Below are 144,179 nucleotides of genomic sequence, written 5' to 3'. Positions count from 1 at the left end.
TTTCCTCATCTGTAAAATGACCTGGAAGAGGAAATGGCAAACCAGTCCAGTATTTTTGCCAAGAAAACCCCAAATGCGATCACAAGGGTTAGACACAACTGCAAACACTTGAACAAGACTCTTTCATGGGATCATGAAGGGTTGGACACAACTGAAAACACCTGAACAAGGTTCCTTCCGGGATTAAGCACTGAGATTTCCCATCTACAGTAAATCAACTGTGGTACATTTGGCAAATTTATCCATATCCCCAATTCTAGAAAGATCTCTGGGCTCCTGGGAGAGAGAGGCTCAAGCATCATTTCTTCATGTACCTCCCAGTGCCTTGAATATAAGTATGGCTAACTGTTCTTTCCTTGGGCTTCTGACTTTTCAACTAGCCAGATCAACACCTGGGGAGGAACTTATAAATAACTGAATTAAGGCTGTAACCTTGAGGATTATTCCTTCCCTACTGTAACTATGTAAACTTCCCTTTATTAACCATTAGATAATCAATTTTTATACAAATTCTAAGGTAAGTCTGAATCAGGGCCTGCCTCTAATGTTAACTAATCCCTCAGGATTTTCAGAAAAGTTTTATCTCTAACACATACATATCATATATATAATATAAATACCTAAGTAAATACTAGAATTCATCCTACACCATCCCCACTTAGCTTTCCCTGGCCCACCAACTAGGATCTCTCAGGTCCAGGGAGCACCATGGAGGGGGTTGCTAGATCTTTTCCCCTTTGTGGTCATCTGATGAAGTCTTCCTTCTTCTGCAAAGACTGGGCAGATGGTTCATGTCTTCCCTGTCATGAGACACCTCTAAAAAAGATCATCCATTGGTCCTCTAAGCCCTTCTTGAGAAGGAGTTCTCTCATTGACCTGGGCTACACTTTGCAGTCTGGGTATAGTATTCAGGGGCCTTTTCAGTTCTAGATTATGGTAATATGGACCTCTCTCTGCTGCTGCCCGTACAATGTCCACTCTACAGAGATCCGTGCTATTAGCCACAGTTCCTGAGGCCTATGTCCGTGCTCCTGAAACTTCAATAAATAGTCACTTAAAACATTTAACATCTTTGAGGCATGAAAACAGGAAGAGTGCATTCACATTTGCCTGGACACCAATACTTTTCTCCCTGCATTGGTTGGGATTACCTTGAGGCATGTAGTTATTGCTGGAAACTTCTGCCAGAATTGCAGAGGCCAGAGGATACACAGTTCCCTATCAGGGTGTCTTGGTCCCTCTTGCCTTTTAATAAGCATCTGAGTAGCTTAGTGTACTGAGTGGGGCCAAGGGGACCCAAATACTAGCTTTGTATGCAACCTACATAAGCCACTTAATCAGTCTCTCTATTTCTTCATCTGCAAAATGGGAATGATAACAGCATTTCATAGAGTTATTGTGAAGATCAAATGAAAGAATATTTGTAAGAATGCTCAGTTTTTTACTTAGGCCTAGAAGAATCTAGGTCAATGGTAAAACTAGTCTCCTGAGCAAATTAAGTGTCAAAAACAGGTTCAATACTTCATAGGGAAACACTAGCCTAACCTAGAGGGCAGGGACTCTAGCAGCTATTACTTCCACCAGAATGTGTAAAAGTGTAAAAGCCATATTCCTTTTTTTTTTTTTTTTCCTGAGGCAATTGGGGTTAAGTGACTTGCCCAGGGCCACACAGCTCCGAAGTATCTGAGGTCAGCTTTGAACTCAGGTCCTCCTGACTTCAGGGCTGGTGCTCTATCCACTATACCAACTAGCTACCTCAAAAGTCATATTCTTAATGTTTAAATATTTAAAGTAAGTATGGTATGAAACCTAGAATTGTATCCTTCAGTCATCTACATTAACCTTTGTACAATGCCCAAGAACCTCCTTTCCTATGATTAAATACTGTGTGCATTGAATTTTCAGAGTATTTCAAAAGCAAATCAAATTAATAGGTGAACAACCATCTTGCATCATTCAAAGAGCATCACACTGAGAACAATGCAACTGACACATAAGGATATGTGCCTGGCACCTTTCTACCCATACACATGTATGTGACAGAGCATGCATGTACTTACACATGCTCGTGCACCTTGGCAGCAAACACATAGGGGTGGTAAGGATTCTCTAACCACTGTGTCTGCGTTGGCACAAGCTTGCCCAAAAGAACAGGGAAAGCTCAGAAAGTATGATATTGCTGATCTTCTGACCCAGCAACAAAAGCCCAACCCTTTGAGGGATATGCTGTACCTTGATATTTTCAATATCTGTCTGCAATTCCCTCTGAACTTTTCTCCAGAATAACACACAACACAAAAAAACACAAATATTCAAGAGAAATCACCCAAAGAATCCGACTCCCCAAAGCTAAATTGTCTCTCTCTTGTTTCCTCCATTGGCAAATAAAGTTCATTCTACAGTTTGAGGAACATTTTAAGAACATTGCTCCAAAGCCAGGGGCAGAGAAATTGGTGCCTTCTAGTTCCAGAGGTCAATTCTTCTGCTTTCCTGATTGGGTCTCATGTGTAGTGTTACACTGTTTTTTACCAGATCCATGATTTCATTAGAAGCACTCCTGTCAGGGGCCATTTTCTCTACCAAATGCTGTTAGCTCTTGATCTCTCTTGGGAACACTGAGAGGGCGCACAGGGTCACACAGCTGGGATGCATTAGGAATACAACTTGAACCCAGTCTTCCTGACTTGGAGGCCAGTTATCTACAATGCTAAACTGTCTCCTTAAATCAAATGTGATGATTAATGATCCAGTTCAGCTGACAGTTCCTCATTTGTAAGAGAGATTTGGACTCAAGGACTGATAAATTCTGTTTACATTCAGGATCTGGATCCTATGATCTGATCATACAAAGATTTGGTTTTAGTCATTTACTACTAAATCCTGTTTTCTATTCTGTACCTAGGACCTCAAGAGATTTCTAGCACAGCCCAGTCAGTGTATAAGGTTTCCCACGGACATGCTCAATGTACAGGAAGAGGAAGACAGAGACCACTTGGCTAGCCAGACTTCCCAGACTTATGCTGGACTCTTCTATAGAGACCTCACATATTAGGTTTTTGCAATTTCACCAACAAAAGCAATTTTATTGTTACTGTATACAAATCAGTTTAAGAAACAAAAGTCCATCGATAAACAGACTGAGCTAGGAAAAGAATAATGACCACCAGAAGAGTACCGGCAGCAGCTGCTGCTTTCCAGCTCTCACAACTTAATTGTCCTGTTTCCTTGATTTCGGCAACACTCATTTCCTTTGAGATTGATACAATTATTGCCCAATTCCAGAATTCTGAATGAGTGGGGGAGTCTGAATGACTGGAGACATGGTGGACATGGATTGAGTTACAAAATATTGACAATGAAAAAATTTTATTACTTGTGTAAATGGGAGGCAAATTATTAGTCTCATTTGTCAAAGGATTGAGCTGGATTTAATGATCCCAAAGGTCCATTCTAGCCCTAAATCTATAATCCTATTCAGAATCAACATAGAATATCACTTTCAGATTCCCAAACCAAATGTATTTGCTTTTGATTCCCTTAATTTATTTGTTGTTTTTGTTTTTAATTCTGCAGGTAACAAACACCGAATAAAATAAGCCTTTCTATATGTGTTAGAGAACAGAAAGGATTACACATTAAACTATAAATTTCTATTATGCAGTTTCCTTTTCTTTTAAAGACTATAATAAATTCAACATAGACCTTTCAAATTGTTTGTGATTGCCTGTGACCTTTCTTCTGTTCTGTCCTCTAGTAGTCAGCTCTGGCTTTCAAGAGCAGATTGTGAAACTTTAAGAGTGAAAAATTGACAATTGCTGCAAATCAGAACTTGATTTATTGTTTGTTGATTGTCTAGACTTAAGAAGATGCAGATTATGCACTTTATCTGCAGATAATACGGATTAAAACTTAAAAGTTTATGGAGGCATTCCCTCCTCCACAATGCCCAGTTATTAAACATTTACCAACACACCCTTGTATTGCTCTATAAACACTGCTTTAATTCACATGAAGTTCAGTAGAAGGCTTAAGGAAGAAAGTCTCCCCAGTGGAGGCCTGATCACTGTAGTATAATTAATAATAATAATAATAATACATAGTAATTTAAAAATTTCAAAGCTTCTTACATTGATTATTACCTTTGGCCTTATCCCTAATCTTCCTTTTCCCTCTTCCCCTCCCCCCTTTAATTGTAAAAAATAAAATAAAGCCCTTGTAACTAATTTAGATAGCCAAGCAAACAAATTCCCTCATTAGCCATGTTCAAAAATTGTATATCTCACTTGGCATTTTGAGTTGATCATTTCTCTGTCAGGAGAGGGGTAACGATTCTTCATTATGAATTCCCTAGAATTGTGACTGGTCATTGCATCAAACAGTTATAAGTCATCTGAAGTTGACTGTGTTTACAATGTTGTATAAATTGTTCTCCTGTTTCTGTTTACTTCATTCTGCATCAGTTCATATAAATTTTCCTATGTTTCTCTTAAACCATCCTTTTTGTCATTTCTTATTGTACAATAATATTCTATTACACTCACATAGCATAATTTATTTAGACATTATCATATATATGTATATATTCCCTTACTTTCTATCTCTTTACTATAACAAAAAGAGTCAATTTTTTTTTGTATTTTTGAGTCTTTTTCTTCTTTCTTTGAACATTTTGGTATTATAGGACTAATAAGAGAATATAGATCTTTAAAAAAAATATATTTAGGGGGCATCCAGATGGTGTAGTGGATAGGGCACCAGCCCTGAAGTCAGGAGGACCTGAGTTCAAATCTGGCCTCAGACATTTAACCACTTCCTATCTGTGTGACTCTGGGCAAGTCACTTAACCCCCAATTGCCTCAGCAAAAAATTAAAAAAAATTTAAAAATTTAGTCTTCATTCTTCTTACCCAAATTAATTATCCCTAAAAAAAAATTATCACCTAAGATAGTGATTTTTGTTTAGAATGCATATGTAATAGTGGGCTTGATGGATTTAGTTAATCAAATTACCCCATCTCAATTAAAATAAGAGATAATATCCTAATGAAATAAGTGAAAACTATCACTCAGTTTCAAGCATAAACTTAAGTTTCAACCAACCAAGTCAAATGTAGGCTTTAGACTAAGTGTGAAAAGTACTAGGAACTGGAGTGACATTGTACAGAAAGAGTGTTCAGACAGTATGAAGGAATTTGGTTACACTCTAGAGGTCATCTACAAGTTATCAAGTTATTTGAGAATCTGAGTCATTCCAGAGATTGAAGGGAGTGCTTCATCTTATTTCAGCAAAACCTTCTGAGAAAGAACTGCTCAGGAGAAAGTAGAGGCCTCCACTTTGGCTTCAATCTAGATCTTCCCTTTCACACTTTCCTTCCTGCTCTCCCCTACCCCCCCCCCCCCATCTTTGCAATCAGAAGATCTTGTCAACTTCGAAGATTCTGGAAGATTTATTTTCTCATTAGTGTCCCAGTAGTCACTCTGGATCAGTTGACAGTAGTGTCTGCATAAGGAGCCAAAGAAAGATCTAACATAGATTCATCGCTTCTCAATGAACCCAGGAAGGAATGTACCATACCTAAGGGGAAAACTATTGAGCACTCTAGGAAGGAGAGAAAAGTGCTTCCAGGAGTCATAAACTATGTCTTTCCCTTTGTCAAATATATTATCTAAGCTTGAGCTCATTTTTCCCCTGGTCTCTGTAGGTGTTGGTGGAAGAGAATGTTACAGATTTTTTTTTTAAATCTTACTATAAATGCTTTAGTAATGCTTCTTTCTAAAAGCTCTTTAAGTCTGCTTGAGCAAATGATTATCAATCCATTATCACAGTGAGAACACATTAGAATGGGGTATTGAGCCAATAGTATCAGTAAAATAATCTCTCAACATCTCAGGAGGTTCCTAGAAACTGGAAGGGACATAGTTATTAAGCTCTGGTTATTTGGCTCTCAGATAGGTGAGTAGGATAGTATGTATTCCATTCAATTTGGTATATTATTTATATGACATAAATTCACAAGTCTTTGCCTGGAAATATTTTTCAACCAGATTATTCCTTCCTAAAATTCTCCAGGTATAAGATAACCATGGAGTTTGCATTTTTCCCCCTTTCTTTCTTTCTTTCTTTTTTTGCTGAGGCAATTGGGATTAAGTGACTTGCCCAGGGTCACACAGGCAGGAATAGTTAAGTGTCTGAAATCATATTTGAACTCAGGTCCAGGAGGACTTCAGGGCTGGTGCTCTATCCACTAGATCAATTAGTTGCCCCAAATTCACACTTTCTTTAGTATCATAATATAACAAACACATACTCTGGAAATATGCTCTCAACCTCTACCACTTTGAAGTCAAGACTCCAGAGTCACTGGCTATTTCTTACCTCTGGATCCTAGGGTTAACTTACAGGAGTGGGAGGCTGGTTAGTTAACACTGATTAAACATCTAGTCTTAAGTAACTTTTAGAAAGATGTATTTTGTTGTTACATTGTTTCAGTCAGGTTTGACTCTTTGTTGCCTCATTTGGGGTTATCTTGGCAAAGACACTGGAATGATTTGTTATTTCCTTCTCCAGCTCAATTTACAGATGAGAAAACTGAGGCAAACTGGATTAAGTGACTAGCCCAGGATCACACAGTTAGGAAGTACCCAAAGCCAGATTTGAATTCGGAAAGATGAGTATTTCTCATTCCAAGCCCAATACCGTATCCATCATAACACCTAGCTTCCTAAGAGCCAAGATGCTCAAGAACTGTTGGTACAAAATGTCTCTTCCCCCAAAAGTTTATGACATAGTCTCCCACAAGTATATTCTAAAACCAGGAAAAAGTGGGCTCAGATTTAAAAAGCCCACGTGGCAAATGAATATCTCACAGATCTAAGTTGCTAAAAGTCCTTTTCTGCCTTTTGTGGAGTGCTCATGAAATTCCCCTTCAGTATGGCAAAGCTTTCTGCTGGGCTCCTTGTCAAGTTCTGAAGCTGCTTTCTCTCAGTGTATTTAGTTTGTCCTCAGCTCCAAATGCAGACATTGCTGCCACTTGTTCCACAGATGCTGCCAGAAACCCATGAAAAGCCAAAATTTTCTGGATTTTCAAAGTTCATAAAGTAAAGGGAAAAGGATAAAGGAGACCAACAAGGTTCTTCTCAACTCTCATTCCTTCCCTTCCCCAAAAGACTTCCTTCTCAGGGACTTGGTTGAAATTGCTTTTTCTTCTCTAAACTACCAGATGCTGGGTTCTAAGATAGTCTGCTATTTTATATAAAACCTGCAGGGTGTGACCAAGTTTCTTCAGTCACCCCCAAATGACATTTCTCACTTTGTCTAATATCCTTCATTGATTGATTAATTGATCCTTAGAGATATCTAGGCCTTTTTTATGTTTAGTTTATAAGGATGATTAATTGACTTAATAGAAGTGACAACAAATACTTTAAGTGGGGGGAGAGAATCAAGTGATTACTGACTGATTGAATAGACCTCAAAACTTACAATAGGTTTGTATATAGAAGGTTTCTTTTTAAAATCCCCATAATTATGCATAATTATTCTTAAGGTTTTTGCCTACTGACTAAATTTTATTCTCACATAACTGTTAGTTACCATAAACCCCAGATAGTCCTCACTTCAAAAGAGTAAATATCCTTTTATCAATTCTTTGTAAAAAGTATATTCTTTATACTAAAATGAAGTTGAAATTTGAGTTATTTTAATGTGAAGAATGCTCAGAGATAGCATTAGAAAGTTCATCTCTCTTTTTTTGGCAGAAAGGCATGGAACTCTGGATATAGAATGTTGTATATACCCAGCCCAATAGAGTTACTGTATCAGTTAGTTTTGTTTAACTAATTTTTCTTAATTACTAAGGAGAGTTCATTTTGGGTGGGAGAGCAGCAAGAAGAAAATATCCAGAAATAACTATGATGTAAAAACAAAAGGTGCCAAATACTTAAAACAACAACAACAACAACAAACAGCCCCAACTATCTTTGTCAGTGCTGATTTTTGCCTTGGAATTATGGTCACAAGTTTATTAGTATCAGTCAGAGTTCAGATATGTGAACCCGGTTATGGCTATTTTAAAATAAGATACTTTAAGAGTTCAAAAGTTACTTAAAAATTCACTCAAAGGGTACAGACTGAACCTTCTGCAGGAAGTAAGGGATTTCTCTTTTTGTTCCTCTCTTTCCTTTCTCTCTGCTTCTTTCTCACATCTTTTTCACCAAATGCATCCCCTATATGGAATCACACACACACACACACACACACACACACACACACATACACACACACACTATACTTTGTAGTTAAAACTAGACTTTCTAATACATCCCATTACTGGAAAAAGTGCTTGAATTCTGTACCTGCAGCTATTCCTAGCAATAAAACCTCACAATATTTCACAGGAAATTCCAACAATATATCACATGGGACCTTTTTTTTTTTCCAGAAATTTGTACCACTGTAAACTCTTACCTAAAATGGAGACTCCAGGCTGAAGGCTAAAAAACACAGCCTAATGAGAAAAGCATCCTTGTTTCACAGCAGGAAATGGGAATGCTCCAGGAAGGATTAGAAAATTGCAGCTGCTGGGAACCTATAGTGTGTAAACTGGAGGCTGGTCAGAACATCTGTTAAGCTATTTATCAGTGTAATCCATGCTCATGTCTTGTCCTCTTATCTGTCTGAGTTATTATTTCCCTCTGGGTCCCAGTTAGTGATGATTCAGGGAGAGAGAGATAAGCAAAGTGGTTTCTGATAATCTTGGTATATACAGAGCATTGATTGCTCTTTTTCTCTTACTTAGAATCTCTAAAACTGTTCTCCCATAGCAATCAGGAAGTCATGCAATAGGACAGAAAGATAATAGGTCCGTGATATTTTAAGTATTGACTACCTCCTCTCCCTTCAGTTGCTCTTGAGATGCAGAATTGATAGCTGTTATGCAGGTCCCAAGAGTTAGAGCTGCCATTGAATTGGAACTTTTGACCTTCCATAACCTAGATTAGAAAGGACAGGATTGTGACTATGGTGACTGCGTTGCTATGGCCTGACTCCCAAGCAGATGGTGAACCAGACTGCCAGAGACCAGCTTGTGCAGGTGTTCCGGGCTGGGTCTCACAAAGAACGGTTCCCTGTTTTACGTTCAATATGGGAACAAAATAAGGCACTTGTGGATCATTCAATAGTAAACAAAAAGGTATTTACTTAGCTATAGCAGGAAGTGGATATTCAAAATGGATAGTTATTGAGGACATCTATAGTTGATTCAGCTGAGTGAACCTTCCATGACTGAATTGTTCATTATTTTCTATCAGCTAAGCATCAAAAAGCTTCTCATGCCTGCTTTGCACTCAGGCAATGAAAAAGTGATGTCAACAATGTGAAACTTTAGTTCCCTGAAAGACCCCAAGTTACTAGGATGGTATCAAAATCTTTTTTTTTAATGGTATTTTATTTTTTCAAATACCTGCAAAGATAGTTTTCAACATTTATCTTCACAAAAACTTGTATCTAAAATTTTCTCCTTTCCCTCCTTCTCCTCTCCCCCTGCAAGCAACGTGAAATATGTTAAACGTGTGCAATTCTTCTAAATGTGTGCAATCTTTCTAAAAATATTTCCATATTTGTCATGCTGAGCAAAAGAAAGAAAATCAGATCAAAAGGGAAAAACACAAGCAAACAAACAACATAAAAAAAGATGAAAATACAATGCTTTGATCCACATTCAGTCTCCATATTTTTCTTTCTGGATGTGGATGACTCTTTTCATCACAAGTCTATTGGAATTGCTTTAAATCACCTCATTGTTGAAAACAGTCAAGTCCATCACAGTTGAACATCATATACTCTTGTTGTTATTATATATATTATATATATTATATAGTCTTGTTGTTACTGTGTACAATGGTCTCAATATCTTTTAAGGAAAAACTAACCCAATTTTCATGAGGGCTATTGGTAGGATATTGCTCCACCATAGTAGGTGACCCAGTTTCTGGAGCACAAAAAGGCTAGAAAAGTTATAGGTTCCTCTCCTGATTCTGGAGACTTGTAGCACCATCAGATGGTGAGTAAGAATAAGTTTTCCATCACTTTTCCCCTTCTTTCTCTTGTGATTGACATTCATTCCTGGTGTCAAAGATCACACCATTCTTCTTTTTCCTTCTTTAAGAGGAGATGTGTGGCTTAACAATTTTTACCAGCCTTTATCTGAAGATCTGGGGGGCAGGCAAGTGAGAGGAGGCTTGGGAGATGGCAAAAGGCAGATACTCCATATAGAAATGCTCAACCCTCTTGATTCTGTTTTTATTATGGTCAGTAAATTATATGATCATGCAAGTTCAACTACCTGGGTGCAATGAACGTGAGAGGTTGTGATACAAAACAGGTAGGCAAGGAATGGGGTGAGGGTTGTAGAGTTTTCTACTGTTTCTTCAATATATGGATTTTAGAAACATACAGATAGATAGTATTTTATTTCATCATCTGGACATTCTAGATCCAACCTCCAAGGTTATGAACTGCTTTAATATGTGGATTTTTACAAGTACATGTATGTATTTTTTGAGTATTATTTTCATTTCCTGGATAATTCTGAATCCATACTCCAAGGGTTTGAACTGCTTAGCACCACTATCAAAGTGCAGTATTGTCAATGAGAAAAGTAATTTAAGCACCTACAGGTTGAGAGTCCCCTGGTGGCCCCAATAATATACAGCAGCCTTTCTAAAAGCAGTTTCAAAAAGGAATTGAGGTTTCTAGTCTAAAAACGGCACTAATAAAAAATTTTTAAAGTTATCAGAAATTATTTTGCCCAATTATATACCAATTAAATTGATAAGGTAGGTAAAATGGATGAATATATACAAAAAATTTAAATACCCAGGTTAACAGCACAAGAAATTAATTATTTAAATAATCCTATATTAGAAAAAAAACTTAACAAGCAATAAATGAATTGCCAAAGTGGGTTGAGAGAAACCCAGAAGCATTTGGATTTATAAGTGAATTATATTGGGGCAGCTAGGTGGTACAATGGATAGAGCACTAGCACTGGAGTCAGGGGAACCTGACTTTAAATCTAGTCTCAGATACTTACTTGCTATATGACTCTGAATAAGCCACTTAACTGCAATTGCCTAAAATAAATTTTATTAAACATTAAAAGAACAAGTAATTCTAAGATTACATAAACTGTTAAAAAATAGAAAAAGAAAGAATTCCTGCAAATTCTATGATGTAAATATGATCTTAATACCCAATCAGAGATAGACAAGGCAGAAAAAGAAAACTTTAAAATAATTTGGTTTTCCAGTAAGATTAGGGGTAAAGAAAGACTATCTATTAATATTATTATTATTTGACATCATGCTAGAAATTCTCACTAAAAAAATAAAACAAAAGAAAATCAGGGATAAACAGGAATAAAAGAAACAAAATACTGCTTTTAAAGATAATATCATGGTCTAGTTAAAGAACCCAAATGTGAATTAAAAAATTAATTGAAGCAATTAATAATTTTACCAAATTACAAATCCACATAAATTATCAATATTTCTGCATATTGCTAGCAAAAATCCAATGGTAAGATATATAAAGAGAAATTCTATTCAAAACAACTACAGAGGGGCAACTAGATGGTACAAAACACCAGCTTTGTAGTCAGGAAGACCTGAATTCAAATCTGATTTCAGACTCCTAACATTTACTAGCTATGTGACTATGTGACTCACCAAAAATTAAATAAATAACTACAGAATTTGAGTCTATGAAGATTCATACAGGAATTATATAACTTCAAAACATTTTTTGTAGAATTAGGCAGACTTAGATAATTGGAGAAATATTTATTGTTTGTGAGTGGGCTATACTACTGTAATACAAGTTATAAATTAATTTACTTATTTAGTCCTGCACCAAACTTCCTTTTTTTCTTTTTAAATAATAACTTTTAATTTTCAAAATATATGCCAAGATAGTTTTCAACACTCACCCTTACAAAACCTTGTGTTTCAAATTTTTCTCCCTCCCTTCCCCTCTCTCCCTCCTCTAGAAGCAAGTAATTTAATAGATAATAAACATGTACAATGCTTCAATAAGTATTTCTACATTTATTATACTGCATAAGAAAAATCACATCAAAAAGGGGAAAAATGAGAAAGAAAACAATAAAGAAACAAGCAACAATAAAAAGGTGAAAATACTATGCTGTGATCCACATTCAATCCACACTAGTCTTTTTTTTTTTTTGGATGCAGATGTTTGTCTCCATCACAAGTCTATTGGAATTGGCCTAAATCACCTCATTGTTGAAAAGAGCCAAGTCCATCAGGATTGATCATAGTGCTGTGTTATATCAAACTTCCAAAAGATTATTATAGAGTTAGAAAAAATAATAACAAAATTCATCTGGACAAACAAAAAGTCAAGAACATCAAGGGAATGAAAAACAAAAAGTGGGAAGGGAGAAGGCTTCACAGTATAAGATCTCAAATTATGCAAAAAAAATAGTAATCCTCAAACTAGTCCCTATTAGTTTAAAAATAGAGAGCTTGATCAGTAGAACAGATTAAGTATAACATATAGAAGTAAACAAACATAGTAGCACCCTGCTTATACAAAATTGATAGGTTTTGCACAAAATCAATATAAAGGGAAACAGTTAACTAGAAGAAATCTTTGTAATACATTTCTCTGTCAAAGGTCTGATATCCAAGATACATAATGAATTGATACTAATATTGATATTATTGACACTGACATTGATAGTAATAATATAATATTGATACTTAAAAAAAAAAGTCATGCTATCAACAACCACATGAAAAAAAATGCTCCCAATCACTACTAAAAGAAATGAAAATTTAAATGCTGGGTGAAGTCAATAAAGTCAATAAAATTTACAGGAGAACAATTTGGACAATAACAAAAATACTTAAAAGACAAACAACTTTTAATGAATTGGAAACTCTTATGAGAATAATGATGACTCACAGTTCCATTGGAATCCTTATGAAAGATGAAATCTACTTGGTAATAGAAAGATGATGGCCTCAGAATGGTTAATGGGAGAATTAGTTTTGCTTGGCTATACATGTTTATTTTATGGAGATTTTTGTTCTCTTTCTTTTGAGAAGGAGGTGGGAGGAAAAGAAGGCAGATTTTTGTTGATTGAAAAAAATAAGTTTAATTTTAAAAAAAGGATACATTAAAAAAATTAAAAGGAAGAATTTTGGAACTATAGCCTCAAAGTCCATAGTACCTGCTTCACCTGCCTTCAAGGCCATTGGAACAAATTGTTCTCATCAGAGAACTCACACAGGACAAGTGCTTACAAGGTGGTCAGAAAAAACCGATACAAGGATATTCTCAAGGTCTTTGAACAGATAGCAATCAACTCTCAAAGTCACTAAACTATGCATTCTCCTCTGTCATAGTGGTATAATTACTAGGCTTATAACCCAAAGAAATCAAAGAAGAAGACAAATATACACCAATATATTTGCAGCATTTTTTTTTTTTTAGTAAAGAACTAAATGTGAGTGCCTATCAGCAAGTAATGGAATGGAATGGAATATTTTTATGCTGTAAGATATGGCAAAAGGAATGAATTCAGGGCAGTCTGAGAGGGCTTTATTAATCGATTCAGAGTGAAGTAAAAGGACTAAAACATTGTTCAAGAAAACAGTTATGAAAGACTTATGACCTTTAATTGATGCATTGACCAGTCATGATTAAGATTTATGGTGAATTATATTTCTTACCTCTTGACAGAGAAGAAATGTATTAGAGGTGCAGAATGAGACATTTTCACACATCAAATTTCAGACATGTCAAATGCAATGCATAGATTTATTTTATGTGACTCTTTTTAAAAAGTGTTTTAAAGGAGATCTTTTATTGGTGGGGAAGATGTAGCTGGAATAAGAAGTAATCATAGTGATATTAAAAATTGGAAGAAAAGATGAATCATTAAAAAACAAAACAAAACACAAAAAAGTTCAGAAGCATGGCAATGTTGGAAATGCTATGTTAAATTTGAAGTATAGTTTTCTCCAAAATCTCTAAGCTATATGAAAATATATATGAAAATAAATAATTTCATATTCAGTCTTTTTTTATTCTTCCTCGTGTGGAAATATTTATATTTGTTCATGTTTATCAAGCTCAAATTATAAAGATAAATATTTTTTCTTTTTTTATTGAATGCAAAATAAAGGGAAAAAAAGAAAAAAAAGAAAGACAGAAAAGGAAAATAAAAACAAAACAAAACCTTGTCAGGTGTGCAGCAGAACATGAGGAAGAATTCAAAATATATAACAATAAATTTCCATGTCAAGAAAGCATATAAAATAATACAAGAGATTATATTTATCTTTTCTTTATTTTTTTATAGGTTATTCTTTTATATATATATATATATTTTTTTTTTTCCCCTTTCATCCTCCCAACTTCTTCCAAGCAGGCTACAGTTAAGCAGATATATTTACAAATGTATATCTATCTACCTATATCTATACATCTACACATTGAGGGAAATAATTCATTTTGACACCCAAAGTATTCAAATCAGTATTAACCAATTTGATAGAATCATATCAAAGTTCTATAATTAAGGCCCAGATTTGTGAGATGCAGACTCTAAATTCACTTGCTTAACTATAAAAAATTAAAGAAAGGCCCCCTCCCTTGTTTTATCTTGTGATGGTAACCAAGAACAATGTGGCAGAGATCACAACTACATAGAAAGTCCCCAAAATGTTTTTGTACCTCCAGATCAATCACTTGTCCAATTGTAGATGACCATCTTATGACCATTTAGATCTGTGATAGTTTCATTTAACTTGTGTACCTCCTTGTATTCAAATTTAACCTAAGTATTATGTATTTAACCAATGAAATCAGTTTTATATTTAGCATAACTGTAAATTTATAAAAGTATAGCCCTAAGGGAAGATGCTATTTCAGATGGCGAAGAAGATCTGAGATCCACTTCATTAGAAGGGACTATGGAACCTTTAATAAAGTGCCATTGGCTCAGACTTCTGCCTCAGACTCTTTTTTGTAAGTGGGATAATTTTAATCCACACAAAACTCACACACACATATATTTATTTACACACATACATAGACCCACATGCATACATAATCATATATACTGAGATATATACATATGCATTTACCTATATGTAAATGTGCAACTAAAACAATATTAACATGGCTGACATAACAGATTTCTCTTGATTTGACTTTGTCTAAGATCAATGTTTACTAGCCCTACTTTTTTTTCTAATAAATTCTACTCCTGATCCTTGTAGTGTTTGTGTATATCTCTTATTTTCTATCCCTGCTAACTCTTCTATTTTAATTCTGCTCTTACCATTAACTTGCTGTTACTTAATCTCCCCCATCCATGGATCACTCCCTTATTTTCCCCCCACCCCATCCTTTCTGTCCTTTATCCCATTCCCATTAATCTACTCACTTTATCCCACTCCAGTTAATCTAAACAACCTTCTGTACCCACCTTATCCTAAGCCATCCTTTCCCCTTTTCTTTATCCTCTTCCCATTGATGTACACATCTTGTTCCACAGCCATAACTCCACACACCCTTTAATGCCCCTCCTTTGTCTCTTATCCATTAATCTACATACCTTGTTTCACTGCCCTAAATCTACACTCTTTTATATGTCACACCATATCCTATTCACTTTTACAAGGTAAGAGCTTCTTATTTGGAGAAGGATGTATAAGGATTTGGGGGGTTGGGTAACAATGATATAAGAAAAAAAGAAAAGGGCCATCAATGAAATATATTTTTAAAATACACAGAAGAAAGTAGAAGTTCAGAAATAGACAGGCTAATAGGGATGTGTTGGCACTTTTATGTTTAACTGAATATACATTTTAGAAATTATGTATAAATAGCATTGTAAAAACAATTTTGAAAGACTTCAGAGCATTAACATAATCATGAACCTCCTAAAAATATTTAGAATGAGATTTGGGACATGGCTAATATAGGAATTTGCTTTGCTTGACTATACATATTTGTTACAAAGATTTTGTTTTTTTCCAGTGGGGAAAGGAAAAGATGAAAAGGTTGAAAAAAAATCTTAATAATTTAAAAAATGAAATTTAACTTAAAATTACATGTAATAGTAAATAGCTTCACATAAAATCCTCTTTTTTTGTTCTTTATATATTGAAATGTTTATGCTTGTTGATACTAAGTTTATAATAGAAAAGCCAACTTCAAAAACTAATTAAATAAATAAATAAATTCTAGGTCCTTTGACATATCTGATAAAGGGTTGCTTTCCAGTTCACCAAATCAAGGAAATAGTGATGAAAGAGCTATGGGAAATCATGCATATTAATGCTTTGTTGGTGGAGCCATGAATTGATCCTATCCCATTGAAAGCAATTTAGAATTATGCTTTAAAAAAGAAAAAAAGTTATGAAATTCCTATACTTTTTGACCTATATACTTGAAGGAAGTCAAGGATAGAATGAAAAGCCCTATGTACATCAAATTATTCATAGCAACATTATTTATATGAACAAAGAATTAGAAACAAAGCAGGTGACTGTCACAGAGGAATGGCCAATAAATTTTGGTACATTATTGTAATGAAATATTACTGTTCTATAAGGAATAGAGGATATGAAGAACACTGAGGAGATTTATATGAGAATGAAGTCAGTAAAACTAGGAAAACAATATAATAAAAGACTATAACAATGAAAACTCAAAGAAAGATAAAATGACACCGAATGCTATAAAATTATAATGATCAAGTTAGGCCCCTCAGAAAAGCTGAGAAAAATATACCTCCTTTTATTCACTGCACAGGTGAGAGACTACAGATATAAAACATTTCCTATACTAGCAGAGTAATTAATAAGTTAGTTTAGCTCTATTAAATTGCTTTTTTTATTTTCTTTTAAAATCTTTGTTATAAGAAAAAGGAAATGATAGTTTTGGAAAGGAACACCATGAAAAAATAAAAAGTATCCATAAAAATAATGCAACCTTTAAAAAATAATTGCTTTTTCATTTCTTTTTCCTTTGTTCCAAAGCAGGGGCTGCTTTGGTGATGGTAATTGTACCTCTAGCATTGGCATTAGTTCAAACCAAAGCACTTCCTACTCTTGGTAAGCTAGAAAGTTTTTTTCCACTGTGGGGATTTTCTGTTGTTAAATTAGAACTATATTAAAATGGAAACTTTTCATAAACTTTGCATACTTATGGGATTTATCATCCGAGTGATTTCACAGATGAAAGAACAGAATGGAATGCTTACTGATGCTTTTTCCATATCCTGAACTTTTATATAAAGTATGAATGATTTGATACTGTGTAAATATTGAACTTGGATTGAAACTTTCTTACATTACTTATTTTTTAAAATAATTTTTTATTGACAGAACCCATGCCAGGGTAATTTTTTACAGCATTATCCCTTGCACTCACTTCTGTTCCAATTTTTCCCCTCCCTTCCTCCACCCCCTCCCCTAGATGGCAAGCAGTCCTTTATATGTTAAATATGTCGCAGTATGTCCTAGATACAATATATGTGTGCAGAACTGAACAGTTCTCTTGTTGCACAGGGAGAATTGGATTCACAAGGTATAAATAACCCGGGAAGAAAAACAAAAATGCAAGCAGTTTATATTCATTTCCCAGTGTTCTTTCTTTGGGTGTAGCTGCTTCTGTCCATCCTTGATCAATTGAAACTGAATTAGCTTTCTTTATCGAAGAGATCCACTTCCATCAGAATACATCCTCAAACAGTATCGTTGTTGAGATATATAATGATCTCCTGGTTTTGCTCATTTTACTTAGCATCAGTTCATTCTTACATTACTTATGAAAGGATCTAACTACATTAGTTCTAACATTTCCTTGAGACTGGACATTCCATGATGCTTCTAACTGTGCTGATAAGATTTCTTTTATAAATTTTCTAATAAAGCCTAAACTTCAAAAAGATTTTTTTTCAAAAGCATTTGAATGGATCTCCAATTAATTTGCATAAATGTAATCCTTGTGTACCCTGTAGTATTCAACACTTTTGTTGAATTTTCAATATTGAAAGTTCAATATTGAACTTCACAGAATCATGAAATTACAGTCAGAGTGGGAAAGGGCCTCAGAGGTGAGTGACCTGAACAAGAACTTCCAACATACCTGAAAAGTCAGTCAGTCTGTCAGCAAATATTTATTTCTATAATAAATTTTTATTTTTCAAAATACATGCATAGTTTTCAATATTCACCCTTGCAAAACCTTGTGTTTCAAATCTTTTTCCCTCCCTTCCCTCCTCCACTCTACTCTAGATAGTAAGTAATCCAATATAGGTTAAACATGTACAATTCTTCTAAAAATATTCCCATATTTATCATGTTGCACAAAAAAAAAATCAGATCAAAAAAGGAAAAAAGAAAGAAAAAACAATGAAAAAAAAAACAACAAAAGATAAAATATTATATTGTGATCCACAGTCACAATAGTCTTCTCTCTGGATTCAGCAAGTATTCATTAATCACCTACTGGGTTTTTAGTGAGGATAAGCACCTTTGATTTGCAGGCTTACTGAGCTTTTTTTAGGGCTGTTTATCTACTTCTGGTGTCCACCTTTCATCCAATTCTTACAAGTTGTTTTAAGAAGCCGCAACATGTGTAGCAGTCACATCTTTGTAAAACCAGCTCTGTAGATAGGCTAAATCAGGTTGAGGGTAACTATAGGTGTGTGTGTGTGTGTGTGTGTGTGTGTATGTGTGTGTGTGTGTGTGTGTGTGTGTACCCTCATATACATACATATCCTCATCCATGAATTAGGGGATGCTTACCTGAAGCATGTGATGACTTCCCCTAGCAGAATGGGCAGATGAGAGGGAGAAAGTGACCAAAGCAGGTGCTGTGGAGCACTTAGAGCTTGGTCCAGCATCAGACACCAAGGTCATCCTTGGGTCACCATCCTGACTTTTTTGTCTTGCTACTGGACTTTGATGAATCTGAAAGAGAAAATGACTGTGTAACTGCCTCACTTAAATCCCATCCATGGCTTATATCCCAAAGAGATTTTAAAGAAGGCAAAGGAACCTGTATGTGCAAGAATGTTTGTGGCAGCCTCTTTGTAGTGGCCAGAAACTGGAAACTGAGTAGATGCCCCTCAGTTGGAGAATGGCTGACTAAGTTGTGGTATATTAATATTATGGAATATTATTGTTTTGTAAGAAATGACTAGCAGGATGAATACAGAGAGTCTTGGAGAGACTTACATGAACTGATGCTAAGTGAAAAGAGCAGAACCAGGATATCATTATATACTTCAACAACAATACTAAATGATGATCAATTCTGATGGATGTGGCCCTCCTCAACAATGAGATGAACCAAATCAGTTCCAATAGAGCAGTAACGAACTGAACCAGCTACACCCAGCGAAAGAACTCTGAGAGATGACTATGAACCACTACGTAGGATTCCCAATCCCTTTATTTTTGTCCACCTGCATTTTTAATTTCCTTCACAGGCTAATTGTACACTATTTCAAAGTCCGATTCTTTTTATACAGCAAAATAACTGTTTGGACATGTATACATATATTGTAATTAACTTATCCTTTAACATATTTAACATGTATTGGTCAACCTGCCATCTGGGGGAAGGGGTGAGGAGAAGAGGGAAAAAGTTGGAACAAAAGGATTTGCAACTGTTAATGCTGAAAAATTATCTATGCATAAATCTTGTAAATAAAAAGCTATAATAATAATAATAAAAAAAAATAAATTCGAATTAACAACAACAACAACAACAACAAAAATCCAATCCATGGACAAGCCGGTATCTCATCCCATAATGTCCTCTTTGAAACAATGAAAATGTTCATTCATCTTGAAGACTCACATCCAGAGGCAAACCATTTTATATGCAGATAGCTGCAATTGTTAGGAATATTTTCCTTATAGCAAACAGATTTGTCTCTGTAATTTCCACTCATTTTCCTTGTTCTGTCCTCTTCAGCCAAGCCCAAGTATAATTCTGCTTCCACATGACAATCCTTCAAATATCTGACAGCAATCATATCTCTGAGGTCTTTTTCTCTTTGAGCTAAACAACACCAGTACTTTCATTTTGTCAAGGTATCATATAAACAAGGTCCTTAGGCTCTTAGAGCCTTAAAACACTTAGACCTGTAATCACCCTCTTTACCTCTGGACACCTTCCAATTTATTCTGCTTGTCTTCAGATGCCTTTCCAATTTATCCATATACTTTATAAATGATAGCTCTCAGACCTAAGGGAGAATGCAGTAGGATTATCATTTTTCAATTTCTGAACACAACTTCTTTTACTGGAGCTTAAAAACCTGTTGAGGTTTTTTTTTTTTGTTTGTTTGTTTTTGTTTTTTTTTTTTGGGGGGGAGGTTGACAGCCAAATGACACTATTCATACCCTAGGTAATTTTTCAGATAAATGCTATCTTTAAGTTGAATTTTCTCCATACTTTTCCTTAAAAGTTGATTTTGGGGATCCAAATCTAAGACTTTCTATTTGTTCTCATGAAACTAACTTGCCAGCTTCAGCCTAATATTTTAGCCTTTTAAAATTTTGATAATCATTGTATGGTCATATGCATAGATGCATATGAATGTATATGTATATATATATATATGTATGATTATAGATATTTATATATATGAACATGGATATATATGTGTATATACATATATATATACATACGTATAAATATATTCACACTTAATTATAGCCTTCTTGAAGGAGGGGGGGAGGAAGGGAGAAAAAAGAATAAAGTTAAAAGTACATGACAGAGAACAAAAGAAAATCTACAAAGAATTGAAGAAAAGATGGACAGCTCTGAAAACAATGTGTCCTATTTATTGTATGGGCTTTCTTGAAATTGAAATTTATTGCTTTATATTTTGACTACTCTCTTATATTCTGCTGTGCACATGGAAATTTTTTTCCTTTTCCTATTTTGTATTTGTTTAAAGTGAATAAATTTTTAAAAAATCTTGATTATTAACCTATGTATTAGCTAGCCACCCCCACCTCACTACTGTCCCATACTAGTTTTATGCCATCTTCAAAGTTTATGAGTATGCCCTCTATCCCTTGATTTAAATCTGATACCAATGTTAAACATCCTCAGTCACTTTTCTAGTAACTACTTAATTAATATAACTACTTTGGGTGTGGTCATTCAACTAGTTCCAAATCCATTTAACCATACTATACCTTAGTTCTTGCCGCTTCATTTTTTCCACAAGATAGCCTAAGTGACTTTGTGAAATGCTTTGCTAAGAATTACATTTTAGCCATAAACTACCAGGATTAGATCACCCGGGGGGGGGAGGGGAGGAGAAGGAAGGAAGAGAAAAATTAGTTTAATGTGACCTACTCTTCTCTTTATTTATTTATTGTTTTAATAACTTTTTATTGATAGAACCCATGCCAGGGTAATTTTTTACAGCATTATCCCTTGCACTCATTTCTGTTCCGATTTTTCCCCTCCCTCCCTCCACCCCCTCCCCCAGATGGCAAGCAGTCCTTTACATGTTGAATAGGTTACAGTATATCCTAGATACAATATATGTGTGCAGAACCAAACAGTTTTCTTGTTGCACAGGGAGAATTGGATTCACAAGGTATAAATAACCCGGGAAGAAAAACAAAAATGCAAGCAGTTTATATTCATTTCCCAGTGTTCTTTCTTTGGGTGTAGCTGCTTCTGTCCATCCTTGATCAATTGAAACTGAATTAGCTCTCTTTATCGAAGAGATCCACTTCCATCAGAATACATCCTCAAACAGTATCGTTGTTGAGGTATATAATGATCTCCTGGTTCTGCTCATTTCACTTAGCATCAGTTCATGTAAGTCTCACCAGTCCTCTCTGTATTCATCCTGCTGGTCATTCCTTACAGAACAATAATATTCCATAATGTTCATATACCACAATTTACTCAACCATTCTCCAATTGATGGGCATCCATAATGTGACCTACTGTTAATGAAATCATACTTGTTCACTACTTTTCCCCTGATATTCATTAACCATCCCCTTGAGAATTTTGTCATGAACTGAAATCAAGTTCACTGGCATATAGTTTTCAAATAGCTCTCTCTTCCCTTAAAAAAGGCCATTTTCCCTCTCCAATTCTTTATACTATTTCACCCATTCTCATGGCCTTTCAGAGATGACTTAGTGGCTCAGCTATTATATTTGCCAATTCTTTCAGTATCCTGGGATGTAGGTGCTTTGGGTCTCAAGATTTAAACTCATCCAGGGGCACCACATAGTATTTACTCCGTTAGCCTTTTTTTGTTGTCCCATTTCTAGTTCCTTAATCATTTTCCTTACCAGAGAAAACAGAAAAAAAAAAAATGAATCGACTGGTTGCAACAGTCCTAACTTTTCTTTGATCCTGTTTTCTGCACATTGCTAAAAAAACACAAAAACAAATAAATTCCTTTTTGATTTCTTTACTAAGTTTTAGTGAATTATTCTGAATTTGGACACTCTTGACATTAAAAAAAATGTTTTATTGTTCTATTTTATTTTTTATTCTACAATAATTGGATTACAAGGTGGTGCTGTGGTGGATAGAGTATCAGACCTGGGATCAGGAAGCTTATCTGAGTTTAAAACTAGTATCACACACTTATTAACTGAGTGACTTTGGGCAAATAACATACTCCTACTTACCTCAGTTTTCCCATCTGTAAAATGAGGTGAAGAAGGAAATGGAAAATCACTAGTTATTTTTGCCAAGAAAATCACAAATGGTATCATGAAGAAGATACAGATGAAAAGACTGAACAACAACTACAATAATAACTATATATAGTTCTCTATCTCCACACCCATTGCTGGAATTGGGCTTTACTTCATAACAAAAAATATAATAACTGAGTGGCCATGTCTAACAACGTACAAGGAGTACTATGCTTATAAACCTTTAGCTCTGTATTGAGAAGAGGAAGGAGTATTTCATTATCTATTCTCTGAGACAGGATAAAGACAAGTTCCTTTCAATATAATTTTCAGTTACATTATTATAGTCATTAAGTAGATTTTACTGTTGTTTCTGCTGGTCTAACTGAGTTAGTGGATGAAGTGATCAGGACCAGGAGAACAATTTATAATAATAAAAACATTGCAAAGACAAGAACTCTGATCAATGTAATGACAAAATGCAATTCCAGAAGATTCATAATTAAACATGTTACTGTAGTAATGGACTTGGAGTTCAAATTGAGGTATATATTTTGGGGATATGGCCAAATGGGGAATTTTTTTTGACCTATGATTATTTCATGAAAAGCTTGTGATTATATATATATATATAATATATATATATATATATATATATATATATATATATATATATATATATATATATATTTAATGGTAGTAGGGAGGAAAGATAAATTTTCATTCATTAAAAAATAAAAATTTTAAACTTGTATACGTGTGTGTGTGTAAAATGGGGGAAATGGTGCTAGGATACAGATACTTTCATATCCTTCTCCCTTAGTGCTAATCCTGAAATGCCCTACTAGACCTCTTTGGTCATTGCGTAATCGGAGTTACTAAGTCTTTAAAATTGCTTATCTTTTCATTGTTGTTGTTAATATTATAAATTGTTCTCCTGGTCCTGTTCACGTCACTCAGATAAGCAATTAAATAAGTAGAAACGAAAAAAAATTAAAATCTACCTAATAAGTATAATAATCATCACTTGATTGCTCCACTCAAATCAGGAATCTCCAGAGAAACACCCAGAATCCTTTAGAGATTCTGAGATAGACAAGCCCAAGCTTTTTCCATACTGGTTGCTGCAGTAAATTCTGAGCCACACAAGAATTCTGGGCTGAGAAGTTCTGGACTGTCCAATGTGTCATTCCTTGCTCAAGCTAAGGAATGTCTGAGCTCTCTCCAATAGTTCCCCAAATCCTTGGCTAATTGTCCAAGTAGCCTTGGAGAGAACAGTTTCAAGGGATTCTAGGCTAGTTCGACCCAAGATTCCAGGAAACGAGCCTGAAGCTATCTCAGCCTCATCCAAGCCCCAACCCAGCCCTAATCTAGGAGAAAAAAATCTCAAAACATTCTAAAAAAAGATCTAGCCTCGCATCAGTGGATTCCCCATCCACCTACTTTAGCAAACAGCGGGAGAAAGATTTTAGGCAAAATGCAGCTGGAGAAGTCCCTAAAATTTGTGGTAAGAGCCTCATTCTGAATTAATCACTTTGGAGGGGAGAAGGACTTCAGGCAAGCCTAGGGAAATAGGGAAAGGCCCTGGAGATCATTGTCTTGGTTGAATCCTTTGAATTAAGCCCATCACTTGAGGAGGCTCGGTTTCCTTGAAGGAGGAGCCTAGTCAGGACCACTTTCCACAGCATTAAGCAGGTCCCACCTACACCATTCAGTTTAGGGGCTTGCTCTAAACGCACTCCCACTCCCAGTTCACATGTAAAACAAGAGAGATATGCACAACACAAGTAAATAGTTTGGTTTTAGAGACCTTGGGAAAGAAATCCAGATAAAAACCTTAGGAAAAAAAATGCATCAGGGAGAGAGACTAGAGGAGATCCTGGAGGAATGATACAAGACACAGAATGGAAAAGGAAAAGATTGACAAGGAAGATCAACATCCTAGAACTAATGATGGAAAATCTTACTTTAAGGACGGAAGGCCCAGAAAATTATTATGGATCAGATGGGGGAAAAAAATGACTCAACAATACAAGAAATATCAAAGGAAAACAAAAAAAAATTGCAAAAAAGAAAATTCAAACAATATAAAAAAAACAACTGACCTGGAAAACAAGTCAAGTGAGAGTAAAATAATTTACAATTATTTAAAAATTATGATCAGAAAAAAAAATCTGGAGACCATATTTTAGGAGATTACAAGAAAGAATTGTCTAGTTCTGAGGGAAATTTTATATATTTAGATATGTATGTACTTGCAGTTTTACATTTGAATTTTTAATTTATATATTTACATGTATTCAAAGAATTTTATCAACAAAAAAAGAACAAATCAATGAATTATTCATGCAATTACAATTCTAAAAATGTGAATAGCAACAAATAAAAAAAATCTCTCCAACTAAATAACAAAGTAGAAATTCTGAAAATTAAGGAAGATTCTTTTAAAAGCAAAAAAGACTGTTGAATTTCTTTAAAAAAAAAAAAAAAAACAAATACCAAACTAAGAACTACTTCTCTTCCCCCCACCCCACACAAAGCTAATTAAAAATAAACATGGTTTTTCTTTTTTAAAAAGATGAAAACCCAGCTGCTTGTATCAAAAATGGAAAAGGAGAACTGATCAAAAAAAAAAAAAGAGGAAATAAAATATGCTCAATATCAAGAATACTATTTAATAGAGGGGTAGAAACACTAGCTATAGCAATAAAACAAGAAAAACAAACTAAGAAAATAAATACAGGCAAAGAGAAGCAAAAGTATCACTTTTTGTAGATGATATGATGAACTTAGAGAATCCTAGAGAGTCAATTAAATGGTTAATTGAAATAATAATTGCATCAGAGTTGAAGAATATAAAATAAATTCATGGAAATCATTAACACTCCTATATATAACCAACAAAATCTAGCAATAAGGACTAAAAAGAAAAAATTCCATTCAAAATAACTATGTTGTTACTGCTGCTATTGTCATTTAGTTATGTCCAATTCTTCATGAACCCACCAGATTGGTTTTTTTTTTTCACATTAAAGCTTTTTATTTTCAAAATATATATATGGATAATTATCAACATTCACCCTTCTAAAATCTTGTGCTCTGAAATGAAAAAAGATGAAATTCTCTGCCATAAATAAATTCTTGAAATGTTTAAGGATGAATATCAATTCCTCCTTGGTCCTCTCATTTTCAAATACTGTTTTAAATTTTTGTTTGTATACAAAAATGTACCTTGCATATAGTAGGCACTTAGTAAATATTTATAGACTGGAATAGAATTAAATATTCCCAGTTCCTTTAACTAGTACTTATGTGACATAGTTTCGAGTCCCTTCCTTTTCTGGTCAGGTAACTTGTTTGTATTCCAACTTATTAATTAATATCTTCCCTAAAATGAAATAAATACAATTCCCAGATGTGCTCTGATCCAGAAAGATTTTGATGGGACTATTACTTTTCTTATTGCAGTCTAAGTTCCCATTGCTCTTTTGGCTGCTTTTCTACTCTATTGACAGAGATTGAATTTGCAATCCAATAAAATCCCTGGTTGTTTTTTTCACATGAATTATTCTCTATCCATGTCTTCCTCATCCTAAAATGGCTGATTTTTTCAGACCAAATGTAAGTCTCTTATTCAATTTAATCTTATTAGATTCTGCCAGAGCTCTAATCTACTGAGCTCCTCCCCACCAATTTTATTTTACTTCTATCATCCCAGCTTTATATGAATTACAAATTTGAAAAGTAGGGCATCTATATCTTCAACTGAATCATTGATAAAAATATGAACAAAACAAGGACAAGGAGAAATATTTGGAGAAATTCATTAGAGATATCACTAATGGTTGACATGGGTAATTAGTCATTGCCCTGTGGATCTAGACATTCAGTTCAAAATCCATATGATCTCAAGGTCATCTAGCCTATAAGTGAAATGAGCAGAACCAGGAGATCATTATATACCTCAACAACGATATTGTTTGAGGATGTATTCTGATGGAAGTGGATCTCTTCGATAAAGAGAGCTAATTCAGTTTCAATTGATCAAGGCTGGACAAAAGCAGCTACATCCAAAGAAAGAACACTGGGGAATGAATATAAACTGCTTGCATTTTTGTTTTTCTTCTTCTTTGTTTATTTCTACCTTCTGTGCAATAAGAGAACTGTTTGGTTCTGCACACATATATTGTATCTAGGATATACTGTAACCTATTTAACATGTCAAGGACTGCTTGCCATCTGGGGGAGGGGGTGGAGAGAGGGAGGGGAAAAATCGGAACAGAAGTGAGTGCAAGGGATAATGCTGTAAAAAATTACCCTGGCATAGATTCTGTCAATAAAAAGTTATTTAATAAACAAATTAATTTTTAAAAAAAAGGTCATCTAGCCTATATTTCACCAACTTGTCTAAAAGAATATCACAGAAGATGTTGTCAAAAGCCTAGATGAAATCTGGGTTTACCCTGAGACATTTTTGGATCTAATTATTCCAGTAACCTTAGGGCTTGTCCTTCACAAAATAGCTAGAAATTCTCTTTTAAGAATTTTCCATTCCACATTGGAATCTTGGGCTCCTTCACTTCTGGTTTTCCCTTCTTTTTGCTACATCTCCTCTTTTCTACTAGATGCTCATACTCTCACTATCTTTGGAATGGGAGAAAAAGGATTCAATCAATTCCCTAACCTAAAAGTATTAGGTTATTAATGTGTGGCTAAGGAGAGGGGGAAGTAGGGAAGAAAGAGAAAAAGATTAGCATTTTTAAAAAAGACCTAGAGAAGAAAACTTGACCAAATTTTTATAAACTAAGCAAGATTTGAAAAATGCACCCTTCCTGGCATGGTTGAGAGCCTTCATTATGAAAACAAAACATCACAAAAAAAAAAAAAATTATGTGCTTTGGTGAAGAAATTTCTGGCATATATAGACCTGCATTTACAAAAAATAACATTAAAAAAATGTCCTGATTTTGTGCCCTTCTTTTATGGACCTAAACTCCTCTATTTTGCTACATTCCTAAAAAGGTAATAATAACATAGAAGAGTGACTCATTCAGAGGATTACAGGCATCATTGGGAAGGGATATTTTGGGGTGAGAGAGGCCTTTAAAATTTTTTTTTAATTAAAGCTTTTTTATTTTCAACATTCACTCTTACAAAGCCTTGTGTTCTAATTTTTTTCCCTCCCAAATAAGTAATGAGAATGATTCTCTTTAAATGAACATACAATAACTCACATATACATAGTATTTAAATAGTCCTCTTGATAGACTATAACTTTATTCCAGTGATATAGCTAATGCTCAAAACATTTTTAAACTTCTCTTTAGGAAGTGCCTTCAGTATCACTTTAACAATCACAAGAGAAAAAATCATTCATACCTCCTTTCTTTTTAAAGCTTTTATTGATATCTTTTTTTTTTTTTAATACGAGAAGAATTTGTTCCAACAGCGTGAAAATTTGGGAAGCAGGCCCTGTAGAGCACTTAGAGCTTGGTCACACATTGAAGATGGTTTGAGCAACTGGGCTTTTGCTTATAGAGTTCAATAGGTGCACCTATTAGGGGGCACCAATAAGATTATCCTGGAACCCACTTTTTCTCCACTCTGATTTTTGTCTTGTCTTTGGACTTCACTGACTCTGGAAGAGAACAAGGCTTTGTGTCTTTGTGCTATTCTGCCTTACCCAAGTCCAATTCATGATCAAGTCAAGACATGGCCCATGAGGTCATGGGTTTTCTTTGAAAATGAGCATTGCCCAGTAGATCCCACCTATTTAGATGACCTTCATTGTATTCATACTCCAAGAAATTGGTACCATGCCTGACACATAGTTGAAATTTAATAAGTACTTGTTGATTGTAACAAAGAAAAACACCAGCTGACAAAGGGATTATGTTTGCCTCATTTTGTATCTTTTTTTAAATCTAAAAAACTAAAGTTTCATCTTATTTTACCAAAAGAACTAAAGTTACATTTTTTCAAAAGAACTAAAATTACATACATCTACATACAATAACCTCAAATGGTTATTACCTTCTTCAATAGAATTAGTCCTGATTCACTAATGCATTGTTGGTGGAGTTGTGAAATGATCCAACTATTGGAAAGCAATCTGGAACTGTGCCCAAATGGCTATAAAACTGTGCATACTCTTTGACTCAGCAGTGCCATTACTGGGTCTGTATCGCAAGGAAATCATAAAGGAGGGGAAAGGACCCATGTGTGCAAAAATGTTTGTAGCAACTCTTTTTGTAATGGCAAAGAATTGGAAAAAGAGTGGTTGGATGCCCATCAATTGGGGAATGGCTAAATAAGCTGTAGTATATGAAGGTAATAGAATATTATTGTTCTATAAAAAAAATGGGACAAACTAATTATAGAAAGGCCTGGAAAGAGTTACATGGACTGATGCTGAGTGAAACAAGGAGAACCAGGAATATATTTTACACAGTAACAGCAAGATTGTGTGATGATCAACTATAAAAGACTCAATTCTTCTCAGTGGTTCAGTGATCCAAAAAAATCCTAATAGACTATGGTGCAAATGTAAATCAAAATATGCTATGTTCACTACTTTTTTTTTTGGTTTTTTCCTCTTCTATAGTTTTTCCTTTTTGTTCTGATTTTTCTCTCCCAATATAATTCACAAAGCAATATGTACTAAAATAAGTAAAGTAATTAAAAATACTTTCAATTAGTTATGATCCTTTGACTATTTTAAAGAAATCAATTCAGAAGATATTTTATTGTTGAGGACACTCAAAGAAAAATGCTTCAGACTCTAGGGTAAATAATAGAAGAACAGTTCCAGAAATGTGTTATCTCAGGTGGCAAAACAAAGATAATTTCCAATAGTAATTGAGGCATCAGGGATGAAGGGAATTGCACACATTTGAATTTGGCTGGGAAATAGCAGTCAATGCTACATTAATTTTTAACTTTAACTCCCTAGTGCTTTGTAACAGGTAAGAGAACAATGAACTTTTTGCTTAAGTCTTTGCCAAGAAATTTACATAGAAGGAGGTGAATACAAAAGCAGTGTGGCAAATGTCATATAGACCCAGCAAGCAGGTGACATAGAAAGAGCTCTAAGCCATTAGTAGAAACATGCACATGCAAAGCAGCTGGGAAAAAGAATCCCCCAAAACATCAATTATTTCTATCAGAGCTCCTTCCATTAAAACCCATTTTAATAAGTTTTTCAACTTTCAAGTCATACTAGTCAATATCTATTCCCAAATGTCCTTCCTTTTCCCTAGGCTTACCAAAGAGAGGTAATAGAACATAAGATTCCTGAAGACAAGGAATATTTATTTTTGTTCAATGTCTTGTATTTAAGAAGGATTGAGTATCAATTGATACAAAAATTTGCTTAGTCTTTCAAAGTACTCTTAAATTCCTATTCTTCTGGTGAATAAATGTTTCTGGTGAATTTAATTCACTACCAGCCCTTTCCAGGATCACTCTAACCCCAGTCCATAAATGTGCCTGAGAAAATCAAATGAAAATTGTCTCCATTTTTGTAATTGATTCCATTCTGTATCACTGCCAATATTTTGCATATTGGCTACATCACATTTCTTTGTCTCTGTGATATGTTCATAAGCGTTTGGCTTTCCTCTCTGGGTTAATTGAGTTTAGAAATGCAGTTTTCCAGCTAATCACTGTTCTACTTTTAGTTCTATTATCTTTGAAGGATGCAGGTGAATGCCAGAGGGAAAAGAAAGGACGGACACCTGGGAATAGATATTAACTCACGTGACTTGAAAGGGAAAAACCTTACCAAAATGAGTTATGGTTGAAGGGGTTGTGCTGAATTCAATAATTCAATAGATGATGTTTCTGGGGACTCTCTTATCTCTGCAACTTTGACTGTCTTTCAAGAAAGTCTGCTCTATTATTGCTGTGGCACCAACTAGCCATGCAATCAGCTTTCCATAGTGACAAGTTGAAAGGAGGGATTGTTGCTAACCATGCAGTTTAAATTTACAGCCAGTCTTATGATCCCTCACATTTGTGATACTCCAGACTTTGTAAACAATCATATTCTTCCTCCATTCATGATGCTGAATTCTAGTTTTTATATGCTTCATTTTTTTTGTCCATAAAGTAATCTGTCCATAAAAAAAAAGCCTGAATAATAATTCAGGATCTTTTGGATTATTGAGGAATTGAAAGATCATTTTTATTGCTCACTGCTAGCTTTGCTAATAAATTGAATGTGTTTGGAGTTTTGTATCTTAGTTTACCTTAATTTCAACTACAACATCCCTATTATGAATTCTTTTGAATTCAGATCAGAGCATGGAAAAATTACAAATTTCCCTTTCATCCCCTAATTGCCCAGAGCCCTTGGACTATTCTTTTTGATTTAAGGAGCTCCTTATCTGTCACATCTTCCTCAAATACCATCCCATGTTCTGGACTTTCACAATTCTTTTTCCTCCATCAAGATTTATTTGTATTTCATTCTGTACTCCAATGACATTGATCTCTTTGCATGAAAAGGCATGCACAGTCTCCTGAGTGGGAGCCCTTTCCCTGGCTTTCCCCCATGACTGGAACATTTTCTCTCCTCATCTCTACCTCCTGACTTTCTCAGCCTCCTCGAAATCTCAGTTAAAGTTGTCTTCTGAAACCTTTCCCAGTCTTCCTTAATCTTGGAGTCCTCCCTTTGAGTACCCCTCCATAGCTTGTACATAATTGCTTTGCACGTTGTTTTCCTTGTTAGAATATGGGCAGGGAAAGTTTTTGGGTTTTTTTGTACATCCCTAGTCTTTAGCACAGGGCTTGGCACACAATCAGTGTTTGTTGACAGACTAATAAAAAGTGCTTAATAAATTCTTTTTCCATTCTATTCATTCCCTTGCTCATCCAGCTGTTAACAAGCTAAAAACTTCTCTTCTGTTTGCAGCAATTCTCCCCATTTTGCCATTATCACTGAAGCTTTGCTTTCTCCTGATGATACCATCTCTAATCCCAAAGACTGGTTGCTCCTTTTCTCAAACTCTCTAGCACAGAGTGCCGGGGGAGGAACCAGAATAATTCTTGCTCAATATTGTCACTTTCAGCCCTTCCTTCAGGTACCATCACTTAGAAGCCATTCTTCTTTAAATTTCACTCCATTTGGTCCAAATCCAGGTCGATCTTCCTCTTCCCAATGAGATTAGTGCATGACTTCTTCTTCACTCCATCCCCTTCCCCTTTGAACACTTCTGAACTCTCAGATACTTAATCTCCTCATCTCCCATCGTTCTAGTCTCTAACTCAATCATTCACTGGAATGGCTCTCACCTTGTGCTCCACCTATGTTTGCCTTAGGTGCCAGAATTCCTAGTTATGCTTCTCTGATGACACGCTAGTTGTTGTTATTGATCCTTTGTTCTCGAAGAGGAGCGATAATATCATGAGGTAATAACATGTTAGTATATTCAAGCTATAAAGACAGAGATGGGGACTGAAATTGTGATTTTACTGATATGGGGAACTTTCAAGGGAGAAGACTCCTTTTATCAATGTACCTTCTTTGGGGTTTCTTAAAGCCCTAAGAAGTTAGGACACTTACCCAGAATATAAATCAAGATTGAATCTCTATCTAATGAGTTAATCACCCAGGTTTCCAATATTTACATGTTCATTTAACATTAGTCATGTTCAGGGTCCTTTTCCTAGTAAGTGGGAAATTTTCTAGATTCTATAAATCAAAGATTCCTTGAAGTTAAAAAAAAAAAAAGGTATTTTAGATTTATAGCTGGAAGAGACTTCATTTAGTTCAAATTGCCCCCACCCCCATTTTATATAAAAAGCACAAAGAACTGAATATTCCCAAAGAAACATAGACAGTAATCAGCAAAGCTGGGATTTTAACTCAAGGCCCATTCTGATTTCAAATCCAGCACTAGACCACATAATTCAATTTAACAAACCTCAAAATGTTATGCATCTTGTAATGTCTGTCTAGGCAGTCACTAGAGTGAGTCAGAGAGTACTTTTTAATGTCCTAGAGTTTGGTTTAATATTGACCTGTTCTTAAGGGTTAAAATGCAAAAAAGCCTAACTGCTCTTTCCATTTCCCCTAAACTAAGGTTTCTGGCCATCCATTTAGGAAATTCTATGTCTACCATTAAAAAAGGAATTTTGAAAACTTAGATTGCAGTGTGAAATTCTCCCCAAAGAGCTAAAGTCTTGTTGGCCTCCCTTTTCAGTTTCTTATAAGAAAGCAGACCCTAATCCAGAGGATCTGAGAAAGGAGGGGGGTTTAGTGTTAGTATTAGTTCTAAGGATTTTCTGGGTGCTACTTTTAGAAATGCCCACCAAGTGGCAGTGTTCCCTATACAGACTCCGCTCTCCAATAGTGATGTTTTATAGAAATGTAACCATAGCCCTCCCTCACTTAAATCTAATTCACTTGCACTTGCAAGTCATGGTATAACCTTCTTGATGCCATGGTCCCCTTCCAGAACGAAGCTCAAACAGTAACAAGATTTAGGTCTCAGTGTCCGAATCCTGTGCCTTTCTTTTTCAAAATTTTCTGTCTACAATTATGTTTCAAAAGAAGGAAGAAAGAAAAAGAAAGAAAAAAGGGAGGAAAGAAACAAGCATTTATTAAGCATCTACTAAGTACTGAGCACTTTACATATATCTCACTAAAAATTCTCATAAAAATCTCTGGATAATAGATGCTATTAATCTTCTCATTTGGGTGAGGAAACTCCTGTCATGCAGTTCAATACTTTGTCAGCTATTTATAGGTGCACATTTCAGAAAGTTACTTTCCATTTTTTATTGCTAATAGGTCCATGCCTAATGCCTAATTGCTTCCCTTTGACATCCCAAGACATCCCAGTATGGTGCTTTCCAGGAATTTCCTTAATGTATTGGATCATTTCCAATCTCTCATGTCTTCCAAATTTGCCTTTCTGTTTTCCTATTCCTTCAAGAGTGGGACGCTTTTCTATTCTCCATGACAACTGGATATTTGATAAATGAACTCAAGTAAATAGGTTAATGGATCTTCTGTCTCCCTGGTAAGTGTGTATTTTGTCAAAGTGTGCTATAGGTAAAATGGTAAGGGAAGTTGGGATAGAGGGATTGCTTTAATTCTAAAGAGAAATCTGGTATAGTCGAAAATGGGTCTGGAGAATTGGAAGATCTAGATTCTAGCCCTGGCTGTCTCTAAGCAGCAAGAGATGAGTTAAACTTCTCTGACACTCAGTTTCCTCACCTATTAAAATTTTAGGTTGTTAGATTATCCCACAGGTCACCTCCAACATAATAGTGTTAAGCTGACTCAAAATAAGCTTTGGAAACTACATTGTGACTTTTGTGGTCAGGACTAGGATAGGTTCTGAAGTGTTATAGTAATTCTTTTTGTGGTGAGAAATTGTAAGAATGCCCATCAATTGGGAAAAACCTGAACAAATCGTGTTATATGATTGTGATGGAATATTATTTGCTATATGAAATGATTAGCTCAATGAACTTGGAAAAAATACGGAAAGATTTGCACATACAAAAAAATAAAAAACAAAATGAACAGAACCAAGAGACTATTGTGTATAGTAATAGCAATATTGTTTTAAGAATAGCTTTGAGTGAATATGTCATTTTGACTATTATAAATACCCAAATTAAGTGTAAAGGACATATGAAGAAGGATGCTATCAAAACCCAGAGAAAGAACTGATAAATAGAATTATGTATAGAATAACTTTACATATATATACTTATTTGTGTCTAATGGCAGCCATCTTTGGGGGCAGGGGAGGGAAGGAAGAAAAAAGGTAAAAAAAGAAATTTATATGATTATTATCCATTTAAAAGAAATAGCTTAGTGTACATAATAGATTTGCAATTTTATATGCAATCATCTTTTTATTATACTATGTTATGGCAATACTTGTTTTATTCCATACATTAATTTTTTTTTTTTTAAGAGAAAGAATAGGACACAGGAAAGTTAAGGAGAGAAGAGCAAGGGATCTAGGATTAGGAAAGATCCTGAAAAGTAGCAGAAGGGTGCAAAGTACAAACTTTTCCAGCTTCACATTTTTTTGCCCAAGGAAAAACTGATTTAATTTAAGCAGGAAGAGAGTGGTAAATGGATTAGGAGGATTTGAATTCCAGTCTCTTCTGGTACAAACACTAGCAGTGGGAATAGCGCAAATCATTCAACCTCTTAGCACCCCAGGCAGCTCTCTAAAATTATAAACTACAGAAGAATTGATGATCTGTAACATCTGTAGAAGGCGTGGCTAAATTGGGACATTCCTTTTACTGATGAAATCTCAGATTGGGGAAAAAAAAAAAAGGCAGGGCAGGCTCAAGGCATACTAGGATAAGAACCAATTTTATCAAATCCTTTCCCCTCATTGTTGAGATGACTACCCCTTATGCTTTCATACTGCTTGCTTTTTGACTGCCCTGACTTCCCACAATAGTGCTCACTACTAATGTCCCCTCTCCAATATAATATGCAGTCAATATGCTTGACCTTTCCCTTTTCCTATTCTTCATCAAATCTTTTCTATCAGATATTACTGTCATTCAAAATCATACCTGTTCGTGGCAGATCTCAAATCATACTGGTCTTAAACTGAGAATCCCTTAGCATCAGGGAAGAGGGCAAAGGTTCTTGAGAGAGAAAGTAGTTCTTTTTCTAAAATTTGTGAGACACAATAGATGGAATGTTGAACTTGGTGTGAGGAAGGTTTGGGATCCACCCTCACCTCAGATATTTACTATCTATGTGAACCAAGAAAAATCATTTTTTTTAAACCTAGTTTCCTCTTCTATAAAAAGGGCTAATAAAAATAAGATGATTGTGATAATTAAATGAGACAATCTGTCACTTTACACTTTATACTCATATAATTATAAGCTATTAATATTTTCTTTTTTATTAAATTTCTTTTGTCACAAATTTGTCAACATTTATAAACATTGACTTTTCTTTAAATTCCATTATATAGGGGGCAGCTAGGTGATGCAGTGGATAGAGCATGAGTCCTGAAGTCAGGAGGACCTGAGTTCAAATCCGGCCTTAGACACTTAACACTTCCTAGCTGTGTGACCCTGGATAAGTCACCTAATCTGAATTGCCTCAGCAAAAAAAAAAAAAAAAAAAATTCTATTACATGCAGATTTTTAAATTATATATTATATTTACCATATAGTTCCAATACTGCCCAACTTATATAAATCCTTTTCTCATCCTCCTCTGTTCTCTTCTGTTATTCTTTTCTTTTTTCTCCTTTGTTTTTTCTTCCTTGTTTTCTTTCTTTTCTTCCTTGTTTTAGTATCTTTATTACCCTCTTATTCCCTCCTTCCCCAAAATACAAACTCAAGTTTGTAACATTTATAGCAAGCCTCCTTCTACTTCCAACTCAGGCTACTCCTTCAACTTGCATATATACTTTCAGACTGACTCCCCAGAAGTCAACTGTTACCTCAAGTTTTGGGACAATCTTTTGGGATTTTACTTCAAATGTTGTATAGATCACGAACTCCATTGGTATGCTTCCCATAAACAATCAGACAGTAGACTTAATTAGATTCTATCAAAAGGCATTTATTCAAATAACATAGCAAGAATAGAAGTTATAAAATATTTTCCCCATAAAACTGGAGTACACTCTCCTACAAATACATATAGCATACAGGGAAAGAATGGACTCAGACTTAGATTACAGATTACTCAGACAGAGACACACACATATAGAATACTCATTGCTCCTGGTATTTCTTCATAAAGTCCTCATTCTAGGTTTTTACTCTATTATTCACCCTATAGCTGCTTCCTCTATCATCTTTATGTCTGTATTTTCCTGGAGTATATCTCTCTGCTCCTTTCTGGACTCATGTCTCCTGGTGCTCCCTTTCAAATCCCTTCTTCTCCTCTTCAGGGGCTGCTTCTATAAGAAACTCCCACCCTACTGCTGGATAAGATGTCTTTGCCATTTCAGGAGTCTCATTCCAAAATAACATTGAGCCTTGACTGTCTCAAGCTTCTCTTGGCTCAGTCATAAAGCCTCCAAAAATATGATTAATTTGTCTTTTCGTTCAATCATCTCAAAGGGATCAGGATGTCTGTTCAGGAATCATATATTTTGTTTATTCATTAAAATATTATCAGATGTGATTATATTTTGGAACTATATAAACTGAGCTGAAGGAAGAATAACATCCCCCCTCACTTTAGAGCATATATGCCTATTAATTGCATCTAAAGGCCAAAGCATAGCAAGTTTTAGTGCTTTTAAATATATAGTTTCTAATCCTTATAACTTTTTGGACTTATTAAAATGTAAATTCCTTAAGGAAGGGATTGTCTTTGCTTTTGTATTTGTAATCCCAGCTTTTCACATGGTGCTTAGAAAATAGTTTAAAATTTAATAATAATGGAAATGATTTTTTTCATTCATTTATTTATGAATAAATAAGTTAACTTAGTCATAGGATGGAAAAGATATTCAGTGAGAACACAGCACCAATTCAGTTGGACATACTTTCCTTGTGTCTGTTGATTATACTGATTTGCTAGTCCAAAGTCTGACAGAGGAGAGAGAATTTTTTGTTCTCTGTTTTTTTTTGTCCTTAAGTTATGTCACTGGCCTCAGCTTTAGTCCTCTGAGTCAATTAAGCAACAAGGACAGTTTTAATTCATGTGAAAGAAAAACTAATCTAAAACTAGAAAAAGTAATCTAATCTAAGTGATAAGGTTTTAAGAAAAACTAGCCTGACCTACATGACAGGAATCTAGAAAATATTGTACCTATCACATGATGGAAGCTCAGAGTTGTATTAATTTGCCCTTCTCTTATTGTTAGTGATTTGTAGTACTTTTTGTATGTAGATGCTGATCATTTGCCATAGTAGACTCAGTCTAATGGGCTCCATAGGTTCAGGTTTGGAATGCAATGTAACAGTTGCACCTTCTGGCCAAGATGTCTACTTGAACTGAGGAAGAAAGCTTAGTTTGCACACATTGATACTTATCAAGTTCACAATAATAAAATGGACTTTTTTTTTTTTTTTAAGAAGAAACCCTTTCAAAATAAACAAAATGAGGTGGTTGAAAAGATATGAAATTTCTTTTTTTTAAATATGACATTATAAATTAATCATCTGATCCTATTCATTTCGTTCTACATCAGTTCAGATACATCTTCCCAGGTTATTCTGAATTTATCACTTTTTTCATTTCTTGAAGCACAAATAATATTCCATTTTGTTCATATGCTATCATAATTTGTTCCAGACCTTCCCTCCCTCCAAAAAAAGAATGTGTCAAATGAAGGGGTTGAATTCAATGTGCTGAAAGGGTTTGTTTGGTTTTTTGCTTTAAATCTAGATGAGCATATAAGGAATGAGACTTTCTGGGAATAAACTCAAAAAGGTTCCTTTTTTTTTTTTCTTCAAGCAGGGCACCTTAGACTACCAGCTTATCTTCAGTTTCTATCTACTATTCCTTTAGAGAGGTTAGTCTTTATACACTGGGGCCTTGAAAACATTCCCTTGATAAGACTTTCCAGATAGTGCAGATCTGAAGTGAAGGCAAAATCCTTGTTCAACAGTTCCAGAGTCTTCTCTTTAACTGCAGCCTTTTAATGAGCATATGTGTTTTTTCATGGGAACTTTTGAATCCTTTACATGGTAGGAGAAATAAAAGTCATCTCATACCTGAGACTCATATTATAGAGTACTTTTTTCAGAAGGGGGAAGGATGGAGTTAAGCTACTCATTAGTCAGTTGATTAATCAATAAGCATTTATTAAGGAATTAATATGTGCAAGAAACATAAGTTCTGGAGATGCAAAGAAAAGTGAACAACCATCCCTTCTCTTAAGGTGCTCACAGTCCAAGGGAGGAGACAATTAGAAAGGAGTATGTATGAATAAACTATAGACAGGATAAATGTGAAACAATCATCAGAGGGGAGGTCCTAACATTAAGAAGGAATGGAGGTCTTTTGTAAAAGATATGATTTTAGCTGGGAGATGAAGGAAGTCAAGAGGAACTCTAAATATGAACCATAGCAAAATTTTGTTTCAGAGTTTTTTCCTGAAGAAATGAGCCATAGATATGGTGATACTTTTGAAATCAGTCTTTCTCAGAATAAGCTTAAGAGTCTTGGCAGAGAAGGAAAGGGGATAGGGATGAGATGTGGATTATGGGAAGAGGAAAAGAGCAGCTTATATATTTACTTTTGAGGAATTATCCCAGTATTTTCATAAGATACCTCCTAGAACAAAACAAAATCTTTTTAATATTGAAGTTTTTTTAGGGATATTATATGATTATATATGATTATATAATCCAGAGAATTTGTATGGTAGTTCAGCCAAAGAGTAATGGAAAGATTTAAAATGGGCATATATATGTAAGCTACAGTAAATTACCAACAATCACTTGTGTAAGAATTGGTGTAAGAATTATTATCCAGGAGCTGATTGATTGGAAAAAGAGGAGAGCCAGTAATGAAAAAAGGGTGAGGGATGACAAAGGACATGACCATAGAGTATACTAATAACTGCACAATATTTAAAAAAAAAAAAAAAACTTGAGGGAAATTCTCCAACGAGTTGATTGGATCCCTTTCTTCTTACATTTCACTGAATCTGTGATCCTATAAATGCAGATATTTTTTCTACACCTTTCCATTATGTTATTTTATACATGTTCTTCTATATTTTCTTCACAAACAACATACTTAAAGTCTTCCCCTAGATATTTCATTTTATATTTTCATATTCATCAATATTTATTTCATATAAGAAATGAAGCACTCAGTCTATCTTTCCTTACTTGTTCTCACTACATGAACAATCCATATTCTTTCCTGATTGTACATTTTCTCAATGATATCCTTGATGGCATTTCTTAAGCATAGCTCATCTCTGGAAATATTCTGCAGCCTATTTGCATACTTGGATCCCAGGAATAGCAGGGCCCCTCACTTCCAAACCACCGGATATACTTCTAGTCCAGCTCCCATAACCCATGGTAGAGCAGAACAATCCCTAGGGGGGCTACCCCCTAGCCACTCCCTCTGTGACTGCTGTATCCTCTAGCCCCTTAGTAGCCACAGCTGCTGAAGTCCTGGGAAAGAAAACGACCACTAAAGTCCTTGACATTGTGGTTCAATATCATAAAGTAGATTTGTTTTTTTTATCAATGGAAAAAAATATTAAAGGAAATGCATCTGCTTTGCTGCTGCATCAGAAGGACTATAGGTCATTTTCCTTCTGATTCACAGGTAAAATTCATATGTATCATCTCCCTGTGTTAGAATCTAAGATGGAGAAAAAGGATTATTTTGTGTTTCTATTTGTATTTCCCATGACTGATACATAATCAGTGCTTAATTACATCAATTAATCAATTAAAATAATAATTAAGTACTTTAATTAAAATTTAATTATTTAATGATTTTAAAAACTTTTTGATTAATCAATTATTTAATAAATTAATTTAAATAAAATTTTAAAATTTCATTCATTTGTAAATACATCACATTAATGATGCATCTCTCCAAGAAAGCCTGAGTTCAAATCCATCCTCAGATACTAACTATGACTGGACAAGTCACTTAATAGTAACCCCAATTTTTCTTTTATATATTATGTTTATATTACATATAAAATAATTTTTAACCTTAAAAAAAAGTTTTGAGTTCCAAATTCTCTCCCACCCTTCTTTCCCACTCCCTTTTTGAGAAGGCAAGCAATTTGATACAGGTTATACATGTATAGTCATGCAAAACATAACTCAATCTTAGTCAAGTTGAGAAAGAAAATATGGATAAATAAACAAACAAATTAATAAAGTAAAAAAAAAAAAAAAAAGAAGCAGTACGCATTCAACTCTACCAGTTCTTGCAGGTAGATAGCATTGTTTCTCCCATTTGCTGGAACAAATCTTTTTGGAAATCACCTCTGCACTATTGTGTGGGCAGATGAGAACATGGATCCAACAACATGGCAAATAGCCTCCAAGGCATGGCTAGGCTTCTGGCCAGCGCAGTAAGCAATCAGAGTAAGAAGAAAGGCAGGAAATTGTCCGTGTTTAACCTAAATTGGATTGTTTGCTATCTTGGTGGCGGGAAGAGAAGGGGAGAGGGAGAAAAATTTGCCACCCAAGGTTTTGCAGAAGCGAATGTTGGAAACTATTTTTGCATGTATCTGGGAAAATAGAATAGTATTAATTAAGAAGAAAAGCCAAGAGGCCCAACAAATTGGGGACAGCAGCAGCCACGTTAACTGCTGAGATGAGGTGCAGTTGAGGGGGTGCTTCAGGGAGTCACAGAGCTGGGGATAGAACTTCAGCAAATTTCACATTTGGAAGAAGAGCTTTAGCAAATGACAGCTTAGGACATAAGGGGCTGCCTGGAGAACATCTGCAACGTTACAGCAAGGCAAGCTTCCCCAGGGAGAATTGGTTCACTATATTCATAAACCTATTGGAGTTTCTTCTCATTTGTTTATGGGAATAAAGAATAAACCTTTGTCACTGTTCAGTCTGACTCTTTGTAATCTCATTGGGATTTCTTGGTAAAAACACTGGAGTGGTTTGCTTTTCCTTCTCTAGCTAATTTTACAGATGAGAAAACCAAGGCAAACCAAGGTAAGTGACTTGCCCAGGATCAAACAGCTCGTAAGTGTCTGAGGCGGGAATTGAACTCAGGACCATGAGTCTTCCTGACTCCAGACCCAGTGCTCTGTGGACCGCAACGTGTACTTGCTATATCTCAACCTTCATCATCCCTGAGTTTATGACCATTTGGGATGATTTAAGAACAAATTTGCCTTCATACATTCAGCTAGGGAATTGGGGGGAAGTGAAGAGGATAGGAAAACTTGTTAAGTGAATTAGGGATATTTATAGCACTATTGGTGAAACAATTAGAGTTATTAGAGTAAAAAATACTCCCCAACTCTAAGATTGAGGCTAATCACATTGTTTTTATCTGTGAGAATGCTGGGGTTCGGAAAACTTAGTGAACAGGAGAATAGAAACTAGACCCTACGTTCTAATCCACTGTTTGTCACACTTTTTAGTCTACCTACAAATATTTCCAAATCAATCTTGAAACAAGACTAGTGCTTCCGTAGGCTAATTATAAAGCTGGTTGATTTATTTATTAGACTAGGATCTGCTTTAGGTCATGAGAGTAGAACCAGTAATTATATGTAATTGAAAGTAATCATTGGAACAGGCTGAAAAGCCTCCCATGAACTGATGTTGAAGAACCAAGAGAACTTTGTAAGTAGTAACAGAATTATGTGATGATTAACTGAGATGGACTTGGCGCTTCTCAATAATGCAGTAATTCAAGGCAATTCCAATAGACTTGGGATGGAAAATGCCATCCATCCTCATCCACACAGAGAGAACTATGCGACTGAATGTGGATCTAAGCATAGTATTTCTACCTTTTTGGTGGTGGTGTTGGTATGCTTGGATTTTTTTTTTTTCTCTTTTTTTTTTTTTTTTTTTTTTGCCTCTTTTGATCTGATTTTTTTTTGTGTGTGTGCAACATGATGACTGGAAATAAATATGCTCAGAAGAATTAATTGCATGTTTAACCTGTATAGGATTCTTGCAGTCTTGAGGAGTGGGGTTTAGAATACAAGGTTTTGCAAAAGTGAATATTGAAAACTATCTTTGCGTGTATTTGAAAAAATAAAATATTATTTTTAAAAAAGAAAGTAATCACTGAATGTCAGTGTGACTTTAGGGGCCATCTGCTCCAAACTGTTCATTTTATAGATAAGGAAACTGAGGTCCTTAGAAATGAGATAGCTTGCCAAAAGATCAGACAGCTAGTAAATAGTGAAGGTGGCACTCAAATCTCATTCTTTTGACTCTAAAGCTGACATTTTCTTTCTGCTACATTTTATTTCCTTAGATTGTTGTTTTGAAATTCCATAATAATTCAAAATTTTCACTAATTACACTTGCCTTAATCTCTCAGATAATCCAAATTAATGAGACTTTGCTACAGTTCTCTTCCCCATGTAGTTCTAAAAATCTCTTCTGTTTGTCCCCCTTTCTCTTTGGCCATACCCATTTCTTCTCAAGCTTCTCCACCCTTTCCTGAATTATTTCTCTAGCTATAATGTCCCTGATCCCACTAGTGAACATGTGGAATAACTTCTCCAAGTTATGAGTACTACTTACCAACTTTACCTGTAATCTAGTCATTCCTACCTAAAGGAAATCACAGTCTAGGTCTTATAGGAAATATACCCAATGATCTTTGCACCCACAGACCTAAAGGAAAAAAAATCTCAATATTTATTTATTTCCTCAGGGTAGCAAACATGCCTGAATCACTGATCTAGAACTAGCCTGGTTATATCTGCTCCTTTAAGGTCCTTGGCAGGGACATACAGGTAAAATGTTGAACAACTGATTCTCCAAGGAAAAAAAGTGCACACATTATACTTTTAAGTTTAATTTGCATTACTAATATTTTTCATCTCTTTATTAAGTCCATAAAATCAACAAAACAATAAATTGAGTCCTGATTTGTACTATTTGTCAATTTTTGAGATATAAATGTTCACACTGAAAATTTAACCATCAGCTCTGGAGCTGCTGTAGGATCTATCTATAACACACCTTTGGTTCTAAGTTTTTTGAGGGGTTGAAGTGTCTCTTTTCTCATGCTATTGGCTCAAGACCCCATCAGTGGTGTTCTTCTCATTACCTCAGTTCCATATAACCATGTAACATTGATTGATTAGAATTTTAGAAGATGAAATTTACTTTAAAGATCTAGCAATAATAAAAGTACGAACATTTCCATCAATACCTCTGGAGATATCTTTCCTTCTTGGTCTCTGGGGTGAACTAGCTCAAACTTAACTTTATTGTTGTTTGCTTGCTTTTTTCTTTCTCATTTCTTTCCTTTTTGATCTGATTTTTCTTGTACAACATGTTAATTGTGGAAATATGTGTAGAAGAATTGCATATGTTTAACATATACTGCATTACTTGCTGTCCAACGGAGGGAGTGGGAAGAAGGGAGAAAAAAATTTAGAACCCAAGGTTTTGCAAGGGTGAATATTGAAAATATCTATGCATATGTTTAAATAAAATAAAAATTAATTAATTATAAAATAATTATAAAAATAAATTAAATAAAAATTTTAAAAAACAAAACAGTAATATAAAAGAAACATCATGAGGTAGGCAAAGAACTCAGGCATATATTTTTTACAGAGCCATATGCCCTTGCAGGGTAAAAGATCCAAGGACTCTTCCCTTTAAAGCATTCTCTTTCATGAGATGCAATGAGTGAGGAAGTCGAGATTCAGCAAGACTGAACCACTAAACAGAATGAAAATCTGAGGTCAACTGAGTTCTTTCTGAAGACTTCTCGCTCCCTCTCCAATTCTAGCTACACAATCAAGGAGCCTTCTCTTAAAAAAAATAGCTAACCAAGGCAGGTAAGGAACATCTATTTCTATTACATATCCTAATAATTCCTTAGAAGCAAACTCCCTTGTGTCTCCACATGGAAAATTTCCCTTGTGCTATCCTAGATCCTCTGCACGTGTGGCAGTCTCTGTTATATAACTAATAGCTCAGACAGTTTTGGAAGGGAAATAAGTTATCAAGTTGAGGGAATCATAAAATTAGTAAAGCTGGACGCGATCCAATGAAAACATGAAATTATAGAATTTAGAGATGGAAGAAACTTTAGAGATGATCAAATCCAGTGTCCTCATCTGATAAGAAAAAGGAAAATAAGATCTAGAGAGGAAAAGTGACCTGTCCTAAATCACATAGCTGACTGAGCAAAAGCAAGAGTCACTTTCCCTGACTCCTGGATTTATTTTGCGTCATTTTTCCTCTATTAGATTGTAAGCTACTTGAGCGCAGGAAGTGTCTTTTGTCTCTGTATCTCCAAAGCCTAGCACAGTGTAGCAGTAGTCACTTTAATAAGTGTTTATTGATTGATTCATAGGATTATCTACTGTCTCTTTAAATAATACAATACAATCAGAAGGCAATTATCTACTCTAAATTATTAAAAACTTGAGGGGAGAGGGCTTTTAAATATTATCTTTCTTTCCAGAAATAGGGAGGTTACTTTCTGATTGATGACTCTATCCAAAGATTCATTAGCAGCATGGAAAATTTCAAGATTTGCTTCTTTTGCTTAGAAGAGGAAGAACATTCCTTTTCAGAAAGTTAGGTTTGAACTACCCAGCAGAATTCTATTAGCAACATTATCAGGGTTCCTTTGTGGAGAAAGGATTGACTTCACATTTTAATGTTTCCTTAAGGTTAAGTTTCCAGGCTGCAGACAACCCTTGGGATGAGAATTTTTGAGATGGTTTATTTTATGTCTTTTGAAACTCTTTGGGTTTCTGTAGTTACTCCAAGTCTGTTTTATGTATCCCTGGATTTATAAGCTGTTAAGTGAATCATTCCAAATAAAGACTTCTTTTCTTGGAAAAAAAAAAAAAAAAAAAGGAAGGAATAGCACAGGATGATTCAAAGTTTCAAGTATGTGCTTGCTTCAGTCTTTGAGCTCCTGGTTTGAAGTTGGTGAGTCCCTGTGTTATGTTCATATCAAGGCAGAGCTTGCCCATCCTTACCTTCTACGATCCTCCCTATTTCTGAAAGCTTATTCTAATCCTTTCTGATCTTGCTCTCTCAGACTCATTTGTACCACTTGCCTCCATCTCAGAAATAGAGTTTAAAATTTTGGACCCTTCGGACAATTAAAACAAAATTTCTCTTTCAGCTCTTTCATCATCCCTACAATGCTTGGGAGACTCAGTGTTTAAATCCATGAAAAGGCTATAGAAGGTAGTTAATAAGGATTGCATCTCCCTCACTCTTACTCTGGTTTGAGTACCTTTATTTTTGTCATTTTTTTCTCCTGCGTACTAGACTACTTTGGGCCCCTAACAAGAGGCAAAATAACCTTTTCTAAAATTTATATCTAGGAGCCCAGGATTTGAATTTATGGAATTACTTTCTTCTCTGTTCTACTTTTCCTTTGTCCTGCCCCATACTCTTTGGTCCCTGGGGGCAGATTTCAGGGTTGGGCAGCTCATTGAATCAATGGAATGTCCCAGGTTTGCAGACTGACTCTCAATGTTTTTACCTGGGTTTCTTCTCTCCGAAATATTCTCTCTCTCTCTCTCTCTCTCCTTCTCTCTCTCTCTCTCTCTCTCTCTCTCTCTCTCTCTCTCTCTCTCTCTCTCTCTCTCTCTCTTCCTCCTTCCCTCTTCTCTCTCTCTCTCTCTCTCTCTCTCTCTCTCTCTCTCTCTCTCTCTCTCTCTCCTTCCCTCCTTCCCTCCTTCCCTCCCTCCCTCTTCTCTCTCTCTCTCTCTCTCTCTCTATCTCTCTGTCTCTGTCTCTTTCTCTCTCTCTTTCTCTCTGTTTCTCTCTCTGTCTCTTTCTCTCTGTCTCTGTCTCTCCGTTTCTCTCTGTCTCTCTCTGTCTGTCTCTATCCATGTTTCTTTCTGTCTCTTTCTTTCTCTCTCTGTCTCTGTCTCTCTCTCTCACTGTCTCTGTTTCTCTGTGTCTCTCTGTTTCTCTCTCACTGTCTCTCTGCTCTCTATCTGTCTCTGTCTTTCTTTTTTTCTGTCTCTGTCTCTGTCTCCCTCTCTCTGTCTCCCCCCCGTCTCTATCTCTTTGTCTCTCTCTCCCTTTCTTTCTCTCTCCCTCTCTCCTCTCTTTCCTGTCTCTCTCTCTGTCTCTTTCTTCCTTCCTTTCTCTCTCCCTCTCTCCTCTCTCTCTCTTTCTCTCTTCTCCTCTCTCTTTCTTTATCTCTATGTGTCTTTGTCTTTCTCTTTCTATCTCTTTGTTTCTGTTTGTCTCCTCTCTCTTTCTCTGTCTTTGTCTTTCTCTGTCTCTGCCTCTTTGTCTCTCTCCCTCTCCCTCTCTCTTTTTCTGTTTCTGTCTCTTTTTCTGTCTCTCTGTGTCTCTACCTTTGTCTCTATCTCTCTCTTTGTCTCTTTCCGTTTCTGTCTCTGTCTTTCTCTCTGTCTATCTCTCTTACACACACACACACACACACACACACACACACACATACCTACTGCTACAGATTCCCCTACTACCACTGGAAAAGTGGGGAAAAAATGCTACATAACCTGGGCAAGTAAAGTTTCCAAGTTTCCTAGATTACTTTTCTACCTTCTTAGCTCTGTATCTGCTTTCCCCAGAGCCATCCTTTCTTGATCTGCCATTTACTGCTTTTCCAATGAGTTGCCATCTTTTCCCCATAGGGTAATTGCAACAGCTCTTTTGTGAGTTAGCCCATAAACTCAAGGTTGTATCTGACCCCTCATGAATCAAACCATATCTATCATCAGACTAGTAAGAGTCCTTTAGGTCATCTCTTTTTGATTGACCTTGTTTTTCTCCTAGTGGGAAGTTTCCCATACTAGCTTGATGTGGTTTGGGATGAGTAAGTTCTTTTTGATTTACTCTCCTGGAAGCTAGCACCTATGCCATCCATACAGCTTATTTAAAACTTTACTTAATACCATGGAAGCAAGGTAAAAGTACCAATCTTTATTGGGAATTCCTAAATTCATAACACAATTGCTCCCCATAAATATATATATAGATAAATAGATATAGATAAAATATATGTGTATGCAAATGCATCTCAAAGAATTATAGAACCTTGGAAATGTAAGACATACTAGAAATCCAAATTCCTCATTATAAAAGAGGAAAATATGGTCCAAAGAAATAAAAATGATTTACTAATAGTCATATAGCCTAGCTAATTTAGAATCATTTCAAGTAAAATGCTTTTTTGCTTCAGAACTAGATGAACTCTGAACTGAACTACAGCCTATTATTGCAACACATTTTTTGCCATGTCACCCGATATTAACAAAATGGGCACTAAATTCCCTCCCAAAGAAGTTAATGCTACATTCCAGACATGATAAGAATATTTTTGAGAGCTCCCGGTTCTTTCTGAAAGGCAAGAGTTTTTGCAGTATAAGTTAAGGCAAAATTTAGGAATTTTTGGTTTCTTGAGGAAATGCCTTTTTTTCAATATAATTTTCCTCTTGGAGACTTTTCCCTCAGACCTATCACAGGCAGATTATTGACTGATTCACTCTAGTCTTCAGAAACTATCAATCAGAATGATTGCTAGTCCAAAATCATGAAAGAGGCAAGTTTTATCTGGGATACCCCTAATCCCCCCTTTTGGTTTCCAAAGCTTTTTGCTCCTTCTCCACTATATGGAAGAAAAGATCTCATATTACTCTTAAACTTCTATGTATATGAAAATATCTCCCCTCCCTTGCTCATTTCCATTTTAAAGCTTTTAATCTCAAGTAGCAGAGGTATAGACTCTAGTCTTACATTGATGTTTCCTCATGGCATGGAGATGATCCAAAATCTTATAGACAGTAGAATCCAAGTTTTAGCAGGTCCTACTCACAATGGCTTGAGAACAGCAACAGATTGTAGTCATTTTTACTGAAGTGATGCAGAATTATTTCTAGTGCTTTTCCTTTATTAATTATTTTCTAATTATCCTACATATAACTTGTTCACATATATTTGCTTGCTGGTTGTCTCCTCTGGTAGATTGTGACTTCTAAAAGTCCGGAACTATTTTTTGCTTCTTTTAAAAAAATCCTTAGTATTTAGCTTAGTACCTGGCTCATAGCAAGTGTTTAAATCAACATTGATAATTGATTTGGTCACAGCCACTATTAAGCCATAGAAGTTTGGTGATCTACATTGGTAGAAAGAGTTCCCACCTTGACAAAATCATGGATCATTGGGGAACTTAAGAAACTTGAGCTGTAGAATGATAGATCCATAGTATAATGGTTAGAGAGCTGGCCTAGTAGTCAGAAACTTGGCTCAGGTTCAATTTTTCATATACTATGTGATTATAGGCAAGTCACAACTGTTTAGAATCCTTAGGGAACTAAGACTACAAATTAAGAAAAGTCCTTGGTCAGCATTTGTGGAGGTCAGCATTTACTGCAGTTTTCTGTACTTAGAAAATTATAGATGTAGAAAAACAAAAATTGTAGAATGAAAAAGCCTAGTCCGTAGAAATGAGGTGAGAAGCAGCTAGGTGTCTCAGTGGAGAAAGTATTATATCTGGAGTTAGGAAGATGTAAATTCAGAACTGGATTTAGGTATCTGCTAGCTGTGTGACTTTAGTAGATTGCTCAATCTCTGTTTGCCTTAATCCACAAGAGAAGGAAATAGCAAACCACTCCAGTATTTTTGTTAAGAAAAGTTTATGGACAGTCACTAAGAGCTGGACACAATGCATGAGCTGGCTTTGAGCCTTCTTATGCTAGTTTGCTTATCTTTATTTCAAGCCATTTTGAAAGAAAATCAGAATATGTTAGTTCCATTTCTTTGTCACTCAAGAAATAAGCATTCAGTTGTATATGTTTAACATATATTGAATTACTTGTTACCTAGGGGAGGGAGTAGAAGGGAAGGAAGAGAGAAAAATTTGGAACACAAGGTTTTGCAAGGGTGAATGTTGAAAACTATTTTTACATATATTTTGAAAATAAAAAGCTATTATTAAAAAATAAGCATTCTATTCCCATTGGCACATTTAACTGAATGAGAATGAATTACAGCACCATTATGAAGAATAAAATATTTTCCATCACTCAGACTCTTTGAAAGTTAGACATGACAGAAAGAGGGTTGACTGCAAAAACTGATTTTGAGGACTGCTGTTACTAAAATAGACAATTTTTCTGTTTTGTTACTAAGGGATAATAATAGCAAAACAGAAGATGAAAGGATCTCAGAGATCACCTAATAACAACTTCTGCATTTTGTACATACCAGGTATCCAGCTCCACCCTGGGATGCCCATGGTATTTGGGTTCAGCAAGGAGGCTGTATTTGGCGTGGGCACTTATGAAGTGTAGATCAAACAAGAACCATAAAACAATATAGCAAAACATTTAAGAAATACTCTAATAAAAATTTAAAAACAAATCTAAAAAGGGAAAACACTAGCATTATTCTTAAGAATCAGGTAGGTGGAGCAGTGGAGACAGATCTGAGCCTAGAGTCAGAAAAACATCTTTCTTAGTTCAAATCCTATTTTAGACACTTACTAAAGGTGCAACTTTGAGCAAGTGATGTCACCCTGTTTGCCTTTGTTTCCTTATCTGTAAAATGAGCATCTTTGCCGCCCCAAAAAACCCCAAATGGGGTCAGTAATGGTTAAAAAACAATAAAGATTTATATTATTCTTTCTTCCCATGAATCAATAAAACACTGCCATGGACTTATCAGAGGGAAAGTGAACCAGTTACCCCTGGGAAAGCTCACATTGTTGCACATGTTCTCCAGGCAGCCCCTTATGTTCTAACCTGTCATTTACTAAAGCTCTGAAATTTGCTGGATTTCCATCTCCAGACCTGTGACTCTCTGAAGCACCTCTCAACTGTACCTCATCTCAGAATTTAAAGCCTTGGAGACTATTTGCCACATTGTTGGATTTAAATATCTGCCTACACAACAGTGCAGAGGTGATTCCCCAAAAGATTTGCTCAAACAAGAACTGGAGGAGTTTGAGTGCAGACCAAAGGATACTGCCTTTTTTTTTTTTTTAACCTTATTAATTTGTTTGTTTACTTATTTATCCATTGCCCTTTTCAAAAAAGACCCCTCTTGTCTGAGTTAGGGTGAGTGACTTACTTCTTCCTCATCTTAGGGGGCAGACTAACCCTAACCCTAAATGCATATTTCTAACCCTCACCTCAGACACCATGCTCCCCCATACTGCAGGGTCTCACACTGAGGTTGAGATAAGTATACTCTTTTTCTGCTTTTAACTTAAATTTTTTTTTTCAGTTGACAATCTTTTTTTTTTTTTCTTTTTTCTCTCATCACTCCCATTGAAAATTTTAAAAAAGAAAACCCTTAATAGAATTGTGTAGTCAGGCAAAACAAATTTTCACTTTGACTATGTTCACAAATGCATTCTTATTCTGGCTTCTTTTCTTCTTCTTTGTGTGTGTGTGTGGGGGGGCAATTGGGGTGAAGTGACTTGGCCAGGGTCACACAGCTAGGAAGTGTTAAGTATCTAAGTCAGGTTCTCCTGACTTCAGGACTGGTGCGCTACCTATTGCACCATCTAGCTGCCCCATATGGTATTATTCTATATATTTAACTCTATGATCTCTGTAAGGAGGCAGGTAGAATAGGCAGAGCCCTCACTTAGGGGGGATGTCTACCCCCAACATGGGAAGATTCTCCTGGTAGAATGGGTGAATGAAAACAATTTATTCCCAAAGATCATCCATTGCATACCAGGTCACTGAATCTTTTGACTTTTTGACTTTTCTCTTCGATGACTATGGTAGAGTGTAAGGCTGACAACTTTGTACAGATCTGCCTCATTTAAATTTAGCTAATGTGCAAGTGAAGGCAAAACCTTATTTTACTCCATTGTTATGGTGACAGTGGTCCTCTTTAAAAATAAAGGACAAAAAACAACAGTATACATCATCACAGATCCTCCTGGGAATATGATTGATCAGATTTCTTAAGTCTTGATCAGATTTCTTAAGTCTTTCAAATTTGTTTGTTTTTTCTGTGTTGTGATTGTACAAATTGTTCTTCTGGTTCTGTTTTTATCACTCTGTGTCAGTTTATACAAGACTTACCAGGTTCCTCTGAAACTTCTTTCATTATTTCTTACAATATAATAGTATTCCATTACCTTCATATGCTATATATTTTTTTAATCCATTCCTGAAGGGACGTATACTTCCTTAGTTTCTAGTTCTTTGTCAACACACACACACACACACACACACACACACACACACACACACACACACACACACAAAGCTACTATAAATATTTTTGTGCATTCAGTGTCTTTTCTTCTTTCTTTGATCTCTTTAGGTATAGGTCTAATAATACTATTGCTAGGTCAAGTTACAGTTTGGTAACTTGCTTTCCAAAATGATTGGATCAATAATTAACTGATTTCCACCCAGGGTGTGACTGCTTTCCCACAAATCCTCCAACATCTGTAATTTTACTTTTGGTCAACTTTGCCAACCTGATGGATGTGAGGTAAAACATCAAAATTGCTTTATTTTGCATTTATCTAATTATCAGTGATTTGGAGTGCTTATTCATATAGATGTTGATAGTATGTGTTTCTTCTAAAAGCTGACTGTTCTTATCCCTTGACTTTATCATATGGAGAAGGGCTCTTAATCTTAAATATTTGAATCGGTTTCCTCTATATTTTAGAGAAGTAGGTCATCCCTCATTTTTGAAGATCAGTGATATCATAGAGGGATATCTTGACTAGCCCTTGAATTGGATTGAAATGAGGTAGAGTTAAACAAAGTAGGCAACTTCATTCTCTCTTCTTTTGGAGCAAATTGTTCTCACCCTCGTATTCCAATGGAGGAAGTCTTCTACTCCCCTTAAAAAATTTTTTTTTGATAAGCAATTGGGGCTAAATGACTTGCCCAGAGTCACATAGCTAGGAAGTACTAAATGATCCTATTCACATTTGAATTTAGGTCCTCCTGATTCCAGGGACAGTGCTCTATCCACTGCACCATCCATTGCCCAATGGGGGAAGTCTTCATGTGCTTGGGATAGACACCCCCCTAACACACCAATAGGTTTGCGACCTATCAATACCCTCAATCTGGTTTAGCCCAACTGCTGAAAAAGTTAACCAGGATGTGGTCTTTGCTGCATCTTCTTGGATCCAGAGGTGAGTTAGATGACAGGTGGATGCCAAAGATGATGAGTCTTGAAATGGGCTTGGCAAATCTTCACACCAGAGGTGCTAATTGTCTTGGATGTCCCAACAGGCCTCTGTTTTGGGAATGAGATCTTTATCAAAGAAACTTGCTATAGAGATTTTTCCCTGATTATTTTTTAAAAATTATTTCTCTTCTAATTTTGACTTGCACTTATTTTGTTTGTGCAAAAACTTTTAAATGTTTATGTAATCAAAATTTTATTCCATGTAATACTCTTTATCTCTTGTTTAATCACGAACTCCTCCTGCAAAAGATAATTTCTTCCTAGCTTCACTAATTTGTTTATGATATACTGTCATATCTCATTTTTTTCATTTGGATAAGAATACACACCCTTTTTTATTAGTCTTTCCAGTTTCTGTAAAGGACTCCACCTCCAGGAGCTGGCATCCTGCCATATGATTTATCTTGAAACTAATAAGTCTCAAAAAGGTGACAGAAACACTAGAAAGGAGAAAAGTTGCTTGTCTCTGCTGGCATGTTGGCCATCATAGCAAAACTCTTTAAAAAAATAAATGTATATTGTTAGGTGGCTGAATCAGTTAGTACCAGTATAATCACGGTTAAGTCATTTAACCCTAGTCCTTAGTTTCCTCAATTTTAATATGAGGGAACTGATAGTCAATAAGCATTTATTAAGCACTTACTATGAACTTAGTTCTGTGGTAAGTTTTGGATAATAATATCTGATATTTGCATAGACCTTCAAGGTTTGTAAAGCACTTTACAAATGTTATCCCATTTGATTTTTATAACAACCCTGAAGTAACTGCTTTTACATTTTACATTTTACAGATGTGGGAGTTAAGGTAGATAGAGATTACACAGGATCACATAGTTAGTGTCTTAGTTCAGATCTTTCTCACTCTAAATCCATCTTTCTTATCTGTAACTGCCTATCTCATGTCCATAGACTTTACCAAATTGTTATGACCCAATTCAGTATTTATGATCAAATGTAAGTTTATCTCTTTAGCATTGAAAATCCTTCACAACTTGGTTACAATCTTATTTTCCAACATTATTAATATTATTCCTTTCACATACTCTATGATACACTTAAACTGGTCTTGCTGTTCTTCACACACTACATTCCATGTCTCCTTTCTCTGTGTCTTTACAGAACTTTTGTTCACTTTTTGGAATATACTCCCTCTCTGCCCCAATTTCTTAGAATTCCTAATTTCCATCAAAGCTTAGTTCAAGGGGGAATGGCTGATTCTCCCCTCCCTCATTATCTTTTATTTAATTTGTTCATATTTTGTTTATGTGTATGTTGCTTCCTTCCACAGAATGCAGACTTCTTAAAGGAGTTTTTAAAGTATTTTGTGGGCAGACCAGAGACCAGATTTCCTGATTGCTAGCAAAGAATTTTCTCTAAGTAATTATACTCTCACACCTTAGAACTGAAAGAGGCTTAAGAGATCTAATCTGACCCATAACTGATTTTAAACTACAAAATGCCTCATTACAAATTTCATTTCAAATGACTTCTATGATCCCTTTATGGTTGCTTTAAACTTTTTTTTTTTGGGGGGGTGTATATAGGTAATTTTATTTATTTAATTTTTTTTGGTGGGGGGAGAGAGGCAATTAGAGTTAAGTGTCACACAGCTAGTATTAATTGTCTGAGACTGGATTTGAACTCAGGTTATTTATTTTGACCTTTGTGGTACTATGGATAATTGGGTGGTTGATAGTCATTATCTCTGATCACAAGGTGTTCCATTTTTCTATTATAAGTCTCAGAGTCCTCTCATGTAAAATGAGAGTCTTAGACCAGTTTCAGTGAAAAGCTCTCTGTCAGCTCTAACATCCCACTAATCTATGATGCCTGTAGCTTAACCAGATGCAAATCAAGTCAACAAACATTTATTTTGTCTACTATATGCCAGACATTGAGCTAAGTGATGGGAATACAAAGAGAGGGAAGAAAAACTCCAATAACTCTGCTTTCAAGGAGCTCATAGCTAGAGAGAAAGAAAAAACAAGTAAACAACTATGTATGGACAAATTATATGCAGAAAAAAATTGGAGATATTCTCAGAGGAAAGGTACTAAATTTAATGAGGACTGGGAAATTAAATTCCCAACCATGTAAATAGGTTGTAAACTTCATGAGGATAGAGATCAAGTCCTGGATCCTTAGATTTCTCAAACCTGGAATGATACAGAATATGTTAGAAGATCTCAATAAATGTTTGTTATTGTTAAATATCTCAAATACCCACTAGGATATCACATTACTGTTTGTTAGTTTAAAGGGAATAACAGAGAAGGCTTCATGTGTAGGCAAACTTGGTTATAGCAAACTCTAGATTAATCCTGGCAGTAGAAAAATGATAGGGTAAATATTTCAAACCCATAAAAACTTCTGAGACATTACATTTGTCGTTTGTTTTTGCTTGCCTTGTAAGGTTCAAGCTTAGATAAAATTATGGAGAGATGATTTGTATATGAAGTCAGAAGAAAACTTCAAATCTAAGCTCTGTTGCTTTCTAGCTATGTTGAAAAGGTCTTTTTTTTTTTTTTCTGTAATTATGTCCCACTTTTCATGACTCCATTTGGGATTTTGTTAGCAGAGAATGGTAGTTTGTCCTTTTCTTCTCCTGCTCATTTTACAGATGAGAAATTTAGGCAAACGGGGTTAAGTGACTTGCCAGAATCACACCCTTACTAAGTGTCTAAGGCTCAATGTGAACTCAGGGAAGATGTCTTCCTGACTTCTTCCTTCCTTCCTTCCTTCCTCCCTTCCTTTCTTCCTTTTTTCTCTTTCTTTCTCTCTCTTTCCCTCCCTCTCTCCCTTTCGTCCTTCCTTTCTTTTCCTTCCTTTCTTTTTTAACCTAAAATGAAACAAATAAATCCTGCACTCCCAATCTCAAAAGTTACCTATATAAATATAATAATTATTATTGATATTAGGTTTTTAGCATTGTTCTATTTTTGCTTTGCTTTCATTACTGTTCCATTATTAAGTGCCATTCATTTCCCAAATCAGATCCTTATCTTGCTTTCAGCTAGTGGTCAGCTACAGATTCTTTTATTTTAATGAAGACTCTTGAATAACCTTCTGTGATAATTGCTGTAAGTTTTTTTTTAATGGTATAATTCCAAGGAATCATATACATAAGTAATTATGGTGCAATGTGATAATTGTAGACTGTATCACCTAACTACCTTTCATCAGGATTTTAAGATTCAATCTATCCTAGATATCATTGATTTGCTTTTCCTCTCAGAAATCAGAAAAATTTTCTCATGTGGTTGCACTCAGAAGAATGAGGATAGGAAGTCAGAGAGACAAGGGAAAAGTGCTAAATTATCAATTCACTGGAGTGCATCCTACTCCAGCTTAAATGCTTTGTGAAATTTCTTTTCCTGTCTGTCCTCAACTTTGTTGTCCAAATCTGATCAGACCTCCAAGACTATGCTCAAATCCCTTCTCCTGCAGGAAGTCCTCCCTAAGCAAAGGGATCAATCTCTCCTGTGAACTTCTATAGCATTTATAGTTTGAGCTTGATATCTAATCAAGAATCACCTCGTGACCTATCTTTTATTGCAAATGAACTCTTATCTATTTTATGGCTATTTTTTTGAAAGTCTGACAGTTAATTAGCTAATGAGGAAGAGGACCCAATAGAGCCCTACACATTTCCTTTTCTCTCTAAGCAGCATCTAGCACAAGACTGGGCACCTTTTGGTAACAACAACAATAAATGCTTATCAATTTAAAACTTGCTGGCTAGAAGTGAAAACTTTACTGCCAAGTATCATCCAATAAACAGGAATCTAATTTTATTTGCCTGAGAATAAAAGCTGTGAACACTGAAGGGAGTGGCGTCTAAATTGTGAGCTACTGCTTACAGAGGAATGGGAATTCCAGAGAAGTGTATACTTTTCTAGGCTTCTTTCCAAAAGCCGTGATAAAGCATAACTCCAACAGATATCTGCAAGGGAAGGTCCTATTTAGAGCTTGTGAACTTTATGGTTGATCAGTCACTGGAAATTAGTATAGAGATCAGAGGGTCTAAACTTTAAGCTTGAAAAGACCTTGGAAAGTTTTTTTTATTATCTTAGAGGATTTAGTATAGTCAGTTAACAAGTATTTACTAAGCCCTTACTATATACAGCCAGGCACTTTATGCTAAGCAGATCCAAAAAAATATCTGTCCTCATTGTTGATCAATTGTGTTTAAGTTACATCTGACTTTTTGTGGCCCATTTTGGGGGTTTTCTTGGAAAAGATATTAGAGTGGTTTGCCATTTCTTTTTCCAACTTGTTTTTTTCACAGATGAGAAAACTGAGACCCACAGGATTAAGTGACTTGTACACATTAGAATCTGAGGCCAGATTTTAAACCCAGGCCTGGAATTCTATCCACTGGACCATCTAGCTGCTCTAATTGCTGTATCCAGGTAATTATATTCCAACGGGGAAGACAATACATAAAAGGGAACTAAAAATGGGACAGAGATATACTAGGACTTCCACAGGGATAAGGTGACCAAGTTCAGAGCATCTGAAGCAGAATTGGGAGAGAAATGAAGCATGATGGCTGCCCTAGGTCCCTTCCTCAATTCCTAGAAGAAATCACCAATGGGAAAAGGGGTACACATGGGCAAAGGAATATTCCAGGATGAGAAGATCACACATGGTGAAGGAATTTCTGGGAAGGCAATCAAGGCAAGGCAGTGAAGTTCAGAAATGAGAAAACTGAGACCCAAAGAAGAGTCTTGACTCACTCAGTAACAGAGAGTTAGAAGCAAAAGTAGGATTTGAACTCAGGCCTTTTGACCACATTCTACCACAATTGTTCAGTCATTTTCCCAGTCATGTCCAATTTTTTTATTTCTTGGCAAAAATACTGAAGTGGTTTGCTATTTCCTTCTCCAATTAATTTTACTGATGAGGAAATTGAGGCAATTGTGACCAAATGTGACCAAAATCATTGACCATTACAGGCAGGCTCTTCTTTAGATTTTACATAAAGTTTCCCTTATGACTGATCTGGAATGGGCAGTAACACCAAATTCTCTCAACCACACCCTGGATAGTGTGAGGTTGGAATGAGGCCAGATGTTATGATCTGGAAACACAATGAGTCACTGAAAATAAAAATCCTTCAAGCAGGCTTTGGTTGCAGTAAAAGTATCATTTTTTGTTTTTTAAAAATATATTTTTGTCATATATTTTTATTAAAGTTTTTTATTTTCAAAGCATATGCATAGATAGTTCCCAACTTCACCCTTGCAAAACCTTGTGTTCCAAATTTTTCTCTCCTTTCCTCCCACCCCTTCTCTAGATGGCAAGTAATCCAATATATGTTAAACCTGTGAAATTCTTCTGTACATATTTCCCCAATTATCATGCTGTACAAGAAAAATCAGATCAAAAAGGAAAAAATAAGAAAAAAAATGCAAGCAAAGAACAAAACAAACAAACAAAAAAGGAAAATATTGTGTTATGATCTACACTCAGTCCCCACAGTCCTTTCTCTGGGTTTAGATGGTTCTCCTCTTCACAAGACCATTGGAACTGGCCTGAATCACTTTGCTGTTGAAGAGAGCCATGTGCATTAGAATTGATCATCATATAGTATTGTTGTTGAAGTATATAATGATCTCCTGGTCCTGCTCATTTCACTCAGCATCAGTTCATGTAAGTCTCTCCAGGTCTCTCTGAAATCATGCTCTGGTCATTTCTTACGGAACAATAATATTCCATAGCATTCATATACCATAACTTATTCAGCCATTCTCTAACTTATGGGCATCTACTCAGTTTCCAGTTTCTTGCCAATACAAAAAGGACTGCTACAAACATTTTTGCACATGTAGATCCTTTTTCCTAAAAGTATCATTTTTAATAGAGAAATGGTTAAGCTATAGAAAACATGATAGAAAATCAGATTAATAGTGAAATACAATAACCACACACACACACGTAACACTAATTAATAGTAGGAATCTATGAGTGTTCAAAGGTATCTGAAGATGTTGCCACTCTTTCTCCTCCTAAACATCAGTTGCCCATTTAATTTCATTTTTCTATGCAGCAGAAGTAGGTATATATTAAAATTTCAGGGAAATTTCAGTTCCAAGATCTCATGCTCCTATTATACTTCCTTAATCTTTTGTCACTATCTGCCATGAAAAGGCAATGCCCTTATCCTTTATACCCACAAGAACAACTGAACAAAACTGCCATTTAATTAACAATATTTATGGAGCCCATGTTTTGGTCAGAAAACTCAGCTAGATGTCATAAGATAAAAATAACTGACAGTATTTATAACACATTTCAAATACTAGACATTGTGCCAATAAGTACTCTTATTATCCCTATTTTGTAATTGAAGAAACTGAGACAAATGGCAGGTTAAGTGATTTTTTTTCCCAAGGTCGTGCAACTAGTAAGTATCTGAGGCAGGATTTGAACTTAGGTCTTCTTGATCATAGGGCTAGTAGCATTCTATCCACTGTACCAAATTATTTTTCTCTTAAACTAGGAAATGAATAGAGAAGAAACAGTAGATTGTTCCCTCAAGGACCCTAAATAAGTGTCTAAATAGCAATGCTGACAACATGATGAGGTTTATGGGTAAAAGTATGGCTCTCTTTCTAGAATTTGAGATTTTCCTCTGAGAGTCAATTTATAGGTAATCTATTGCCTTTCTGATGCCCTTAGCTGTAAATGTCCAGTCTTCCTCTAATGTTCATTTATATACTTATCAGTTTGCATAATGTATCTCTAAGTAGAATTAATCAACAGGCAGTCATTACACTGTACCAAGCATTGTGCTAGGTACTGGGTAGATAGAGTACACTCCCTATTTGCAATGAGGGCAGCTAGGTGACAGTAAATATTAGCACTGGGCTTGGAATCAGGAAGATTTATCTTCATGAGTTCAAATCTAGTCTCAGAGACTTAATAGCCATGTGAACCTGGGCAAATCACTTAACCCTTTTTACCTCAGTTCCTCATTTGTAAAAATGAACTGGAGGAGGAAATAGCAAACCAATCCAATATCTTTGCAAGAAAACCCCAAATGGAGTGACAAAAAGCAAATCACAACTGAACAACAACAGCAAGAACATTCTCAAAGAGCTTATATTCCAGATAATGTGTACATATGTAAGTATATATAAAAGGCAACTTGTGTGGGATGGAGATAGGCACTAGTCCATGGGAGGAGACAGTGAAGAAAATCCTGATGTAGAATGTCCAAAATTGAATTTGAAAGGAAACTAGGGATTCTAAAAGGTGGACGTTTACATTCCAAGCATAGGAGACAGCTTGTACAAGGCACAGAGTTGTAACGTGGAAATTCCTAGTGTGTGGAGAGGAGTTATATGTAATACATCTGAAAGGATAAGTAGGAGCCAGGTTGTGAAGGTCTTTCTGTGTGTCAAACAGAAGGGATTGTATTTGATCCTAAATCCACTGTGGTTCATGGAGCTGAACATAAGCTTGAAGATAACCAGGGTTACGTTTTTTGTATTCACAGAACTAAGTTCAGTGCCTTATTCATAAAAGATAGTTAATTTATGCTTTGGGAGAGTTGGATTGGAATAAAGAGGAAAGTTTAGAAATGCTTTGGGGTTTTTCCGATGTTAGTTTTCATGCAGCTATACTTGAGCTTATGATGGAAAGTTACCATTCATGGGTTGTGTGAGTACATGGCATATGGGATGCCATGTAAGGAAACTTTGAAGGCCTAAAAGGCCTAGAGTTCAAAAGGAGCCTAAGGGAAGAACCCAGAAATTATATCAACTCCGACCCAAATGAAGTTTCTGCTAATTAAACCAGAAATATATGCAATATAATGAGAGCCCTCTAAGTTATTGTATTTTAATATTTCATTATTTCAATGGATTGTTGTTGTTATTTGTGCCTTTCAGTTGTGTCTGACTCTTCATGACTGCATTTGGGGCTTTCTTGGCAAAGATACCAAAGTGATTTGCCATTTCCTTCTCCAGCTCATTTTACAGATGAGGAAACTGAGGCAAACAGGGTTAAATGACTTGTCCAGGGTCACACAGTAGTAAGTTTCTGGGGCCAGATTTGAACTCAAGAAGATGAATCTTTTTGACTCCAGGTCCAGAACTCTTCTCTACCTCATCATCTAGATACCCAAAGGTGGGCAGTTGTCTAGCAACAATAGACTGACTAGAGATTGGAAGATAAATTCCTGATGATTTCAGTAAGCTAAAGATAATATTCAGTATTTTCAAGTGAAAAGTTCAGAATGAACTCTACAAACTCAGCCCTTATAGGAAGTGTTGAATGTATGGAAATTAATAAGAAAATTAATTTCACAGGTCCACCGGGAAAAACTATCGCAAAACCACCCATGCTCAGAAGCATGGATGTTTTTTCGCCATGATTATGGAAAAATGTTTTGGAAAAAGGTGAAATTCTTTATGTATCACTCCCCTTCATCCCCACCCTCCATATGCAAAATGAGGAAGAATTTCCTAAAGGCTGGGCTCATGTCAAAAGCCAAAAGAGAGGTACTCAAGCAAGAGAAGACGGGCCTCAGCAGGCATAAATGCCTTGGCACAATTAAGCTGGGAACACCTGGGGAAAAAAAAAAAACATGGGTGAGATTCATTCACCCTGTTTGCTTCAGTTCTCATCTATAGAATGAGCTGGAGAAGGAAATGGCAAATCATTCCAGTACTTTTGCCAGGAAAACCCCAAATGAGGTTACAGAGTCAGACCTGACTGAAATAACTGAACAACATAAAAATAATAACAGTTCACATTCATTAATTTGCCACCGTAAGCTAGCTTGTAATATCAGTAGTCTCAGTCAGTATGCTAAGTGATAAAATGGGTAGAGTACTAGATCTAGAGTCAGAAACATAGACATAGATCAGTTACATAACCTTTCTCGGCCTCCATAGTCTCATCTGTAAAATGGGGATAATAATAGCACCTACTTTGCAGGGATATTGTAAGGATAGAATGAGATAAATACTTTGCAAACCTTAAAGCATTATAAAAATGCCGGATATTATTGTTATTGTTATCAGTAGTTGGACTTGTTCTTATAAATAACAACATTTTATCTGTCTAATCAGTCACCTGGCTTGTTCCTTGAAGAGTAATTATGTTATTTACTAGATCTGATGCCAGACTGATCTGGGCAAATCCCTTAGCTGCTGGTGGATCTCTCTGAGGGTACAGGATCGCTACTGAATGGGTCAATCTGTTGAACAATCTGTTAAGTTTGTTCTTTAATAGGTAGCTATAGTCTTCACCACCTGCAGCTTCAGGTTTGACTAGGAATGGCTGTGTTTTTCATTTGATATGATACTGACTTCTTTTAGAAAAGGCAGAGACTCTAGGACTGGCAGAAAATTCTCTATTTGTCACCTATGTAAAACTTTCCTTCCCAGGGTCAGAAATTTTCCAGTGACTTGCAAAAATACTTGAAATTGAAATACTTGAAAAACACTTGACAATCATACATCATAAACATCAAAGGAAACATAAAAAACTTTCAAATAACATGGATAATTATTCTAGAGACTCAGTTAATCATTCCACAGTATCATTCATAGTAAATGGGACCAGAACAATATATGTAATAGACCTAATTCAATATAAAATACTAGGATTATAGGCACTACTGGATGTAATGGTGCATATATATATAATCCCAATTACCAACTTGGTGAAGGGTTTTTTAAAAAATTTTATTTTATTTAATAATAACTTAATATTGACAGAATCCATGCCAGGGTAATTTTTTACAACATTATCCCTTGCACTCGCTTCCGTTTCGATTTTTCCCCTCCCTCCCTCCATCCCCTCCCCTAGATGGCAAGCAGTCCTATATATCTTAGATTTGTTGCAGTATATCCTAGATACAATATATGTTTGCAGAACTGAACAGTTCTCTTGTTGCACAGGGAGAATTGGATTCAGAAGGTAAAAATAACTCGGGAAGAAAATCAAAAATGCAAATAGTTCGCATTCGTTTCCCAGTGTTCCTTCTTTGGGTGTAGCTGCTTCTGTCCATCATTTATCAATTGAAACTCAGTTAGGTCTCTTTGTCAAAGAAATCCACTTCCATCAGAATACATCCTCATACAGTATTGTTGTTGAAGTGTATAATGATCTCCTGGTTCTGCTCATTTCACTTAGCATCAGTTCATGTAGGTCTCTCAACTTGGTGAAGGTTAGTGGATCTCTTTGGCTTGTGAATTTTGAGCTGCAGTAAACTGAAGCTGATCAAGGGCTGAAACTAAGTCAGATACCAACATAGTGAGCCCTCAGTAGTGGGGGCCACTAGGTTGTTAAAGGAGTGAGTCAGTTCAGGTCAAAAAAAGAGCAGATCAGAACCATTATATAGAATTCCCAATCCCTATATTTTTGTCCACCTGCATTTTTTATTTTCTTCACAGGCTAATTGTACACTATTTCAGAGTCTGATTCTTTTTGTACAGCAAAATAACTGTTTGGACATGTATACTTATTTTGTATTTAATTTATACTTTAACATATTTAACATGTGTTGGTCAACCTGCCATCTGGGGGAGGGGGTGAGGGGAAGGAGGGGAAAAATTGGAACAAGAGGTATATATATATAAAAAGAGCAGATCCAAATGGGATTGCACCCTGATTGTGCCTGAGAAAAATAGGGAGACTCAGTCTTTAAAAACAAACAAAAAAGCATGTCTTGACAGTCTTTTTCAGTGATTAATGTCTAAATTTCATGAGTCATGTTTATCCGAAGTACATACGCATATTCATAACACATAAATAATCATGAATAGTAAAAAAAGAAAAAAATCAAATCTAACTCTAACAATGACAGGATAAATAGTCCTTAGACTAGTGCATACATAAAGAAGAAAACACATTGTTAATTAATAGATTAATAACATAATAGAATAATAAATTAATAAATAATAACTAATAAGCATAACATATGCACAAATAGTATACCATCAAAAAATTAAACAGAAGCATAAGCTAAACCATGCAGTACTTAATTTGTGTAATAGACATATCTCTTTGCATGCAAGGCAAACATTTTATAGCAATCCTTACTTAGTATTCTCATCTAGCTACATTATTTCTCTTGGTTGTTTTGTAATATCCTGAGTTATCAACCCACGGATTGAATGGTTCCTTTCTGCCTCTCTACCTGAATTAGTTAAAGGTTTGGCTGATTCTTATCCTCAAAATAGCTATGGGTTTATCTCCCTGAACATGAACTTGCTGAAGGTTAAGATATGAGCATCGTCATGTTCTATGGGTTGTCTCTCTAGCCCTAGAAATCTCTACAATTGAAGTTCTAGATAGGATGGATGTTTCATTTGGGTTCACTTTTGCCTCCCTATTCCTATCCAATTTGGAGTTCCACTCAGCTCAGGACAAAGAGGTTAGATGATGGTATACAATGTATCTGTCACTGGAAATGTCTCTTTCTGAGCCAATTTATAATTCAAATGGTTTTCATAAAATTAATTGTTGGTCTCTTCCATTCCTTCTGTTCTGCTCAAAAGAATCTAAATGAATCTACTAATAGATTCAATAGGTAGGTTGCAATGAATTGTCTTTAAATGGTCTCTGCTATTCTCTGAAGTGAAAGTGAAGGGTAGATTTCTTTCAATATATTTATGGAAGAAATGCACTGGTTGTAGTATTCACATTCTCTCCATCTTCTGAAACTCCAAAGCACACAGCTTAGTGAATAGACATGGTTTTTACCCATCCATTAACAAGTACAGTATAAAGTTACCTAGGTAGGTGACTCAGTGGATAAAGGGCTAGACCTGGAGTCAGGAAGGCCTGAGTTCAAATGTGGCTGCAGTTACTTCTGAATTGTGTGACCCTCACTAAATCTCAGTCTATCTCAGTTTCCTCATTTATAATATGGGCATAATAATAGCATTTACTTCCCAAGGTTGTTATGAGGAGCAAATGAAATTGTAACATACTTAGCACAGACCCTGACATATGGTAAGCATTATATAAATGTTGATTATTATTATAGTCATGGAGTTGTACACCTCAGCTAGAAATACCACATGTTGATTCAACTGAGTCTCTAGCTTCAGAATTTCTAGCATGTTTAATGGGCCAGGGTGGAAATATTCAGGCTGTGTGTCTCAGTGTGGACGGTCCCTCTCCAGTCATCCTGATCTCGATCTGGCTACTGGACCCAGATGGCTCTGGAGGAGAAAGTGAGACTGGTGACCTTGCAATCCAATTCCCTTGCATATCATGATATCACCACCCTGATGTCATGGTCCCTTTTGAGAACAAAGGACAAACAACAACTCTGGGTGGATGGTACAGTGTAATTCAAAACTTTTGGATACCTGCCAAGAATAGCATTTCTTTGCTCTCAATGTGCCCCATATAAGTGCTATAATAGTGCTACATTTGGCTCTACTGACGAGGTTTTTGTATAGTCAGTGAACAATAACAGCAGTGAGATATTCAATCAGTCAAAGTCTCTGCCTTGATCAAAATGGATATTTGGTAGGGAATCCACACACCAAGCAATATTTCTTCAGTACCACCTTGGCAATGGTAGGTATTTCCTAGTTCCTAGTTGGGTGTGCTCGTGTAGACATAGTGAAAGGATCAATTGTCCCTAAGATATAACTTCTGTTCTTACTATACCATGTAATAAAATCGGTAGAACTCTAGACCTGACGTGAAAAAAACTTAATTTGAATTTTGCCTGAGATGGACCCTAACAAATCACATCCTCTCCCTGTGCCCCAGTTATCTATAAAATGGAGAAAATAATAACATCTGCCTCACAAAGCTGATATACGTTAACATATGAAAAACAGTTTGCAAACCTTAAAGCTACACATAAAAAGTTCTGTAAATGCTAACTATATACCAGCTGTCTTCTTCAGAAATAATCAATGCAGACAAGTTTCAAAGGTTGGCTAAATGCTCATATTCTCTAAATGTGCAGCACAAGTTGATAGTGTTTTTCTTTGTATATATCTAGCACATCTCCTACTTTTTAATCCTCATGAGTATGCTTGCCATAGCCATTTCAAGAATATGGTATTTTTATGATAAAGTTCTTAAAAGAAATGCTTTATAGCATTTTGCTCTATTGAATCAAGCACTTTATTTAAAAATATTTCTTTTTTCAATTATATGTGTATAGTTCACAACTCCACCAACAGTGCATTAGTGTCCCAATTTTCTCACATCCTCTCCCCGCATCCTCCCACAGCTGTCATATAAGTCAATCTGATAGGTGTGAATGGAGCCTCAGTTGTTTTAATTTGCATTTCTCTAATCAATTATGATTTAGAAAAAAATTATGTGACTATAGTTGGCTTTGATTTCTTCATCTGAAAACTACTATTCCTAGCCTTTGGCCATTTATCAATTTGAGAATGACATATTCATACAAATTTGACTCAGTTCTTCATATATTTAAGAAATAAAGCCTTTATGAAAGAAACTTGCTGTAAATTTTCCCCTACCTAATAGTATTTTGGTTTTTTCCAATTACATGCAAAGATTGCTTTCAACATTCATTTTTTAAAAGATTTTGATTTCCAAATTTTCTCCCTCCCTCTTTCCCCCTTCCCCAAGACAACAAGCAATCTGATATAGATTATACATGCACAATCATGTTGAACATATCTCCATGTGAATCATGTTGTGAAAGAAGAATCTGAACAAACAGGAAAAGCCACACACACAAAAGGCAAAAATAGGATGCTTCGAGATTCTGCAGTTCTCTCTGCATGCAGATGGCATTTTCCATCACATGTCTTTTGGAATTTTCTTGGATCATTGTATAGCAGAGAAGAGCTATGTCTATCATAGTTGATCACTGTATAATGTTATTATATAGTGTCCTCCTGGTTCTGCTTATTTCACTTGACATCAGTACATGGAAATTTTCCTAAGTTTTCCTGAGGCCCATGTGCTCATCATTTTTTCTAGTACAATAATATTCCATTTTATTCATATACCACAACCTGTTCAGCCATTCCACAATTGATGGGCATTATCCAATATGTTTTTCCATAGTTATGATTATTAACTGTGTATTTCCCTCCATCTTATTTTTCTCTTGTTTCTATCTTTCTCTCCTTTTACCATGAACCTTTTCAAAAGTATTTTGCTTCTGATCACTGCTTCTTCCAATTTGTGTTCCCTTCTATCAATCTCCCCTTTCTTTTATCCTTTTCCCCTCCCACTTCTCCATAAAGATAAGATGTTTATACCTAACTAAGTGTGAATGTTATATCTTCTTTGAGCCAATCCCAATAGAGTTCTTTTCTGTTCTTCCTCTCTATTGTAAAAGCTTTTTCATGTCTCTTTTATGTGAGATAATTTATCCCTTTCTACCTCTCTCTTATCCCTTAATTTTATTTTTTTAGATATCATGTCATTATAGTCAACTCACTCCTGTGCCCTCTATGTATAGTCCTTCTAACTGCTCTAATAATGATGAAGTTCTTAGGAGTTTTAAGTATCTTTCCATGTAGGAATATAAACAGCTTAATTTTATTGAATCACTTATGAGTTCTCTGTCCTGTTACCTTTTTATGCTTTCTCTTGAGTCTTATATTTAAAAGTCAAATTTTCTATTAAGCCTTGAACTTTTCATCAGGAATGTTTGAAAAAGAGCTATCTCATTATATATTCATTTTTTCCTCTGAAGAATTATTCAGTTTTGCTGGGTAGGTGATTCCTGATTGTAATCTTAACTCCTTTGCTCTCTGGCTCCACAGTATTAGAATTGTTCTTTTCTGTCTGCTTGAAATATTTTCTCCTTCATTTGAGAATTTTGCAATTTGACTAGAATATTCCTAGGAGTTTTTATTTTGGGATCTCTTTCAGATGGTGGTCAGTATATTCTTTCAATTTCTATTTTGTCCTCTGGTTCTAAGATATCAGGACAGTTTTCCTTGATATTTCTTGAAAGATGATATCTAGGCTTTTTTTTTTTTTTTTGTAATCATAACTTTCAAGTCTGATCTATTTTCCATATCGGTTTTTTTCCAATGACATATTTTTCTCTATTTTTATTATTTTTATTTATTTTATTCTTTTTGATGCCTTATTATGTCATTAGCTTCCATTTGTTCAATTCTAATTTTTAGGAGTTTTTTCAGGGAATTTTTGTATTTATTCCATTTGGCTAGTTCTGCTTTTTAAAGGAGTTCTTCTCTTGATTGGATTTTTTTTTTTGCCCCTTTGACCATTTGGCCTATTTTGTTTTTTAAGACGTTATTTTCTTTAGTATTTTTTGTGTGTCTCCTTTATTAAGCTGTTGACTTTTTTCATGATTATCTTACTTCACTTTCATTTCTTTCCCCAATTTTTTCTCTACTTCTCTTATTTGATTTTTAAATTCCTTTTTCATTTTTTCTAAAAATTCTTTTGAGACCTAAGACTAGTTCACTTTTTTCTTCTTTGAGTCTTTGGATATAGCAGTTTTGACTTTGTTGCCTTTTTCTGAATTTGTGTTTTCATCTTCCCTGTGACCTTAGTGACTTTCTGTGATCAGGTTTTTATTGTTGTTGTTGTTTGCTCATTTTCCAGTCTATTTCTTGATTTTTAACTTTATGTTAAAGGTAGATTCTGCTCCTAGTGGGGAGGGGCACTGTCCCAAGCTTCAGGTTTTTCTGTTACTATGTTCAGAGTTAGTTCTGGGAGTCTGTAAGTTTTTAGTTCTTTGAAGGTGGTATGATCTAAAAAGAGGTGTGGTCACTGCTCTTCTGGCTTGTGCTGGGGTCTGTGAGTGATCACAAGCACTTTTTTTCTACCCTGAAACAGTGACCATGCTTCCTGTGCCTGCTAATACTGCTCTTTGCCCTGGAACTGTGACCTAAGAATATTACATATGGACAATGCAACAGAGTTCCTGTACCGAGTGCCAGCAAAGGGTCCTTTATAATCTCTTTCTGATCAGTTATCTGACTACTTTACCATCTGTGAGCTGAGGGCTTTGGAAACTATAGCTACTGCTGTCAAGTTTCCCCCAAGGTCTGCTGCTGGCATGCCAGGACCTAGCCTGAGCTGGACTGTTCTCATTCTTTCCCCCAGCGAGACAGACTTTTCCTGCTGACCTTCTAAGTTGCCTTTGTCTGCAAAGTTATTTCAATCTATCTTTTTTGTTGGTTCTGATGCTCCAGAACTCGTTTTGAGATGTTAATTTAAAGTTATTCAGAAGTGAATTTTAGAGAATTTACGTGACTTTATTCTGTCATTTTGGCTCTTATTAAATCAATAAACGGTAAGGACAATGGGATCTTGTACTCTCTGGACATTCAATCATGTGACTAAAAATTAGCTTGTTGTAAAATATCACTTGCAAAAGTATGCCTCTCCATTTCTTACATTTTGCCAAAAAATCTCTTGATATGTGTGTAGATTATTCTCATAAACATTTTGTAACTATGGGAAAGGAGGCAGGTGAGTCAGTAATTACTGATTATTTTAAATAATCTTTTTGAAGTAGTAATAATGTATAGGACTTTTCTTCCAAAACATTTTATATCTTTCCCTCTTTTGTTGTTAACGTTCTTTTTTCCCCCAATAAATCTGTTCTTTGTTGATGTTTTGTGAGTACTTTTTCTTGAATAGGGAAAAGGCTAGCAGAGAACAAGGACCTTAGAAAGATATGAGCCAAATTTTGATATTCTTAGATCCTAAAACTTTGATAGATCCTAAGTCAATAGTATGCTATTATTGAAAAGCCACAAAGGTTGATCCCAATCTGTGAGAGATTGAACTTCAGATTCTGGTGCATAAGTTACACTGGTATGAAGCCAATCTAAGGATGCCAGTAACCAGATCTTAACTTTTAGCTATGACTGAGAGATTTTTAAAATAACTTATAAGTGCTATGAATATACTTTATAATTTGTTTCTCATCAAGCGTTAAGATATTTTGGTCCAATGGAATCAGAGTACTGCTTGACCTTTTGTTACCTCAAAGATAGCTTTGTATATATACTTATTGCACAATAGCAAAACAATTTATTATATCAAAGCATCAGCAGTGTGCAAAAGGAAAATATTTAGCAGATTCTTTTTTTCTCCAGTAATTTCTGCAACATTCTCTTATGCATTCTGGCTATGTTTGAACCCAGTCTTTTCTAAGTCCAGTCTTCACTTGAAATGAAACAAGCTATATATTTCCCATGAGGACTAGGCAAGTTAGAAATGGACAGTTGTATGAATGACATTTTGAGACTAATGATATTTTGACATAAATTCTAGTTACTTCTGCATGGATATAAAAAAATCAAAGTGTTGAGTAAACCATTCAGTAGCTCTTTGTAAAGATTGAACAATAATATCTGCTTTCAAATCTGTTTTCCTGTTTGTTTTTATAAACAAATTATATTAACACTTGAACTTTATCCTCTGTTGTGTTCTCACTGGCTTGAAAAATCCTGAGGACTAGAGCTCTAGCTTCCTTTCCTTGGGCATAGATTAAGCCAATATTGTTTGTGTTACTTGCTGCTATTAGAGACCATGTGTTTGTGCCAATGAGAACAGTTTTGAGTTCACTTGTTCTTGGCCTCTCAGCCTCCAAGGTAAATATGACCAGTAACAGTAATCTTGGCCTTTTATGCAGCACAAACTGAATGTGCTAACTGCAAATATTAGGAGGGGTTTATTTATGTAGCATTATTCATCAGGTTTAAAGAACACTCAGACTTCTTTTTATATAAAGAAACATCAGAGAGGGATTAAATACAGACCAACTGGAAGTTTTATTGTTTGTTTCCACTCTGAGGGAATTCATATCTTTCTAAGGACCCTGTTCCTTTTAGCTTTTTTCCATGCAATCAGAAGGAATCACAAAACATGAACAAAAAATAAATTCATTAAAACAACAGTAATAAGAAAAGAGGAAAAGAGATCAAATTTTTTTTGGGGAAAAGTCATGTATTGCTACTCCAAAAAAGTGATCAATTAAATTCACCTGAATATTTCAAAGCACTAACAAAATTCAGACACAGCTGGATTTGATGTGCTTGTAACCTTACCCCTTAGAATTCTCTTTCTTTCATGTGTTTTAGCTATTTAAGGGAAAGAGATCTACACTTAGAAGTCAAAAACTCTGGGTTTGAATTTCAGCTCTGTCCTTCATTGCTGTGTGACATTTAAAAACTCAGTTAACTTTTCTGAGGTTTCATTTTTTTATCTGTAAAATCGGGATAATAATATTTTATACCAGCTCTCTGAATGGATTTGCCATAGAGATAGAGCTTTACACATAAATGGTTGTATTGTTTGTCTCTGAAGTTTCTCTTCATTGATGATGTGACTTTAGAAGGAACATTCTGCTCTGAAACTTTTACCAGAAAGTGTCTATTGGACAATATAGTCAAATCTGACACCTGTTGCTGTTCAGCTATAGCAGTCAAGCTTTTTAAAGTTGGAAATACAAATTCCAATTGGTTTATTATTAACAAAATACTTTGCTCAAGGCAGTTTATAAATCAGTGTTGTTGAGTTATTTCAGTCATGTCTAATTCTGTGTGACCCCATTTGGGGTTTTTGTGACAAAGATTCTAGAGTGGTTTGCCATTTTCTTTTGCAGATGAGGAAACTGAGGCAAACAGGATTAAGTGGCTTGCCCTGAGTCATGCAGCTAGTAAGTATCTGAGACCACATTTGAAGTCAGGTCTTCCAAATTCCAAGCCTGGTACTTTATCCACTGAACTATTTAACTGCCCTTGGATCATATCTGGGTTGAAAAGGAATATAGAGATCAAATGGTCTAACCCATTCATTTTACAAATGAGTAATAGGGCATCCAGGGAGGGGCCCAAAATCATATAAGTATGATATAGTGAAGCCAGGATTAAAATCCGAATACTTTGAACTCCAGCTCTAGCACTGTATCCATTGTACCACACTTCCCTTTCAATTTTTATCTCACGGAATGGATATAAATATCCTTGGTTAAGAACAAGGGCTCTTGTCCCAATAGACTTGGGATGCAAAGAGCCTTCAGCAACCAGAGAACTATGGAGACTGAATGTTGATCAAAGCAGAGTATTTTCACCTTTTGTGCTATTGTTATTTATTTGCTTTTTTCCTCTTTTGATCTGATTTTTTCTCATGCAGCATGACAATATGGAAATATGTTTAGAAGAACTACACACCTACATCAAATTGTTTGTTCTCTGGGGAGGGGGAGGAGAAGAAGGAGAAAAATTTTGAACACAAGGTTTTGCAAAGGTGAATGCTAAAAACTGTTTGCATGTATTTGGAAAAAATAAAATACTATCTTAAAAATTAAAAAAACTAAAAAATATTAAATTGCACTTAGTAAAAAAGAAAAAGAACAAGGGCTCTTAACCTGGGATCCATGGACCCTCAAAGGATTCGTATACACATTTAAGAGCTCTATTAATTTACATTAGAAAAAAAATCACATTTTATCTTTACTAACTTCGAACTGAAATTTAGGATTTTCTTCAATTATTTTAAAACATGATTCTGAGAAGGGGTCATTAAGCTTCCCCAGACTGTGAAAGGAGTCTATGACAAAGGTCATGAACTTCTAGTGTAGATGTAAGGATGCTTATTTAGAGATGTATCTACTGCCTTGGATGATAAGGAAGTCAGAAGCCTTAGATGTGATCAGAGGAGCACTGAATTTGCAATTAGTTTCACCTTGTTTCTCTAGTAATTTAAGCATTCTGACTATACTGGCTATATGAAATGTTTGAACCCAGTCTTTTCTAAGTCCAGTCTTCACTTGAAATGAAACCTCTTTAAGATGAAGATTAAAGAAAAAGTCAACAAGAATGTATTAAGTACCTACTATGTGCTAAGCTTGTTGGTTATCCTTGACTTGGTTTAAGCCTGTCTGACAAGACGATTTTACTAGAACAGTGAGGATGTCTATTCCAAGCAGTGGAAGACTTCCCCTGGAGAAATGGGAGGATGAGAACAGTTTTGTTCCATCACCCATAAAGAAGGTTGAAGCAGATGTCATGGAGCAATTAGAGCTTGATCAGGCATCAAAGATACTGAGGTCATCCACTGCACCCCAGCCATCGCCAGTTATTTTAACTTTTATCTTATCACTAGATTTCAATGACTCTGGAAAAGAAAATGAGGTTGCCGACTCTGCAGAGCTCTGTCTCATTTAAATCCAGTTTGTTCTCAAATCCTTACCTCAAGAAGCTCCTGATCTAAACTAAATGGAACTAGATAAATTGCCAAAGTCCCTTTCGGGTTTAAAATCTTTTAATACTCTAAGACTATTTGTGTTCTTATCCATTAAGTCATTCTGCAGTGTATGTATAATGAAGGGCAATTATATTAGGAGATGGAGTCAGAAGATCTAGGCTGAAATCCCTGCTACTGACTGCTAGCTGTGTGATGTCAACAAATTATTTACACTCTCTGGATCTCGGCTTTCTCATCTCTGAAATGAACTGGATGGCCTCTGAGGTTCCTTTTACTGCTAAATCTGTGACCATGTTTAAATTCACCTGAGGATTTATTTCAAGGCACTAAGGAAACCTTATTCTGACACAAAAAGGTGAAGCTTCATAAATTGAATAGGGTAAATTATGAAATTTTACAACAGGACAATAAAATTTATATGGCTTTCATTGACATAATAAAAAGAAATTTTTGAGTTTTGTTGCCTTCTTTATCCCCATAATTTCCTATAAAGTGATATCAAGGTGCAATAAGGCGTTAACAGAGCCAGAAAATGAAGTACACTCTGATTAACATTTGAAATGAGTAATCATTTATAAATGGATCACAAATGTAAAACTTATATTACCATCTTCCTAGATAAACACACCTGACTAATAAACTAGGGGCAATAAATAGCACAGATAATCTCTAAACTCCTTTATAATTTGCTTTGAAATATAATACCTATTCAGCAGCATATTACCTCCTCAATTGTATTTTTTGCTTGCTAATTATAATACTGAATATGGCTGGCATTTTCAGAGTGCACACCAACTGCTTATGAAGGTAGGTGGCCCAAGGAAGTCTGGAAGGCGGGCTTTGTTTAAAAAAAAAAAAGTAGATGATCCTTGAATATGATGTTGGGAAAGAGCATTGGACTAGAGGAGCTTGGCACATAGTATCAAGCTATGTAAATGCTTGTTCCTTTCACCCCTTCTTTTCCCTTTTAAACAAACAAACCAGAAATCCCAGAATGCAAGTTTCTCTTCTTTCAAACTGTCACCCATTATTCCCTTTCTCCAACAAGATGATCATGTGATGATAATAGTAACTAACATTTGTAAAATACACTGTGTAAGCAATTTAAAAATATCATCTTATGATTCTCACAACAGTCCTAGGAAATTGTTATGGTTATGGTTGTGCTTATTGTTGTTGTTTTTTATGACTCCATGGACCATATTACACTAATATAGTTTGGGGAGGTTTTTTTTGTTTTTTGTTTTTTTTTTTTTTGGCAAAGATTACCAATTCTTTCTCCAGTAGTTTAAGGCAAATGTGCATGATCAAGTAACTTACCCAGGATCAATTAGCAAAACATCTAAGGCCAGATTTAAATTCAGATTTTTCCAACTCTAGGGTCAGTGCTCTATCCAACTAGCAGTCAAGAAGCACTAAATAATTAATGTCCACCAGTATGGGGGGGGGGGGAGGAAGAGGGGAGGGGAGGGGAGTCTTACCTAAATAGGCTTTGAGCTGAGGGTCTCAAGTTTTGCCTCTAGGTGACAAGCCCACTTGTATTTTGTACCTGAGTAACATTTAATTGGCATTACTTAACACAAAGAACATAATAGTTCTCACTTTGCAACAAGGCTGAATTTTGAACAGCTCACCACAGAGATTTGTGTGATTGCAAACTTTTCTAGAACTAAGAGAATGTGAAAGGGAATGCTAACATCAACAGTCAATACTCAGCATGAACAACTAAGGAATCAGAAAAGACTTCCCATAAAAGGCAACACAAGAACTGAGCACTGAAGAAATAGATTCTGACAGATGGTATTGAGCAAAGAGTGTATCCCCAGTATCCCAAGGACCAGCCTGAGGCAAAAGTGATGAGTTCAGGAATTAACTAATAGGCCAGATTTGACTGGAAGATCTATTTGTATAAAGGGCAGTCTATTAATTAACTATTTAATCAATATGAATTTATTAATCACATACCAGGAAATGTACCAAGCACCAATACAAAATGAAGCTCTATCAAATAGCTTTTGTTTTGCTGGTGGCAATGAACATGTTCACAGACTAGTAAAGAAGTTATAGACAAAATAATTACAAAGGACTTTCTCTGAGGGTGGGAAGGACTCTCCCAATTGCAGTAGTATGGAAAGAGTCTGTCTCTGTGTGGCATTTAAGTTGATCCTTAAAGAGAGGTACGAGTTCCAAGAGCTGGAGGTTGGGGGAAAAACCTTGTAGGAACAGGAGACAGCCTGGACATCGGCAAAAGGGTGGACACGAAATATTTTGTGTGAGAAAAAACAGATAGGCCAAATTGACTGGAACACAAAGTACATGAAAGGGATTAATGTTTAAGAAAAAGCCTGGTTAAATTAGAGACTTTGTCTTTGTCACTTTTCTTTAGTTTTCTTTCTTTGCTGAGACAATTGGGATTAAGTGACTTGCCCCAGAATCACAGTTAGGTGTCTGTTAAGTGTCTGGGACCATATTTGAACTCAGGTCCTCCTGACTTCAGGGCTGGTGCTCTGTCCACTGCACCATGTAGCTGCTCTTCTTCTTAAGTTTTCAAAAGGGACCAATGACCTTATGGGTGATGTCTTGACTTGAGAGTCAATTGGATTTAAGTGAGGGAGACAATGTTATTCAAAGTCATCAAAATCCAGAGAGATAGAACAAAAATCAGAACGACTGAAAATGGTCCAGGATGCAGTGGAGGAGCTTAGTGTCTTCAACACCTGGCCATACTCCAAGTGCTCCATAGCACATCTGCTTCAGCCATCTTTATGGCTATTGGAACAAATTGTTCTCATCTTCCCATCTCCCAGGTGATGTTTTCACATGCTTGAGTAGACATCCCTCCAAATCACTGATGAGTTTGAGTCCTGTCAGTTACAGTCACATCCAATAAAACTGTCTTGACAAAAGGGCTAAACTAGGTTAAGTATATTTTGTCCTAGAGACAACAGGCAGATCTTAGAACTTTGGTAGTAAGGACCTCTGTTATAGAAATCTAATGTTGGCAAAGATGTGAAAGATGAGATTAGACTTGAGTAGGAAGAAGCTTGAAGAAGGCAGACTAATTAGGAGTTTAGACAGATTCATCTTGGTAAGCGTGATAAAAGGCTGATTTAGGGCAGTGGCCTATCAGTAGAAAGAAAAGGCTAGAGATGATATCTTCTCCATTTTCTACCTGTAGATCTTGATTTGATTCCTTGGGACATCTTGCCTCTCCCCCAAGATAAGCTGATCACCAGAAATCTTACCCGATGCAGATGAACATTTCACTTGCTTCTTCCCACTAATGGGAGGATTGGAGAATGGAACCCAAAACTCCTCCCAAAGCCTTCCTTTATAGAAAGGGTTAAAAGACTTTTCAGATTTACTCTCCATTTTCTTTCTTTGGCTCTGCTTAATTTTGACTCCACAGAACATCATACTCAGAGATGCTCATGTCAAAAATTTAATAATCAGTTCTCCTACTCCTGGGATGGGAGAAAAGTGAAATCAAAGATGCCTCTGAAGTTGCAAAACTCTACAGGGATAGGAAAGAGGGGTAGTATTGAAGCAAAAAATAATGAGCTGTGTTTTGGACAGGCAGAGTTTAAGATGTCTCAGGATGATGGCATAGTGTATAGAGAGCTCTAAGCTGCAGTCAATAATGACTGAGTTCAAATCCAGCATCAGAGACTTTCTAGTTATGTGATCCTGAGCAAGTCATTTAACCCTTGTTTGTCTCAGTTTCCTCATCTGTAAAATGGGGATAATAGCCTACTTTTCAGTGTTGTTTTGGGGATCAACTGAGATGTTTGTTAAAAAAAACATTTAGGCACAGCATCTAGCACATAGTGAGTATTATATAAATGTTCATTTTCCTCCCCCTTTCCTTTCTTGATAGGATATCCAGTAATGTCAAATAAGATTTGGAAAATAAATAGGAGCCAGATAATGAGTAGCTTTAAATATCAATGAGAATTTAGTTATTTTAACATGATATGCAAATATAATCATATTCTGAATAGTTTAAGACAGCTGTTAAGCAACATTGTGGTTTTCTTTCTGTAGATGAATCAATTGACATTTCCCTATAAAATCTATTTTCCATTCCATTGACATTTTTGTATCCCTAACCAATCTCACTTTTTGACATGCCTCTTAAAATGTTAAGATACCAAACTCCAAAAAAGATCCTGAACACAGGTATAGGAAATATTAGATTGGAGCTATTTACTAGATACTAGACTTGGATGAGTCACTTGTCTAACCAAAAAATTAGAAATTTTTGCCCATTATCATTCCATAATCATACTCTAGAATCATGTTGTTTTGATTTATAACAATTCTACATTGTCAAGCAGTTTGATATAGAAGCAACTGGGCCTGGAAGCAGGAAAACTCATCTCAAGTTCAAATCTGGCTTCAGACACTTCCTAGCAGTGTGACCCTGGGCAAGTCACTTAACTCTGTTTGCCTCAGTTTTCTCATCTGTAAAATGATGTGGAGAAGACAATCATAAATCATTCCAGTATCTTTGCCACAAAAATCCCAAATAAGGTCATAAAGAGTTAGACACAAATGAAAATGACTGAACAACAACAATAAAACCATTGTCAACCAATATCTAGCTTGTGACCTACTATGACTCATCTTTTTCTGATGTGCTATTATACCTATTAGCCATCTGTCTTCTGTCTGTTGTTTTAAACTATTTCTCTCATTGGACAAGGCCACATTGAAATTTGTCCCTTTCTTTCAGGATGTTAAACAACTACACCTAATTTGGTATCATCCACCTACTTCAATAAATCTGAAAGTAATAAATAACTTTTCTTTCTTTAAATCTTTTTTCTGGCAGATACCAAAATGGCCGAGTTGTTCAGGGCAGTGAGTTCATTAATTGTAGATTATTTCTTTGCTTTAGAGGGAGTTGATAAGCTGAGTTTTATGCCAATGAGTTCTAAAGAAACAATCAAAATTTCAACATCTAAATCTTGAGAAAAACTTGTTCTTGGCAGTTACTTACCTCCTGGAAGACAACCAAAGTTTAATTTATTCTAAATACAGGAGAAAGGGCAGCATTCTTTAGCACAAGTTTGGTCCAAATATCTGAAGCTCATTTAAATTCTGGAATTCACCATTTATGCTGTTACACCTTCTATTCAGGCTTTGCTTCTGTACTAATGAAAAGCAGAGTAACATTAGAGAGGGTGCAAGGCTGGCAAAGCTGTACGTTGAAATATGGAAAACTTTTAAAACCATGTTCATTTTAGGGTAAATCCTCTCAAGACAAGGAAGGCAAAGTAGAAAATACTTTGAGAGGATTGCAGGGTTTGTAGTGTATGTTCCACACTGCCTCTCACTTTCCCAATGTTAGTCCATATTTTTAACAAATGTGGGATAGTTGAGTGGCCAGTTCCACTAAGCTCTGCTTTTGCTAACAGAAATTACTAGGATTAATACTATTACTGCTAATACTACTCCTCTACTCTTACTACTCCTACTCCTACTCCTACTACTACAACTGCAACTATTTCTACTCTTGGAGTTCAAGGGGACTCCCAAAATGTTGGAGTTCAATACTGGTATCATGAGATATCTCAAAAGAATTTTCAGACTTAGAAGTTAGCAAAGAACCAGGAGCAAGAAAGTAAATTTATAGTGAAAAGTGAAAAGGACCAGGTATTTCCTGCCACTGATATGCTAATTGTATGACTTAGAGGTGGAGTTAAGGAGTGGTCTAGTTCTGACTTTGTGTACAGATACACACCTATAGTTTTATGAGCAGAGCTGGGTTGAGGCTGGGGGCTGAGGACAGAGAGGAAGAGAAGGGGAAAACCTTCCAGAGGTGTTTTTAGATCTGAAATATCACCTCTGATATTCCTAGTTCCAGACCTAGCACTCTTCTCCACTGTGCCATGTAACTGCCAGGTTCTTATATTATCTTAATTTCTCATCATATCCTTCCTCTTCTCTTTCCCCTTCCAGAGAGCTTCCAAAGAAAGAAAAGAATTTCATCAAAACTAACCAACACATCAAACAAGAGTATAATACAATGCTACACAGGCAAGTCCCCCAATTCTTTGAAGAAGGTAGTACATATTTATATCTCTTCTTCAGGTGATTGTTGAACACCTAATTTTGTTCTAAGGCTTGTGTTAACTTTAAGCACCTCATTATTGATGATCATTAGTTTCATAAATCCTGTTATAACTGCCCAAAAGGCTGTTATCTGATAGACAGCAATATTTGTGGGCTTAGCATCCACGTCATACAGAGTAAACTGGGGCAGAATAGCCAAAGAGAAGAAATATACCATTTCTAACTATATCACTTCCAAGGCCAGGTGGCCTTAGGGCTACATCCTTCCTAAAGGCTGCACCATATCACTACCACTATTACTACTACCACCACTACCACCACCACCACCATCACCACTACTGCTGCTGCTGCTGCTGCTGCTGCTGCTACTATCATTTACATAATATTTTTACTTATATTATTTGAGATTTACAACACCCCTCTGAGATAAATAGTACAAGTAGATGAGGACCATGAATCATTTTATTAGCCCCCAAATCATTGTTATGTATTTGCATATACAGGTAAGGAATTTGATCATTGACCAACTTACACCCTCTACTCAAAGCATAAATCTCAGGATGTAATCATAAAGTATAAACTAACTAAAAAGATTCAGCCCCCTCTGGTGATCTCTTTATGAATTGTGAACTTTTCTCTGATTTAAATTAAATGAATTCTACATTAGATGATTAAAAACTTGAAGCCCATTTGCTGAGTTTTAAATAGCTATGCCCTAGAGACAGCAGTTTGATTAGAGGGAGTTCAAGCTCCGCCACAAATTGCTTCTGAGTCTATATAGACAGTTCTTTCTTTACCTAAAATTCCCATTATGCAAATTTGACTTTACTGAAGATTGAAAAAAATCAGCATTCCAAAAAGACATCTAAGTTAACTTTATAGTATTGTCTTCACTGGGCACTCCCTTTAAAAAACCCTAAAAAAAATTCCCTCCAAGTGAAAGAAAAAAAAAAACTTCCACCATTGTCCCAACAAAGACAGAAATAGAAAAGAGACACACAGAGATGGGGAAAAGAGAGAGAGAGAAAGGTCAGAGTGACAAAAAGACAGAGACAGAGAGGAGAAAGACAAACAGAGACAGAGAGAGACAAAGAGACAGAGAAACAGAAAAGGAGGGGAAAAAAAAACACAGACAGAGACGGGATACACAGAAAGAGAAATCCAGTTCAGGCTGGTAGTTTTCAACCAACTGGCTTCTGGCACTAGCTTCTATCCTTTCCAAAGCTTAAAAGTACTTGTGTTTCCTCCATCCCACCTGGCTTCTGCCTCTCATGATTCTCTCCATCCCTGCTTCCAGCTGAGAAAAATAGACTTTCCATCAGCCTCCTGATTATTTAGTACTTAGATATATGCCTTTACATATTTTAATATTTGTTACTGTGAATCATGTCTGACTCTTTATGACACTATTTGGGTTTTCTTGGCAAAGATACTGGAGGGGTTCATCACTTCTTTCTCCAGCTCATTTTACAGATGAAGAAACTGAGGCAAACAGGTTAAGAGATTTGCCCAGCTGATACCCAGCTAGTGTCAGAGATCAGATTTGAACTCTGATATTCCTAGTTCCAGACCTAGCACTCTTCTCCACTGTGCCATGTAACTGCCAGGTTCTTATATTATCTTAATTTCTCATCATATCCTTCCTCTTCTCTTTCCCCTTCCAGAGAGCTTCCAAAGAAAGAAAAGAATTTCATCAAAACTAACCAACACATCAAACAAGAGTATAATGCATGCTGCACAGGCAAGTCCCCCAATTCTTTGAAGAAGGTAGTACATACTTATATCTCTTCTTCAGAATTAAGCTTAGTCATAGTTATATAATGTTCAGTTTCAATTTTATTTTGAATTTCTATTTATTTACATTGTTGTGGTTGCTATGTATTTTCTTTTGCTGATTTTATTTACTTTGCATTAGTTTTCTCATGCTTTCTGTAGTCTTCCTATTTACAGTTTCTTGTGACACAGCAATATTCCTTATCCAGTTCCTAATTGGTGGATGTTCACTTTGCTCCAATTTTTATTTCTATTAAAAAATGCTACTCTAAATATTTTAATGTATGGGAGAATTTTTTCTATTTCTGGGACATACATATCTAGAAGTAATATCTCTGGGTCAGAGAATATAGACATTTTTGTCACTTTCCAAGTGATTAAGTATTTACTTTCACGATTTTTTCCTGGGTTGTTAAATCTTGTTTCATCAATTAGATTGTAAACTCCATGAAAACAAGGAACGTGATATTTATGTATTTCTCACTGTGTCTGAACAAACAGCATTAAATAAATATTTGATTGATCAATGGGAAATCCAAGCTGTAGTGTTGTACTGGGTCTGTATCCCAAAAAAAATCATAAAAAAGGAAAAAGAATAGACATGCAAAAATGTAGCAGCCCTTTTTGTAATGGCAAGGAACTGGAAACAGAGTGGATGCTCATCAGATGGAAAATGGCTGAACAAATTATGGTGTATGATTGTAATGGAATATTATTGTGTAAGAAATGATCAACAGGATGATTTCAGAGAAGCCTGGAGAGACTTGTATGAACTGATGCTAAGTGAAATGAGCCGAATCAGGAGATCATTATATACCTCAACAACAAGATTATATGATGATCAATTCTGATGGACACGGCTCTTTTCAGCAATGAGGTGATTCAGGTCAATTTCATTAAACTTTTGATGGAGAGAGTCATATGCATTCAAAAAGAAAGCTATGGGGATTAAATCTGGATCACAACATAGTATTCTCACCTTTGTTGTTGTTGTTTGCTTGTTTGTTTTTTCTTTCTCATTTCTCTTCCTTTTGATATAATTTTTCTTATTGGCATGATGAATATGGAAATATGTTTAGAAGAACTGCATATGTTTAATCTATATTGGATTATTTGCTGTCTGGGATGGGGGAAAGGGAGGGAGGGAGAAGAATGTGGAACACAAGGTTTTGTGAGGGTGAATGTTGAAAACATTCATGTATTTTGAAAAATAGAAAGCTATTATTTAAAATAAATACGATGAGGATGACACATGCAAAAAAAGAAAATCCAGCCGTTAGATCTTTATCATCATAGTCATTATCAGATAGTGCCAACTAAGACGAACATGCTATCACAACCAGACATTAAGGATATAGAGATATCTAGATCAATATTGGAAAAGTATATACTCTAAATAACTATAGATAGTATAACAACATAATGTATAAATTACTGAGAGATAGGAACATATGGCTGAATTAGGAATGAATGAGTGTTGTATGTTCCAAGTGGAAAGAGATTTGACAACTTACCCAAACAACAGTATAAACCACAACTTGACATATTTTTAAAGAGAAATATTGGTATAGAAGGGAATTAAATCTAATGTTAGTGAGGACTACCATTCTTAACTATAATCATCTGAGGACTCCATAAAGTTGTCCTAAGTGCCTGTTTCTCCAGTTTCATGGTTCCTATCTTTTGGAGAATGGGATATCACCCCAGGATACTCCCATTTTTCTACTCTTATTGGTCTATGGAATGGCATCATCTGAAGGAATAGGGAACATCATAGGAACCAATCCAAATAGATGGGGAGTAAATAATGACCAGCTATACTAAGGTTGTGCTTTAAAATAATTGGCCTTAAGGTGAGCAGAGAGAAAAAGGGAAAAGGCTTTCTATCAGTGTTTTATTGGTGGGAAGAAGTAGAGGGCATAGGATGACAATGGCCATGGAACCAAAAACCTTTAGCCAAATGCTTCTGAACTCTATTGAAAAAAGCTTATCCATTCATTAATTAAAAATTTAAAATATACAGGGAAAAATTCAGTGCATCTTATTTCACAATCTCTATCAACCTCTATCAAACTATTTTCAAATATACAGTTAAATAACCTCTTGCTTTTGATTTTCTTAGTTCTGGAAGTGGTCTCTAGTTCTTCCATCTCCCTCCTCCTCTATTCTCAGTTACTAAGACCCATTCATTATACCTCTGAAATAGTTCTCAGGAAGCCATTCCCCTTTTTCCCCCCATTTTAACTTCCTCCATTATTTCTCCCCTAGACTATTATAATAGCTTCCTAATAAGTCTCCAGTACTCCAATGTCAGGCAAAAATAATAAATGCATCCTTTTCAGATCATAATGCAATAAAAATTATATGTAATAAAGGACCAGGGAAAAATAGACCAAAAATTGGAAATTAAATAATCTAATCCTAAAAAATGAGTGGGTAGAACAACAATCCAATATTTCAAAGTCTTCTTCAATCCATTCTGCACTAGGCTACCTAACAGTCTTTCCAATCATTAGTTGATTATATCAATTGACAATTTTTCTGAATGCAAAGTTTCCATTTCTTTCCATTCACTCTCCAAGGCAGTCATCATTCAAATGCAATTATTCTCTCCAAAATTAGTGATCTTTTCCCAGTTTTCATCTTTCTTGACTGCTCTTGACCTTCCCTTTTCTTCTTGACATTTTCTTCTTTCTAGGTTTTGTGGCATGGCTCTCTCTTTTTACTCATCTGAGCCCTTCTTTCTTTGTTGGTTGTACCTGGAATCTGGATATCCCCCAAGGTTCTTCTCTGGGTCCTCTTCAATTCTCCTTCTATATGCTTTCTCTTGTTGATTTCATTAGTTCCCCTGAATTAAATTAACTCTATGCAGATGATTCTTAAACCTCTTTTCCAGTCTCTTCTTACTTCCAGACTCTCCTCTCAATTATCAATAAACATTTATTAAGCGCCTGTTATCTTTGCTGAGCACTGTGCTAAAGGAAGGGATAAAAATAGCAAAGATTGATCCAAGACAATTCCAAAGGATGAAAAATGCTGTCCACCTCCAGAGAAAGTATTGATGGAGTCTGAATGCAGATCAAAGTATACTTTTTAATCTTTATTTTTCTTGAGGATTTTTTTTTAGTCTGTTTTCTTTCACAACATGGTGAATATGGAAAGAAGTTTTGCATGACTGTACATGTATACTCTATATCAAATTACTTGTCTTTTCCAAAAGTGAAGAGGGTAGGGAGAAGAAAGAGAACTGGAACTCCCAATTTTTTTTTAAATGTTAAAAATTATTATTACATGTAACTGCAGAAAAATGAACTATAATTTTTTTTTAAGCAAAGATCATCCTCCTGCTCACAATCTAACACTATACAATGTATAAAAGGAAGCTGAAAAATGGGATGGCATTACCATTTACCAAGGGTATGTGGTGCCCCAGCATGGTGTTTATAGAATCAAAATCAAGCAAAGTAGCTAATGGGAAATGAAAAACTGGCTGGAAATTCTGAGCCTTCTATAAAGAGAAGCTTTGAGAGGAGCTTTTTGTTTTGGACTTTAGCCCTCTGACCACAGGGGAGAGGCCACTGCAGGTATTCAGGAAATGTTTAGTACCAAAGCTGAAGCAATCTCCATGATGGTTTGATTTCTAGTGATGGATTTATCTTAGGGGAAATTATGATATTCATGAAGTTGAAGCTAAGCAGCAAGAGCAACAGTGCCTACTGGATATCTTGAATTATTTTTCAATGTAATACTTCTTGCATATATATGCCTTCTCCTTTTGTCTATCATCACTTTGGTGCAGCCCCTTATTGTCTTGCCCCTTATTGTCTTGCATTGGGGTTTATTCAATAGTCTTCTGGTTGGTCTCCCTGCCCTAAGTGTCTCCTACTCTAGTCCGTCCTCCACTCAGCTATCACTTATATCTCCCATAGTATAAGTGTGACCATGTCACCTCACTTTTCACTCAATAAACTCTGGATCTTTGGGTCTTTAACACCTTTGGGAACAAAAAAAAATTATTTCTTTCATTTTTAAAGATCTACATAACTTGGTCCCTTTCCTACCTTTCCAGTCTTTTCTATGTACTCTGCAATCCCACAACACTGGATTCCTTGCTGTTCCTGGACCTTAACAGATATCCTTAAACTTAGTAACTTCCCTTTTCAATTACCTTCGATTTATTTTATTTGTACACAATTGTTTGCACGTTGTCTTTTCAAATAATTAGACTTTAAACTCCTTGAGGACAGAGTATTTTTTCTTCCTTCTTTGTCTTAGCTTTTAGCACAGTTTCTAAAACATAGTAGGCACTTAATACTTATAGCATAGATTTGACTTTACTAGAAAAATCGCAAATTATCCTCTTGTCCTTCTCCCCCCTTTTCCAATGCCTAATATGCAAATTCCATTGTTGTTTTTGTTGAATTTGTCCTTCGTTCTTTTAAAAAAAATTTTAATAGCATGTTTTTTCCCAAATACACATAGTTTTCAACATTCATTTTTAAATTAAAGCTTTTTATTTTCAAAATTATACATGAATAATTTTAACATTCACCCTTATAAAATCTTATGTTCTAAAATTTTCTCTCCCTTCTCCTCACCCCTTCCCCTAAATGGCAAGTAATCCAATATATGTTAAAAGTGCATTTCTTCTTTACAAATTTCCACAAATATCATAATGCATAAGAAAAATCAGATCAAAAAGGGAAAAAGTGAGAAAGAAAACAAAATACAAGCAAACAACAACAAAAAGAGTGAAAACATAGTATTTTCTTTTTTTTATATAGCTTTTTATTTACAAGTTATATGCATGGATAATTTTACAGCATTGACAATTGCCAAATCTTTTGTTCCAATTTTTCCCCTCCTTTCCCCCACCCTCTCCCCTAGATGGCAGGTTGACCAATACAAAACATAGTATTTTCAATACTATGTTGTCATGCACACTCATTCCCCACAGTCCTCTCTCTGGATGCAGATGGCTCTCTCCATTCACAAGACCATTGAAACTGGTCTGAATCATCTTATTGTTGAGAATTGCATCCATTAGAACTGATCATCATATAATCTTGTTGTTGCCATGTATAATGATCTCCCGGTTCTGCTCACTTCACTTAGCATCAGTTCATGAAAGTCTCTCCAGGCCTCTCTGAAATCATCCTGTTGATCATTTCTTATAGAATAATAATATTCCATAACATTCATATACTATCACTTATTCAGCCACTATCCAACTGATGGATATCCACTCAGTTTCCACTTTTTTGCCATTACAAAAAGGGCTGCTACAAACATTTTTGCACATGTGGTCACTTTTTCTCCTTTATGATTTATTTGGAATACAGACCCAGTAGAAATACTACTGGATCTAAAGGTTCTGATAAAGGCCTCATTTCCAAAATATATAGAGAATTGACTCTTAATTTATAAGAAATCAAGCCATTCTCCAATTGATAAATGATCAAAGGATATGAACAGACAATTTTCAGATGATGAAATTGAAACTATTACCACTCATATGAAAAAGTGTTCCAAATCACTATTGATTAGAGAAATGCAAATTAAGACAACTCTGAGATACCACTACACACCTGTCAGATTGGCTAAGATGACAGGAAAAAATAATGATGAATGTTGGAGGGGATACGGGAAAACTGGGACACTGATGCATTGTTGGTGAAGATGTGAACGAATCGAACCATTCTGAAGAGCAATCTGGAATTATGCCCCAAAAGTTATCAAACTGTGCATACCTTTTGATCCAGCAGTGTTACTTCTGGGCTTATATCCCAAAGAAATACTAAAGAAGGGAAAGGGACCTGTATGTATAAGAATGTTTGTGGTAGCCCTGTTTGTAGTGGCTAGAAACTGGAAATTGAATGTATGCCCATCAATTGGAGAATGGCTGGATAAATTGTGGTATATGAATGTTATGGAATATTATTGTTCTGTAAGAAATGACCAGCGGGATGTATTCAAAGAGGCCTGAAGAGACTTATATGAACTGATGCTAAGTGAAATGAGCAGAAGATCATTATATACTTCAACAACAATACTGTATGAAGATGTATTCTGATGGAAGTGGATTTCTTTGACAAAGAGACCTAACTCAGTTTCAATTGATCAAGGATGGACAGAAACAGCTACACCCAAAGAAAGGACACTGGGAAATGAATTTAAACTATTTGCATTTTTGTTTTTCTTCCCGGGTTATTTTTACCTTCTGAATCCAATTCTCCCTGTGCACCAAGAGAACTGTTCAGTTCTGCAAACATATATTGTATCTAGGATACACTGTAACATATCTAACATATATAGGACTGCTTGCCATCTAGGGGAGGGAATGGAGGGAGGGAGGGGAAAAATCGGAACAGAAGTGAGTGCAAGGGATAATGTTGTAAAAAATTACCCTGGCATGGGTTCTGTCAAAAAAAAGTTATTATAAAATTAAAAAAAATAAAAAATAAAAACAAACAAACAAAAAAAGAAATACTACTAGATAAAAGGGTATGCATAGTTTCAACATGCATTTTTATAAGACTTTGTGTTTCTAATTTTTGTCCCTCCCTTTCTTATCTCCCCCTTACTCTAGAGAGCAAGCAATCTCATACATTAAATATGTGCAATCCTTTTAAACGTGTTTCCAAATTTGCCATGTTATACAAGAAAAATCAGACTAAAAGGGGAAAAATCACAAGAAAGAAAAAAAAACCAAACAAACAAAAAGGTGAAAATACCAAGCTTTGATCCATATACAGTCTCCATATTTCTCTCTCTGAAAGTGGATGGCATTTTCCATCCCAAGGCTACTGGGATTGCTTAGAATCACTGCATTTTGGAGAAGAACCAAGTCCATCACAGGTGATCATCACATAATCTTGCTGTTACTATGTACAATGTTCTCTTGGTTCTACTTGTCCTTCATTCTTGAAGAGGACCGTGACTTCAGGAAAGTGATGTCATCACATGCAAGTGAATTGGATATGAGTGATGGAGGGGCTATGTAAAGGCAGCTACCTCACTTTCCTTTCTGGAGCCATCTGGGTCAAGATACAGATCAGAATTACTGGAGAGGACCCTGGATGCAGTGGGAGATGTTTGGCCTTTTTAAGCTAATGTCTTTAACCTCAAGTCTCAGTTTGATTGAGGCAATGCCCAATCAGTGATTAAGGTTAGATAAGAAATGAAGCAGAGAATGGCCTCTTTTGCCTGGTCAAAAAAAAAATCAATCTGGGACAGAATTGCTGGTCAAAATAGCAACAATTCATTTTGGGCCAATCAGGGTTTAGATATTTTGTCCCTCTAACTAATTTGTTACTATTCAGTTGTTCAGTCACTTCTGCCTCTTTGGGGATCCATGGATCAAAGCAAAGCAAATCCTTTTATCATCCACTGTCTCTCACAGTCTATCTGAGCTCATGTTCATCATTTCCATGACACTAATGGACAAATGGGGTTGGTCTGGGACCTTTTATTGGCCAATCAATGAGACTCAGAGTAATTTGGATTTAAGGTATGATCCTTAAAAAATGTGGCCAGTTGTGGTGTTCTCTTTTTTTGTATAATATGATTGTTCTCTGGGTGCAGGTTTCTTAGGGAGCTTCTGGAGGCAGCCTTAGTTTCAGTTCCAAGTAATAATCACCTCAAATACAGCCAGGTGTTAAAAGTTTAAATCCTTTATTGTCTCCTTCAAAATAGCCTGGTTAGTTTTCTTAGAGGCCTATCTCCCTTCTTGGTTCCAAGAGCTCTTGCAGCTTGTCTGCCAGCATCAGCCTCCAGCTCTCTCTGAATCTTGGTTCTCCTCTCCTCAGCTGACTCCAGGAGCTCCTTATATATGATCTCTTAAAGGTGTGAACCCAAAGATTGACTCCTCCTCTGAGAGAGTGGGATTGTGGGAGATGTAAACTTGTAAATCTCATACTGAATCCTGAAATCTCCCAAACTTGTGAACTAATGTGTGAGCTAATGTGTGAACTCTCAAAGGTGTAAACATTGTTTCTATCAATTCCATTGAGTTAACACTTTGTAAGGATTCTAACAGCCACTAAGCCACAAGATATCTTTCAAGGTTTTAGCAATCAAAATTTACATTCCTTTGGGCAGATCACCCACAGGTACAGGTATGACACTATAGGTGGATGGTAGGAAGGGAAGGGAAAGAAGAAAGAGAAAAGAAAAGAAAAGGAGATATGCTGCCCCTGCTGGCCAGTTCCAGTTGGGTCCCAATGGATTACTCTAAGAAGTTATTTTTTGTCCTTCATTCTCAAAGAAAATCATGATATATGAAAAGAGATGCTGTGACATGCAAATGTGGGAGGGCCGTGCAAGGTCACCAGCCTTTCTTCTTTAGAACTATCTGAGTCCAGGACAACTAGAGATGGCCCTCATGCAAAGACCATAGCATATTATTTAACATCCTATGTAATTTGATCTTAAATCTGCATTTCCAACCTTGTTTCATATACTTCCTTACATATTATACACAAATTCAGAGCCCCTTCCACTTTATATGTCCTAATGTAACACTTGTGTCCGATCAGCCACAGCCAAACACGCCATATTTTGATTCTAATATTATGATGTCATTAGTCTTTTTCAAAAATTAAGGATGAACATCCCCAACAACAATTTTCCAATCAAATTGACCTACTTCGTGTTCTTTAAGTGAATGTTTTTTTCTGATTCTGGGGAAGGAGGTAAACATTTGGGCCTGGAATAGGGAAGACCTGAGTTCAAATTCAACCTCAGATACTAAATAGCTGTGAGACACTGAAAAAGTCATTTAATCTCTTTTTGCCTCAGTTTCCTGATCCATCAAAAGAGAATAATAATAGCATTCATTTTCCCAGGGTTATTGTAAGGATTAAATAAGAATAATTGTAAAGTTCTTGTCCTATAGTAAGCACTACATAAATGTTCATTATTATTATTATTATTATCTGCTCAGCTGGACATAATCTCTTTCTCATTGAATATCACAGCTTCTTGAACTATTCTTATGCACTATTATTTTAATTTAAATTATATTTATTTGCAGACCATTTGTCCCTCTAATTTGTTATTGTTCAGTTGTTCAGTCAGGTGGCCCCATGTTAGCACTGTCAAGTCCTTTTATTATCTACTATTTCTCAAAGTCTGTCCAAGTTCATGTTCATTGTTTCCATGCCACTATCTATCCAGCTCATCTTCTCACATCCTCATTCCTTTTGCCTTCAATGTTTCCCTACAGCAAAATCTTTTCCAATGAGTCCTGTCTTCTCCTTATATGGCTAAAGTATTCATTCTTCAGCTTCAGTATTTGACCTTCCAGTAAATAGCATGAATTACTTTTTAAAGTGTTGACTGATTTTGTCTCCTTACTGTCCAAATGACTCTTAAAAGTCTTCTCCAGAATTCTATTTCAAAAGCATTTATTCTGCAGTACTCAAGCTTTCCTTATAGTCCAACTCGCACAGCCATACATTGCTTCTGGAAAAACTATAGCTTTGATTATACAAATCCTTATCAGCAAGGTGATGTCTCTGCATTTTAGTATAATATCTATTAATCATGGCTTTCCTTGCAAGGAGCAAGAAAAATTTAATTTTATAACTGCAAGTGCCATCTACAATAATCTTTGAGTCCAAGAATATAACATCTGACATTGCTTCCATTTCTTCCTTTTATATTTGCCAGGACGTGATGGGACCACTTGCCAAGGTTTTAGGAATTTTATTTTTTATGTTAAGCTCCTACTAATCATAAGCCCATTAAGGACAGAAACCATCCCTTCTTTATTTTTTCTTAATCACATAACAATGCAGTGTAGCCCATATAAATGTGCTTTTCTGAATAGGATAGAAACTCTTTGAGACAGAGACTTTCATTTTTTATCTTTGTATCCTCAGACTTTCCATAAAATAGATGACTAAGAAATGCTAGCGAAATTTAATTTGGAATAAGAGAATCTTTTCGAATTCTTTGGCCTAAGGCAATCACTCAAGTTCCACAATTCCTAAACTTTATGAAAGGTCCAAATAATATCTTAGTGTGCCTAGGAGGTAGCTGTGGAGAGCTGGACTTGAAGTCCAGACAAGCTGAAAACAAAATCTCCCTTATTCTTACTAGCTGTGTGACCTCAGGAAACTTATTTAACTACTATCTGTCTCAATTTTCTCATCTAAAAAATTAGGATGATAATAATATTATCTATCTCCAAGAGTAGTTCAGGGTCAAATCCTACCTACACAAACACCACTGCAACCCAAATCTCTGTACAAACAAAACATTTAACAAGCTCTAGAAGATGAACTAATTATTGTTCAGTCGTTGTAGCTCTGATTCTTCATGACCCTATTTGGTGTTTTCTTGGCAGAGATATTGGAATGGTTTGCCATTTCCTTCTCTTTGTGGTTCCTCCACAATAGCTTCTTCCCAGTATCTTTCTCTCCCTTTCTTATGGATGCCACCACTCTGCTTCAGGTTCTGATTCTCCAGTTCATTTTACAAATGGAAGAACTGAGGCAAACAAGGTTAAGTGACTTGTCCAGTCTGAGACTAGACTTGAACACAGGAAGATAAGTTTTCCTGACATCAAGCCTAGTACTCTATTCACTGCAGTCATGTAGCTGCCTTAGCTGAATCAGTACTTGCAAATAATACTCTATACCTGAAAGAATTTGAGTAAAACCTTGCAAAAATATGACAAACCACTCTTAAATGCCAGGGTCAGTTTTGGTATTCTTTCATCTCAAATGTTGAACTGGGGAAATACATCTAGGTTATTTTATATCCTGAATTATAATTTAACTTTTGTGAAGTTTGAGCATAAATTTTCTGGCACTAAGATGCAATCCTATTTTAATTAACTCATAAGTTCATAGAGCTGGAGTTAGAAGGGACCTTGAAGGTCCTCTAATCCAACTCTCTCATTTTACAGATGAATAAATTGAGGTCAGAGAGATTAATTGCCTTTAGATTAAACCCAAGATCACACAGTTCATAAATGAAAGAATAAGGATTTGAACTATGGTTTTATGATTCCAATTTCAGTGCTCTTTTCATTGCATTAAGCTACATGATCTTCTAAGATCCTTTATCGGTACAAGAAGCATCTTTCAGAGCAGCAATCAGTAATTTGTATTTCAATTATTCCAATTAGGAATCCCTAGGGGGAAAAAAATCTAACTTGAATATTGAATGTAATAAATTTTAATACAGCAGACTGTGTTTTTTTGGAGCTATAGGAAAGTAGGGCATTGCCATTAAATGATTAAAGTATGCCTCCAAATTGCTTTTCCTGAAATATAATCCTATCTCTTCCTTTCTTAAATGACTTTTTTGAGAAACTTATGTAGGGGAAGGGTGGGGTGGTTTCTTGTATTTTTTTTGCCCATGTAGGTTATATGTGTCCACACAGGTCTGTATAGCTGTGACTGCAAGGGAAACAAGACCAAATGTCTCTAGAGTCTCTGTCTTTTTCACCCACCTCTATTCCTTTTCCAAGAGACACTTTGATTTCTGACAGGAAGAGAAGTAGGTGGTTAGGGCCAGATGCTAGTTGCTCTGTTCTTTTCAGAAAGAGGGGGATAGCAGACCATTATAATGATAACATTTATGTTTATTTATATCATATTACATATCATATAATATAATATATAAATTATGTATTTAAATATAACATTGTATCATATATTTATAACATAAATATAAATAATAATAAATATTATATTTAAATATTGTTATTATTCTTGTTTAGTCATTCCAGCTCTTTGTAACTTCACGGACTGTCCATGGTATTTTTTTGGTAAAGACACCAGAGTGGTTTGCCATTTCCTTCTCCAGTGGATTAAGGTTAAATTAGTTAAGGTTAAATGACTTGCTCAGAGTCACACAGTTTGTGTATGGACCAATTTGATCTAAGATCTTCCTGACTCCATGTCTCACCTGGCCTTCTATATCCATTGAGCCACCTAGATGCCTCCTAGTGTTAGTCTAGGGGGAAATAATTTTTAAATTCAAGCTGCTTTCTTGATCTCTGTCCCTTAATGGAGAAAGAATGTTGTAAACTGTATAATCAGGCTTGACTCCTTTCCCACAAGATACCAGTTCTATAATGAAACTTGCAGTGGATAGCAAATGAACCTATATACACAGATCAATAGTAAAAGAGAAATTAGATAAAGTTTACAAAGGAGAATATATAGCAGAGAATACACAAGAGTAAATGAGCTTTCCCATTGGGGGTGAAATAACTCACTTCAACTCAACCAAGAAAGAAAGTATCAAATCTCACCCAAGGGGAAGTCTCCAATGTAGTAAGCTGGGAATAGGGACATGATAGAAGCTCCTGGTTCCTCCACAATAGCTTCTTCCAAGTATCTTTCTCTCCCTTTCTTATGGATGCCATCACTCTGCTTCAGGTTCTGATTTCCTTCCATCTGCTGTCTTGTGACAACCTCTGGTCCATATGCTTTCAAATCTGCCAGATTAACAGTAATTGTGATAATCAAAATAATTATTGTTACTTTATATAAAGGTTTGCAAAGTCTTTTATATATTTTCCTTCACAGCCAACTTGAGAAGGGAGGATGATAGGTATATTTATCTATTCATTCATTTGTTTGTTTATTTGTTTATTTGTTCATTATTATCATCATTATTATCACTTTGACTCACTGTGGCCCATGGTCACACAGCTAGGAAATGTTGAAAATAGGACTTGAATCCAGGTATTTCTGGTTCCATGTCCAGAATTATTTTCATCCACCATTCCGTGCTACCTTTTTTTTATGTATAGATTTCATCATTATTATCCTGTTCAAGGAAAACAAAAAACCAAGAACAACCCACCTTGGCCATGGTTCTTTCCTATCTACTAGTCTATCTATTCTGGAGTGGGATTCAAGATATTCCACAAACTTGTCTCATTTCCTTCCTTTGCTCTAACACTCGAGATATCTCCTTCACATACATTCACTATACGCCAGTCAATTCATTATCCCATCAAAGAGCTTTTGCTGTGCTGCTGAGATCCCTTCTGATTATTCCATTCTTTTTTCATATTTTCACATGTAGAAATTCTATCTTTGAATATTCATCACTACTTCCTCCACATATTTCCCCAAGTTCTTTTAGTGAGAAATGACCTTTCTGCCCTTAAAATTATTATTTTTTCTTTTTTCCTGAGGCAATTGGGGTTAAATGACTTGTCCAGGGTCACACAGCCAGGAAGCATTAAGTGTCTGAGGTCAGATTTGAACTGGGGTCCTCCTGACTTCAGGGCTGGTGCTCTGTCCACTGGGCCACCTAGCTGTCCCTAAAATTATCTTTCAAAAGTGTCATATGAACTTACCACATTTTATTTTGTATCAGGTTTATTTATGTATGTGTCTTAATAGGAGTGTGCTAGTGTTTAACACTCCTGGGGCAGAGGAGATGGGGGAAGGAGATGCATAAAACATTTTAAGTTTAATCTGTTTTTTAACATCTTTTCCTAGACAACCAACAAATCGATTCCTGATTTGTAAAGTTTGCTGATTTCTGAAATGCCTTCCATTGAAAATTTAACAGGCTTTGGAGAGCCAGGTGAGCCAGATCCCGCTCCCCTAGTAGAGTATAAACTCTTTTTAAGTAAAGGGACGATATCTTATCTACACATTTCTCTCAGAGGCTGGGCATAGTACTCTGGACTTAGGTCTTCAATAAATGTTGAATCTGATCTAGCATAGCATTGAATTAAGAAGCTCAGTAAATATTTTTAAAAAATCTTTAAAACTTTTTTTTTAATGTCATTAATGTGGTCACAAATCATCATTGCTCTTCTGTTTCTTATACAATAAATTTCTAACACCTTAACCCATTCAAGATTCTAAGATGGTTTTAATATTCCTTTCCAGCCTGCTATTCTTCTACACATATCCTATGTTATAATTAGGTATTATTCTACCTCATTTCCCAAGCAATTCTGTTTTTGTTCATGTCTTTTTCTCTGCCCAGAATTTCTCTTCTCCCCAATTCAATTATTCATTCTTCAAGGCCCAGTTCAGATGGTACGTCCATGAAGCCTTTCCTGATCTTTCTCTTCATTTAAATTCCCATGCAGCTTTGCTGAAAACTATCTTATGTCATTTTTCTGCATTATGTCTTTTATTAAACTTCTTCAAATTCATGTCTTTTCTCTCCTAATGGATTGTAAACTCTTTGAGGACAGACATTATTATTCATCTTTGTACCTTTAACAAATGCTATATTCATATATATATAATAGATGTCATAGATGTTTAATGACTCAATGAAATATATTTGAAGATTGTAAGTTAGATAACTTTTATTTCATCCACAAAGCAACTGCTTTAATTAAAAATTAGTTTATTTTAGCTTATTTTAAAGTTCAATTTTTTTATTCAAAGGTAAAAATAAAATACATCATTCAAAAGAAATTACACAATGTAAAATATTAACAAAATTGTCAAAGTTAACTACAAAATAATTATGAAAGTCATAAAATTCTTGAAATGTATTAAATAAATCCATATCAATTGCTTTCTGAAATTTCCTCCAAGTTCTTCCAGTCAAAAATTTGCTTTCTTTCTCTGGCATGCTCTTACAAACACTATTTGCAGTTCTTGGTACATATAGTGAGGTTTAAATTTTTTTTTATTTGATTACAAAAATAAGGAGACAACACTAGAATCATGTTTTGGAGGTTAATAAATAAGCTGACTTCTATTGGAAGTGAAATATTAAAAAGGACCAGTAGTTATTTAGTCACTATTCCTATTGGACCTAGTAATTTCATTGCTAGCTCTAATATCTCTTGAACTTTGGCATTATTTTCATTTATCAAGGAAGCATTTCTCTTTGTAGGCTCCGGAGTCTGTTCTTGTTCACTGGGGAGAAGGGTAGAGGTGTTGAACAGGCTTCGAGGTTCCCCTATGATGCCCACTCTGTGTGGAAAAAAGGATTGTTAGAAGCTGAAACCTCATAGCAGAGAAGTTTTCAATATCAAAAATAATCCCCGATTCGGTAAACCACTATAATGAACTTGCAGAGAGACTCAAAAACAAGATTAACCCACAAGAATTTTTACTAGAATTTTCCTTATTTCTCAGTATTATCATAAGGATACATATGACACCATTTTAAATCAGTCTGAAATCTGAGGAACCACCAAATACATTAGTAACAGCATTAAGGGGATGCAGTGGAATTGTGATCATATATTCATTCAATTAGTCTTCACCTTACTACTGACCCACTCCGATGACTTCCTCAGGACAAATAACCTCTTTGTTTGGATTATAATATGAAAGTGGGTATAGAGGGAGGAGCTAGGTGGTGCATTGGATAGAGCGTCAGGACAATTCATTTTCCTGGTTTCAGATCTGGACTCACTTAGTAGCTGTGGGGCCCTATGCAAGATAATGTCCAGTAGGGTCACAAAGAACTGGAAATGACTGACTGACAACAATGATCTTATCTTTCTACTGGTTTCAAATTCTCCCTTTTCCAGGTTCATGGGTTTTTGTCACAACTCCTCAGAAGCTGGGTTTCTCTAGTAAGTGAGCTAATTTTTAGACCGGCTGATTATCATTCTTCATCCAATATTAATTAAATTCAAGAAAACCCTATTAAGGACCACCTGGCATAGCTATATTATTATAGTTAATTTAACATTAAGTGATCCTGCCCTTTTTCTATGATTCCCTCTGTGAAAGGTCCACCCTCTATATATACACTAGGAATTGAATTCCTTTTTTTTTTCATTAAAACTTTTTGCCCTTGAAAGGGCCAATGTTGAAAAATTACCCATGCATATGTTTAGAAAATAAAAAAAACTTTAATAAAACTATATATATATATATATGTATATATATATATATATATATATATATATATATGTTGCCTTCAGCCTGATGTCTTTGTTGTTGTTCAGTCATTTTCAGTCAGGTACTATTCTTCATGATCCCATTTGGGTAGTTTGCCATTTCCTTCTCCAGCTTATTTTATAGATGAGAAAATTGAGGCAAACACAGTTAAGTGACTTATCCAGTGTCACACAGCTAGTTAAGTGTCTGAGGCCAGATTTGAACACAGAAAGATGAGATTTTCTGTCTTTCTGGCTCAATCCACTGTATCACTTAGCTACTCTACTGTGTAACTCAACCTAATTTCTTTCAAGCCAATAAATCCAGACTGGCAAATATGGCTATATGTACTAAAGAATTCTTGCTTGATCTTGGTTGGCAGTGCACATATCTTCTCCTCTTACTAAATAGGAATTTCTCAGCAGTCCAGAGCTCTACAAATCAGTAGGCAATTTCTCAATGTTTCTTGAATTGGAGTTAAATGGATTGGTATAGGTGAAGTTACAAAGGATGTAACTACAACTGCCTTGTTACTGTATCTTTTCTTTGGGTCATTCTACATCTCTGACTGTCACTTACACAGGCATGGCAACTGAATCATAGTTGACCAATTCTTTTTGGCTGGATCGTTGAAGAGGGACACCCATACGGCTACGACTCTTCTCAAAGAGATGCTGAGCATGTTCTTTAGGGGAGGGCAGAAGAGTAGATAAAGCTGGAGAGCGCAGATGAATGGTTGTTTTAATTGCTGGACGTTTGGCCATCATCTTCCTTCATAGAAAAATAAAATGAAGCTTCAGTTTGGCTGTCCTGTCTTATGAATTCTTCAAATAGGGAAAAACCAAAAAGGCCATACCTGAATTGTACAAAAGTCATTGTCCTCTTTTCCTCACCAGATTCTTCCTCTTCCCGTCTCCGTCTTGCACTGTTAAACATATTAGTACGAAAGAGCCGACCTATTTCTTCATCAATCTCTTTTAGATGCTCACGTCGGAATACTACCCAAGCTACATATGTACAAAAGGTGAAGAAGGCCTACAATGAAAAAGGACAGTCTCAACCCACAACTGTGATAAATAAGGTCAATTATTGTATCCCTCAAAAGTTGTGTGACTGGGCTGAAAGTACCCAATAATCTCAAGCATGTAGCATACAGGTAACAAATAACATGTTTTGAAGTCAGGTTTGTATGAATGCAGTTCACTTGGGTGATTAAAAAAAAAAATAAAGCACTGAAAAAAAAATCTTAAATGACTTTATGTGTCATGTCTCTCATGTTCTCCCATTAAAGTTTTTTTCATGTAGTGAGTCACAGAGAGATCTGGCTCTGTATTGTTGAAGAAATTACCCATCTCAATGAACTTACGCATTCTTAAAGTACTGAGGTAATTGGTCAGAAGTAAAGTTCCATCAATGTGCCTTTCTTACCTCAAAGAATTTCCAATCTTTTTGTGTATCTGAAATCTTTTCCCTGAAACATAAAGAAAAATCAATGGCTAATAACAGATGTTGTATTTTTGACACCCTGACCAAAAAAAAAAAAAAAAGAAAAGAAAGAAAATTGGCAAATGTTAGGGAAAAAAACCTAAAAACTTAAACCCCCTCTTTTTAAAAAAAATGGCCAATTTATTTTTTATTTATTTTAAAATACATTTAGTATTTTATTTTCTACCCAGTTACACATAAAGACAATTTTTAACATTCATTTAAAACTCTAAGTTCTAGATTTTTTTCCTTTCTCCTTCCCCACTTCCCACACTGAGAATGCAAACAGTTCAAAATAGGTTATACATGTGTAGTCATGTAAACATGTCCATAATAGTTATGTTGTAAAAGAAAACATAGACCAAAAAAAAATCACTCAAGAAAAACAAAGTATAACAAAAAGTATACTTCAATCTGCATTCAGACACCATCCATTCTTTCTCTGGGTATGGATAGCATTTTTCATAAGTCTTTCAAAAATTGAATTGTATCATTGTATTGCAGAGAACAGGTTGTCATTCACAGCTATCATCTTACAATATTGCTGTTACTTTGTTCACAATACATTTCACTTTGTATCAGCTCAAATTTTTCTGAGAGCATCCTGCTCAATATTTAATATAGCACAAGAGTATTCCATCAATAGTTACATTCCACAATTTATTCAACCATCCCCCAATTTATAGGTATCCCCTCAATTTTCAATTCTTTGCCACATCAAAGAGCTGCTATAAATACTTTTTGTACATATAGGTTTTCTTTTGCTCTTTTTTTTTTTTTTTTGATTTTTATCTCTTTGGGGACACAGACCTAGTAGTAGTGTTGCTGGATATGCATGGTTTGATAGCTCTTTAGGCATAGTTCCAAAATGTGCTACAGAATGGTTCAATCAGTTCAAAACTCTACCATCAGTGCATCAATGTCTCATTTTTCTTATATCCCCTCCAACACTTCTCATTTTCCTTTTCTGTCCTATGAGCCAATCTAATGGAGTTTGTATTAGTACTTCACAATTGTTTAATTTTTATTTCTCCAATCAATGGTGAGTTAGAGCATTTTTATATGACTATAGATAGCTGTGATTACTTCAGCTGAAAACTTCTGATTTTTTTATCATTTATCAATTGGGGAATAGCTCTTATTTTTATAAATTTGACTGGTTATTGTTTGAGAAATGAAGCCTTTATCAGAGAAACTTGTTTCAATTTTTTTTTTCACAATTACTCTTGCTAACTATATTTCCCCCCTTTATTCTATTCTCTTTCTTTCAACCTTTGTCTCTCCTCAAAAGTGTTTTGCTTCTGACCACTCTCTCCCAATCTGTTCTCCTTTCTTTCACTTCCTTGTCTCTTTCCCCTCTATTATCCTGTAGGGTAAAATAGATTACTATACCCAATTAAATCTGTATATTGTTCCCTCTTTTAAGTAACTTCTTATGAGAATAAGTTTCATTCACTTACTTCTTATTTTTCCTTCTCCTCCCCCTCCACTGTAAAAGCTTTTTCTTGCCTTTTTTTTGAATAATAATTACCCCATTCTGCCTCTGCCTCTTTCCTATTCTCTCAGTTCTTTTACCTCTCACTCCTTTTTAAAATATTATCCTTTCACATTCAACTAACACCTCTGCCTTATATCTATGTGCATACACTCTTAACTGCTCTAATGAGAAACTTTTTATAAGTTACAAGCATCATCACAGTTTAACCTTATTAATAGTTAAGTTCCTTATGCTTTCCTTCTTTCTACTTCTTTTAAGTCTTGTATTTGAAAGTCAAAATGTTCTATTCAAGAATACTTAAAAATCCTTTATTTCATTAAATAGCAATTTTCCCCCTAAAGGATAATACTCAGTTTTGCTCTCCAGAACATCATATTCCAACTCTTTCAATCCTTTAATTTAGAAGCTGCTAAATCTTGTGTTATCCTGACTATAGCTTCACGATTCTTGAATTGGTTTCTTCTGGCTGCTTGCAATATTTTCTTCTTGATTTGGGAGTTCTGAAATTTGGCTAGAATACTCCTGGGAATTTTCATTTTGGGATTCTTTCAAGGGTGATTAGTGGATTGTTTCAATTTCTATTTTATCTTCTGGGTCTAGAATATCTGGGCAGTTTTCCTTGCCATTTCTTGAAAAATGATGTCTAGACTTTTTTTTTATCATAGCTTTTGGATTTGGAGAAAAATTATTTCCAATAATTTTTAAATTATATCTCCTAGATTCATTTTCCAGTCAGCTGTTTTTCCAATGAGATATTTCACATTATCTTTTTACATTTTTTTGTTTTGTTTTGTTATTTCTTGAATTCTCATAACCCATTAGTTTCCATTTGCTCAATTCTAATTTTTAAGGAATTATAATTTTTTTTAAGTGAGCTTTTGTACCTCTTTTTTCATTTGTCCAATTTTACACTTTTAGAGTTTTTTCTTCAGTGGATTTTTTTCCCATTTGGCCAATTCTGCTTTTTAAAAACATTCTTCTTGATCCAATTCAGTTCCAATTGATCAATGATGGACAGAACTAGCTACACCCAGAAAAGGAACATTGGGAAATGAATGTGGACTATTTGCATTTTTGTTTTTCTTTCCAGGTTATTTTTACCTTTCTGAATCCAATTTTTCTTGTGCAACAAGAGAACTGTAGGGATGTGTACACATATATCGTATTTAAGATATACTTTAACATGTTTAACATGTATGAGACTCCCTGCCATTTAGGGGAGGGGTGGAGGGAACTAAGGGAAAAATTGGAACAGAAGTGATTGCAAGGGACAATGGGTAATTTTTCCCATGAATATGTTCTGTCAATAAAAAGCTATAATAATAATAAAAAAATAAAAACATTCTCCTCCTCATTGGCTTTTTATGCTTCCTTTACCAAATGGTCTAGTGTGTTTTCAGTATTTTTGGGGGGGAGAGGAGGATCTCCTTTGCGGAGCTACTCTTTTTCTTTTTCTTTCTTTTTTTTTTTTTTTTTGCTGAGGCAATTGGGGTTAAGTGATTTGCCCAAAGTCACACAGCTAGAAAGTGTTAAGTGTTTGAGGTCACATCTGAATTCAGGTCCTCCTGACTTCAGGACTGGTGCTCTATCCACTGCGCCACCTAGCTGCCCCTTATTGACTTGTTTTTTATGATTTTTTTGTACCACTTTCATTTCTCTTCCCAATTTTTCCTTTACCTCTCTTACTTGATTTTCAAAATCCTTTTTGAGCTCTTCCAAAATCTGAGATCAATTCACGTTTTTTCCTTTGGATATAGGAGGCTTTATAAGTCATCACCTCTAAAAAAAAAAAAAAACTCCTTTCTTAAGGAATTTTGGCCTCTTCTACAATACCATAAAATTATTTAAGCTCAGAACTTTAAGATGAAGTGACCAAGACCTTTGATCCTAAAGGATTAAATGTACAGGGTGTGCTGACAACATTTTCACTCCTTTATCAGGCAAAAATCATAAAGCTTAGCATCTAGTTAACAGGAATACTTAGTTTAAACAGGAAGTTAGGGGATGGTAAACTGACACAGGCTCTCTCTTCACATCTGGGATCCACCTAGCCAAGCTCTGTTACCAGGATGGGCAGCAGAATTATGCAATCTTTTGTCCACAGTAGTTCTCTCCTTTTGCTCCCTCCCTCCAGGGATGATGTCTTACAGTCTCTATCTGTGTCTTTCTCCTTAATCCAAGTTATGCTTCATTCATTTATACCTCTTGCCTCAGTTACTGTTATGTTTAATATACATTGCAACCTACAATATGTTGTCAAAAAGAAACATTAACATTTTCAACAGATCTTCATTGACTCAGGCTTCCTAGTTCATTCAGATCCTGCCATCTCTTAAAGGATTCTGATCAAAAATCAAGGGATAAACATTATACTTAGACAAGCCTTAGTGGAGAGATGTCTGTAAACTTTGTGCACAGGAGCCCAGGCCGGGTTTTATGAAAGAATCATCAGGATTGGAAGATGATGGTGGAAAGGACCGGAGATGGCAAATTAGGAGTTAAGAGGGACAAAGAATGAGAGCTGAGGCACAGGAAGTGACTGGTGGTTGTGGGTCATGAAGAGAAACTGAAAATGGAATGTAATCTTCATTCTCAGTGAAAGAACATGAAACTTGGGAACCTTTTGTCACCTGGATTAGTAGGGAAAAACTTACATTTCAACTCTTTTAGGCAGATTTTTCCCAGGAATCATTGGAAGGTCTCTTAAGGAAAATGAATGCCTTTGTTGAATTCTAGCCAAGCTACAGGCATTTACTGGTCCTATAAAAGCCCAAGGAGGCAGGACCAGATCCATGACATTTTGAGACTGATTTTATGTTTCAATCTACTCTATGTCAGGTCTGAATGTCTTGTTAAATCCAGGATCCCTACGATAATCCCAGTAAGTTTCCTTATTGTGACAATCTCTGGATTAGAATTGAACTGACCCTGGAACTGAACCAGTATTCCCAGCAATTTGCCTGAATCCCTTGGAACCCTTTCAACCAGAAACAGTTTACTTTCTATACTGGCTTTTAAGGGATTGAAAGCATTCCCTGCCAACCCCAAACTCTTAAGTCTCACCAAGGATTAGGAATGACAAGAGAGGACATCATTCAAAGGGTACTTTCTTTTAAAATGTTTATGATGTTTGTTGTGCCAATTTATATGAGTTAAATCCCAATCCTAAATAGTTTCAAGTTTTTTTGGGAAAAATTACTTTTATTTCTGAAATGTTTTACTGGCATACACACACACACACACACACACACACACACACACACACACACACGGAGAAACACATAAGAATTTCTTTGAGGTTGCAGACAGATAATCAGAATTTCTTCAGTAGAGCCAAAAACTACTCCTTAATCAAGGCTCTTATGTGGTGTTTCAGCACTTCCACTTCCTCTGCCAGCTGAAACCAGAGCCCACAGGGGCAAGCATGCAAATGTGGGGGGTAGGGTGGAGAGGACTTGGAGAGGAAAAGGGGAGGAGGAAGGGCCGAGGCAAGAGAGGTGGGTGGGATGGGAGAAACAAACTGTGTTTTAGGAAAGCAATGTCCACTTGTATTCTGGGAACTCGTTTAAAGCAGTCCTTATTTTAGATGACCTACTTTTGCTCATTCCCAAATCATGTAGAACAGCATAGGCATCTGTTTAAGGCCTGGAAACAATGACAGTAACTGCAGAGAAGAAAACAACTTCCTTTAAAAAAAAAAAAAAAAAACAAGTCTGGGGACATACAAACCTCCCATTCTGCTCTAACTCTCTGCCCATTCTCTCTGTGTGTCTCTGTATGTGTGTGTATGTGTGTGTGTGTCTGTCTGTCTGTCTGTCTCTGTTTCTCTCCTTCTCTCTCTCTTTCTGGGTCTCCTTTTCTCTCTCCTCTCTCTCTATCTCCTTTTCTCTGTCTGTCTCTGTTTCCTTTTTTTTCTCTCCTTTTCTCTCTGTCTCTATCTGCCTCTTTCTTCCTCCTTTTCTCTTTCTTTCTTCTATTTCTTCTCATCTCTCCTTCCCTCAATTCCCCCCACACATATTCTTCTTCCCTTCCTCTTCTTCTCTCCTCTCTCTACTCAAAGTTTACAGATTTTTTTTTTTATTGAGTACTTAGATAAATAAGTAATCCTTTTCTTCTTAAGTTTTGCACTGTCTTTCATAGAGGCCCAGTATAAGGAGTTACAGAACATGTCTCTTGAGTTTCCCTAGGAACTACCAGGGTTTCAACTTCAGCAAGTTCAAACAGGGCTCATAAGAAACAATACATCCCTTATTTGAGATCAGATCCTAAAAGCAGCTGAACAGAAAGTCTGGCTGGTAGCAAATTTGTAAATGGAAGTTAAGTTCCTTAGGTTTCAGTGCTATTATTGAAAATTATTCACTGAGATCTTTGTCCTTCATCAGATCTTTATTCACAAGCATCTTTATTTAGAATCATTCCAAGGAGAATCGGGGTTCAGTGCTGACCATGTATAAGGTATTCAGAGCCTAACCCAATCTCCTTATGTAATTTCCAGGTTTCTTTCTCAAAACAATAATTCTGTCCAGAAGAAATGAGGTTAAACTGAACATCCCAAACAATTAAGAGCTGCTTTAATGTGTGTGTGTGTGTGTGTGTGTGTGTGTGTTTAAAGCATCAGCCATCCATGCTCCTCCTAACCTGATGCTACAGCAACATAAAATACACAGGCTGTGATCCATACAAGTTGAGGTCATTTTTTTCCTTTAAGGATGACCTGAACAAGGCTACATATGCTATGAAGTAATTTTCTAATTTTGCTAAGAACACACATATCCATTTTTCTTTAAAAAAACACACACACACACATTAAAGGGGGCAACTAGATAGCACAGTGGATAGAGTACCAGCCCTGAAGTCAGGAGGACCTGAGTTCAAATCTGATCTCAGACACTTAACACAACTTCCTAGTTGTGTGACCCTGGGCAAGTCACTTAATCCCAATTACCTCAGGGGAAAAAACTTACAAAGAAATCATAAAAAAATTTCTGTAAAACTAACAATTCATAGCTTTGAAACTAGAAAAGTCAGACCCTCCTAGCTCTATAAAGACATGAAAGCACAAAATTAACACCCCCAAAATTGCTAGTTTCAACTGAAATTTCTGTGAAACTGCAAATTCAGCCTCAGAGAAAAATGAATAATAGCAAAAATAGGTTAACCCAACTTAAAATGATGTCTTTTAGAAATGGAGAAAAGTCAGAAGATATGCTTGAAAAAAGTATTCCAAGGGATGTTAGCTTATTCATATTGTGGAAAATGGAATTATTAATAATGCACTGACATCAGCTAATTCCATGGAAGGCAGACACCATTGTATGTTCCTATTCTTTCTAAGAAATGGGTTGGTCTCTAGAAAGTAGGAACATTAAGTAATATAGTAAGTAGTATCCTCTAAATAATGGGACATCCAGGTTGATAATTTTGTTAACAGCTACCCCCAAAAATCTGAGCAAAGAGTATGAAAGGAAAAGTAAATGAGAAAGAATGGGCAAATACCAATGAGCACTTAGGGGAATGACTATAAAAAGCTATTAAACTTTGTGCTATGAATTAAATTTGAGTATATAAATATTTACTAAACAAGATAATTTAGCTGTGTTGGTGTTCAATGTTAAAATTTCAATAAAACACTTAGGTTAAGGGGGAAAAAACACCACAATTTGAGCATATGGAATTACATACAACTTTAGATTTCACAGTGTGGAAATCACTGAGAAAAATGGAAGCCTTAAAAGAATACTGGAACTAGAATCAGAAGACCTAAGTTTGAATTCTGATGCCACTATTTACTACTTTGAGCAACTCAGTTATTTTCTGGAACTCAGTTTATTGTAAAATGAAAACATCGGACTGGAATAATCTCTAAGGGTTTCTATAATTCCCAAATTCCATAACTACTCATTTTTAAAAATGTATTAATATGAGTAGAAATGTGTATGTTTATAAATAGCTCTGTGTGTGTGTATGTGTGTGTGTGTGTGTGTGTGTGTGTATATATATATATATATATATATATATATATATATATATATATATAGACTTCTTCAATAAAGTAAAAAGTACATAGCAGAGAACAAAAGAAAACCAACAAGGAAACAAAGAAAAGTCAACAACATTGTCTATGTATTATAAAGGTTTTTCTTGAAATAGAAATTTATTGTTTTATAATAAATCCTTTTGTACAAGGCAATGTTGGGGGTGGGTTGTTTGTTTCATTTTGTATTTAAACAGAAAATTTTTTAAAATGTATGAAATAAAAAAAAAATAAATAAAATATATTTACTTACTTCCCACAGGCCATGTGATGTTTATCAGGCATTCCCAAACCTAAAACAAGGATACAGTATTTCTGGGCAAGATATTTCTGTGCTTCTTGTAACTTCTCAATAACTAACTCCATCTCCCTTTTCTCTAAGTGGCTCCTGAAAAAAAAGTTATAGTTAAAATTCTTTAATTGGTAAGAAATGCAGAAAGGCTGAAAGACCAATCTGAATTAGGGTAAATGCCAAATTATAGGCTTTTGGGGAAAGAAATACAATCTTCCAGTATTTAAATATGGCACATAATTAATTAATTGTAATCATATAACATTTTTGGATTTCGAGGCATTTTCATCACAATAACCTTGTAAAGTAGGTATTACAAATATGAGCTTTTTTTTTTTTTTTTTGGCTCAAGAAGCAATTGGGGTTAAGTGACTTGCTCAGGATCACAGAGCTAGAAAGTATTAAGTGTCTGAGGTCACATCTAAACTCAGATCCTCCTGATTCCAGGGTTAGAGCTCTATCCACTGTACCATCTATCTGTCCCTCAAATGTGATCATATTTTCTTAAGTTCAAAGGATCCATAGGTATCTCCATAGGAAAGTCTATTAATAAACATTTATTTTTTTTTTTTTTGTTGCAGACACTCTGCTAAGCACTAGGGATACACAAAGAGGCAAAAGATAGTTGTAGCCCTCAAAGAGCTCATAATCCATAGGGAGACAACAAGAAAACAAATATAGAGAAAGCAATCTAGATAAAAGGTCAACAGGAAATAATTCAAATAGGAAAGGCAGTAGGATTAAGAGGAGTTGGGAAAAGTTTCCTATAAAAGATGAGATTTTGTTGCTGTTTGTCCTTTGTTCTTAAGGAGGACCCATGGCATCTGGACTTACAAGTGAATTGGACATGAGAGGCAGGGTTGGGCAATGTCATCAGCCTCTCTTTCTCCTCCAGGCTCATATGAGTCCAGTGGCAAGATATAACTCAAGAAATGGGCGGTAGTAGTCCCAGATACAGGGGGACACCCGGCCTTTTTGTGTGTATATGGTTTATCTGCATACCTTTATTTTTTTCTTAATTATAGCTTTTTATTGATAGCTTTTTTATTGATATTACCCATATACATGGGTAATTTTTACAACATTGTCCCTTGCACTCATTTCTGTTCCAACTTCTCCCTTCCTTCCCCCCACTCTCTCCTCTAGATGGCAGGAAGTCTTATACATGGTTAAACATGTTAAAGTATATCTTAGATACAATATATGTGTGTGGATCCATACAGTTCTCTTGCTGCACAAGAAAAAATTGGATTCTGAAGGTAAAAATAACATGGGAAGAAAAACAAAAATGCAAGTAGTCCACATTCAATTTCTCAGTGTTCCTTCTCTGGGTGTAGTTGGTTCTGTCCATCATTGATTAATTGGAACTGAATTAGATCTTCTCTTTGTCAAAGATATCCATTTCCATTAGAATACATTCTCATACAGTATCCTTGTTGAAGTATATAATGCTCTCCTGGTTCTGCTCATTTCACTCAGCATCAGTTCATGTAAGTCTCTCCAAGCCTCTCTGTATTCATCCTGTTGGTCATTTCTTACAGAACAATAATATTTCATGACATTCATATACCACAATTTACCCAACCATTCTCCAATTGATGGGCATCCATTCAATTTCCAGTTTCTAGCCACTACAAAAAAGAGCTGCCACAAACAGTTTTGCAGTTTCCCTTCTTTAATATCTCTTTGGGGTATAAGCCCAGTAGTAGCACTGCTGGATCAAAGGCTATGCACAATTTGATAACTTTTTGAACATAATTCCAAATTGCTCTCCAGAATGGTTAGATCCATTCACAATTCACCAACAATGCATCAGTGTCCCAATTTTCCCGGCATCCTCTCCAACATTCATCATTATCTTTTCCTGTTATCTTAGCCAATCTGACAGGTGTGTAGTGATATCTCAGAGTTGTCTTAATTTGCATTTCTCTGTTCAATAGTGATTTGGAACACCCTTTCATATGAGTAGAAATAATTTCAATTTCATCATCTGAAAATTGTCTGTTCATATCCTTTGACCTTTTATCAGTTGGAGAATGGCTTGATTTCTTATACAGTTAATTCTCTTTATATATTTGGAAATGAGGCCTTTATCAGAACCTTTAACTGTAAAAATGTTTTCCCAGTTTATGGCCTTCCTTCTAATCTTGTTTGCATTAGTTTTGTTTGTACAAAAGCCTTTTAATTTGATATAATCAAAAATGTCTATTTTGTGATCAATAGTGATCTTTGGTTCTTCTTTGGTCACAAATTCCTTCCTCCTCCACAAGTCTGAGAGTTAAACTATCCTATATTCCTCTAATTTATTTATGATCTCCTTCTTTATGTCTAAATCATGAAACCATTTTGATCTTATCTTGGTATATGATGTTAAGTGTGGGTCCATGGACTCTGGCTTTTCTTAAAGCTAAGGTCCTTCCCAAGTCTCAATTTGTCTGAGACAAGGCCCATTCAGTGATTAAAGGCCACGTGAGAAATGACTCAAAAGATTGCTTAGTTTGCCTTCCCAAAAGAATCCATCTGGGAGGGGGAGGGCCTCCGAGTTTCTGGCCAAACAATTGCTACTTGCATGCATTCTGAGTCATCCAACCTAAACTATGAGCAAGAGAATCTTGGGTTAGGACTTATGAATTGCCTAAGCTGTGAAAGTCAGAGTGATTTGGGTTTTAAAGGCAGAGTTTTATTTGGGGCTTAAAGGAAGTGGTAGAGATGAGGATGAAGATCATTTCAGGCCTGGAGAACAATCAGGGGAAATGCTAAAGCTGAGAGATGGAATATGTTGTTCAAGGAACAGCAAGGAAGCTAGTGTCATTGACTAAAGAGTACTTAGCAGGGAGTAAAGCATATTTTTAAAAAAACTGGTTGGAGTGAGCTAAATTATAAAGGGCTTTGAATGCTAGAGATTTTTGTATTTGGATCCTGAAGGCCAAAGGAAGTCATAGGAATTTATTAAGTATGGCTGGTAACTTGGTCATACCTGTGTGATAGGAAAATACAATTTGAAATGTTTGAGAAGTCTGTCTGACTCTCTCATTTTACAAATGAGGAAATCAAGGGCTAGAATGTAAGTGATTTTCCAAACATCAAATTAAAGATAGGAACAAGATTTGAACTCAGGTCCTCTGATGCCAAATACAAATACATTATATCACACTGCCTCTAATCTAACCCTTTCATTTTATAGGTAAAGAAATTAAATCCAGAGACATTAAGTGATTTGGCCAAGGTCACTAGGATAGTGATTAAGCCAATAATTCAAAGTCACAAGACATACATCTTGGGGTGACACAAAACTGTAGAGATGCCAGAGCCAATATCCAGCAAATATTTCAGCACATGGACCTATGGCACAAATTTAACAAGAAATTCAATAGAGATAAGTATAAATCTGGCATTTTTGCTAAAACATTAGTTGATAAGTACAAGACAGATGAAATGTGACTTAATAATAACTCATGTGAAAAAGAAGCCATTTTAGTTGACTCTTAGGCCAGTATGAGCAGTGTGAAGTGATTATCCAAAAAGCTAATTTGAGCTTAGGCTTCATGAATGAAAGCAGAATGCAGAACACATTGTTTGGTCATAGAATTGTATTTAGTTCTAGCTACCACATTTCAAGAGGGGAATCAACAAACTCAAGCATATCCAGGGCAATGAAGGTTCTCATAACCATTCCATATGTAGTGTAGAGGAGATATGTGATTAGGAACATGATGATAAATAATAATCTTCAAGCATTTTCAAAGTTTATACAAAAGAGGGATTAAACTTGCTTTGCCATGTTCAGAAATCAGAGTTAGGATCAATGAGCATATATGAGGACATGATGTTCTTACTTATGAGCATTGACATTCTTCCTGATCATTTAAACAAGATAAATGAAGCTATTTGTCTACTTGTCAAGAAAAGTGTAGAGGGAATTTTTATATTAAGGAGGGGGGATGGACTAGATCAGAAGTCCTTAAAGCTTTTTTATGTCACAGACCTCTCTGGCAATATGGTGAAGCCTATGAACCCCTCTTCTCAGAAAAATGTTTTGAAATATATAAAATAAAATACACAAAGGAATTCAATTACAATTACAGTCAAATACATTTATCAAAATATTTTTTTAAAAAACAGGTTCCCAGACCAAGAATCCCAGAACCAGACTAAGGTTCCAGTTCTATGATCAAAATCTGCTTGTCAATATCAATTTCAAAATAGGCTCCATTTCTCCAAAGACACCCAAAATATTCAACTCAACAGTAACAGCATACTAGCTGGCTTTAGTTCTTCGTAAGACAATATCTGTTTCGGTAATTTGAAGTTTTTAATCTATAATTTTGACTACACTGACAGGAAACATAATCCTTAAATGAGTTAAATATTTGAAGGATTTTAATTTGAAGAAGCTGCAGTCATGAATTATTTATTAATCTTGTCCTTTACAAACATGTTCTCAGTTCTATATTTAATTATCAAGAAATATTTTTAAAGTTCCTTAATAGGCATCTGAATTTTACATTGTCAAAGTATTTTGCATCTAGGAAATGAGTACAGCTAAGATTCCAAGGACAGGACACAATCCAGGTTTACTGACAAGGTAGCTTAGGCACATGTAAAGTTTCAATGGTTTGTCAAAGGACACAGGGAATACTGGTGGAATTGCTGGCTAATTTAGTTCTCCTAATTCAAAATGTTTTAATTTGGAATACACAAAATTAAGCATGCTGTATTTAACATGTGTAAGACTGCCTGCCATCTAGGGGAGGGGGTGGAGGGAGGGAAGGGAGAAGTCGGAACAGAAGTGAGTGCAAGGTAAAAAATTACGTACGCATATGTTCTGTCAATAAAAAGTTATAATAAAAAAATTAAGTATGTTGCTTAAAGTAGTTGTTGATTTGGCATTAAGTATCCTGAAAAGTAACAATTTTTTTTAGGGGGGTGACTAACAATATTATTTTTTGCTATGGTCATTTATCTTTAGGATTTTGGCAGGTTTTTTGTGCAGCTCACAAATCCTTTTGGGAGAGATTTCTGAATGTAGTTGCTTGAAAAAAGAAAAGTCAAACAGACAAAACCCAGGGGACTCAGGGCAATACTGATTGTTGACAAAGAAGCTTTCTCAATTATTCATTATATTGAGATACACATGGTTCCCTCATATCATACCACATTTAAAACTTTTTTTTAATAAAAAAGTACTCTCCATGTTATATGAAGATTGTTTTTGGACCATAACAAAGGCAATAACTAGGAAAGAATTGATTGATGCCTACTTACGCCATGTAACTTTTGGGCTTCTTTTCCAAGGAAAGTTTTTCCAGATAATGAGATAAGTAGTATAGCAATGCCATGAGGAATTCATCAAGATTCTTATTTCTACAGAGAAATAAAAAAATGATTACTGTTGACCATTTCAAGTACAAGAATTCTCAACACAGTTCCAATATAGACTTGTGATGGATAGAGCCATATGCATCCAGAGAAAGGATTATGGGAATTGAATGTGGTATATATTACTGTTGTTTGCTTTTTTTTTCCTTTCCCATTTTTTCTCCTTTTTGATCTGATTTTTCTTGTGCAGCATGATAAATGTGGAATATGTTTGGAAGAACTGCACATGTTTTACCTATATTGTTGCTGTCTGAGGGAAGGAGGGAGAAAAATTTAGAACACAAGGTTTTCTGGGGGTGAATGTGGAAACTTCTTTGCATGTATTTTGAAAAAATAAAAAGCTATTAGTATACCAAAAAAAAAAAAATAATAATTTCTAACAACAAAACATATGGCTAGTGAACAATGTGAATGCAATGTGGATGAAAAAATACAGACACAAAAAGAAATCCATGTGGTTAGCTCTACAGTTAGTGTAGATTGATATTAGTGTATAAAGTAGACTTTATGGATGAAATGACTTGAGTAGAGTTACATAGCTAATAAGTATTGAAGGTAGAGTTTGAACCTCAGTCTTCTTAACTCCAGGCCCAGCCCTCTATCATCTGTTATATTGTTATGCCTCTATGACTAATTTATCTTTTAAAATCCTTTATTGTATAATGGTTGACAAGATAGACTTATAAAGCAAAGCATTTTTGAAAGGAGGTATCTAACACTATCGTCTCCTTTATTAGTCCTTAACCATAAAGCAACTTAGTCCACAACCTCCAATATAACCTTTTTTGAGATTTCTGATTTTTTTTCCAATGACTAAATTTCAAATTTGTATCTTGTGACATTGTTCCTAAACCATTCCAGCCATTTTACTATATACAGGAATTAAAGATGTATATGTTGAGTTCTTCAATGTACTAGAGAAGAACAAAGAAATATAAAATTTATATTTATTAAAATAGATATAGGATCATAGATTTAGATCACAAGGGACCTTAGATAGAGGCCATCCAAGTCAACCCTTTTATTATATAGGAGAGGAAATTGAGAACAAGAGAGTTTGAGTGACTTATCCAGGATCACATAGCTGGGTAAGGTAAAATTTTTATCCAGTCTTCTTCCTCCAGTTCTAGGGCCCTATCTACTATGCCAAATAAATGGGACTAATATGTGAACATCAAAGCAAGTTTGTATTTGGCACATAATTTACATTAAAGTCTTCTTGCCAGAAATTCTAGGGAGCAATGAAAAATTTCCAGGATGTACTTTCTACCATTCAGTTAATGTAAAATGTATGGTCTTCAGCTATTCTGGAACTGAGGGGTGTTTTTCAAATACAATTTCCTGAATTTCAAATACCTGAAAAGTATTCTATGGAGAAAAAGCTAGCAGGGATTATAATCATCATATTTATTTATTACTTTAAGATTAATTATGATGTTTTCCTCTAAATAACCCTGTGAGATAGAGAGTACAAACATCACTATATAAGAGATTAGGAAAATGAGTCTAATAGGGATTCAGTTGCTTGGCCATGCATTACCATAGTTCATAAGAATTAACAATAAGAATTCTGGAGCCAGAATTCAAATCTAGCTCTACTGATTTCTTCATGGTTATTTTTAATTTATTTTTTGTTTATTTATTTCTGGAGGCAATCAGGGGGTAAGTGATTTTGCCCAGGGTCACATAGCTAGACAATGATTGAGGCCAGATTTAAATCCTGGTCCTCTGACTCTAGGACTAGTGCTCCCAGCTGCCCCAACTACTGATTTCAAGTAGAAACATCTTTTCACTGCAATAAGCTCTTTTATCTCTTCTGTTGTCCATTGATTCTACTAATCACTATATTTTAGCTATCTTGTAGAAGATTGGGTGGGGGAGTTGTCGGTAGAGAACATTTTCATGGGTTAAATTGTAAATGCAAACTACATTTAAGAGAATCCTTAAAAAAAAAAAAAAACTCTTCATTATTCATTATTTCAAGCAAGTTAAGAGACCCCAGTCCTCAATAATCAGAGATTTTTAGCAAGTGGCTCTCTCTGTGGCTTTAGCCGAAGTGAACATTATGTGTAAAAAGAATTTTTTATGGAATTCTGCTACCATTCTAATATTCTGTAAATATTCCTTGTGAAATAATAAAAATCTACAGTAATATCATCCTGGCTTTGTTTCTTAATATCTTTTCTGGGCATTAGAGAGGCTCTTGGGCCCAAATAATGAGACAGTACTCCATAATATTATGTAGCAATAGGCACACATATTGTAAAGGCCCCTCCCCCTCCAAAAATCATAAGATCATAGATTTAGAGTTAAATGGCTCTTACATATCATTGAGAGTCCAACCTCCTCATCAAACACCATGCTCTTTCCATGAACTTTGCCATCACTTATCAATATGAGTTACTCCAGACATAACCACATACCTCATAAATGTTGAAAAGGAATAGATACGTTGCATTTCAGTGTCTTGTAATAAAAACAAGGCGACATCTGAAAATGAAGAAGAGAGAAAACTGAATACCAGCAAAAAGTTGTGTTCCAGGTCATAGTTGCAAAGATGTTAACTCACATTTAGCATCATCCAGAGTAACCTTGTCATCCTTTGGTCGTCTTTCAATTCCTTTTGCTAATTTCTCATCTCTTTTAATAATAAATCTCTTCTCAGACAACCTAATAATATTTAATGTAAATATTTAGAAATGTTTTAGCTGTATTGAAATTCTGAAAAAAAAATAGGTGTGAGTACATAATGGGACTCTGTGTGTGTGTGTGTGTGTGTGCGCACGCGCGTGTGTGTATGATTAGCTTCATAAAGAGTCCAACCCCAAAGGACAGCAAAGATAATAATAGAACCAGTTCACTCCCATCATTTGGGGAATAGCTGAACAAGTTGTGACATATGATTGTACTACAACTTAAGATGAGGACAGTTCTCAAAAATCTGGGAAGACTTGATATAAAGTGAAGTGAGCACAACCAGGGAAAACAATGCACATAGTAACAACAATATTGTAACAATGATTGTGAAAAATCTTTGATTAGTACAATGAACCATAACAATTCCAAAGGACTCAGGATGAAAAATGTTATCTACTTTTAGTGAGAGAATTGATGAACTCTTGGGTACATACTGAAGAATTCTTTTCCACTTTATTTTTCTTGCCCCCCCCCCCAACTATGGCAAGAATAGAAATTCATTTTGCACGAAAAACCAAAACCAAAACTAATTATAGTATTTCAAATCCTACAACATTAATTCTCTAGTTAGTACTCTCTCTGTCCCCTCTACAAACCACTTCCACATCTGCCATGCTGTATGTGTGACTTTCTTTCAACATAGGGATTCCACTTATGCCAGAAACATTCACATGATTTCCAGAGTTGATGGCTTGGTTGCCACCATTGACAATGTGAAAAATAATACCATCAGCAGAGTTTCCAAGATCTGTTCTCTCTAGATTCCCCAGAAGGCTGCCATCAGTACAGTGCTGATCTGCTGGGAGAATCTGTAATTGTACCCCCCCACACCAAATACATTCCACTATGTGCAATGAGGATCAGTAGTGTAGGAGTAGCCTGGGATAGGTATCCCCTTATCAGCTCTTCCCCAGAGAAATGTAGATGTCCGAGAGTCCTTTATGCATACTTTTATATTTTGACTCAGAAGTTGTCAAGAGAATATGAAATCAAGATCTCTAACCCAGTGGACACTGGAGTTAAAATTAAAGACCCAATTAAAATTATTGGGGTCTTTATGCTGGGGAGGAAGAATTGTTTAACATGGCTTCCCAATGAGATTCTGCTTAACTGTAGAATGCATCTTCAGCATGTGGGAGGAGTTTGATTATTTTAAAAATGTCTTGTACAAACCCATTTCAATGTACAAGGACCAATACTATGTTAAGAAAAAAATCATAGAATTTCACAATTGAGAGGCTATTTAATCAAACTCACACTTGAATTATTAATGTATGCTATTCAAGACTATGCATTTAAATCTGTTATTGATACAGAAAGCACTCATTCTATTTTATAGGTTGATAATTGTTGGCAACATTTTAAAAATCGGAAAATCTCAATACACAGCCAATTAGTCAAATTTCAATACGGATAGAGACTTCCTTAACTCCCTCAACAAATTTAAACAATATGATAAGTATTAATTCTTTGATACTCTTCGTGTTAGTGGTGCTGGAAATAATACTTTCTTGTAGCTTACAAGGGTTTAAAATAATTCTACAAATTACTAGATAAATGCTCAGATAATGAAATGAAAAGAAATACCTTTCTGAGGTGGTTCCATCATTTTCAACAAAGTGAATTGACCTGCCCTTCTTGATTTTCTCTTTGATTTCTGTTGAAGGCATAGGACTGTAAAAGAGGGTACTACTTATTAAGCAAACAATAATTTTGTGGGTTTTTCTCTGTGGGGAAAAATGCCCATAAAGTTTATCATGCATACCATTGGATTACCCTCATTTTGCATTATCATGAATTTATGTTAACCAAACTCCATTTATCGTTGTCTGGGGGAGTATAGGAAAAGGTTGTTTGGTTTTGGTTTTTGTTTTGGTGTTTTTGGACAGGGTTGGAAATTATCTTTTTCTCTTCTCTACTCCTCCGTTTTCTCCTCTCATTTGCTACTCCCAATACTATTTATGTAGAATTCATTGGCCCAATAAGGTTTTTCTAGAAGTCAATATGGTTTCTAGGAGTCAATGAACTCTTGTTTGGTAGGATATGTCTGTAATGGCGAGATTACAGCTCTGCTAATCACACTAACAGCATAGCTCATGCCTATTCACTTGCGGCCTTACAGTGCCGGCCACAGAGAATTTTGTAGAACCATTACTTTGAGAAGGTGACAAGTGAAAAGTGACATAACCCAGTTTTCACTCATGAGTCTCTGGATCATTGGGAAACATATAAGGAAAAAGACAAAACAAAAGGGAACTTCAGAACACCAGGGCCTCTCAATCTGCTTAAATAAATTCTTTGTCATTCATTCCTTAAGGGTCAAAGATTGCCCATTTAAGAATGGAATTCTAAGTCTTCACACATTATTTCAACCTCATTCATCACCTTTTCCTTTTCCATTCTCCATTGCTAATTTACAATCAATCACTCAACAAAAAGTTCAGGTGCCAGGAAGGAAGCACTTGTACGACATTATAGCTGGGGAGGAAGGATTCATTCCTTCAGTAACTGGCACCAGCACTTGGGAGAAGGATGTTTCAGAGACCAGCCCCAAATTACAAAGAGAACTCTAGGGTCTCCTTATTAAATAATGTGTTTTCTGTGTCTACCTGATAGAGTTGTTTTGTGTCCTGTGGGGGCTTAAGATCTGTTATGGCTTTGGCTTTCCTGAGCTTGGTTGAATGCCATGTTGAGTCACAAGGTAGCCCAGAAACTCAATCTTGCTCCAAATTTACACCTTTCTCTGTGAAGCCTGAGTCCACATGCAGGAACAGAAGATAGAATTAAGTGCATTTTTCAGGTGGAGTTGTTTTATATACAAGGATATCATTTATGAAGAAGACAAGAACTCTATCTTCCTTCAAAAGATTTCTGAGGCACATGTTATCTCAAAAAGAAACTGTCTTAAAACAACCAACACTCCCTCCCAACTAATAGAATTAGTCACATGAGAAATTTCTTCTATCAAGAGGCTTTGCCAAAACCCATTGGGTTAAAAGGACATGGTATAACTGAACAATTTGGACAAGATATCATCTAGAAAAAGGACTTTTTGCATTTTTCATTTCACCTGGGCCACTATTATTTGAGTTGTAATTCCCAACGCAGCAAGGTAGTCAGGCCTGGAGTCAGGAAGACTACTTGAATACAAATCTGGCCTCTTGACACTTACCTAGCTGTGTGACCCTGAAAAAGACCTTGCTTGCCTCAGTTTCCTCATCTGTAAAAAGAGCTGGAGAAGGAAATGGCAAACCAGTCCAGTTTCCAAGAATGACCTAAACAGGGTTTTAGAGAGTTGGACATGACTGAATAACAACAAAAAATACTTTCTGCTCAGTTCTACTATGAGTATGCTGAAGTCAACCGGGTTCCTGAGAACTGAATGTTAAATTTTCATTCTGAGCATTTATACCTCAGAAATATGTAATCACAATCAATTCAGGGCTTATTTATTGTTTTATTGATTGTCTAGATTTAAGAAAGGAATGAAGAAAATGTTTGTAATGAAGATTAAACTTTAAAATGTATTGTGCATGCATTTTTATTAAATATTTACCAACATATTGAGGGTTTCTAGCCCTCATTCATACCCCTAGAAATGAGCTTTTCTGGAGCCATTTACCTACTTCACCTTGGTGACTTCTTACTCTATTTTTTGTTTTAATAATTAGTTGTTTTTTTCTTGCTTAGGCAATTGGGGTTAAGTGATTTGCTCAGGTCACACAGCTACGAAGTATTAAGTGTCTAAGACAGGATTTAAACTTAGGTCCTCTAGCTTCAAAGCTGGTCCTCTATCCATTTTGCCATCTAGCTGCCCCAGCTTCTCACTTTAAAATAAGAAACTGATCCATTTTCTCAACCCAGGCAGAGGAAATCTGTAGTTTATCTGTCTCTAAATAATTGGCCCCAGGTTTGTATATAGGTCACTGGTCCTTTAAAAGGAAAATGGAGCATAGACCCCAAGCCATTCTGCCTCTACTGAATGCTAGGTCTTTTGTCCAACCTGTAGTTTCTGGTTTTTAATACTGCTCTAAGACTCTGGTTTCTCTCTCTTGGATTTGTTAACTCTAAATCAGTCTCTCTCTACTAGATTAAATCCTGGCTTTTCACTAGTGAACAGTCTCTTCTTTCCCTTTGTTGCCCATTTCAGCTGTGACTTGTTTCGGTGAATAATGGATAATCTGCCCTGGATGGACATTCTCCTGTCATGGCTGTCAGAATTTATTTGGACTGTCCCAGAACCCTGCCTCAGGTGATGACACTAAGTAGTATCTGCAGAAACATGCCTAAATTGACAGCTATTTGGAATCTTTGAGAAACACTGGTGAGATAAACAGATAGTGCAGGTAATTATGACATTTTACAAGTAGAAAAAAGGAGACATAGAAAAGTCAAGAGGTTGGCTGGTGGGTTACAAGGCTAGTAAATAATTCAATTCAACAAACATTTACCAAAGGCCTAGAGTTTATGCTAAGTGCTGGAGTTACAAAGACACATATGATCTGCATAAAATATATGTCTATGCACACATTCATGACATTTGTTTTTATGTGCATATATACACACATATGCAGGCACATATATATGTATATATATACATATATATATATTATAGGATCATATAAAAATTTGGAAGATCATTCATTGAATTCAGTTCCATCTTACAGATGAAGAAACTGAGGGCCAGTGACTTGCCAAAGCCACATAGGTAGTAAAATGGAAGACCTGTGTGATTCAAACTCAGATTCTGTGACTCCAGGTTCAGCATTCTTTCCATTGCTTCTACTCCCAAGGAGCTTATATCCTATTTTCCAGAACTTCAACCCAAGTCTATTGTTTTTTGACTGTTAATTCAGGGTTCCTTCTCATCATATCATGTTGCTGGTTTTCAACAATATATCAGAAAATGGCAAGATCTTTCTTTGATCTTAGTGTTTCCCACAGCCAACATGGTGTTAAGATATAGCATTCTTCCTGTTTTCCCAATATTATGTCATAATCATTATCTTCCCCCTCAGTTCTAACTGAAGATAAGAAAATTTCTAATTCAGGATTTACAGCTAAAATTAAGAACATGATTTACATCATCTCAGGTTCTTCATACTCTAGTTTTATAGTCATTCCATATTTGTCTCCATTTTGGTCAGGATGAAAAATCTGTTGTGATATAGGAGGCTTGTGGAGATTTCAAGTGGGACACTAGCTTAATCCCAAACTACTTGTCCATAGTCAAATTTCCTGGTCTCAACATAGATTTATAAATAACTATCTAAAGCCCTTCTGTATCTTTTCTTTCCTCCTGCTGTTCTTCTAGTGAGGATATTGAATTGTTGAAAGGATTCATTAAAGCAATCATAGCCAGGATTGCTGACACTATTAAGATAAGGCATACTAAGATATATTTCAGCCTAGCCCAATAATTTGACACACATAGCTTGATGGCAAAGTTATCAGTTGTTTAATGAAGTTTGGATGGCTCAGTGGAAAATTTTGGAAAATATGGTTTCAAATGCCAGCTCTATCCATTTCCTTGCCTGTGTGGCCCTAGGCAAATCACTTCTTTGAGATTCCTTTTCCTTATCTCTAAAATGTGAAAGTGGAGTAAATGACCTTCAAAATTCTGTTTCAAAAGTCTAAATCTGTGACCATATGTATAAGACCTCAGGGTTAAAGAAAACCAGGGCTTCCAACAACAACTTTATTGGACAAATGTATACTTCAAGAGGGACAGAATTTATACTGAAAAACAAAGGAAAGGGAATCAGGAATTTTCAAATAGGAAATCATCTAAACCATAATTAAGATTTGGCCAAAGTTTGGTCCTATATTCCTTGTATTTCTAAGCCATTTAATCTATTTTTTGATTAAAATGTTACACTGCCCAAGGAAATCATAAAAGAGGGACGGTGCAAAAATATTTATAGCAGCTCTTTTTGTAGTGGCAAAGAATTGAAAAATGAGTAAATGCCCATCAATTGGGAAATGGCTTAATAGGTTATGGTATATGAAAGTAATGGAATATTATTTTTCTATGAAAATTATGAACAAACTGATTTTAGAAAGGCCTGGAAAGATTTGCACAAACTGATGCTGAGAGAATCAAGCAAAACCAGAAATACATTGTACATAGTAACAGCAAGATTGTGCAATGATCAATTTTAAAAGATTTGATTTTTCTCAGTGATTTAGTGATCTAAGGCAATTCCTATAAACTTTGGATGGAGAACACCATCTGCATCCAGAGAGAGAACTTTGGACAATGAATGTAAATCAACACATGCTATATTTACTTTTTCCTCCTTTTTCCTTCTGTTTTTTCATTTTTCTCTTATGGTTTTTCCTTTTTGTTCTGATTATTCTCTTTCAATATAATTCATAAGGAAATTTGTTTTTTTTTCTTAAATGAATATACATGTATAACTAGAAAAAAATTGGATGGGAAAAAATGTTATCCCACATTGTAAAAACCAAGATAGTTCATTATGGATATTTCTATAGGTTACTTATAGAATACTCTCCAAATCTATCTTACAACTTTTCTAGTTTATTTCTCACTTCTTTAAGTCACTTTTCTACCTAACTAATCTATGTTCATCAACAGTTAGACGACCTGGTGGATGATGTATTGGGCTTGGAGTCGGGAAGGGTCTTTTTTATTCAAATCCAGTCTGGGACATTTATTATCTATGTGATATTAGCCAAGTCACTTAACTCTATTAGCCTCAGTTTCTTCATGTGTAAATCGAGCTGGAGAAGGAAATTGCAAACCACAATTATCTTTGACAAGAAAACCCCAAATGGGATCACAAAGAGTTGGATTCAATTGAATAATTAAAAAAAACCCACCCTACCCCATGTTTTCACACTATACTCACAATTTAAAATGCATAATTCCAAACCATCTTTGAAGATTTAATTCAAGTCTCACCTTCTCCACAAGTTTGATCTAATCCTACCCCCCCAGACTACAGTATTTGTCTGTACTCCCTCACTTGGTACTTATTATATATTAGTTGTATTTTTATCTCCAACGAAATTGTAAAGTCCTTAATATTCTTTCATTTCATTCACAGCTTAAACACAGACAAATCTTTGAACAAAGACAATAACATCTGCTATCTGATTGATTAGTGTATATGTGAAGGGCTGGGTAGGCTGTGTGATGTCTGATGCAATCAATACAACTAGAGGACACTCTATTCTCTGTATCTCTTATGACTACTGATGCCTCTGATAGTGTCCTAAGATTACTTAGTAAAACTTACTTATACTCTTTTTTTTTTTTTTTTTGGTCAGGGAGTTGGGCTTGAGTAGGGCAGATCACAGGCCTATTTGTTTACAACTTTAAAAAGGGTCTAACGGAGTATTTTGATACTTATATTTTCATTTGGGGTGTGGTATATTTGAACGTAAAGAAAAAGTGTCATTCTGTCAATGTTCAAATGTTACATATGGCACAAAGGCTACAAAAGTACTTTTTCCCTCATTCTAGTGCTTTTATATGGTTGACTATTATTTGAAACTCACTCCAGGGATGAAATGGAGGTGTTTGGGATTTAGAAGTAAGAATTGTGGTGTTTGAAGGTTAAGTACCACTTTGTGAATATTTTAAAATCAGAATTGCAAATTATTTGAGTAATACTGCAAATGAAAAAAAATGTCCACTTAATTAAGTTTTTTGGACAAGTGAATGGAAAAAAGTGTACTTTTACTTTTAAATAAGGAAAGCTGAAATAGTCTTAAAGATAAGAAGGTTTAAGTTAATGTCAATATATTCTTCAGCCATACAAATTCTCAAAACTTATTTCTGTGATTACTATGTCATATCAATAATTATATTTGTTGGTATTCAGTCATTTTCCATCATATCTGACTCTTCATGATCATATTTTGGGGTTTTCTTGTCCTGTCTTGTCATTTCCTACTTCAACTCATTTTACAGATAAGATAACTTGATATAACTGAGATAAACAGGCTTAAGTGACTTCCAGGATTGCACAGCAAGTAAGTATCTGAGGCTGTTTTTGAACTCTAGCCTTCCTGAATCCAGGCACAGTGCCACCTATCTTCTGTGTAATTATTTGTTATTATCTACTAATCTTCTATTATTACAAAGTCATATAATCCACTGTTATTACAATCCTCATTTACATATTAGATATTCACAACAATCCCATCATTTACCCATGCCAACTTTACCACCCCCCCATGACTATTTTCCAGGGCAAGTTGGGGGAAGGAGACCTTGTCACTTTAAGATTAGCATTCTCTCCACTCCTAAATTATATATATACACATATACATATACATACAACACACACACACACACACATATATATATATGCATTAATCACTTTGACCATTTGGTTCAAAAACCTATTAACTCTCCTCACCTTTTCCTCATATTTTATGGTCTTGGTGTTTTAGGAATTACTGAATTCAAATTTCTGGGATATATAAAGTGAGAATAAACTGTAAAACTATTGATTTGGACTTATAAATTACTAAAAATATTGCAACATTCTAATAGGTTTAAAATTCATATTTAATTTGCAATGAAAATAATTCCAACCTTTTTAAAATGACATTAGTTTTTAAAAGCTAGTTTTGTCCTCTAACAACATTCTACTATGTTGACATGTGTGAAAAAGGTCAATGAGGCTATGTTTTGCTACTAAAATGAAAGATGTTTTAAATATTATCTAAGATATAATGAAAGATTTATACATTAAGATATATGTTCATTATACACATAAGGCTTTTTTTAAACATTAAAGGCTAAGCTAAATATAATATCCTACTTTCTGAGAAGTTAGGAATAGGAACAGTAATTAAATAGTTGTTTTGGCTACTTGACAGGGATATTGTATAAAATATTTAAACCATCTGAGTAATGGAAAGACTGTAATGGAAAGATCACTTAGAATGAAAATTGGAAGACCTGGGTTGGAGCCACTTAGTAGTTATATGACCATGGGAAAACTCACTTCAAAATCTCTGAGCCTGTTTTCTTCATCTGAAAATGGGGAAATAATATTTGTACTATCTCACAGGATTATTTTGAGAAAAGGACTTTATATGATGTAAAAAAAGTAAAAAAAAAATTAGAAACTATTCTCAAAATGACAATCAGGAAAAAAATTACTTTATGCCATTAACTATAAAGTTCAAAATTCAATGTCAGTATACTTAAGTACTTAACATTCTGGAGATAAAAAGCTCTTTCCATCCAAGCCTTTTGACACAGACAAATTCTTAATAAGAATTAGCTTTGTTTGCACATTAGGATATTTTACATAAAAAATTTTACCTTTTATATTGAAGAGTGTCGGTTTCGTGATCCCAATACCATTTCCCCACTGCTGGGGAAAAAGGCTGAAAAGCAAAAAGACAGCCTTAAAAATAATTATTAAAAGTATCACTTATGGAGTATAAATTTTGATGAAATCCAAAACATCTTCCTCTTTACTCTTCTCGGTTTCAATAACATGGTTCCTTAAATGCAAATTTAGGAAATTTTATTTAGTTTGCTCCCAACAAAAGTATTCTCTCCCTCTCCTTTTTTGAATCTGTGCTTTCAATATGTTACTGATTGAATATTTTTTCCTTCTAATGTTTATATGTTCCCATAGAGAGCCTAATTTTTGCACTGGGATGTACTGGACTATGCCAAAAAACCTGGTTTGCTGTCCTGCTAAGATATAAGAATTCTCCTTAAAGCAGGGTCTACTGTAGCTATCATGACCGTGGCCATAGCTCGGGTCACTATCTCTAAATGGAAAGGTGCTTTAGCACCTAAAGCCAAGTCCAAGTACTTACTCAAGCTCGCTTCTAGAAATCCATAGAGGGGCTGGGACTGGGAGATACTGCTCTGATCTCTTTAAATGTTATTGTTAGTATTGGTGGTGTTTTGCTTTTGCTTGAGGGATTCAGCATTGAATAAAAGGCATCACCGTCCTCCCCTTTTAAAAGTTTTCCTGAGCAGAAAAACTCGTGATGACGAAACAGACCTGGCTCAGTTGAGTAAAAGGTTGGCTCCCTTACTTTTTTGGGAGAGGCACATCAGAAAGCTACCCCTGGTAGCCCACCAGGACTGGAAGAGCCTCCTGACTCCCTACCCTCAATTCCGCTTGTTTGAGTAGTCAACTAACTCAAACAAGGTGTCTCCGCGTACAGCCAATCCTCTTTCGGATCTCCGGGGAGAGAATAACTTACAGCTCCCTCACCCAATTGGGTGCAGTACCAGTGGAGGGGGCTCGGCCTCCGCGGCGGAGGGGCCGCTACTCTGCGCAGCTGCGTGAGAAGAGCTTGCATAGAGCCCCTCAGCAATGCGCGTGGCTTAGGCGCCCAGGCTGAGGAGAGGCCGCTACTTCTGCCCTCCGGCCACCTCCAGTTCCTCCTCTCCCTGCCTTGCTTCTGCGCTGGGAAAAATAAAAGGGGGGCCGAGCCTTGGGATAGCACTTACAGTCACAGCGTTCAACCGCCCTTTTCTCGAGCTGGCCTCGGGAGTTGGGGGCGTGCTGGGAAATCCCCTCCCCCAGTGCACACTCTCTTCTGCGCTCCCCAGTGGGGGCAGGAAGGTCCTACCGGGCAGGGAACCTGGCCCATATTCCGTGGCGCTTTTGGCAACAGCCTGCACAGCGCGCTTGAACGACGTGCCCAGGCCGATCGCCCGCCAAAAGCCGCCTCTTTTGCGGGGCTGACGGGCTCTCTGGCGGATGCAGGACCGAGGCTGTATCTCCCCGGCGGCGGTATATTGCGTAGCTTCTGTAGCTGCAGCAGCAGCGGCGGCGGCAGCTGCATTGGTTGCAGCAGCAGCAGCAGCCGCAGCAGCAGCAGCAGCAGCCTTAGCATCTTCGAAGGACCGGAACCCTTGTCCCTCTGACTCCATGCTTCAGGACGCTGCTATGACTTCTGCTTCTTACATAGAAGGCGTGGGGTGGCTATTCGTCACAGAGACTCCATCACCATTTGCCGGGCTCAGAGAATGCCTCTTCTATGTTCTATCTAGAGTTCCCACCAGCCGCTGCCAGACACTGTCCGAAAGGAAAACCTGAGTTTGGATCCTGCAGGGAAGTCCTTACGAACTTAGTCACTTTCCAGAGGTTGTGATTTATCCATCTTTAAAACGGGAATTAAAACAAAACAAAACAAAACAAAAAACACGGGAGTATTTAGCTCTCCCAGTTCGCCGGGTTGTTGTGAGCTTAAAAGGAAAATGTTTGTGAAAGTGCTTGATAAATAAATAATAAATAATATGTTTTCAAATTCTCTGGGCCTTCCCCTTTCCCCCAGGACTAAGAATACAGAACTGCAAGACAAAATATATGAAAAGAGGATTTCAGATGAAGCTAGTTTGGTGTTCAGTTGAACATAGAAAACATCTTGTCATTTTGAAATGAAGGCATTTAGTTATATTTTTTCTTCTATAGTATTTTAGAAAAATAGAAACCTAGAATACATGCATAATTTCTGCCTTAAGACTTTCCAAAAGAAAATCCTTATAGTGTTTCTTTCTAGAGATTTAATGAGACTACGAATTTTTCTCTCTTCATCTCTTCCTCTATAGGTAAGAAGGAAATGTTCACTTTTCCCTCTTAAAACTTCAAAAAAAAAAAAAAATTGACCTACCTTTCAACGGGTATAGCTATTTATACGTGCCTCAGGGGAGGCATTTTAACACTAAAAATGTAGAACAGGACATAGCTTTGGGTCTCTATGAACTTCAGAGAGTTTCCCAGTTTTATTTCCCTGAAAATTTTAAAGGGGGCATTGCTGTAGTGTATTGAGCTGAAAAATGTTTTCAACTGTTTTGAAGTTTCTAAAAGCAATTTTATCCCAAGATTCACAAGATGTTATATTATCATTCCAACGAGATTTATCAATATTGGAACTGAATGTATCCATGCATTCTTGGGTTAAGTGTAAGACTTATTTTTTAATTATAGGAGGGCCTACTTGTTGGGAAACGATCTTTTTAAAAGTATGATTAACAAAAGAGCCCGTTAGACCTTACATGTAATTGTTCTGAACAATTTTTAGAGTTTCTAAATCTTTTTCTCTAAAATATATGTTCTGGAGAAAGTTTAAATGGTTCATTAATCTGACTTAACCAACTGGAATGTTAACATTTCTACTTGTTAGGATCTAAAAGTAGTATATTTTCAGTCTTCCTCCTTTAAGCTACTCTGAATCTAATTCTTAAATTTTAATTCATGAGATCATACAGGTGGAGCCAGAAGGGATCCAAACACTTACATGAGGGTACTGAGGCCCAAAAAAGGGTTTGCCAAAGTCATATACAAGGGCAGTATTTGAAGAAGACTCTTCATTGCTCATTCCTTTGACACAAGGATGTATATATTTTCCTTCTTTCCCTTCCATAATGCTGAATATTTTATTTTTGGATGTCTTTTTAGATACTTTTAAACTTTAGACACTTTTTAAACATATGGGAGTTAGGGTAACAATTGAGGAGAATAATATTGATTCTAAATCAAGATAAATAGAAATCCATGCATAATGTTACCAGGTAGTTCTTTTGTGTGTTTCTCTCCCCTCTCCCTATATTCCTCCTCCCACTCATTACCTAACAAGGTTAAGTATTTATTGTAAATATAAGCACTCATATAGATTTCCTGGGTCAAATGATAGTTGTGATGCAAAATTACCAGTAGGCAGATCAAAAGATTGTGGATGGCTTGATCACAAATATAACAAAAGTATTCGATGTACTGTACTAAATTAGCTTTACCTTGTAGGCCCTAGAAACCTTCCTCTCTATCCCTCACCCTTTTTGGAGGCTCATGAATCCATGGAAAGGGACCAGCCCTTCCCTAGAGGCGCCAAGGAATTCATCCCGTTCAGTAATTAATGTTAATGCCTTTTGTTTTGAAAGAGTTGAATTGACAGCAAGCCCTTTTAAAAATCGGGGGAATCTAGGGCAGACTGACAGGGTAAACATATATTCCTGGATTTATTGGGTCTGAGTAGACCAAGAAATGAGTTAGATATCAAAACAGGAAAACTTCACTACTTTTAACCCATAATAATATGGTTGAGTCTTCCTAGAGACCAAAGGTCTCTATTCAGAACCTCTCTCATAATCTGAATTCAGGTTCTCCCCTTCACCCCCCTTTTTTTTAACCTTCAAATGTATTTTTCTAACATCTTTCACAAAAGTCTGTCATATTCTCTCAAGGCTAGTGAAACTGTTGAGGATATAATCAATAGCTATAAAGACTAAGCATCTAAAGTGCTTTATTTACTGCCATTGTAACTTGTCATAACAGATGTAATCCTGACAAGCTACATAAGGAGAATTTATGTAAGTTGAAAAAGTTTAAATGTTCTAAAGGAAACTTGCTATTTCTTACACTTCTACTCCTGCAAGCATCTACTCTTTTACTACGTATAAGAAAGATGATTGATTTAATAACTTGAATCCTTTGGAATGAATACTAATTTGTTTTTACAATTTGAGTTTTCTTAGTGTTGGGGGGAGGAAAGAAAAATATAATTATTAAGCTTATTAAGCTGTGAGTGGGGTGTTGTTTCAAATCGGGAGGTCCATTTTACCCATTTTACAGAAGAGTTAATGGAGATTAAGTGACTTGCCCAGAATTAGACACACAGATAGTGTCTGAGGTGGGATTTGAATTAAGAGTCTTTCTGACTCTCCAACCATTTCCTATTTTGTTCTTATAAGATTCCTATTAATGCTTTAAATTAGCAAGACTTCTTATGGATAACAATTCAAAATATATAAAGTGTTAATTTTTCTAACATCTTAAAGGTAACTTTCCCAGCTTTATTGTTAGAAATAGAATTAATTTCTTTTCATGTTCTTTATGCATAAATTAGACACCCAATAATTTATCATGGGCTTATATATATACATATGTAAAAACTTATGAAATTTTAGAGTTCTATGCATTTAGGGACAAAACTGCAAATTTATTAATACATAAGATGTTAAGGGTAATGCTAATTTCTGGAAAAGGAAATGACAAATCACTCCTTTATCTTTGCCAAGCAAACTCCATGGACAGAATTGATATGCTACAGTCCATGGAGTCATGAACAGTCTCGACAAGACTGAACTAAGCAACAATGCTGAATTCAAGGACAAATTATTTTTAGTTACCCTGTAAAAACCAATTCTCCATTAAAGACCCGGAAAACTTGGTCTCTAATTTTATCTGGTTTAAAAAAAAAAAAAAAGGCAGAGGAATAAATTACATATACAAAATATATAGCTTAGATTCCCACTAATCCCAAATTACCAAATTCTACTTCTGCAAAGATAAAGACTAAGATATGGATTTGCCCTTCCATGTTCTTCCATACCCTTATGGAATGTTGATTTATTCTATTGAAGGGGTTTAAATATAGCCCTTTAAAATATTCCATTCACATTGTCACCGCAAGATTAAGGGGGCTGCTTCAACCCCATGTTTGTAATGATACTCTGTTGCTCATCCTAAACCAGAAGCCAATTAGGCATTTAGAGATTAGAAGAGACAGTAGAAATTTTCTAATACAACTCTTCATTTTTATATAGCATATGAAGAAATCAAAGCCCAGAGAGATTGAGGCTTGTCCAAGGTCATTCTTAGCAGCCCAAGTTTATTTGTTCTACTAAGTTTCTCAGAGATCATCTTCAATCAATCCTAGAGTGTATAGAAGATGGTCAATACCCTTAGAGAAATACACATTTAAAAAACACTCTTAAGACAATCTTTTACCATATGCTAATAGGGAGCTACATAAGGTGCAATCACTTTGTATGTAGTTTGCTGTAAGCATAGGAATTTGTTCCAATACATTTATTTTCCAATTTTTTACTTTTTGATCATTCTGTATGGCACCAATATTTTTCAAACATATAATTATCTGCCCTTCTAATTTTTTTCAAGCCACAAAAGATTTTAATTGAAACTGCACTTTAGTATATGGGAGGTAGTGTGGCAGTGTTTTAAAAGTGAATATAATTTAGGACATTTGGGTTCAAATGCTAGCTCTGATATTAGCTTTGTTATCCTGAGCAAATTATTTCACATGTTCCATCATCTGCAAAATTATATACTAACCAGATTGTTGTGAGACTTTGCAAACTTTGAAGTGATTTGAATTTGAATCATCTACCATTTGATACACTTTTTCTATCACTTAAAAATACTAGAGAAGGCCAAGGACATCTCCAGTTTGCCAGAACTGTTTGATGGAAACATTTAACTGGCTATTTAGATAATTTTCCCTTAATAGTTTGCTCATTATTTAAGTCTCCCTTGTTGAAAACAAAAGGGGAAGAACTTAGCTATTCCCTGTGTTCATAGCTTTTAATTTTCAGGTTAAATAGCTGCAAGAAAGGTAAAGCAAAATGGCTTTAAGATTGTCTCAGTTCACTTTTATACCAAATATTTTCAAAGAAGTTCCCAAATCTCTAATTTCAATATCCCCAAATATATTTGGCAAAATGCAAATGTTATATCAGCTCCAATTTATGTAGTGTTTTAAGATTTGCATTAAGTCATTTCTTCAGAACAGAGTACTACTACAGTAACTCCCCATTTTATAGGTAGAGAGAAGCAACTTAATCAATTATGGTTTAGCAGATGGGCTAAAAATTAAATCCAAATTGAAAAAAATAGATTAAGAGGCAACATTTTCCAATAATTTTTAAAATTGAATACAAGAATATTAGTATCCTTGATAACTTGCTTTAAGATTAGCGTCTCAGCCAGGGTTGTTTTGTAACAAGGTTCTTTTGCACTTCAGTATGTAAATACCTTTAGACAGACAAATCATCCTTATATTAGATATTACTAAGTTTTAAATAAAACACAAAAAAGCCTAAAATAATGGCATTTTAAGAATAAATTTGAATTAAGATGGTACAGTAGATAGAGCACCACTCCCAAAGTCAGGAGGACCCGAGTTCAAATCCAGCCTCAAGACAATTTACCATCTGTACATCCCCAAGCTATTTAATCCCACTTGTCTCCAAAATTTAAAAAGAGGGGTACGTTATACCAGTAATAAGTTTTACATGTTTTCCTATCAGGAAGATCATGATTCACCCAGTTGGCTTATTTTCTGGCCAATATTCATGAATTTTTTAACATTGTGCCATCTAGACTCATTAACATGCCCTTCTCTCACATATGAAGGCTTTTCACAGAAATAACACCAACTCTACTAAAAATGATTTTCAAATCCTGAATGTCTTAAGTTTTTCAGAAGGGAAATAAAACCTGCATTATTTTTTTAAAAGGAAACTCATATGATACATCACTGGCAAAACATTGTGTTTCTATGTTGATTTGGACAGAAGCCATCCCTTGTTCTATCATTTAACATGTAATACGAGTTGAGGGGATAAAGTACACTTGGGACTCTTTAAGAGAGGTCTAGGATTCCACCTCTGACAGTGTTTTCTAGGGCAAATCACTTTTCCTCTTTTAGGTATCATCAGTTATCTATGGACTATTTTACTTCTAATCACCTTAATTCCAATATTCTATGATTTATGATTGACATTAAGAGATCAGATTTCAATATTGCCTTATTACTACATACAAAGCAAACTCAAACTGTAAATTTGTCATGTCTAAAGGATAGTGGGAAAAATTAGGTCAACCATCTCCCCCTCCCCCATATAGTTTTGATTTCTCATAATTAAGTTCTTCCTCTTATAAGAAGCAAATCAAAACACCTTGAGATATTTAAAGGCAATTTCATGTAATTGTGAGTAGCTTTCAGTTGCTTCCTTACCTCTCCCCCAATCCCCTCCAAGATAGGCTATAAATAATACCAAGTGTTATCAAGTTTTGGTCAAAACAGTCATCTTATAAAATTCTGGACTTCTCCAAATCAGTTTCTTATATAATTTTAAGAACTTTTGTCCTTAGAGAAACATAAAACATATATAATGGCAAATTAATGTAGTCTGATTGGCAGATGCTAAAAGGAAGTTGTGATCTTTTAATTTTAAAAGGATGCCACTTTAATCATGCCCGATTTATAAAGCAGATACTTTACTCCACCTATTTTAAAGAGCCTTATTCGTGTATCTCCGTGACCAACCTCCTCTCCTGGGCCTCAGTTTCCTCAACCGAAAATGAGGTGAGACTGGATGGACCTAGAAGGACCTAGGTCCCTTGTCACAGTAGTTCCAAGATCTCTATGAAATTTGCCAGAAAAGCTCACTAATATCTGTATTGGCAAAAATCATCTTTCTCCCTCTCCCACCCCCACCCCAGATTTTTTACTAAACTTAGTATACTAAACATATAATTTATTGTTTTAATTCAGTACTATCAGTTCAGGTTGTGTTGGTAGCAAATTCTATGTACCCACACTTTAAATAAACTTCCCATTTTTGTTTTCTACCCCTCCAAAGAGTAGTGTGTCCATGTTCTTCTGTCCTAGTTCTTAAGAGGGCATTCAAGCCCCTATCTAGATTTATATACTAAGAATGTTTCCCTAGTTTTCTCTTTGGATTTTGGTAAGTTAATAGTCAAATCTGACAACTATGCAAATTATTACACTATAATATCAAGTTACATATAACACAGGCATTTATTTAAATCTCAGTTTTCTTTTTCCCTACCTTCTCAGTCCTCGGTTATCAAGTTTTTGAGTATCTTCAATAATAATAACCAGAAAGTTTTATTAAACTGGTCTACATGCAGCAAAATCAAATATTTGAGAGCATCAGAGACATTTTGGGATCAGTTTTGTTTTTTACAATAATTGGCAATTTGATGACTAGTATCTAATGATTTAAAGCATTCATTATTAATATTTTGAATTGTTTTTTATAGATGCATGACTTATTAAGCTAACGATCGAATCTTAAATACACTAATGTATATAAAAAATAAGCAGGTTAAGCTTCTCAATATTTTATTGTTACCAAAGCTTCCATAGGACAGGTGGGAAAACGGGTTTTTTTTAATAGGTGTTTTTTTGTCCTCCCCCAACAAAATCTTCATGCACAAACTGTTAAGCGTTAACAAAAAATGCTCAAGTTAGCAAACACACAAAAGGTATTAAAGACAACCCCTGAACATTAGTTTTTTTAAATAAACAATCTTTAGAACTAACCTTTACTAAACTAAGTTGTTGTACCTTTGCTTTCATATGCGTACAGCAGGCTAAGATTTTCTTTAATAAACTTTGTACTTGGCACACTGACACTTTAAAGTATAAACGAAAAAAAAAATAACGTGTAGAGAATGGTAAAGGTTTGCTGTTGACTGGGAGTGCATGTTTTTAGTCCACTTCTTCAATGGTTGGTCCCCCAGAGGCACCCGAACCGCCTCCACCCGGTCCTCCTTGGTAAAGTTTGCTGATGATAGGATTGCAGACTCTTTCGAGCTCTCTCTGCTTGTGTTCAAACTCATCTTTTTCTGCCATTTGGTTTCGGTCTAGCCAGCTTATCACTTCTTGACACTTGTCCAGGATCTTGTTCTTGTCCTGTTCACTTATCTTGCCCCTCAGTTTCTCGTCTTCGACCGTCTGTTTTATGTTGTAGGTATATGACTCCACTGCGTTTTTAGCAGCCACTCTATCACGATTTGCTTCATCTTCTGACTTGTACCTTTCTGCTTCTTGTACCATCCGGTCGATATCGTCCTTGCTTAGACGGCCTTTGTCATTAGTTATAGTGATTTTGTTCTCTTTGCCGGTGCTTTTGTCTGCTGCCGTGACATTGAGGATGCCATTGGCGTCTATATCAAAAGTTACCTCGATTTGGGGCACCCCACGGGGAGCTGGAGGGATACCTGTGAGGTCGAACTTGCCAAGCAGGTTATTGTCCTTGGTCATTGCCCTTTCTCCCTCATACACCTGCACTAAGACACTGCTCTGGTTGTCGGAGTAAGTTGTGAAGGTCTGGGTCTGCTTAGTGGGAATGGTGGTGTTTCTCTTAATCAAGGGAGTCATCACTCCACCTGCGGTTTCAATACCCAAGGACAGAGGAGTAACATCAAGCAGGAGGAGGTCCTGCACGTTCTCCGACTTGTCTCCGATAAGAATCGCAGCTTGAACAGCCGCTCCGTACGCTACAGCCTCATCAGGGTTTATGCTCTTGTTAAGCTCCTTGCCATTGAAGAAATCTTGCAGCAGCTTCTGGATCTTTGGGATACGAGTGGAACCGCCCACCAGCACAATCTCCTGGATCTGTCCCTTGTCCAGCTTGGCATCTCGTAGGGCTTTCTCCACCGGCTCCAGAGTCCCGCGGAAGAGGTCGGCGTTGAGCTCCTCGAATCGGGCTCGAGTGATGGAGGTGTAGAAGTCCACGCCCTCATAAAGGGAGTCGATTTCGATGCTGGCCTGAGTAGAGGAGCTCAGGGTACGCTTAGCCCGCTCGCAGGCGGTGCGCAGGCGCCGCACCGCCCGCTTGTTGGGGCCGATGTCCTTCTTGTGCTTGCGCTTGAACTCTTCGGCCAGGTGACTCACCATGCGGTTGTCAAAGTCCTCCCCGCCCAGGTGGGTGTCTCCGGCCGTCGACTTCACCTCGAAGATGCCGTCCTCGATGGTCAGGATGGACACATCGAACGTCCCGCCCCCGAGGTCAAAGATCAGCACGTTCTTCTCTCCCCCCGCGCTCCCTTTCTTGTCCAGGCCGTAGGCGATGGCCGCGGCTGTGGGCTCGTTGATGATTCGCAGGACGTTAAGGCCGGTGATGGTGCCGGCGTCCTTGGTGGCCTGGCGCTGTGAGTCATTGAAGTAGGCCGGGACCGTGATGACGGCACTTTGCACCTTCCCCCCCAGATACGCCTCAGCGATCTCCTTCATCTTTGTCAAGACCATGGAGGAGATCTCCTCCGGGAAAAAGGTCTTAATCTCCCCTTTGTACTCCACCTGCACTTTCGGCTTGCCGCCCTCGCTCACCACCCGGAACGGCCAGTGTTTCATGTCCGACTGCACCGTCGCGTCTTCAAACTTGCGCCCGATGAGCCGCTTGGCGTCGAAGATGGTGTTGGTGGGGTTCATGGCCACCTGGTTCTTGGCGGCGTCGCCGATGAGGCGCTCCGTGTCGGTGAAGGCCACATAGCTCGGGGTGGTGCGGTTGCCCTGGTCGTTGGCGATGATCTCCACTTTCCCGTGCTGGAAAACGCCCACGCACGAGTAAGTGGTGCCCAGGTCAATCCCGATGGCGGGGCCCCGCGCAGACATCCTGACTGAAAGAGAGCAAAGGGGACGGGAGAAAGGGAGGAGACACAACGGGAGATGAGAAACCGCGTCGTCAACGGTCGGCGGCCGGGTTCCCTTCAGTCCCCCAACTCCGCGACACCCTCCGCACCAGCCTAACCTCTCCCGGCCGCACCCCCCGCGACCCCAGCTTTTATAACCACCTCCCACCACCTCCTAGACACCACCAGGACCAATCTACTCCCGGACCCGCCCGCACAAACCCTTCCAGCCGGTGCCACAGGCTTTCCTCGGCCGGAGTGATGGGCCGGTGGCCCAACAGATTTCAAGCAGGGCGTGGGGCGGGACTTGAGCCGGCGCGAGGAGGCAGGAAGGCGTCCGTTATGCAAATGAACCCCCCCACCCCGCGCCCCGCCCTCCCGGGCGAGCCTGGGCATCCGCGTCTCGCGCAGTCGGGATGAGTCTGGGGGGGCGTTGGGCTCGCGACCCACCAGTCCAGACTCTTTTTTCACTGCCTCGGAGTGGCCCGAAGGCGGGCTCGCCCGACGTTCGCTTGATTGGCAGGGGGCACAGCAAGTGAGCGGAGCCCGGTACTCACGGGCGGCTGACGGAGCTTGGGGGCCGCTCGGAAAGGAGTGGGGGTGGGGGGAGTCAGAGGGAGGAGAGGAGAGTCCGAGGTGGGACGGGCGCGCGGGCGCCTGGAACGGACAGAAAGAAGGGGAGGGAGCCTCGGGGGCAGCGTGGGTGATTTACTGCTTCGTCCGCGGTCCTTCTGGAAAGTTGAGTTCAATGGCAGATGTCACGGTTAAGCACGCAGAGGGCGCGCGCCCGGTGCTGGTTACCCTTATTTGGTGACTGTGGAAAATTCCAGCGGCTCCGAGGGGTGAGGAAGTACCGAGGCAGCCGGGGACGTCCCCTCCCCCTGCCCCATCCCCCGATACACCGCCCCTCACCCACCCACCCAGGAAAGGCTGTGTGCTAATAATACTAATCCCTTTCATTAGTATTGATTGCTTTATATTGCGCTTTTAAGGTTTGCAAAGTGTTTTTACAATATTCCATTCTTATTCTCACAACAACTTTAGGGAGGTAGATGCTGTTCTTTTAGCAATTTTACAGGAAACTGAGGCAAATAGATTGTGGCTTGTCCGGAGATTTCCCCAACCCCCGTCCCTCCTCGGTCCCCCCATTGGAATGAAAGAGACTGGGTTCAAATCCTTATTAAATGTGTGACTTTAGGTCATTTAACCCCCGCTAAGCCTCAGTTTTCTCATCTGTAAAGTGGGTGAGGGGAAGGGTATAGTGAGATTAAATGATTAAATGTAATGCTTTCCAGCTCCGAAACTGAGCATCTATTTCAAGGCCCTTTCTTGGAAAAGTTAGAGTGGAAGGCTTTTAAAAAATGAAAGTGACCATTCCTGAACCTTCTGCGCCAATGACCATTCTATGCATTGCCTCGAGGCTACTCTTAAATAGTTAATGGTCTCTAAAACTTGAGTGTAAAAGGCCGCTGTGGAATCAGGTTTCCCTAGATGCAGGGTTTCACTTAACTTTGTTTTCAAGTCAGGAAAATAAAGGCTTAGGGGCTGGAAAAGTTTACTACTTTATAAAATCTATTGCATGCGTGCAGAGAGGCAGGCAGCTTGACTTTTTACTCAGAGAACTGTAATCAGCAAGCATTTATTAAGCAAGCACTTCCTAAGTCCCACTCTATGATAAGTACAGAGACAGGCAAAAACTGATTCTCAAGGGGCTTACATTCCAGTGAGAGAAACAAGTATAGATGTAGGGGATATATTCAAGATAAACTGGAAGTAATCCCAGAGACAAGAAACTCATATTCAGAGGGACTTGGAAAAGGCTTGAAAAAGGAAAAGATTTCAAGGAGGCCAGGAGGCATAGTTGAGGAGGAAAAGCCAAACAGGCATAGAATATAGGGGAGGCAACCATGAAAATACATATTGTTGATAGATGTAATATCTTGTACAGAAATCAGGGAGTCAGTAGTGTCCAGAAGCTTGAAATTAACCACTTTCTATGTCTGTAGTCCTCCCTACCCTGTCCCCCTCCATTCTTGCTTCCTATATTTTAAGTTACATACAGTAGGTGCTCTATAAATGTTTGCTATAAGGTCTCTCTTCCTTCCACCTCAGGTATCACCTCAAGGTGACTTTAAATGCCTCCAGATTTAATTTCCTTTTACAATTTATGTCATCTGACTGAATGCTCTTTATTTTTCTCTTGTTGAGTTGACTACAGCAATAGGTTTAATCAGTAACTCCTAAAGTGGATGGAAGACAGGTTCAAGTAACTCTTTTACTACTTATTCTGAATGTGACTTTGGGCAAAATAACTTCATTTCTCTGGGCCTTACTTAATTACAACTCTCTAAAGCCTGTCAGCTCTAAATTCTGTCATTATTTGACTCAAAGTATTAGAAGAAAGGGGAAATAATTAGAATTCTAGAGTCCTGATTTGAAAAATGTTTTGTGTATAACACACCTGGGAGCAATAAAAACAATGCCCTACAAATTCTGGCACTGAGAATTTAGGGTGCTCTTAAATGGTCATGGCAATTTCCAATTTATACTCATTTCCTGTTCATTTCTTTTCATTCTAATTTTCTGACTTCATCTTTTTAAAACCACAAACAGCAACTCCTCGGATTCCTACCTTCTCCTCTCTCAAGGGAGTTGAAGTAAAAATGGAAGAAACAAACTTTTAAAAGTGTGCGCAAAAGAATGATAATACTGACAAGTATCTACAATCGTATTGTCTCCAAATAGTGAGTATGAAGGGCTTGATACCCGTCTTATCTTTTTCTTTTATGTTTAAAATCAGATATGAGATCACACATTTTTACTTTTCAATTATTGCGATGAGAGAAGCCAGAGGCAGAAATAAAGGCATCTAGAGAAATAATTTTAGAATAGGATACAGAGAAACTTTTTTTTGGTCACAATCATAAACACTTTGTTAGGACAGTAAGACTCATAAAAATTTTGCTCATTTCTGCGACTCATCCGTATTTTTGGACCAGATCTATAATTTCGTTATTATGAGAAGCATACTTCACAGAGAAGAAACTCCCTTTACTAACAAAGATAGACACCAGCTCTTCAATTTAGCCTTAAGTACTTGTCTGTGATCCCTGAAAGGTTAAGTGATTTTCCCTGGGCAGTACAGGGGGAAAGGCGACAGAAGTAGTGGAATCCATCTTTCTGACTCTTGAGGCCAGCCTCTTGCAGGACACTATGGTGCTTATCTGGCACTCCCATTTATCTCTAGTAAAAATCATTCCACAGGCATAAAACTAAAGAGCAAAAAGGGATTTTTCATGTATTTACTAGAAACAGCTCTCATAGATGACACAGAAAAAACATAGTATAATCACTACAAACACCTGTTTTCAAAAACCACAGAAGTAAATTTTCATGATTTATGACTTCTTTGAATTAGCGTTTTGCCCAATAAAGTTAATTGTTTCATATTTGAGATAGCTCCCTAAACTTTTGGCAGGGGTTGCACTTGCATTGATTTGGTCTGTAATGAACACTATTTTTGAACATAGTAAATATTTAATGCCAAGCATAATAGAATAGTCCATAGGAGGATAGCTAGATGGGAAATGAAGAGATAGAACTGACCTGCTCGTGACCTCCTTAAATGGAAGTTCTGAGAGTTCTCTACCCTCCCATCACAAGAAGGGTCCCCTTGGGAAAAGTGTCCTGAGGAGTTCTAGGGCTGAAGTGATCTTCCAGGAAGAGGAAGTGCTTGGATCATGATGAAGTCCAGGGCAGTGCATCTGGATGGGAAATGAAATAATCCAATTGTATTAATCATTCATTTAAAAAGATCCTTAGCACTTTGAAGAAAGAACCCAGCTATAGAAAAGAACATTTTGATAAAATATTATACTGATGAGGTACATTTCAATTTAAAGAATAATTTCAAAGTCAATTTCACAATATAAATGCAGTACTAAAATAAATTAGCCTCTTAGATTCCTGTGAAGCACTTTTTTCATCTGAGCAATTTTTAATTATTTAAAAATAATAAACTTTAAATTGTTAGTTTTTGGCATCTCAATTTTAATATTAGTTACGATTTTTAAAAATTAGCAGGTTTCTTAAGATCAGAGGTGAAGCAATGATGTCCATTATCATCACTATCATTCAGTATAGTACTAGAAAAGTTAGCTATAGCAATAAAAGATGAGAAAGAATATGAAGAAAATCAGGATAGCCAATGAGGAAACAAAACCACTCTTTGCTGATAATGATGTTATACTTAGGGAAGTTAGAGAACTAAAAAAACTAGTTGAATTAATTAACAACTTTAGCAACCAGCAAAGCTTAGCAGCAAGAGATAGAGAAATTCTGTTTAAAATAACTATAGACAGTATAAAATACTTCAAGACAAACCTAGGCACTATATGAACACTATATGAAATATTTTTCATACAAATAAAGTCAAACCTAAACAACTGGAAAAATATCAGTTGCTCATAAATAGGCCAAGCCAATATAATAAAAATGACATTCTAACCTAAATTAACTACTAAAAAGTTACCAAGCTAGAAAAAATAAACCCAATATTCATCTAGAAGAACAAAAGAAAAAAAATCAAGGAAATTAATGGGGAAAAAAAAAAAAAAGGAAGGTAGATTGAAAGTACCAGATTTCAAACTGAACTAAAAAGTGATGACCATCAAAATTAGCTGGAACAAAGAAATTGTGTGCTGGATCAGTAGAAAAGATTAATACACAAGACACAATAGTAAATTACCACAGTAATGTTGTGTATGATAAACCCAAAGACCCCAGCTTTTGGGGTGAAAACTCACTAATTGATCAAAACTGCTTGGAAAGTAGTATGGTAGAAACTAGATGTAATCAAGATTAAAATGGATACCAAGATAAGATCAAAATAGGCAAATAATATAGTCATAAAGGGTGACAAGCCAGAAATATTCTGCCTGTCAGATCTATAGAAAGAGGAAGAATTTATGACTTAAACAAGATAGCATTATAAAATGTCAAATGGATAATTTTGATTACATCAAATTAAAAAGATTTTGAAAAAATAAAACCAATGCAACCAATATTAAAAAAAAAGCAGAAAGCAGGAAACAATTTTTACAACAAGTGTTGCTGATAAAGACCTCTCAAATATTTATTCTCAAATGTTTCTCAGATTTAAAATAGAGAACTGAGTTAAATTTATAAGAATATAAGTCATTCTCCAACTTTTAAATGGCCAAAGGCTATGAACAGTTTTCAGATGAAGAAACGGAAGTTATCTATAGTCACATAAAAATGCTCTAAATCACTATTGATTAGAGGAATGCAAATTAAAACAACTCTGAGGTACTACCTCCCATCTTTCAGATTCTGTAATATGACAGAAAAAAAATGTTAAATGTTGGAAAAGATAGGGCCAATTGGAATGCTAATGCATTGTTGGTGGAGTTATGAATTGATCAAACATTCTGAAGAGCTATTTGCAATTATTTCCAAAGACTATAAAACTGGGCATATCCATTGATCTAGCAGTGTCACCACTGGGTCTATTTCTCTCTCTCTCTCTCTCTCTCTCTTTTTTTTAATAATTTTTTATTGATAGAACACATGCCAGGGTAATTTTTTACAGCATTATCCCTTGCCTTCACTTCTGTTCCAATTTTTCCCACCCCTTCCCCCAGATGACAAGCAGTCCTTTACATGTTGAATGGGTTGCAGTATATCCTAGATACAATATATGTGTGCAGAACCGAACAGTTTTCTTGTTGCACAGGGAGAATTGAATTCAGAAGGTAGAAATAACCCGGGAAGAAAAACAAAAATGCAAGCAGTTTATATTCATTTCCCAACATTCTTTCTTTGGGTGTAGCTGCTTCTGTCCATCTTTGATCAATTAATATCTCTTTATCGAAGAGATCCACTTCTATCAGAATACATCCTCAAACAGTATTGTTGTTGAGGTATATAATGATCTCCTGGTTCTGCTCATTTCACTTAGCATCAGTTCATGTAAGTCTCGCCAGTCCTCTCTGAAGCAGGATAATTTCAGAAAAAGCTGGAAAGACATGAACTGATAAGTTAAATAAGCAGAACAAACATAGTACACAATAACAGATTGCAACACTTTACAATGATCAATTATGAATAACTTGGCTATTTCCAGCAGTAAAATGATCAAGACAATTACAAAGATATGTAAGGAAAAATGGTATTCATACACAGAGAAAAAACTGATGGAATCCGAATATAAATCAAAGCATACTTTTTTTCATGGTTTCTTTTTTTCCCTTTGGTCTGTTTCTTCTTTCACACCATGACTATGATATGGAAATATGATTGTCTATATGTAATCTATATCATACCGCTTACCATTTTAGAGTGGAAGAAAGTAGGGAGAGGAGGGGAAAAAATTGGAACTCAAACTTTTTAAATGTTAGAATTTGTCTTTATATGTAATTAGAATACCATTTTCAAAAAATTACAATACAGTTCTGTTAGAAGAATTTCATTTGTGCCTATTTTGATCGCATGTTTATACTAAAGGCAATCAGAATACAATTTGTATTTTGATAGGTTTATCTAACTAAAATTCTTTGGTAAGCATTCTTTAATGGATAGTCTTCTAATTTTAGATCTAAAGCTTTAGCTTTTTTTTTTTTTTAAAGTTATGTCTTTGTTTTGTGTATATGGCCAAAGATCTTATGACAATATGCACATTTTATTTTTTTTTAATTTTAAACTTTTTATTGTGAATTTACTGCCAACTAAAGTGAATACTCCTATATATACGCAATTGAACAGAAAGCATCAAACCTCTTATGTACAGCTTGTTTTTCTTTATGTACATTTTAAATAAATCTTACATTTTTTAGATATTTTGAGTTATTTTGGTCATAAACTATATAATAAAATCTAATCCCTTGCCTGATTTTAATCTAATTTTCAACACAGCACGATGTAAAAAAATCTCTCTCTCCTGATGGACTTCAAAGAACCTCTGAATGGTTAAATGCTCTAAGATAAACTAGGAATAGTGGTTGGTTTAATAATTATAAAACTAGGATTTGTAGTAGAATTGGATATGTGTGGCATATACTCTAAGCACTTTGCAAATGTTTGATTTGATTTGGTTTATTATTTCAGAGAGCAGAAAGGATTACACTGTGAAACCCAAGATGTGATGAGTAATTTATCTAAGGTCCCAAATCTATTGCCTCTTTCTCTCTTTTGTTTTTCTCTCTCTTGTCTTCCCAGTTCTTTGTATAAAAGAAGGCATGAGTAAAAGAGAATGCTGGATTGTTGAATGAAGTCAGAAGAGTGATGGATTAGATAGCTTGGAATTCTATCCCTAGCAAGTCAGACGTTTAACCTCTTCGAGTTCCAATTTTCTTATTTGTAAAATGGAAAGAATAATAAATTTAATATTTATTCATTTTGTAGGATTGGTATAAGAGCAAATAAGATACCTGACATTTTTCTTCCTTTTTCTCACCTTTCTTTTAATGAGTTCAACTCAGACAATACTTATTAAGCTCCTAATGTGACCTAGGTGCTAGGAGGATTCAAAGTTCAGATAAAACATGTTCTCTGCGTCATGGAGCTTACAGATTAGCAGGGGAATGTGATACAGACAACTAAAATCCAAGTGTCTGGTCCATACAAAAAAGGGTTTTACCAAGACATATAAGATGTCAGCTTAAAGGCTGGAGAGAAGGCTTCTAGGAGAAGGTAACATTTAAGGTAGAACTTAAAATAAGATAGGAATTCAATAGATAGCTTATGCAGCTTTTCTTCTTCCTGTCCCCTAACTTCCCTTAAGACAAAAAATATATTTTGAACTTCAACATTCATTGTGTTTATTAAAGTTTTTGCTTCCCATTCTAAGATATAAAACATAAATTTACTCTAAAAAATTCAAACAAAAGATTTTCTCTAGCTACAGAATGTTGATTTTTAAATATTCATCTCTGTTTGATTCTCAGTTCTATTGGTTGATCACAGGAATAAAAATAACTCTGTTCCCTTTTCTCAGATTTGTCTTCTAACTTGCTTCCCCTCCTTCCTGACTTCCCTCAATTGCTCTTTGTTGTGAATGTCTCTTTATCCTTCCTTCCATTCCATCAGTCTTGTTCTGGTCACACTTTGCTCTTTTATAAGATTAACCTCTACAGTCAACCAATAAATTGTAGTAAAAACCGAGGCCTTGTCCTGGAATCAGGGGGTCATGGTTTTAGAGGTAAAGGGGATTACTTAATCCTGCCTCCTCATTTTACAAATGAGACTCAGAGAGGTTAAGTAACTTGGTATTCATATATTTTGACAATCCATGGTGGTGATAATAGTGATAGCTAGCAATTATATTGAACTTTTAAGTGTTTTACTTATGTTAACTCATTTGATCTTGATGTTAATCTTTAATTCTGGTTTTTCTTCCTCTGAATTTTTGTATTTTCTTCCCTGTGTAATCAATTCTATTCCTGTTTACTTGATATGGGTATCCCCAAAACTCTGTTCTTGAACTTTTTTTTTCACCATATATGTACACTCTTCCTGAGGATTTCCTCTGATTCTATTAGTTCAAGTAATAATTAATAACAACTAACATTTATATATCACTTCAGGGATAACAAATAGCATATATTGTCCCATTTGGTATTTACAACAACTCCATAAAGTGAGATAATTATCCCCGTTTTATAGATGAAGAAATTAACAATTAATTAAAAAGAGAGATTAAATAACCTGTCCAAGGCTGTGTGGCTGGTAGAATGAGATAGAATTCAAACTTAGGTGTTCTGCCTTTAAACTCATCATTTTAGCTTTCATACCTTTTACTTGCTACGTATCTTTATTTATAAATATTATTCTCACCATCTACTCCTTTGTTCCTATTCATGTGTTGCTGAATGAAGCTGATGAAAAATTACAGCTTATATTTTTTGGACCCACAACAAATTTATTACCTAATTTCAACTAGTCTATTATTGTAGCAAAATAGTTCTTTTAATCTTTGCTGCTTGGTTTTATATGCTGCTTCTACAGTAAGTGTTCCAAACCTCTCCCCAATTTCACTTTGCTTCATAAGAGGCCAGAATAGAAGTAATTTGCCATATTCTCCTCCTCCTCCCATTTTCTACATCTCACAACCATTTGACATCTTTCCATATTTTTTCCTTTGCTCCAATTTCTAATGAAGAGTTGGCCTTTCTCATTACTAACAGATTGCTCTATCATCCTTTCTTCAATCCCTCCTCCCCCTTTCCATATTTTTATGTATACAGATACATACATATACATACCAGTTTCTGTCCATTTATCAGGAAAGGATGATACAGTCTTGGCCTTTTCATCAGGATTTCTTAAAAGTTACCATATTTCATTAAGGGTCCATATTCTCCCCTTGTAGGGTCCTAAGTGCCTGAGCCAGCTGGTTTATATATAATGGGTTGAATGAAAGTATGCTCAGATATACAGAACAATTGGTAGCAAAGACTAATTGGCTGAAATCAAGAGAGTTCACCTGAAATGGCCCAGATACCTACAATATAGTCCCCAGACTACTGGGATTTTAGCTATTGGAGTCATGAGTCAAGTCTACAGAGACTGTGACATCACCTTCAGGGAAGGAAACTCAAGATGCTGAATACTAACTTAAAATTAAAACCTTTGGGGAGAGTATTAATATCAATGAATATGGGCATTTCTACTTACAAATTACAAACAGAACAAAAGGATATTGCATATGAAATTAAAAGCTTGTTTTTGTTTTATTTAAGTATATAACAACTATACTGTTTGTTGGGATGCCTCTCTAAACCTCCAGCATTTTCAAATGATTCATCAGTATCACTTGCCCCTTTTCCCTATTGAAGACCTCCCTCAAATTTAAAACAAACAGACCTCCCCCTTATATCAAATAAGCCTCATCACATAAAGCTAAACTATATAACAAGCATGCCCAGAAATATATTTCATTCTTCATCACTTCTTTGTCAGAAGAGAAGCCCTCTAGAACTGCAATTAATCATTGCATTGATTGGAGTTCTTATGTCTTTCAAAATTGTTTTTCTTTAAATATTGTAGACATGTAAATATATTGTTCTCTTGGTTCTGATCATTTCACTCTTATCAGTTCATAATAGTTGATACATACTTAACTAAATCCACTTCTTTTGTTGTTTCTTATGCTGTAGTAA

General features: G+C 35.8%; 2 protein-coding genes and 1 long non-coding RNA gene across 5 annotated transcripts; 1 reads left to right on the top strand and 2 right to left on the bottom strand.

Moving 5' to 3' along the window:
* Positions 1-56,837: 56,837 nt before the first annotated feature.
* LOC127549623 (uncharacterized) lies at positions 56,838-97,479 on the top strand. 3 transcript variants are annotated; one of them, XR_007950676.1, is made up of 5 exons: positions 56,838-56,953; positions 71,113-71,166; positions 80,459-80,561; positions 94,043-94,130; positions 97,394-97,479. It is a non-coding gene; the product is annotated as an uncharacterized LOC127549623 (long non-coding RNA). The 3 variants fall into 3 exon arrangements; XR_007950675.1 differs by lacking the exon at positions 56,838-56,953 and adding an exon at positions 59,490-59,672; XR_007950674.1 differs by lacking the exons at positions 56,838-56,953; positions 71,113-71,166 and adding an exon at positions 59,490-59,672.
* PPP1R36 (protein phosphatase 1 regulatory subunit 36) lies at positions 95,243-126,760 on the bottom strand. The gene is made up of 11 exons (XM_051977815.1): positions 124,263-126,760; positions 123,108-123,172; positions 115,385-115,471; positions 113,670-113,770; positions 113,524-113,590; positions 110,987-111,085; positions 105,683-105,817; positions 97,841-97,883; positions 97,269-97,447; positions 96,992-97,183; positions 95,243-95,491 (listed from the first exon to the last, which is right to left on the bottom strand). The coding sequence occupies exons 1-11, from the start codon at positions 124,686-124,688 to the stop codon at positions 95,305-95,307; spliced, it is 1,581 nt and encodes a 526-aa protein (XP_051833775.1). The 5' UTR covers positions 124,689-126,760; the 3' UTR covers positions 95,243-95,304.
* Positions 126,761-131,690: 4,930 nt separating this feature from the next.
* On the bottom strand, positions 131,691-134,318 carry HSPA2 (heat shock protein family A (Hsp70) member 2). Its single transcript, XM_051977814.1, has 2 exons — positions 134,224-134,318; positions 131,691-133,989 (listed from the first exon to the last, which is right to left on the bottom strand). Exon 2 carries the CDS (start codon positions 133,982-133,984, stop codon positions 132,077-132,079), a length of 1,908 nt encoding a protein of 635 aa, XP_051833774.1. The 5' UTR covers positions 133,985-133,989; positions 134,224-134,318; the 3' UTR covers positions 131,691-132,076.
* Between the last annotated feature and the right edge of the window lie 9,861 nt (positions 134,319-144,179).

Source organism: Antechinus flavipes, chromosome 2 (assembly GCF_016432865.1).
Source record: "Antechinus flavipes isolate AdamAnt ecotype Samford, QLD, Australia chromosome 2, AdamAnt_v2, whole genome shotgun sequence".
Classification (NCBI taxonomy): Eukaryota; Metazoa; Chordata; class Mammalia; order Dasyuromorphia; family Dasyuridae; genus Antechinus; species Antechinus flavipes.
This window is presented reverse-complemented; position numbering and strand designations above follow the sequence as displayed.

Coding starts and splice junctions, on each gene's coding strand:
- PPP1R36 (XM_051977815.1), bottom strand. CDS start 124,688: ATGGAGTCAGAGGGACAAGGGTTCCGGTCCTTCGAAGATGCTAAGGCT. Junction 105,818..110,986: donor AAGCCCAAAAGTTACATGGC/GTAAGTAGGCAT, acceptor CTTTTTTTTCAG/GAGCCACTTAGAGAAAAGGG. Junction 97,884..105,682: donor CATCACATGGCCTGTGGGAA/GTAAGTAAATAT, acceptor TTTATGTTTCAG/GGAAAAGATTTCAGATACAC.
- HSPA2 (XM_051977814.1), bottom strand. CDS start 133,984: ATGTCTGCGCGGGGCCCCGCCATCGGGATTGACCTGGGCACCACTTAC.